The 144,179-nt window shown below is 40.2% G+C and overlaps 1 protein-coding gene across 1 annotated transcript; it reads right to left on the minus strand.

The window, feature by feature from the left end:
* Positions 1-2,555: 2,555 nt before the first annotated feature.
* On the minus strand, positions 2,556-82,070 carry glra1 (glycine receptor, alpha 1). The gene is made up of 9 exons (XM_069899013.1): positions 82,049-82,070; positions 79,357-79,566; positions 50,525-50,592; positions 33,216-33,439; positions 28,513-28,595; positions 27,948-28,085; positions 24,737-24,951; positions 13,801-13,947; positions 2,556-4,801 (listed from the first exon to the last, which is right to left on the minus strand). The coding sequence occupies exons 1-9, from the start codon at positions 82,068-82,070 to the stop codon at positions 4,517-4,519; spliced, it is 1,392 nt and encodes a 463-aa protein (XP_069755114.1). The 3' UTR covers positions 2,556-4,516.
* Between the last annotated feature and the right edge of the window lie 62,109 nt (positions 82,071-144,179).

The raw sequence follows: 144,179 nt of genomic DNA on the forward strand, positions 1-144,179 counted from the left end.
GAAGAACATATTCCTTCCATAGCAATATTAACATCCACCCTGTTTTTGGCTCTGCTGCCCAGGAAAAGGACAACCTCAAGGAAGGGAAAACTAGAAAGGTTCAATAGCAAGTGATGAGTGCAGAGGTGTGCACCCACTCAGTGATCCAGTGTAGCATTTGTCACTGAAGCTGATGTGCCAAATCACAAATGTGTCAGTTCCATCCACACCATTTCAAGCACATTCAAGAACAGTAGCAATTATAACAGCTGGAATCACCTTCTTTGCTTCCTGTGAGACACCAGCTTTCATAAGACAATGGATGCTTCACAACAAATCTGCCCTTTTAACTGAAGCAAGGTCGACTTCTCCCAAGGGCCAACAATTTTGTGGATCGTTTGTGCGTTATTTAAAGCTGTTGCAATATCTTTGGTTCATGATACGATGGGTCACATCACCAGTAGCTCACAGGATGTGGTCCTTGATTACTTGTCTTCTTCTGGTTCCTTTAACCATGAGACTATTATTACTATCTCAAAGAGACAAAATGGGAAATAAAAGAGGAGTTATTGATTGTCAGACTTCTCGCATTGTATTGATGTACCTGGGCTGTTGGGAATAATGTCATGAATCCTGGTAGTAACATTTTTCTGATGATTAGTCTTTACGATTGTATTCTCCAAAGAACTGATGTGCAGGATACTGAAAAGTGGTCATAGAAATGTTCATGGAAAAATGAACTTTGATGTTGGCTTTTCAGTTCCTTCCTTGAATGATGCCATTGTTAGTACAGTTCCTGAAAAAGTTATAGTGTGTGTTTTATCTGAAACCAACAACTGCATCATAATTGACAAAGAAAATTAAGAAAAGTCACAGTTACAAATAACACACTTTGTGTAATCGTAGTAGCTTTGTTAGATGGTGGTGGTGCTGTTCATTAATTCTGGTCCTTCAGTGGTTAATTTTTCAATAGCTGAGGATACGAGAATCTGCAAGAGAGATTCATAAAAGACATGAAACGTCTTCATAAGACATTAATCATCTCTAACCCGAAATAAAAGTTAATTATTGGGTACTGTATGTTATCCTGAGAATTGTCAGCAAAGAAAATATCAGTTATCCAAATGGCGGACAAACCGGTCTCCTGGTGAGTGCTCAGTCTCAGTTGATAAGCGCGATGTTTCTTGTCTCTGCCAATACATTAAAGGTAACATTCTTGATGCGCTATACAATGTGCATGGCTATTGCCTCCTCTTCATGCACCCCGTCTCTATCTTGCCCAGGTGGTCAGCCTTGGTGGTTGTTTGTATGCTTCGAACACAAGGTGGTAAAGAAATTGGAGCAGGACTCTCAAGCCTGGTCTGTCATCATGGTTGATGCATCCCAAGATTAATCTTCTCTGTGCTGGTTCCCTATCGTCCTCAATATCTTGATCTTTGAAAAATATATCATTTATATTTAAATAGCCCCAATTTATTTAAAAAAAAAATTAATGGTAACAGACCCTTTTGGCCATGAGCCCGTGCCGCTCAATTACAGCCAATTAACCTTCAACCCCCAGGATGCTTTTGAATGGTGGGAGGAAACCGAAGCACCTGGTGGAAACCCATGTAGAAATGGGAGAAAGTCCAAACTTCTTTAAACAGGACAGGATTCGAACCTCAGTCCCGATTGCTGGTGCTAACCGTACTTCCTCCAATGGTCGAGATTCATGTGATAATGCCTAATGTAGGTCAAATACATTCCATACTCTCTGGTTTTCCACTCCTTCCCTCTTCATGCACTTTCACTGTGGTATATTTGCCAAAGGCTACTGTACACAGATAATAAAAGAAATTCATTGTCTGCTGCTCTATTACTTCAAAACCATCCTTTCCACAAAATCCAAACTCCAGTTTGTCTTGTCAACTAGTATTATGTTATCAGGATGTTTTGCAACAATGACAGACTCAGCCATGCGTTTATTCATCACTGCATGATGGTCCAGTGATGAGAACATTCAGAGATGTTTGGTAACAAGTAGCATGCCTTCTGGAAGTTTGCATCTTTTTGATGCTGCTACACATAGCTTAATTTTCAAAAAATGGTAATTCTCCATTCCCTGAAAGCAGACTCTGAGAAGTTCATATTGGGCCACAGACTTCAAGTTGAATGGGGTCTGAAGAGGTTGTGTTGGGAATTGTGTGTGTGGGGGGGGGGGGGGGAGAGAGAACCAACTTTAATTCATTGTTTATATTTACAGTGAAGATTGGGATAGGACATCTCTAAGAGTAGGGTATAACAAAAAAAATGTTTGGGAATCTTTTTTCTGCTTGAACATGGCATCCTTTTGGGAGAGGGAGACTGACATAGCAACACTTAATAATCTAATTTATTTTAGAAACAAGGTCAGTTTAAATAATTTTATGATTACCTTTGATGACTTTGTACAACTAGCTTAAATAAACCACAGAACCAAATGGAGACTAAAGTTAAACACTCACTCCAAAAACACCAAACAGAATAGTTCTGAAAATGTTTAATTTGGATAGGTTCAGAATTCATAAATATATTTTTATGTACAGAGATTGCCTAAATTATACATTCTCTTCAAAAACAAAGAATTAGCAATGGGCAGATTACTATTTCATTTATACAAGCCAAAAATATCTCATTTTCTGTTTATCACATATTCATGCAAAAATTACATAAGTGTAATGTACAGGATTTATTACTGTATAAAGTGAAACAAATCTGCCTGATGCAAATTACTTCACTTCGTGCTGATGGGTTTCAGCTAAGAAAATTTAAAATGATTAATTAAGGTTACACCAGTTCTTAATTATTCCTTTTAACAGTTCCCTTGTTTTGCATTCCTTACATTTTGACGCAGCTCATTATTGACATCCACTCCACTAATTTATTTCCTATTCAATTTGATTATAACCATCTGTGTGTAATTGAAAGCTATGCTTGTCTGGTGAGTCATTTTGAAGGAGCTTTGTGCTTTTAGAACTCCTGTTAATGGTGTTGCCATTCATTTTTGCATGGTCCATGTATTCCTCAAGAGGATGTCCTTGTTACAGAACTTTTTCCATGTAAGATCATCCAAAATTTCTAACCCTCGTATTCAAATTAATTTATTTTGTGTTGTGCCATGATTTAATTGTTATTATCATTGCTGACCAACATTTTTCTTCAGAATAATGAAATGAATTCAAGAACTGCTAAAAATCCTAATTCCAAACTCAAGTTCTGGAAACTCTGAATATGAATTTAATGCAATAGATTGCAGACTGGTCATTTTATTTAGAAGCCTGCTGTATTTTAGCCTATAGTCTAATATCCAAGCTCTGATCATTAACTAAAATTAACTGTTTGATCAATAAAATGCTCCAGAATAAATTATGCTCCATGCATGCTTCTGAATGTACAAATAATATTGATGACCTGAAATCAGATCCATCAAGATATATCTATCCTATTAATTAAATAAGGAGTGGCCATCTTTTATATTAGGCCAAGTTGAAATGATTCAATAATAATGATTCAATTCTTTTTGCCAGGTCAGTAAATAACAATTAAATACCAATGATTTGACCAATAATCATTTCTATCTCGTTTTAGCATTAATTGTAACATTATGTTAGTTCCCATTGGGATAATAACCCCCAACTTCCCACTGTTCCCTGTACATATTTGATAAATTAATTAAATTAGCCCAATGTTACTTTATTGTGAGACAAATTAAGTGCAACACTTATAAGGCAGTTTTAGTGTGGTTCAATGGTGGCATCTCGTGTTAAGACTGAAACACTATCCAACAATAATAAATATACACCAAAAGTAATTCATTAGTTGCCCAATGGTTTGGGATGTACCAAACAATGCAAATAGTGCAACATAAATGTTCTCTTAATTAAAGTATATTTGCAAATTTAAAATGCACAGATTTAAAACAAAGTTATTCTTTCTTGCATTAGACCTTCATTGATAAATTGGAGCTGAAGCTGTTATGTAGCAGCAATGATGAGGTAATATTACGATGTCGCATTAAGAATTGCTTACAAATTTTAAAATGAAACTATTTACTTAGATTGAAAGAGAAAGTCTATATTAATGAGATTTAAACAGGACACAAAATGCCTAACGGATGTAGACTACATTTAGAGATGTTGCGCAGGGAACAAGACAGAATTTTTAAAATATGGTGTGACCTTAAGTGGAATATTTTAGATCAAGCACAAGAGGTTTATTATATATAGTCATTCCATTTTTTTTTTCAGCCTTTATACAGATCAAATGATCACATGGAGGAGTCTAATGAACCTTTTATATATAATATATTTAATATGAAAGATTTTTTTGGACTGCATCTTCTCCTCTGTAATGCATCTGTACTGCGGTTTTTAAGGATACCTCTCTTCAGTCTGACCAGATATAGAAATTCTTTTCTTTGTATATTGCCATATTCTCATTACATTCATGCCATCCCCGCATTGCTCATGTGCCAGTTAATGACATACTTCCTGGCAGTGGAGTGTTTTCTTTCTCTAACCTAGTCTTTATGGATATCTTCACTCCTCACGATCTTGTAGATCACCCAGTAGAAAATATTAAAAATCAGGAAGACCAGAGGGAAAGCCACTCGCGAAACCGTGTCAATCTTTTTTGCTCGGTGGATGAAAAGTTTCCTCATCTCGTCTGATGTTTTGGCCGGAGGTGAATTTGACTTTGAAGTGTTATTGTTGCCCTTAATGGCAACTCCATCCTTGGCTTGCAGACAAGCAGGTCCCATCCCATACGCAGTGAAACTGAAGCGCCCTTCTACTACCTCATCCTCCTGGAATAAATGAGAAGAATTTAGCTCGTACACCGCAAAAGTCTCACAGTGAAAAGATGTCTGCCCTATGAACTTTCACCACGTGGAAAGTCTCCGTGAACCCACACTCAACCTGCTGCTCCTCCCATGGGTGAAACTATCAACTTTAAAATCAGGCAGGATTAAGTACAAACTGGAGAAACACCATTTTGTTTTGGTTTGCGAGCCTGATCTGACTTTGAATGCTTCACAGTCTCGACTGGTTTCAGAAAATAAAATTATTTTATAGAAGTCTGAATTAAGGTAACTAACAATGTGCCAGTGCCTCTACTTCCTCAGGAGTTTGCAGAGGTTTGACATAACATTGGAAACCCTGGAAAATTACTAAACGTCTGGTGGAAAGAGTGCAGACTGGTTGCACCATTGTCTGGTACAGGGGCACCAATACAGGGAGAGTAAAGACCTGCAAAAGGTAGTGGACACAACCCAGGACACCACAGGCAAAACCCTCCCCACCATCGAGAATATCTACAGGGAATGCTGCCATTGGAGAGCAGCAACAATCATCAAAGATCACACCACTCAGCACATGGTTGGTTCTCACTGCTACCATCAGGAAAGAAGTACTGTGTAGGTGCAAAAGGACTGGCACCACCAGGTTCAGGAATGGTTCCTACCCTCCACCATCAGACTTCTCAACAACAAAACTCAATCAGGGACTCATTTAAGGACTCGTCCTTGTGCACTTCATTTTTTTTCCCCCCCTTTCTGTGCTGCAAACTCAACTGGTTTACATTTTTTATTTGTTTATTTGTGCATTTTGTGTATAGTTTTTTTTTAATACTACCATTCTGTGATAATTCTGCCTCATCCACAGGAAAAAAGAATCTCAGGATTGTATGTGATATCATATATGTACTCTGACAATAAATCTGAAATCTGAACACGTAGACAGAGATGAACATAGCACCAATGAAAACAACCAAGTTACTGATTTGTAACCAATAGGATGTTTGAAAACAGCTTATGGTTTGCCTCGTCTCATTTGCTCCTGATCATTTCTAGTATCCCTCTAGTTAATTGTAAGAAATTACTTTGCACACCTTGTAGCACCTTCACTGTTAATGTCTCTTCCTGTGGATAGGAAATCTCTGCACATTCTTGCAGACGATTGCTATGCTTATCAACTGCTCAGAACCTCCTTTCTCTAATTACAAGTTCATTATCTTAAAAATACATTTTCATGAAAGGACAACGTTTGGTAATCCTTCCAGAGTTTCTCGGTCTTTATCTGCGGCTGTCTTGCTTATCCATGGCTGCAGAGCAATTGATTTGAGAGCAATGTCGATGGAGGACTATAATCAGAGGGATATTTTCCCTTCAAAATGGATGACAGAATTCTTATTCTGCCAGAGGTGGCAAGCTGTGCCAATTGTGATCAGTGAATGCCTGATTTCCTTTGTAGTTGTTTTTTTCTTTCTCTCTCCTTTAGTATCCAATGGAGACCCTATTCCAATTCTATTCCCCGACTTCATCCTAAACAATGACTGCCAAATATTACATTCTACCAATGCTTTGTCCTTGATCTCTGTTTGATTGGGATTTAAATTCGTAAGCCTGCATTCTATCTCTGTGAGGCACAGACTAATGGTTTTGCTGTGTGCTATCATCTCATTCCTTACTTCAAAAATGTTGCATAATTTTTCTTTCTAATCCTCTCTTTGCTCCTATGTCCTTGTCTGCTCTTCCAACCATTTATATATGATAGTTTATGAACAATGAGCTGTCCTTGCCTCGATTCCTGATTTATGCCAGCTGTCATCTCTATAATGTAAGGTTATAAATAGCAGCAACACAGGCAGATTGTTTCCAAAAGACATTCATTCAGGCCCCAAATTTGATTCACCTTTTGCTCAAATCAGAACTAATCTCCTTGAAATGCAGGCCTTATATGACTGCAATGCATGCTAATTCTGGATATACAGTCTCAGAAATTCTTGGACTTCACAATATCACAAACCAGAAGAACAGATATTGGACTCATCAAGAAGGAAAGGGAGAAGGGAAACCAGGCTCAGTGAAATACAAGTCACAAACACAATAAATCCAGGCCAAGGACAACAGGACCCTAAGCAGAATAAAATTTCTCTGAAAGAAATAAACTGGCAGATGAAGCAGGAATATCAATCCAATGATTAGTCAGCATGTTAGCATGAATCCTTGACACAGAGATTGGGAACCCAGGCACAATTAAACAATGGGCAAACTAAGTCAACTGATGGGATGTGAGAGGGTGTCGAGGGGGCTGGGGGCTCAGGATGCGAGAGGGTGTCCTGATCATATGAGAGGTTTGGATCTGGAGCAGATTGCTGATGGCTTGGACTGGAGTTTGTCCAAGATGCTACAGGAGGGCTGGAGGCAAATCCATGGACACTCAGTGACTCTGGAAGGACTCTCTCCTGCTTCTCTTTCTCTGATTGTTAGGGCCTGTAGATTGAAGGAAATTTGGTGTAACACCACATTTTCTGTTTTTTTTTTGCGTGGCAATAAAATAATTTTGAAATGTCTGACAACAAGTTGTGCTAACCAGAAAAAGAAAATGTTGGATGCAGCCAGCATAAGTATCAGACACAAATGATGATCTGAGATTAACAGTCTAATAGGTACAGGGGTGATAATCCAGGATTAACGATATACCAGGTACAAGGAGCAGAAATAATGAAATATTGGTTACATGCAACAGAAGGATCAAACACTAACAAACACAAGGAGCATTGAGTACAATTATAGGAAACAATGTGCCAAACAGTATGTTGTGCATAGTCCGAGCAAATATCCAGAGCAATCATGGGGAATTCTATACACTATAAGCAGGAGTGCTAAGTTTTCGCAGAGGGAGAATTACATGCAGGCAGCAAGAATATTGAACACAGTGGTGGGAACATTGAAGAGGCAGCAGGAATACAATGCATAAATAGTCAGAATGTTGTCGACACACAAAAAAAAATCTTGTGCCACGACTGTATATAGCAGCAGGCATACTGAGTACAAACAGCATATCGCTTGTGCTGGACAGAAGCAATGGAATAGGCCCGATTTTAATCTAATGCTGCAGATTCGAGGAAGTCCACCCCAAAGATACACCATTTCCATCCACAGCATTCACAAGTGGTGGCTAGAGGGAATATAACAGAAGAAATACTTTGCAAAAGCATCATAAATATTCAATTCAGGTGGTGGAAAGGAAGAACACACACAGGAAAAAATATAGAGCAGGGAAATAAAATGATATATGAGCAGAGGAAAAGTAAATACAACCCAACAATGAAAATACCAAGTCCAAGCATCCATAAGAAAATAAAGTGATCTTAATGCTACAAACATTGGGAATTAAGAGCATAAATAATGTGTACAAGCTGCATATTGGTAGAGATGCTGTATGGGGCAATGCTAATATAGAATAACTATATAAATACAAGCGTAGATAAACTGAGATATTAACACTGCAAAACCTGTGGCAATGCTGGGGACAAGCAATGTTGATAGGTGCACAACAACAAAGTACTGTCCACAAGCTGAAACAACAGGCACCTAATGTCTTCACCACATTCTTCTGCACACAATTGGCCATTCTGATGTCAAAGTGTATTAACATTGAGTATGATACAGAAATGAAGCTCAAGCATTCTATATGCTGTATAATAACAGGCAATACAAGCATTTTTAATACAGTGCACAAATAGATGGACACACCAAGTTCTAAAGGTGCAAATACAGAGTATTCTGCAGAAAACAGCACAATTGGTATAAATTCTGTGTGTAAACAAGAGAAATAAATTGGCTGAGCATTGAAAATACTGTTGATGAGTAGTGCAAATATTGATTTGAAGTGCTATCCATACTGTACACGCTGTGCCAACAATGAGAACATTATAAATATTGTGCACCAATAATAAAAATACTGTGCAAAAGCAGAATCAATACTGTGCAAAAGCAGCAGAAAGACTTTGCACAAATTGAACAAGTAACTTATTCAAGGAGAAATACTGAGAACAATCAGTACAAAGACTTTGTACAAATTGTTGAAATTTGGACACAAATGGTATAAGCATTATTTACAGGCAGCAGAAGTACTGAAGATAGGAAATATAAATGGAATTGCAGAACATGCGTCATAACTACCAGGTGGAAAGCAATAAAGATTTAAAGCATGTTGTATATCATGTGTATTGACAGTGGGAATACTGAGCACGAACACAATTAAAACTGCGCACAGATCATACATGCAAGCGATGAAAATACTGAACACGAACTGATTAAATACTACACTAGAAAATAGATGATGCAGAAACCACAAGTTAAATAGGACTTGATCAGGAACTGCACCAGTTTTATTCCCAGCTGCAATGTTCTTGCAAATATGATGCCCAAAGTGGCATTCTCCTAAGTGTCCCGATGAGTGGGTATTTTGTACCATTGCTCAGACTAACGCATGCAAAATTTGACCCATGCAAAGCCCTGCCTTGTCTGTAGATATTCAAATGGCTGTACCTGTCACAGGGCAGAGAGAGGGAAGCTTTGAGAGGCATGATATTAAGTGACCAAGGCAAGTCGCACCTGATTGATTGGACATTGCCGTGGCAAAGGTGGATTCATAGTGAAAGCATTGGACTTATCGGAGTCCAAGTCCACAAAAATAGAGAAGGCTCTACCCACCTGCTGAGAACTATAGAAAAGGGACTAGCCTTTGGCCCACATGCCTGCACTGAACTTAATGCCCAACTCAAAATAAAGCTTTGCTGCTAGCAGCTGATGCATTTCCCTCTACTCACTCCTCATTCATGCATTGATTTCTTAAAGATTACTCTTGTTCCGGCAGTTCTGGCATCTGCCACCCTTTGTGTTTAAAAGAAAATTGCCCTGCACATCTCCTTTAAACTTTCCCTCACTTACCATAACTGTCTGTGATATTTTTAGCCTTTGTTCTGTCTAATATATCAATGCCTCTTATAATTCTATAAACCTCTACCATGTCTTCCCTCAGCCTCTGGAGCTGATACATTGTCATCCAGCCAACCTTCACGAACATCTCTTCTGTGTCCTTTCCAAAGCGTTCACATCCTTTTTGTTCAGGGAGTGACCAGAGTTGCACACAATATTCCAAAGATTGATGTTCTTTTATAAACCTGGTCCATCAGTGCATTGGAGCTGAAGGCTTCCTTGTCTCTGCTACAGGCTCCCTCACAATGGTGCAGATGATGTTGCTTTGAGAAATGTCTGATCTAACCTGGTTCTTCTTTTTGGGGGCTGTTTTTCTGTCTCTTTTCTCTTGTCTGTTGCATGTACAGTTTTCCTCGTGCTTAGCAAATCGCGCACACATTAAGTCACTATGATGTGTGCGCCATTTCACCATCTTTTTTTTTACATTTCAATTGCACAGCCAAAAAATTACGCCCTATTTAACTCATTTTCCAGACAACTTAGTGCATTCAGCAGAGGTACTGAGTACATGCAGTATAAATATTGCAACAGAAATCTGAGCAGAAATAGCAGGTGCACCTGCAGGGCAAAATACTTGGCCCATGGAATAAATACTGGATTATGCTGAGTATAAAAGGCATAAATAATGTCTACAAGCAATGGAAATACTGAGTGTAAGCAGAATAAATACCAATGAAAGATAGAATAGGTACTGCATACAAGTGGCAAAATTATTTCATTCAAAGAGTTATTCAAGTAGAAATACTGAATAAATCCTCCAGTACAAACCCTCCATTCAGCCTGTTGAAAGAATATTCATAGGTTCATCAATATGGTGTGCAAACACTGGACATGCTGAATGCTCATGGCATAATTACTCAGTATAAGCAAGGGAAATACGGAGTACAAGCAGAGTAAAAACTATAGGCTGGAGATTTTACTCTGCACCCCTGCGTCAGTTAATTTCCTCAGTAAATTTCATGCATACATGACATGCAAAGCACCATGCACAGAATTGGCACCATAAAGAGTTTAAGCACGACTTTGCATGATAACCACGTGTGATTATGCTGGTTATGTGGATAGCATAATCGCTGCAATGACCGGGCCTCTCGAATGGTTGGAACCATTGCTGAGTGCAGTAGGACTTGATGTGAAAAGAACAAGTATAGACGATAAAGCAGCACCCCAACATCTGCAGCTCTATGGTGGCAGAGAAAAGAATTGGAATGATCATAGACCCAGCCAAAAAATTAAACTGGAAGGCCTCACCATAAAATGCTGAGAAATTTTGTCTTAAATTCAAATGGAGCAGAATTGTCTTCTGCAGTGGATACAAGGGAAGTGGCTAACTGAACCTGTTTCTTTCTGGAACTTTTCATGTTCCTATTTTTCTTCAGTTTCTAATTGAGAAGGACAGGGGCAGCAACCCATGGACTCCCCTTTGATTGACTTGGAACTATCCCTTTTTCATTATTAGGTCTGAGTCTTGGAGCTTCCCACCCAACTGCCTTGCATCTTTACCTTTACCAACAGGGTTTCAAGAGGTGGTTAAAATGTTCTTCTCAATTAGGATGGGGGACTAAATGCTGTCCTTGCCAGCAACCTCCACATCTTGCCTATGAATTACATTTACTATATATACATGTGTAATCATCGATACTGTGTAATAGTCAACCCTTTTTTTGGCTCAAAACGTGCCCAAAAAATAGGTCCAAAAAACTGATTACTTGAGTATGTTCAGTAGTTTTGCTTGAAATAAATCCTCATTAGCAAGGACCACAGTTCTCACCAAACTTGTTGGACTATCACCAACTGTTCCTCTTGGCCCTGGCACACAAGCTTGACAGAGATATCAAAGTTCAGCCCAGAAAACCTTGCGGATTAGTGCCATCTGTTGCCAAGGTCCTCTGGAGTCAACTTGGAACGCATTAGCGACAAAATAAAATGAACAGCGAATTTAATTTACCAGTCTCACCCTACTGCCAGACTGGCAGAAAGATCAACTGTGCCAGTGTGATAGCCATAGATGTGTGAGTTGAATCATTGATGCTTCATCTCCTTCGTCATTTAAAGCCATCTGCCTGTAGAACATTTGTTGAATTTTCTACTTACTGCTCTTTATCTGGTACAGTATAAGTAAGTAGTCTACCTCAGCCATTCTTAACCTATTTTTGGCTATGACGCCCTTTGGAGTCTGCTCAAAGTTTATGGGCCCCCTTCATGGTGAAGTAGTCAAGTTTAAGTTGGGTTCTTCCATACTTCTCTCCCTCTGACTACATTAAAAAATATGATTTCAGTCTGTGCCATGCTCTACATGAGGGTCACCACCTGCCTTGCAATAATAACTTCCTCTCAATCTTGTGAACTAAATCACTAGTCTCTGTGTAGCTGCATGGTGCATGCAAGTTTTGGTGAAGGACACGTAAAGGTATTGTTAACTTTTTGTCCTAGAGATATTTGGGAGCATAATTACATTGTGCAAAGTGATTATAATTTAAAAAAATCAAAACTAAGTCAGAAATATTACTCACAATACCAGCAATAAAACTGGCTACAGACGTTATTGCTACCAGTGTAATGTTGCAGGCAGTGCATGCTCATTCCTTGTGTAATGTTGCAGGCAGTGCATGCCCATTCCTTGTGTAATGTTGCAGGCAGTGCATGCCCATTCCTTGTGTAATGTTGCAGGCAGTGCATGCCCATTCCTTGTGTAATGTTGCAGGCAGTGCATGCCCATTCCTTGTGCAATGTTGCAGGCACTGCATGCCCATTCCTTGTGTAATGTTGCAGGCACTGCATGCCCATTCCTTGTGTAATGTTGCAGGCACTGCATGCCCATTCCTTGTGTAATGTTGCAGGCACTGCATGCCTATTCCTTGTGTAATGTTGCAGGCACTGCATGCCCATTCCTTGTGTAATGTTGCAGGCACTACACCTTGTGCCTATTCCTTGTGCATGCATAATCAGGTACTGAAATATTAATTTGTTGATCGAAGAGCCATTTTACTGAATTGAGATGCAAGTATTTGTAATATAAAGAATGCACAAGAATGATTAGATTAGAAAAGGAAAGACCCAGTTGATTGGGATAAGGATGCTTCTCTGAGATTGAATTTTAATGAATGGTGTTTAATTCCAATTCTGAGTACCTGGAAATCACAAATCTGAAAACATCAGCCATCTGAGCACAGAAATTGGCTGCTTCTACCTTCAAGCCCTGAAAACATCATTTTCACCAGTGTTACCCACTGAAGGAAAAAAAAGTTGAATGGAATTAGGAGCTCATTAATAGGATAGTGATTCATTCTCGTCCAGGTTGGCACAATGCACAATAGATATTACATATCCATGTTTAATGCAAGGCTAATTTCCAACCTATTGTGTTTTACCCAGAATATTTGATACTAGACATTATCTAGATTTACAACTCATTACCTAAGCACGTCCAATATCATAAATAATTTTCCTGGTAAGGGTTATAAAATTGGAGTTGGTTTCAATCAATGTCTACTGGCCTATAGGGAATATAATTTTTCTTGTAATAATTGATCTTACTTGAGGGATTGTTTCCAAATCTAATTTCTCTATCTCCATAGCCTTCTCTGGCACTGCACAGATTTAAAACTGCAATGTCTGGTTGTTTTATTTGCTTGTGCCCCATCCACTTTCAGATCTCTCCTCCACTGTCCAGATTGTTTAGTTCAGAATTCAGGCCTTAAATCATTATACTTCCTTCACCTTCCTTTCACTTATTGAAACTCATCTGCTTGATCAATCTTTTATTCATCTCACCTATTGCCTCCTTCTTGGCCTGGCATTAATGAAAGGATTAGACTTCAGTAAAGTGTGTTGTGGTACCTTAAAGATACCATCAAAATTGTAGATTACCCACCTCCCAGAGAAGATTTCTATGTTTCTGATCTTTGTCTTGAATATAGCCAAGAGAATATTATCTGCCACTCTCACTCTAGTTTTGCCCTGATGGACTTTATATATTCAGTGGTAAGGGTCTCTATCCTTATCTCTCTAGACCCTACCTTATGTAGACGCCTTCGTCGGCGGAATTTCAGAAGCTCTTTATGTTGACGAGATACAAAGTTAACAGCTGCATATTCCAAAAGTGCAGAGAAGACAAAGAGTAAGCAGACAGCCATCCAGATGTCAATGGCTTTTACATAGGACACCTGAAGTAGGGAAAGACAGTTATTATTCACACTTCTGTAGCACAGAAACTACACATTTATCATATAACCAAGCTCTGGCCTTTGGGCAAGCCTTTCAACCATTTTGCCATCACTCAAGAACTATAAATGGAAGGAGTAATAAAGAAATATTGAAGAGAAGAGAAAGTAACAGTGGAAACAAGAAAGACTAATAGATACAGCAAATACTGGTAATTGTTGTAAGCACCTCACACATAGTGAAAATAAAAGAATAAGAGATAGTTCCTTAGGCCAGCACCATTTTCCACATGCATTGCATGATCATTTCCACTATTTATCCCCTCAAGCAATCCTAGCACTCTCCTTTTACTCCTCCAATGACTTACCAAGTCCACTATCTTTATCTCTCAATATATTTATTTTATTGATCATAATCAATTTTTTGACTTCTCATTTAACTTTGCTCATCCATGTACAAATATATTATCTTGCAGATAAATGTTCTTCTAATTTCTAATCATGATTGAAGATTTGTGGTTTTGTTTTTTTTTTACCTTGTGTCATCAAGTTCTCTGCTCATTGTTAAGAGGTGATTGCTTTCTCCTACGATATATTTTATATCTAAAAACTCGTATCATGTTTCCCTTCATTCCTCTTTTCCCAGAAGTAAATTTAATTGTGTGTATTTTTACCTATAATAGTCTAAAGTGTCGAATTACCTCATGTTTCTCCCCAGGGCCTTTTCCTATTTACTTCCATTCATTTGAGGCTTAATAAATTTGTGTGCCAGAGTTCATATTTTACCTCAGATATGACACTGCAAACATTCTGATTTGGAACCCAGTGCCATTCCAATATATCTAAGTTTGCAAAATTGAAAATAATTTCCCAATGTGTTTTTGGTTATTTTCATTTGACACAAGGAAACTATTTTCTTTTACATCCATTCTGCATTCATTCATTTACATTAATTCATGTTTCATCTCACCTTTTAACGGCACAGATTGCACTGTGCTTGCGTTAATTTTCTTTTTTTTTGTGTGGCTTTATTTGTTTCTGATTTATCTCTAGTCACCCAGACGAGTCTGCAGATGAACTAATTGCTGGGTTTGGACAAGGACATTCACATTCTTCCATTGTGCTCTTTCCAAAGTGTTCACATTTGGGCATCAAGAGGACCTTAATCGTAAGTATCTTCTTTGAAAATTGATGTTCTCTGGAATTTGTGTTAGGATTTCCAAGGCCTAATCATTTCATTCTACTAGTTTATTTTATTTTTAAGTGAATTTGGCTGGTTCACCCATTCTTAAAATTTGAACTATATTTCCCCTGTAGAGGGAAGCACATTTTTCTAAAAATAAACTTTATTCACAATAAAATTATTTATAAAAGAAAACTATGCAGAGTCTTATTGCATTCTTCATGTCATATACATCCTATGCATTGCTACATTTTCATTCTCTAAATGCCACTACTGTGGCCTTTGTAGTTTATCCTCACTTCGTTGTTTGAGGGGGTTCCCCTCCAGTCTCAGCCCCTCATTGTCAAGTAGCAGAAGGACTGTTGACTGCAGTCCTTCCCCATAACACCATTGCGTTGACAGTGCCCAGGCTCAGTGCCTTGCTCAGCATGTACCCTTGCAGCCTGGAATGTGCCAGTCAGCAGCATTCCCTCACTGACATCTCAGTTTTCTGGAAGACCAAAGAGCATCTTTTACCAAGTTGAGGATCTTCCACCAGTTCTGGATGTATGTCTCTGCGTGCATCTCCAGGAAGAATTTTATGAGCCTCAATAGCACGGGGCTTAATCCAGTCATGACCCACTGTGCTTTTTCACGTTATACATGATTCAGATCTATTGGCTTTTTTTGATTTAACACTACTGCTGAACCTCAAATCATTTGTCTAACTGGGATAATTGCTCAAAAATATCATGTTTATTACCAACATAGAAATACTTGCAAATTCTCGCTGCAAGGGAATTTCTTGTTCATTCTCCTTTACTAATTTGTAAGGTAAGGTAGCCCTGGACATGTCTCTGGATTGCCAATAGTTACTGCATGCCAGAGAATTTTCATTATCACCTTGGAATTTTGAATCAAAATCACATACTAAGCATACTTTCGACTTTGTGTCTCAGCATTATTTCAAAGATTTCGAATAACCAGTATTTCCAACATTTTAATGTTAACCACTAGATATACTTCACATGTAATTTTAGATAATTATTCTGAGTTTACACCTCATTCAGGCTTAGCTTTAGTTTCTTTACATACTAATACCACTTTCCTACACCATCCATCATCACATTTAACCTCACTTTACCATCCACCCAATCACAGACCTTAATTCTTTTCTCCCCTTCCCTGCTCTCTTTTTCTGAATCTTAAAAATAATCTCTATATTAATTCTCATGAACTCGTGTTTCCATCTCCACCAAACTGTTGTGCAATTTCGGCATCCTTTAGATTAATTTATTTCCAAGAATTTGGTAACCAATATTGAGAAAGGCGCAATGAGTGATTGAAATATAATTAGAACCTGTTTGAGCATGAACAGAAAATGGCTGTGGATTATGTTTGTATATATGTCCTTCCAATGAAAGACTGTCACAAAACACTTGTACACAAATCATGGTACAAGACACAGTGCTGCTATTTCAGAACTCCATGCTCTTTTGCAACTGAACATAGTTGAACATGAATTTATAAACAAGGACTATCCCACAATGACATTTCTGCTCCTTCTAAAAAACACCCACACACACACATACACACCTAAATGATCATGAAGCCTTTACAGGTTAGTTGGCTTCTTCTTGATGTTTAGATGGTTCTGCAAATGTTAATTCCTACTATCCGAACAGTTGTTTCCAGTGGCAGAAATATTGGAAGGGGCTGAAAGGATTATTTACTGATTAGCAAATATTCCCATAAGCATGACTGGAAGAATACACAGATAGCACAAAGGAAAATCTGTTGAAAGAGTGAGCAGGAAGAAGGGTCGAAGCTAATATAGCATCAAATCAAACTGCCAAGGGTATTCAGAGACCAATCCTGATCTTCAGACCCAGTGATGGACAATATGTCCTACGGTAATTCTTCAATCACCATAGTACATGTTATCAGTCATAAATGAAATCTCTCAGCAGGGACCCATGCCTTTTTGGGTGACTATGGAGAAGAATGTTGATGCCTTTGGTTCTTTCCACGCTTAAGATAGCAACAGTAAGAACATTTTGCAATGTAACTGCTGCTTCATGGAGGTCATACTTGTGGAGGGGCTCAGGTCAGAATCGTTGGTTAACCTATACTTCCTACAGATGTTGTGTGACCTGCTGAGTTTCTCCAATACTTCTGTGCATTATCTTTCATGGAGGTCACCAGGTTTCTCTGTTCCAAGAGTTCTTCATTTTTCCTACCAGAGGCCGATAGAACATTAAAAAAACAGATGTGGGAAAACTAAAACATAAAAAAACAGAAATAATCAGGCCATATCTGTGAGAAGTGCTGAAGATGTTTTGTCAGAACAGAAAAGGAGACAAAGGAAGCTTGTTAAGTTTCTCATCGGGCAAAATGAGGGCGACCACGACGATAGGCTGTAAACAATATCTTGACGAAGGGCACCGACACCAAACACTGATCAGTCTTTACCTCCCACTGACGCAGCTCAACCTCCAGTAGATAGTTTGTTGCTGCAAACAAGATTACCTGATCAATTAGTGAATGGGGGCAGAACATGCAAAAAGAACACAGACAAAAGGGTGTGGGAGTGGTGAAATGTAGAGCAGGAGGACAAGACCAGAGAGTCTGGATGGACACCCTCCATTTTCAGAGAGAAAAAGTTCAGCGAATGATACAGATGGATAAATAATACAGACTGAGAAATCAAGTTGTGCAATTCAATATTGAGTCCGTAAAGTTGCCATGCCCTCAGATGGAAAATGAGGAGCTGCACCTCAAGTTTGTGTTGGATGTCACCGTGACAGTTTTTACTTACAGCGACATAGCATGCCCTGACCTCTGTGAAAGTTCTACAGGCAGGACTGGAGAGTGCATATGCAGGAATCTGCAGCAAAACAAACACCGCTGGAGGAACTCAGCAGGTCAAGTGACATCAGTGGTAGAAAAAAGAACGGTCAACATTTCAAGCCGAAACTGTTTATCGAGACTGGGGAAATGAAGTTGAGAAACCAATGTAAAGAGGAGAGGGCATGAAGAATGGGATGGAGGCCCATGTGGGATTGGTGAATCTGGTAAAGGAGAAACCTTAGGTCTAAATTATAAGGAGCATAGAAAGGGTGAACAGTCAGCACCCTTTAGTCAGAACAATATATAAAAACACACTGAAATGCTGGAGGAACTCAGCAGGTCTTTACAGCGTCCAGGATACTAATATCAAATACCAGGAGATATTGGTTTCAGATGAGTGGAGGAATGTTTAGGGAAGATTTTAGAGGTAGGATATTTACTTAGATAGTGGTAGGTGCCTGGAATGCATTGCCAAGAGTGATGGTAGTGGAGGCTGGTACAACTGGGACGTTTAAAAGAGTCTGAGATTGATGGATGTAATGAAATTAGAGGGCTATCAGAGTGAGGTAGGGAAGGACTAGATTGTTGTAGAATAGGTTTATGTAGGTCAGCCCAGCATTGTAGGCCAAAGGGCCTGTACTGTGCTGTAATGTTTGATGAAATTTGATGGACAGAGATGTTGATTGGCAGATGTTAGGCAAAGGGAGAGAGACCCAAGAAAAACAAAGTGGTCAGGTAAAGGAATATTAGTCACATAGGAGTGGAGTGGGTGGTTAGAAGACAAAGGGTGTCAATGCTGGAATTTAATAAGAAGTGGTATAAAGAGAGATCAGATGAAACTGAAGCAGTTGGGGAGGGGTATATAGAGAGAGAGAGAGAGAGAGAGAGAGAGAGAGAGAGAGAGAGAGAGAGAGAGAGAGGGGAGATGGCAGTGGTTCCCAAGTCAGTGTATGGTCTCCCTGATTTAGAGCAGGCTACATTATGAGCACCAAATATAATAGAAGGGGTTCAAGGAGGTGCATGTGTATCTTTAGCTCATGAGGTGAATCTGTTCAGGAATGGTGGTGAGAGAGGAGGTGTTCTTTTTCTTCTTCATCTCCCACTTCTGCCGCTTAGTTCCTCCAGGAGAGTTTGTTTAGCCACAGGCAGATCTGTTCTAGCAGATGCATTATTTCAGCCTGATCTTGCCCCCACCAAACTTATTTCTTCCAACCTTGACTCTTATCTTTTCTCCTCTTGTCGAGTCCCTTCTCACTTGCAATCATGAAACCTCTTATGCCTTTTGTCATTTCCAGTTCCTTGGCCTGAACACGCTAATCTTCAGCGTGGATGTATAATCACTCTACACTTCTGTCCCACATCAGGATGGTCTGAGGACCTGTCACCTCTGTCAGCGGGCGCTCAACCATTTCTCTTCCACCAATGCACTCGTTAGCCTGGCTGAGCCTGTTCCCATGTTGAGCAACTTCTCCTTCAATTTAACTCATTTCCTGTAGATCATAGGTGTAGCAATGGTGCTCAAGTGGGAGGTGTAGCAATGGGTGCTCACGTGGGCCCAAGCTATACTTGCCTTCAGTCCTTTCCATGCCCCTCCCTCAACAATTCTTCTGTTCCATCTAGGTATGGATTGGTGCTGTTCCCTTCACTTCCACAGAACACAACAGTTTCATTACTATTTCTGCCAATTTCCATCCTGTCCTCAACTTTACACAACTAATATACGGTGGGGGGGGGGGGGGCGGTGGGGGAAGGTTAGCACAACGCTATTACAGCACCAACAAACCAGGTTCAAATCCGACACTGTCTGTAAGGAGTTTGTACGTTCTCCTGGGTCTGTTTGGTTTTCCTCAGACCCTACAAAATGTACAGGGGTTGTCAGTTGATTAGGTGGCACAGGCCGCTAAGGCCTGTTACCATGCTGTATGTCTAAATTTATAATAGATTTAATTTCATACTCTTCTTTTTCTCATCTGGATCTCATTATCTCCACCTCAGGCAGTTCAAATTCACTGTAATGTGTACTAGGGTTCGAGAAAGATTGTTTTGTGAGCAGTCCCATTGTGAACCCAAACATAGCACAGGAGTAAAAAAAAACATAGGATGGAGTGAAATGACAAAGAGGGATCAGTTAGAGCAGAGCAAAGGCAATGGAATTTTCTCTGAGTGAGGTTAATTTAGGAATCTAACATCAATGGGAAAGAAACAGTCCTTGAATCTGATCGTGCATGATCTCTCACTCATGAACCCTCTTCCTGATGGAAGGAGGGTGAAGAGAGTGGTGACAGGGTGGGATGAATGTTATAATATGTTGGCTGGTTTTCCAAGGCAGTGGGGTTTGCACGTTGGTCTGAGTTACACTCTCAAATTCTCCGTGGTTTCTTGCGGTCATGGCCAGAGAAGTAGGCAGGCAAGTTACTAAAATCCATTGCAAGCCTACAGTCTCCCACAGCTGTCTCATCTACTTTCCCTCCCATCCTCTAAGGACCCTATTCAATTCTCCCAGTTCCCTCTCTCCATCGAGTGTGCTTAGACAGTAATACTTTCCTCATAGGTGTTTCTGAGACTAACCCCTCTTCCACACCCCCAGACTCACATTTAACAGTCCATTCTCTGCAATTTCCATCACCTTCAAAGATATTTCTCCACTAAATGCATTTTTCCTCTCTCCTCCAACTTTCAGAATTTTGCAGGGACCATTCCCTTTGTGACACCCTGGTTCACTCTTCAATTTCACCAAGCACCTCTTGACTTGCAGCATTTTCCCTTACAACCATAGACAGTGCAAGACTTGTCTTCCTCTTCTTTCCCACATCCAGGGACCTAAATAATCTTTTGTAATTCACTTGCTCTCCTCTATATTGGTGAATGCTTTGTGAAACACATGTTCAGTCCATAGGGATACTTTAAGCATCCTGTTGCCTACCACACTAACTCCTCATTCCACTCCCACTCTTGTCTGTGCAGTAAGAATTTGTTTTGTCACAGCGAAGCCCAACACAAGCTTGAGGAATAGCACCTCACTTGTGAGGGCAACTGCAGCCTTTTTCCTCGAGAGTGAATTCTGCAACTTGAGGTCATTGATTTTGCAGCGTGAATCGGCCATCTCTGTAATGTAGGTTCAGCTCATTTATCTTTTCTCTATGGGAGTGAAGGACATGCCTAACCTGATGGATTGATTTCTTGCTCTGACATCCTTTTGTCAATGTTGTTTGTTCTATGTTGTTACCTTTGAACTGTTCCCATTCACTCACTGACCAGATAACCACGTTCATCGGTTATTCTCACAATCACCCCAGTTTTAACTGATCTGGCACTCATAACCTCCCTCCAACTTGGCAATCTTCTTTCATCTCATTTTCAGTTCTGACAAAGGGTCTCCGTCCCTGAAACACTGACTCAGTTTCTCTTCCCACGGGTGCTGTCTGACCTGCTGAGTGTCTGTGGCATTTCCTGTTTTTTTGCCTGAGAGAACACTTGTCTTTGCTGAATCTGAAAGATCCCACGCAGTTCTGGATGTCATTGACTGTGCACAATGTTTTCCTGTTAACACTATCACTGACCAGAGCAACCCTCCTCATCTGATCTACTGTGTAACAATAATCCGGTCAATGTCTGGCATTGTGGATGCAATCAAAATGCCTTTGTTCTGCAACAGTCTTCAACCATTTGCAACCCATCAATAGGGTGTAGGGTGACTAATGCAAAATGAGAACTTCTTGCCAATTGCATAGCTAGTAAGGAGTGCAATCCCTGTGTCAATACCCATCTTCCATCCAATATTTTTTGTCCTACCAATAAGTGGTAATTCTGCCTAACCCGCAGAAAAGAAAGAACTCAGGGTAGTATGTGATGTCATGTATGTACTGTGACAAAGCTGAAATCTGAATCTGAAGCAAACCTTCTACATAAAATACGAGAAACCATTGAGAGGCTGGAACAATGTTTTCACAACACGGATCATTGGCAGAATAGTTGTCAAGATTAATTTTGGATGGCTGCAAGTTTTCCTCAGAGGGGAAAGCCATGTTGCCAGTCATATGGTGATTAGCTGAAGAACAGGACATGAAGAGAAGGAGAACATGGAGAATGTAGAAGCAGCTTGGACCAACCCTTTTGCGGTCATTACTGATTTCACCTAATTACAACTCCATCATTATTCATTAACCCAGTATAACCGATCGTCACATGATTAAATGCCAAATTAAAAGTACTACAAAATGAATATTCCAAAACAATCCTAAAATCAAAAGTAATACATAAAAGTCTGTAGACACCATGGTTGAAGTTTAAAAAAAATGCTGGAAAAACTCACCAGGACAAACAGTGTATTTTATATAGCAAAGATAAAGATACATAATCGACATTTTGGGTTTGAGCCCTTCATCAAGGTATGACAAAACCTGGGCAGGCGCCCAAACAGAATAGTAGGATGTGTCAGGGGGAGGGGCACAGGCCCACAGTTAATAGGTAGATAAGGGTAGGAGGGCACACCAGAAAACAGGGGGAGAGGGAATGGCTTTGTGACTGGAGAGGGAAATGGATGGAAGACGAGGAAAGAAGACAAAGGGAATGGGAAGGGAGGGAGAACAGAGAGTAGGCTAGCAGAAACCAGAGAAGGCAATGTTAATGCCATCCGGTTGGAGAGGGCCAAAATGAGGAGGAAAAGAAATAGGTTATTTGACCCATTGCATTTTCTCTGCTATTCACCATTGCCAAGCTCTTAAATGCTATTTTGCACCATTACCATATCCCTTGATTTCCCTCATATCCAGAAATCTACTGATCTCTGTTTTGAATTAAATGAATTCTCTTCAAGGAAAGAGAATTCCAAAGATTTTGGACTGCATGAAAAAAAAGTCTCCCCATCAACATCCTCAGTTATCGACCTTCTGGTGTTCCCTCATTCTTGACCCTCTGACCAAAGGACCGCACTGAAGAAGATCTGGCCTACAGGAATGATGTCAATTTCATCAAAATTTCCTTGCATGTTTCTAAACTCTAGGGAGGCCTAGTCTAGCCAATCACTCCTCACATGGCAAACCCACCAACCCTGGAGTAGGCGAATGAATCTTTGCAGCACTTCCTCCATCGCAACTGTATCCTCATGTTTGGAAGGGAACTGGAAAACTCTAATGCAGTCTGGAAAGGCAGGTACATGTCTAAGAACAAGGACACTGTCTTCCGATAAAGTCACTTTGAACCCTATAATACTCAACCATACTGGCAGCAAGTTGAACCTGCAAAAGAACAGACTGAGCTTCCAATGTCGCATCCAGAAATTGGGGCACTGCTGTTTGCCCTCTCCTGGAAGCTACAAATCTGACAGTGGATAATATATTGTGAATGCATCCATAGGTACATGAATGGTATTGAATCATAACTTCAATTCTGGGATTGATGTGCTCCAAACTCAGAGTTATTTTGATGTCAATGCTCCTTGATGTTGAACAGAGGCTTTCTAGTAGTTCTCCCAAGGCACCAAGCATTTTAGTGATCCAAGACCTCTGCCTTATCTGCAGGCCTTACCCCCTGATGTTTTGTCGCATGTAGACTCCACGTCTATCTTATGCTCTAAATAACATGCAAGGTCATTAATAGGCAGATGATGGTACTCGCTGATTAGAAATGGATGAGAATAAAACTGTGGTGCTATATGAGTGAGGGCAAAAAATTAGGTGCATGATGCTAATAACATCTGATAGCTGTGGGAGACCATGGGTTGGGAGGCAAAGAGGATTATTGCTGTAGATGTGAACATAGTTGACATTTTCAGTTCCATTGCTGGTCATTAATGGCAGCCAGCAGGCACTTCATTATGGAATTACAGGGAGGGCTTCGGACTTTTAGATGCACGTCCCCTCTGGTATGTCACTGTTGTTTGTCAGACTGTCATGTGACATGTTTCTTGGTAACATGGCTGGCTGAACATATGGCAATTGTGCAGGGTGAGGTTTGCAGTAACCATAAGAGAATAAGGATCTGGTAGGGTTCCACCTACAAGTCATATTTGATGACATTTCTTCATAGATGTTCAAGTTCGTTGAAATGAGCACTGGCTAATGGTGCAGAGAGATATGCCAAAGAATCAATTCTTCCTCCAAGATCTAATGAAGCATCTGAAATCCTTTGAGCATGCTCTCTCTCTCCCACATTTGTGAAAATCTTTTTTTAACATTTGAGTCCTGGATCAGATTCGCATTCATAGGGGGCAGGCAGCATTTGTTTCAGATGGAATGGACCTTCATCTGGACTTATCTAGCCATTGTTTGCACCAAAGTCAATGAAAATAGCAGGTAGCACCACGTTGCTGCGTCAAGTGAACTGCATCAGGTGGTTCATGTGAAATTCACACCATGCCTCCTACGCCTTCTTCCAGGGGCTCCTGAAGTGAAACAAGAAGTTCTGCAGAGGCTGGGATTGTGGCTAATACAACAAAATGGTGGAGAAACTCAGCGGTCCTATAGTGTCCATAGGAGGCAAAGATATTAAAGGATATACATTTTTGCCTCCTATGTATGCTTCAAGACCTGCCGAGTTTCTCCAGCACTTTTGTGTGTTGATCACCTTTCTTAACAGCTTGACGTGCAAAATTTTGTTCAATTATTTTTCAGATTCTTATTAACATCTTTATTACACAGTATCGTACACTTGCAGCATTGTTCCATAAAACACAAACTTAGGTTAAAAAAAAAATTGCTGCTCCTTTGATTCTTAAGTATTGTAGATGCAATGCAAGACTTGTAGGCCTCCCTTGGCTTTTGATATCAGCCCGTCTGTTACCTTTGGTAGCGATGCTCGGGATCCTGAGCTCTGTGTAGTCATGGTAAGCACTGTGGTAATTCCCAAGCCAACGCGTGCTGGAGCTGCATCCATGTTAATCCAGAAGGAGACCCAGGAGAGGATGACAATGAGGAGACTAGGGATATACATCTGGATTAAGTAGTAACCCATCTGTCTCTCCAGGTGGAAACGTGCCTCTATACAAGTGAATTTCCCTGGAGTGGGACAGAAAAGTTACAGTCCTGTTATTTAGCTGAGTTAAGACATTATGTCTCCAAAACCAAATCAACATCTTTTCAAGGAACATTCATCACATTCCACAGAAGCAGGTCTCCACAGGCAGGCAATTCGAAGTCAGAAGATGTTTTCAAGGTAATTGGGCAAATGCATTGAAAATGAGGGAAGGTAAATGTAATTATGTTGTAAGTTGTTGTGTAATCTGGAATTTGATGTCTGAAGGGGAGTGGACACGTTCAAAATGGGAATAGTAAGAGTTGCCAGGTAATGGGGAAGGAGCGGGAAAATACAAGTACTGAAGAAACTCGGCAGATCGAATCGTGTACTTTATATAGCAAAGGTAAAGATACATAATCAGCATTTCAGGTTTAAGCCCTTCATCAAGGTAAGAGCCAAATGTAGGCAGGTGACTGAACAAAATGGTGGAGGTGGGGGGGGAGGGGCAGAGGGAGGACCACACCCCGACAGACAAGAGGCAGTAGGTGGATAAAGGAGGGATGGAACCCTGGCAAACAGGGGAAGAGGAGATGGTTCTGTGAATGGAGAGGGAAGGAGGAGGGGAGGTGAAGGAAAGAAGACAGGGATGGGGATGGGAGGGAGAATGGAGAATAGGCTGGCAGAAACCAATTCCATCCAGTTGGAGAGGGCCCAGATAGAAAATTATGTGTTGCTCCTCCAATCTACTGGTGTTTAGGTTTGACAGTGCGTGAGGCCATGGACAGACATGTCAGCGTGGGAGTGAGATGCAGAATAAAAATGGTTTGCCACTGGGAGATTCCTGTCACTGATATGGACAGAGCAAAGGTGCTCATGAGGTGATCTCCCAGTCTGTATCCAGTTTTTCTGATGTAGAGGAGGAAAGTATAACAGATTTAGGGAGCTGGTGTGACTATCTTTAGCTGGTTTCTAAGGGGGAGGGTGGGGGAGAGATTTTCTGGCTTTTCTTTTCTTGCCCTTCATCTCAAACACCTGAAGTGGGAAGGCGTGTGATTTTACTTAAATGGAAGGATGCTGTCCCACCTACTCATGATCATGTCTTGTTTGAATATGGAAAAGATTCATTATTCAGTTAATAATTCCGGACGCCGATTTCAGGCGCTGTGGGGGTCATTTATAATTCACTTTCTTTATGTTATAATTTCACTTTAATGTAATTGAATTGTCTGACTTGTATCTTTTCCATGTTTTTTTTTTCTTTCCCTTCATTTTTCCTTTAATTTTAATCATATAGCATCTGGCGTGGCTGTTAGGGAGGGGTACTGAGTGTTTTATTTTTGTTTTGTCTCTCCTTTTTTGTCATTTTCCTTTTTTTCTCTTTTCTCTTTTTATTTCCTTTTTTCATATTATTATTTTTCTTTTTTAAAAATTATTTGGACTATGAATTATGGATATGTTTTACAATTTATGTTTTTGATATACTGATTGTTTTATTAATCCTGTGCAACTATCCATATAATTTTATTGCATTAGAATTATAAGCTCTATTAAAATTAGTAACAATATTTTAAAAATAAAAATCTGAAGTAATTCTCCTTGCAAATCTCTGCTGAACAACAATGGATGGATGTCCATCCAAACTTTAAATAATGATTTTCCACAGCCAAAGTCTCCACCAATAGCATGAAGGGAAATTATCTTTTTTTAAATTCAACATCATTCACTTCCCTGCCACCGTCAACATAAGCCCACTGTGCTGTTCACATATTTATTGCAGTGACATTTTCTTTCTTATTTCTAAAGATTTAATTTGAATACAGCAAACTGATTGGATTGGTTTAATTTAACAATGTTTTATCTAGTATTGCATCAGAATGCAGTCTAAATGCCAAGTTCATTTGACAGAGATGTAATTTTTCATTATGAATATAGATTTTTTTTTGTTGCCAATGCATTTAAGCAGTCATGATTATTTTATATTCACATGGTGGTGTGAAAAGATGGATTATTCATCTCTGAATAATATATTCTGCATTCTGAGAACAGTTAGATGGAAACAAGGTGGAAAAAAAAAGTTGTTAAAAAAATCATGTAATGGTGGTCAGGAATAATAATTAGTATCAATCAAATATTGTCCTTGTTTTAAGACTGTGAGAGAGAGTGAAACACAATAAATTTGTAAGGGTGGTATTCTTTATGCTCTTGCACAAATAGTGCATGTAGCATTGGAGTCGTTGTAACAGCTATGACCCTCGCCCCCAGATTTGTTGTTGTATTTTCACCAGTAAATGTGTCTCCATGTATAAAGTGAAAATTTTCTCCATTGATCTTAAAATTCAGTATTCCATTTATTTTTAGAAGCTCCTTGCACAAGAGATTAATAGGATCTACAAAACCTTTAAAGGAAAAGACTGGGGGGGTGGGAAACAGGCTGAGTATTGTTAAAAATGCATACATACAAAGAATAAGTATTCTAAATATCACATCTATTTTACTTCCAAATAAATTAGCAGAAGTAAATGCAGATAAGTATTCGCTGAATACTGCATAACAAACATCATTTTTTTGGCTAAGGGGAATCCTTTGAGAAACATTGATACATGGTTAGCAAATTACAGAGCATGTGGGAATTGCAGAAAACTGCACATCACTTGGCAAGTGCATAAAACAAACTCTCCATCTACAGAAGTCCTCAAATAGAGAATAATAGCTAAACAATTATTCTCTCAAACAATGTATAATGGCAATTACAGTTATGTGACTTTTAAAAAAAAAGTGCCTCATGGATACATTACAATGGAGGAACTATTACCAAGGTAGTAAAATAGAGATAGTAGAGAATGGCATCAACACATTAATTTGAAAAGGTAAAACTAATTGAGCACACAAGGATATGTGTTTTTATTTGTTGAGAAGGTAACTTTAAATATGCTACTGCCATGCATTTCAGGGCTTTGTACAAGCTTCACAGAAGCAATGGGATCACTTTGCAACACTGAACAGCGAGAAATGATTTGCACAGTATCATAACACTGACCTGTGTTGTAGTGCTTTGTGCAGTATCTTAGGTCCTTTTCCTCTTGAAGAATAAACTGTGGCAATGTTAGCCCATCTGCTACTTGTACAGCAGCAGATTCATCCCATTCAAATATCAGATCATTCATAGTGTACCCAACTGAAAAACAAAAAAAGGAAAAGATAACCAACAAAGAGATCTGATACTAGAATCCATGATATTTGGACAAATGCAACAGGACTTGCTTAAGGTGGTGTGTGAGTGGGAAGGGAAGGTTGAGAATCACTGCTCTAAACCTAATTGTTACTGAAATATTTTGCTTGAGTAAAATTGTCAATGGCCCATTTCCTTTGGAGTTATGGAACCGTTCACCTAACGAGTCAATGAGGTACAATTAAAACAGTAATTTTCAAACTTTTTCTTTCCACCCACATACCACCTTAAGCAATCCCTTACTAATCACAGAGTACCTATGGCATAGGGAATACTTAAAGTGGTATGTGAGTGGAAAAAAAAGGTTGAGAACCACTGTTCTATATCGTTAGTTTTTGATAAGAGAATAACAAAGTAAATAGAAGATACTCACAACTTTCAAGTTGCATTATGCATGTTTGCACATCCATTGGAAAATTCTTTAAATCCATCGGACAAGCAAGACTCAGAGTTAATCTGAAAAGAACAAAAATAATAATTTTGCACACAATTCAAATGAAATGGATAACGGTTACTTGATTGGAAGTATAAAATCTGAAACAAAAGTCATCCTAAACTTCACTGAACCAAAGATAACAGCATAATACTCAATTACCTTTTCTATTTCAAATCTTTGATGCCAGTAAACATGGCAGTTCACACTAAGTTTATTGTGGCTGATTCTCTTAGCTAGTAGTGCTTGCTTATAGTACTGTATAACGTTGAGTCAATAATACTGAGCAGTAAAACCTGAATTAGTTGGAAAAAACCATTAATCATAATTCCAAATTAAACCATCTCATGGCAAATTGGTTCAGGATTGGTTGGGTCTTGGCTTAATGAAATGATTTGCATAATGCTGAGAGGGCAATAATTCCAATCCTTTCCAGTGCTAATTATGATCAGATCAGCTAGACACTTGGAGCACTGCCCCATGACAACCATTATCAATTCCTTCACAAACTAATGGATTAATTTCTTTAAACAGCCAAACTAATAATTTCTCACTGCATTCATTCTTTTTCAACCATTTCCTGTCATTGCTGCAGCAAAAGATTATGGTAATTAACAGCCCACTGTAATTAATCATCTTTGTTCCACATTGTAATGCCATAGTTTAAAAAATAGTTGATTTTTTTTCTTGACCTGCAGTGCTTTAATAAAATAAATTCCCCAACGATCATTGCAATGACTCAACTATTATTTGGTTCTATCATCGTTCTCTCTCGAGAGTGCAATTCTTTCACTTTGACACAACAATGTGATATTCACTACCTACATTTACACTTCACTTGGCTTATACCATTGAGAAGGATGGTTCATTCTCATGATGTTTGTCAGGAAAATGGAAAAAGATGAAAACTGAATTTTACCAGGAAGTAGTTAGACAATATCATTCATCACCAACACAGTGAATCAAATTGTAGCATGTATATCAAGAGTATTTGATATTTTCAAAACTAGTTACACTTAACCTAATGTAGACCATTGGTGAAACCATGCAATGTTAGACTATAGACCAGTACCATGTAGGAACAGGCTCTTTGGCCCTTCACTAATCCCATCTGACTGTACATGGTCTGTAGCCCTCTATTGCCTGTCTGTTCATGTGTTTGCCTTAATGCCCATGAAAGAATTTGCTTCTATCACCTTACCTGGTGGCACATTCCTGGCACCTACCACTCCTTGTGTGTAAAAAAGCTTGCTTTGCAAATCTCCTTTAAGCTTCCCCTCTCTCACCCAAAACCTATGGCCTCTAATATTTGACATTTCCGCTCTGGGAAAACAAGAGTCTATCTACCTCATCTTATAATTTTATGTACTTCTATAAGCTTCATTGAGTTCCTACACTCTGTCCACATCAGTGACATGTATCTCCCAGTGGCCAACCACTTCAATCCATGCCCCGGTCCATTGCTTACATCTGTCCATGGTCTCATGCATTATCCTACCAAGACCACATATAAAATGGAGGAGCAAGACTTCATTTGAAGTCTGGACACATTCCAACTAGATGGTTTTAATATCAACTTCTTCAGTTTCTGCTAGCCTACTGTCCATTCTCCCTCCCTTCCCTTTCTTTCCTGAAACTCTTCACTCCCTTCCCTCTCCATTCATAGAGCCATCTCTCTCTCTCCCCCCCACCACCGCTTGCTGCTGTGCCCTCCCTCATCCACTTATTTCCTCCTGTCTTTTGCTCCTTGCTCCTCCCCCTGCCACTCCCCTCCTTTCCATTTTGTTCAGACACCTTCTCACATTGTGTCATACCTTGATGAAGGGCTCAAGCCTGAAACATTGGTTTTATAGTCTTTATCTTTGTTATATAAAGCGCCCTACTTGACCGGCTGAGCTTCTCCAGCTTTGTGTTTTTACTTCAACCACGGTGTAGTGGACTTTCGTGTTTTACCCAGGATAAAATCAATCATAGAAGCCACATCTGTAGTGAATGGACTACAGTACAGAGAGACTCTTGTGCACCATGAACTTGGCTGTTGAATACCATAACTTCCTGGCATTAATATTTTTAGATGAGACACACCAGGTTTGGGTCTGAGATAAGATCTTGGGATTTAACTGAAACCACATAGTTAGAGAGGATTCCTTCTGTCAACTAGGAATGGTAGTCTGAGAGTTAAGGCAGACTACCATATGAGTGAAAACACACAGAAATGCTGGAGGAACTTAGGAGGTCTCACAACATCTGTAGGAGGTAAAAATATATTGCCAATGTTTCAGGCCTGAGTCTTCCTTCAAGGAAGGAGCAAAGAACAGGAAGGCATCAGAATAAAGACTGAAGACTGACAAGAGGTGGAGTCCAGACCATCAACATGTGTTAATGGGATCTGATAAGAGGAGAGAATTGGTTTAGGCTTGTGAAAGGAGACAAAAGGAAGAGAGAAAGGCAACCAGGGGAAAATGAAGCGGGGGGAGGGGGTTTCAAACAGAAACCAGAGAACCAGATGTTAATGCCATCTGGTTGGAAGGTCCCCAAATGAAAGATGAGGTGTTCCTCCACCAATTTGCGGGTAGTCTCAGTCTGCAGTGCATGAGACCATGGACAGACAAGTCAGCGAGAGAATGGGATGGGGAATTGAAATGGGTGGTCACTGGGAGATCCACACTATTGCAGCAGATAGAGCCTGGTGCTCAACAAACCATCTCCCAGTCTGTGCCCAGTCTCTCTGATGTAGAGGAGACCACAACGGGAACAGTTTCATCTAAATCATATGAAGTGGCCTTTTCCAAAGAAACCCCTGGTAATGTGAAGCTAGTTTCTTTATATCTTGTACTTATAGGACAAGATATAAAGAATTGGCAGGAATAATTAACGTACAAAATGGGCACTCTTGCAGTGTAAAAATACTGATGGTGTGGTTCAACCTGTCTGACATATCAGCGCAAATATAACATACATACAACATGGTAACAGGCCATTTCGGCCCACGAGTCCGTGCTGCCCAATTTACAGCCAATTAATCAATACCCTTGGTAGGTTTCAAATGGTGGGAGGAAACCAGAGCCTCCGAGGAAAACCCACACAGATACAGGGAGAATGTACCAACTCCTTGCAGACAGTGAGGGATTTGAACCTCCGTCCCAATCTCTGGCACTGTAAAGGCATTGCATTAACCGCAACGCTAACTGTGCCATCCCAAATAGAAAGACAAAACTAAGTGAAAGCACAATACAGTGAAATCATTCACAACCTTATTGACTGGGCACCTCCAGCTTCAGTTTCTTAAGTATTTGACAGCCCAACTTGTCTGTTGATATTTCAATTATTAATTTCAAAGATTATCCATTCATTCAATAAAGTTATAATCAACGCAGGTAATTCCATTTGAAAACAAGCAATACAAGTGGAAAGAACAGAGGGTGAGCCCATATCCAGTCAAGTAAGGTTTTCCATAATAAATCTCCAGCAGATTACGCTGACTAATTTTCTTTTGTGTCACTTCCAAAAAGGGAAACATCTGCAACTCTTTTAGAGACCTGCATCTCTTTTTGAGATGAAAAGTGTTTCTTAACAGGATAATTTCTCATTTTTTGAAGGGATTAATGTTTTAAAAAAAAATTACATTCATAATTCCCCACATTGAATTTATATTTTAGGCTTAAAAATCTATGCAGGATACCATTTCATCTGTGGGTGAATGTTAAAAATTAAGCACAAAAGTTTAGAGAGGGAAGTGAGAGAAGGATTACCACAATTGCCCTTGTCTATGAATGGAAGTTTGCAGGCTCAATCAGAGCTACCTATGACTAACAATCGTGCAAATGAAGAGATAACTGTTATTAAGTTATAGAATAAGTGGATATCCCTTCGTCACTGGGAAAAGTGGAAATGCTGATTCCAAAGTACCTTGGTCATGGCTTCTGTTCAGAGGCCAATCCTTACAATACAACACTCTCTATGCCAACAGCAACAACTGCCATGGTGGTTGAGTGACAATGATCAAGATGGAGATCAGTCCAAAAAAATGATGCATTATTTAATAGCTGCAGTTACTCCTGGTCCCCAAGCACCTAAATCCTAATCAATGTTGTAAATGTGACTCTAGGTAATGTGATATTAGAACTAAATTCAAATATTTTTTGTATATTCAATTACTTACTTTTGCACTTTATTGACATTTTTCTCTCTGAATTGCAGTCAGTCAGTTTATTTACATTTCTTTATTTGTTTACACGTGTACATTGAGTACAGATTTTTTTTGTAGTACCAATAAGTGGTAATTCTGCCTCGCCTGCAGGAAAAAAAAGTCTCAGGGTTGTATGTACTCTACCAATAAATCCAATTCATTTTTATAGAGCAATTAAATTTCCTCTGTATTTTACAAGTCCCTGTTCTTGTTCAAACATGAAAAGCAAAATATGTCAGCAACCTAAAATTAAGTTCGAAATAAAATGTTGCCTGACCAGATGAATATTTCCAGCAATTTCTGCTTTGATTTTATGCATATGTCGTTTGCTCAGCATTACTTGCTTCTGATCTCTTTCTGCTGTTTTGCACTTTGTGACTGATATTTCATGGATGCCAGTCACTTAGCATCTTTACACACTGCCCTCACCCATGTCCGCATGATTGCTGCTTACCTGATACTGTAGAGGACGTTGCCATTTTTGAAAATGCGCAGCAATTTGTTGTCTGTTGTAATTTCGTGAAAATGAGCACCCTTTTCATTAGCAAAGAACAAGTCTGGTTTCCAAATAGAATCCAACATGGATGGATCCAGATCCAGTGAGTCATCAGGAAACTCGCTGTAAGCCAGTCGTGGATCATTCCATTGCTGCCGTAGGAATATATTTAACCGGTAATCCTATACAGGAAGAAAAGAACATTTTTAAATTGGACTCCCCTCTGTTTTCTCTTGACCAGGATCCAACTAATTACCAGAGAAAATATAATGCTTTAATGGTGAGAAAAGAGAAATTATGAAATAATTAAAGTGGTAACTTCAGTGCTATCCACAATTTAATGGAGGTGAGAGTCCAGGACCTGGCTCTGGTTTGAAGAGGATCTTGAAAATGTCATGTGGGAGGAGGATTAAATAACTCTTTGCAGGTTGAGGAAAGGTAGGTCTAGAAGGAAATAAATTGGACAAGATAGGCAGAAGTTTTGAGGTATGTGCTTGCATGAAGCACATGGAATTAGTGGAACATGGTTTGAAGACATTTTACTGCAGGTTGAAACTATGAAAAATGACAAACATTACACGGAAAAGATTGTCAGAGCATTTGAAACAATAGCTTTAAGTTAGCAGAGAGAAGTTCGAAACAAGTTATCAGGAGGAAAAGTTATTTCCCAAGGGCAGAGGAATAAGGCATATTCAGAGTCACAGATTCATACTGCATGGAACTAAACCGTTGGGCATTTTTAACAGTGAGGACCATAAGAGGCCATGGGATTTGTGGTTTGAATACCAAACACCGCATCAAGAATCTCTGATTCTACAGTAATAGTTAAATCTTGCGTCTTCCTGAAGCATAAATCTTCAGAATCTTGGATCCCATCCCTACCTCCTCGCAAGGAGTCAGCGAAGTGTATTTGCTCTTCTTGGTTGATCTATATTTAAGAGGTTGAATGGTAAAGAAATGTATTGAATTTAGTATTTATATAGCACATTTAAACACAACAGAATGTTGCTCCAAAGTGCTTTACATCAATTAATCAAAAAATACACAAAACACAAAATCAACACACAGAAAAGATAGACACTGGACAGAATAATAATGAGTTGGAGAATCACGTTGGGGGGGGGGGTGGGGGGAAACAGGCTGCCTAAACATACTGGTGCAGCCGACTCAGCCCCACGTACTACAACCCCAAACTATCTGGGCGGGCGTTACAGCTCCTTAGACAACCACGATACGAGTGAGGCCAAGACATTTATCTGAGGTCAGGGGAATCAATACAAATTCAAAGATTATCATCATTTCTTAAAGCTGCGGCAATTATAATGAGAAGCAGTAAAAAAAAATGTGTTAACACTCTTGGAGACTGCTGCATCATTAGGGTAAAACACAACAGACTAAACACAATTTAGACTTTAGATTCAAAACATTACATAAAATGACTTAAATCAAAAGCTAAACTAAATTTATTTCACACAAAACACTCCGTTGCAATTATATAAAGGAAAACCCCAAAAAATCTGTGCCACCAATACTTTGACTAGAAACCAACACTAGCACCATAAGGTTGAAAGACCGCAGCAGCCCCCGGTAGCTCGAGCACGGAGTCTCTCCATTCACATTCTCTTGTGCCTGGGGTCATAGCGTAGGCACTTCTGGGCACTACAGACACCCATATTACCACCACCCCCACAATGCATTCCCTCAGGAGTGCCCCACCATTATGGAGAAGTCCCAGGCCCCGCAAACAGTCCACAGTTCAGCTCCATAACCTCGGTGAGGCACACCCTTGAGCACATCTGCCAACTTTGCCCAGCGACAAACCCTGGGCTCCACCTCAGTTGCCACAGCTCCACGTTGGTCGTCCCGACCCCAGGCTGTGCCATCCCGGCCTCCACACTGGTCACTTAAGCCACACCAATGTCTTCCAAGCCTCCACGCCGACATTCCAGGTGCCCGCTTCAGCTGTCAGGACTTCTACAATGGATGCTCCTCAGATGGAGCTAGAGTCACCACCAGCAAAACTTTCAGGCTACAGTAGATCCTTCACTCTCTGGTGCTCGTCTGCAGTTTCCAGTGCCTCAGACATTGTGCACAGCTACACACTTAAGGTAATGTGCACCCGAAATCCAGAGAGCTGCATCAAGCTGCAGTCACGTTACCACCAAATTTAAGGCATCTTGATCATAGATGATATTGTTGAATGCAGATAATAATGATCATAGGATCACATAAAATATGTGGAGTAGTTGCCTGTTCATCCCTTGAAGCCTGCATCACCATTCAATAAGATCATGGCAGATCTTACAAATTTAGTACTCTTCTCTTGCTTTCTCTTCAACCCATTAATGCTTTTAGCCCCAAGGACCACATTCAACTCCCTTTTGAAAAATATAACAAACTGGCCTCAACAACTTTCTGTGGTGGGGAGTTCCACAGGTTCACAATTCTCTGAGTGAAGAAGTTTCTCCTCTAAATGGCTTCTCCCTTGTTCTGGACTTTCCCAACATTGGGAACATTCTTCCTGCATCTAACCAGTCAGATTTTTATTTCAATGAGTTCCTCTTTCATGATTCTAAATTCCAATTAATGTAACCTGAGTCAATCCAATCTTTCTTCACTCATCAGTCCTGCCATCCCAGGAATATATCTGGTGAACATTTGCTACACTCCCTCAATAGCAAGAATGTTCTTTGTCAGCTTGGGAGACCTAATCTGATCACAATACTCAAGGTGCGAACTCAGCAAGGCCCCATGCTACTATAGAATGTCCTCCATGTTTCTATATTCAAAACACCTCACAATAAAGGCCAACATACTACTTGCTTTCTTCCATATGCTTTACCTACATTCCAACCTTCAATGACTAATGCACCATGGTTTCCTCCCCTTTCCTGAATATCTAACCATTCAAGAAATAAGCTGTCTGCCTATTTGTGGTGGTACATCACTGGCCTACTGCAGGGGGCAACCTCTATACCTGCAGAAGAGCATGGGGAAAAGACAACACCTGGCTTGCTGTCAATCAGCCGACCTGCATGGACCAGGCCCCACCCAGTCAGGTGTCAATTACCCTCCGGGATACAAGTCTGAGCCGGCCCTTCGAAGTCACTCTCAGAGCTCACAGCAGCGCACTCTCACAGCCGGCTCTGTGGAGTTTTACATCGAATAAAGCCTGTTGTACAGTCTTTTGGTTTTGTGTGTTTGCTTCTGACCGACAGCGCACCACACTATTATTGCCACTAAAGTGGATAACTTCACATTTATCTACATTAAACTGCATCTTCCAAGTATTTGCCCAATCTTCTAATCTGTCCAAGTTTCCTGAAATCTTTCTCACAACTGACACTACCACCCAGCTTTGTGTCATCTGAAAATGTAGAAATGTTACATTCAATTTCTTTGCTTAGATAATTCATAGTATTGTAAATAACTGGTGTCCCAGCACTGAACATCGTGGTGCCCCATGAGTAACTGTATGGCTATCAGAAAAGGACACATTCATTAAGCTTCTCTGCTTCCCGCCTGTCGACCAGTTTTCTATCCATGTCACTTCCTCTAATTCATCCATCACTTTCTCTCATTTTGAACACCAATCTTTTGTGTGGGAACTTATCATAACTCTTTTGAAAGCACTAATACAAAGCATCAGCTAATTCATCGCACATATATTTTCATATGTAAATTGTATTTAATTCTTGCAAGGATTTGCATTTTGGAAATGCTGCAGAAATTAATTTTCTGTAGCAGAATGAGAGCTCAGTAGAGGCAGTGGAAACTGAATGATACTCGATCATAGTGTTCCTGGGAGTGAAGAAAGATTATAGAAGATTTGATTTCCCTTATTATTACTATGGCCTCAACAGATGGTCGGTCAGGGCAGGTCTGAAACTTTAATGATCTGGGAACAACAAGATGCTGGTCATTGAGTCAGTAATTAGAAGAGGTTATATATAAAATATATATTTGTACAGAGTGCTGAACAAAAACATCATTGGAAGCAGAGTACAAAATATAATTTAAAAACATAACATGGATAAACTTTGAAAAAAGAAACAATTTAAAAAAATGTTCCAGGGGAAAGTCAGAGCAATGAGATGAAGTTGATAGTAGAATTCAGTAGATTTAAGGCAAACAGGACAGACCGAATAGGGGTCCTCTGTGAATATGTCATGGAATCTACAGCAGGGAAACTGACATTTATCCCAACCATTCCCTGCTGGTGTTTATGCTCCACAGATCTCTAATTTCATTTAATTTAGCCTTTCAATATTTGTAATCTCTTTTTCTTCCCCCTCACACACTTTCATTAATTTTCCTTTTTAAAAAAAAACATTTGCTTCGATCTAACCTGCGCCTCTTTGGATATTTTAAGAGCTCTATGGCTTTTTTAATATATTTGATTTTGCAATTATGAGTGGAAAACTCCAGCTGGCTTGTGGGGAGTTGTGTCTAACAGGTAGGGAAACAAGGGGAAGGCCACTGTAAGCACTGCTTGGGGAAAAATATCATCCTCTGTTGATGTGAAATTGAATCAAATTTCGCAGGTGGAGTTCAATGTTCATCTGTTACTACCTGGTGCCTACAACAGAGGAGGATTTCTATCTTCACATGGAGATCAATTGAAATGACAGGCAAGAGATGAAGAAACAAACATGGTGATTCAGATTTAAACTTTGAATAATCCATATCCTAATTAGAAAACCTTTATCACTATTCCCCTCTCAGTATAATCAAACTCACCATATTAGATAATTATCTAATCTAGAAACATAATAGCTTTTGAGTTCTCATTTAGTACAGAATGTGTTAATTAAAAATAAATTCAAACTCCTACTTTTAACTACATTGTCAGTTCTGAGGAACTTCAATTAATTATGTATTATTGAAGTCTGGTGTATCAGTATTCATGTGGAACAGTAAATTACAGTTAAAATGTTTCATCACTCTTTATCCAGAGTCAGAAATTTCTACCAATGAATTAATAAAAGTATGGCCAAGAAATTCTCTCTCACAATACCATAAATAATAGGCAGAAGACTTGAAAATAGTTAATTAAAGTAAATTTAAGGAGACAATAAATTTGATTTTGAAGTTGTGAAGCAAAACCGGGATGGTCGGCATAGCAGTTGTTAGCACAATGCCTTTACAGCGCCAGAGATGGGGACCGGACCAGAGTTCAAGTCCCGTGCTGTCTGTAAGGAATTATACATTCTCCCCATGACTGCGTGGGGTTTCTCCAGGGGCCTTGGTTTTCTCCCACTGTTCAAATGGGGTGTAAACTGGGCAGCACGGATTCATGGGCTGAGATGCTGTTACTGTATGTCTAAATTTAAATTGAAATTAAAACAAAATTAAATTTAACATCTATCGGTTTTATGCCCTCAAATGTCTGGCAGAGAACTTGCCCTTTGAAGGCATTTTATTGGTGTAAAATTCCCAAATGCTGCATCAGCTTTAGTGCAGCCCCCAAAGTTCACCCACAATGTAACTTTCAATCTCATTGGTCTGACATTGACCTCTCGAGTCTTGTTTACTCATAAAACAACTGTGCTGTTGAAGAACCTTATTCTCTAACAACAATCTTGCCAGCACTCTGTAACCTCCCTGCCTTCTCAAACACGGTTTCTGATTAAGAATGCCTTCTGGGCATCTTCAACCTTGATGCACACAAACCTAACTTAAGATGAGGATCTGTCTACAGCTAGTTGGCATAGTGGCACACTTAGAAGAGCTGTTACCTCACAAGAGAAGTCCTGCTGTATTGGGTTTTGTACATCCCCTCTGTAATTGTATGGGTCTCTTCTGGGGCCTCAACTTCCTTCCATACGTCAAAGATGTGCAGATTGGTAAATTAGTTAACCTCAGTAAATTTCCCCTTGTCGATAGTTACAGAGAAACAGAAAGAGGGAAGAGAGACCAATAGGATTGCTACCCTGAGAGTTAGCATTGATCTGATAGTCCAAGGACAATTATAGATTCAAGGATAATTTCTTTCCTGTTGTTATCAGACTCTTAAATTAACCTCTCATTTGGTAAAAAGATAATACCCATATCTGGTTTAAAATGTACTTACCTCTATATATGCTATTCTTTGTCTATTATTCCCTGCACTTTTTGACTAACTGTAAATCTACATTCTGCACTATTTTATTTTTGCACTTACCTGCGATACTTCAGCATGGTTGATTTGCCTGGATAGGTCACAAAACAAATATTTTCACTGTATCTCAGTACACATGATAACAAATAATTCAATTCTATTCCATCCAATGGTGTTTTGGTTGTTGAAAGTATTAAATATGAATATCTCTGGGCTATTGAGTCATTGAGGCTGTTGATTACACGAGTGTGTTGTGCAAAAGTTGACTGCGCTGTTTCCTATATGATAATAATGGCTTCATTTCAAAGTACTTAACTGGCTGTGAAGCATTTTGGGGCAGGAAATATCATAGGTATGTTTGACATGTACACACTTATTGATGTTATCAATCCTGATTCAACCAGCTAGTAACAGTCAAATATGAGCTCATAAATAATTTAGAACCATAGAACATTACAGCACCTTTTGACCATTCTAGTTTGTGCTGAACTATAATTCTGCCTAGTCCCACTGACCTGCACCCAGTCTATAGTCCTTCATACCTCTCCTATCCATGTACCTGTCCAAATTATTCTTAAATGTTAAAATTGTGCCCACTTTCACCACTGTATCTGACAGCTGGTTCCACACTCCCACTACACACTGTGTGAAGAAGTTCCCTCTAATGCTCCCCCTAAACATTTCCCCTTTTACCCTGTGGTGCAACCACTGAATAGCTATTAGCACTATCTGTATGTATGTACTCCCCCCTCTCCCCCACCCCCGCACCTGTGACTCCTCCTCCTGGAAATCCCGGAAGGCTGTTATGCCCAAACTCCTCCCTCAGTACCTACCTTGGAACTGAGCCAGCAACATGCGAGATGCGTTAATGTCTTAACGTGATTAAAGCCTATTAATCACAACTCTCTCTGTCTAATGTGGTTGATCACTAGCACTATATACCATTAACCCATGTCCTCTGGTTTGTATCTTACCTACTCTCAGTGGAAAAAGCCTACTTGCATTTACTCTGTCTTTACCCCTCATAATAAACCTCTATCAAATTTCCCCTCACTTTTCTGTGCTCCAGGGAATAAAGTCCTAACCTGTTTAACCTTTCCCTGCAACTCAGTTCCTCAAGTCTTGGCAATATCCTAATAAATCTTTTCTGCACTTTTTCAACCTTATTGATATCTGGAAATACGATTGTTTACACAACTCCAGTTGCTGCATTTGCACCTAGCAAAATGTTTTAGTTTTATTATTCCCCCTGTCTAACAATCCATATTCTGTGATACAGGCTTTGATATTCATCTTTAACATTCATGTGAAACATGCTTACATTTCTTTTTGAAAGGCTGCATTCAAAAGTCAAAAGGATGCTTCAATTAGTCGAACATAAAACCAATAGCATTACAGAGTTCATTCAGATGGAGAGACGTGGACAGGACACTGTACAAATTTATGCATCGTCGTATATTCAAGATTAAAATCACCTTAACCATTTGCACTATGTCAATCAATTTGTCAATATGAAACTGTGAAAAATATTTATTTACTGATAAAACCATTTTCTATATGGCTGGGAGCTGTGAAGACTTGTCAAATGTGAACTTAGAGCTCCACAGAGCTTCTCCAAAACCTCATAATTACTGTCTAATTCAATTTAAAAAAAGGTGCCCCAGAAAACATAAAATGTGTCACAAACCAAGTTTATAAACGCAAAATGCAAAGGGCCTGCAGTCCCATGATGGTTTTGGAGGATAACAAAAAAAATGAAGGAATACTAGATCAAAAAGAAAGCATACAAAACCTTAAGATTTTTGGACTGAGAGCCATACAAAACATAACAAAATGAATATGAGAAAGATCTTGCTCCCTCATGATATGATTTTTTTTTGTGGATCTGAATTGTGGACCTGAGGTACAATTCAATCAGTTGCAGACAGAGGATCAGGCCCTTTGGCCCAACTCCTCCATGCCTACAGTATTTGGTCCATATCCCTTCTGAACCTTCCCTATCCATACATCTGTGCCATTGATTGTTGAACACTGAAATCATTCCTGCTTCTAGCCAAGACCTTCATCATATTAGATCAGGATTGAAGGACCAAGTGCCTTTCTCTTGCTCCCAATTTTCATGTTGGTATTTGTTTACTGCATTCTCAATCATTTTTTGGCTATGCCCCAACCCCACCCAAGGAATCTGCTCAAAGTTAATGGGTCCCCTCTCCTGTGAAGTAGTCAGGTTTTTAGTTTCATCTTAACCTCTATGACTTGTTTTTGAACTTTTTAAAAAAATTGTGACAATATGTGAAATTAAAAAAATATAGTCATGCTATCGAAATACAATAAGGTACCACCACAAAATTGGTATGAGTGCTAGTTTGATTTCAAGCGTAGTCTGGATCATTTATGTTTGTTTGCTTTTATGCTGAAGTTGAAATGATTTTTTTAAAATTAAAACAGGCATCATTTTACTTCTCATTAAAATATAAATGGATGAATTTTAAAGTTTACAGAAAATACTTGGTTAGCAATTCAATCCCAAAATTACTGGGGAAGAAATAGGATGGCTGAATTCCCATTAATTTTGATAAGAAATTAGGATAGCATGTGCCATTTTCTTGCTGCTGTCTCCCAGACCTCAAGGAAACTGAAATATAGCCTGTATGATATTATCTGGAAAATACTGAGACAACCTTTTTGCTTCACTAAACAGACATTGTGTCCCTCTTGTCTGGCAGAATCAGATGAGGCCTTTTAAATTTAGACATACAGCACAGTAACAGTCCATTTGGCCCACAAGCCCATGCTGCCCAATTGCACCCAATTGACCTACAACCCCAGTACATTTTGAAGGGTGGGAGGAAATCAGAGCACCTGGAGGAAACCCACGCAGATCTGGGGAGAATGTGCAAACTCCTTACAGACAGCGCCAGATTCGAACCCTTGTTGCTGGTACTGTAACACCCAGAAGTTCACAGTTTAAGGCGATATAATTTAATTACATGGTATTTTGTAAAATCGCTACATTAACTGTAACATTGTTAGTATTGTGACAGTTTTTACCATATTTTATAATGTATATAGATATATTTTTGAAGGAGATAGAATGTGAGGGTACTGTAGGTCACAAACAAACACTTCACAAAACAGATCTGATTTAAAATGCAAGAGCTTTGGTCAAACCAGACACTTGTCTGGTTCTTTGTAAAGACCATAAAAACTGCTTTGCTAAAGGTTCTCATAAGGAGGTGAAAATAGAAGATCCCGAGCTCAAGAGTCTTCACAAGCAGGTGCTAATTGGACCTGCTGTGGAGTAATGGATTATTGTTTTGAAAGCAACAGATGAGGAGGCTCAGAGGTTGGGGTCCGGTGCCACAATCTGTCTGGTTGCAGTTTGCTGTTCCAAGAAGGTCTTGTGGTTTTGCAGAGAGAGAGAGAGAGAGAGAGAGAGAGAGAGAGAGAGAGAGAGAGAGAGAGAGAGAGAGAGAGAGAGAGAGAGGCTTTCTCTAAGAGAGAGAACTGGTTTCCATAGTCATGGCAAGCTGGCAGCTTGTTGAAACCCCATTTTGAAGATAGTTTGTGAGTTCTGAATTCAGCCTGTTGAAAACCCTTGTGGTCCATTCAAGAGGAAATGACTGGCGAGAGTGTTTCACCTGAAATAAGGGAAACAAAAGGAACTCTGTGGTGACCTACAGAAGAAAAGGTTATCATTTGGAAAACCCTGATGGGGCATGTTTCTTCTGCAAGACACTGAAGTGGTTGATCAGAGGGAATCAGTTTGTGTGTGCCCAACGAGCCACAAATCTCTCTCTGAAATCAAGAAGAACCTTCCTGAGTGGAAACCAATTATCTTTAAGCACCAGAGCTTGGTAAAAATACATAAATGTTAAATTCTGTGCACAGTATAAGTATTGCCTGATTCCGGTGAACTTGGGGGAGTGAGAAGTGAGATTGGACTGTGAATCAAAGAACTTTTCTGAACTTATACATCACATACTTGTGCACTTAGAATTAGAAGGGGGTTAAGTTAATAGTAATAAGTTAAAGATTGACCCTGTTTTTATGTTTGAAGAAAATTAAAAGTAACTTTTGTTTAAGTAATCATTTGTCTTGGTGAATTTCTATTGCTCCTGGGTTTTGGGGCCCTCTGGGCCTGTAACAGTACTAAGCAGAATATTTAGTTTAATGGTGTTTCATAAAGGCCTAATCAACCTTTACTAGATATGATTTTAAGTTTGCCCTCCTGTTCTGATTGTCCTGCTTTTATGCCTTACAAGGAAAACAACTTCAAAAAGGGGTTTTGCATTGCTAAAGGGAAAGAATCATGGATATGCTTCCATGAAGAAATTCAGCATCCCATTGATATGTGAAAATCTGGCCCATGACTGCTCCAAGTGAAGGAGGATTTGGAATATTATTGAAGACCGCAAGGCCACGCGCAAGCGGCAGAAGCAGTGGATCGCTGCACAAGTTATTTTTCATCCCATCCCAATGGCTACAATGATCCCCATTTCCACTTGCCACATTGGTTGCATCAAATATTGCAGGACATGCAGAAACTGGGAAGGACTTGAACCCATGGACCGTGGAGCCAATATTACTAGGCTTGGAATTTCTACCAAAGACGTATTAAGGAGGCCAGAAGTTCACAGTTTAAGGCAATATAATTTAATTACATGGCATTTTGTAAAAGGAAATGAAACTGCATTCTTTGAGATGAAATTAAAAGCAGTGAAAACCAGTTTCACAGATTTTTTTTTAATTTAAATTCAGACATACAGCACGGTAACAGGGCATTTTGGCCTACAAGCCCAATTTCACCCAATTAGCTTGTGTTGCTTAGTACGTTTTGAACAATGGAAAGAAACTTGAGCCCCCAGGGAAAACCCATGCAGACATGGGGAGAACATACAAATTCCTTATGGACAACACGAGATTTGAACCCCAATCCCGATTGCCGGCATTGTAACAGTGTTGATCTGTGCCATCCTAAATATTTTTGGTAAATAGTTTCAGAGAGTCCACATCTCTAAAATTAAAACATAAAAACTTCAAACTGAAAGGCACAGATTATATAACTATTAGCTACTTGAACATCATTTTCCTCCAACTCATGTACTTGGAGGGTTAAAGGAAACTTTGGCCCTTTTTTAATAAGTGTGACACTAAAATTATGCACTATTCAGGATTAGTCAAACGATCTGAAGCTAGACTGTTAATAGAATTGATGCAAGGTTATTGACTTGGATTCCAATTTTGTTGGCTAAATGCCATCTGAAAGATAAAGAAACAACATAATTAATGAAATGGAAAGCCTCGAAGATCTATCTCAGCTAGTGGTTAAGGACAAAGACATTAATAAATCTCAGAGGACCCATCACATTCCCTGCAGTGTGTTCTGCTTCAGGCAGGCTTAAGAACAAGAGCATCAAGCAAGTACATTGCCCATCATTGAGCTGCCAAATTTGGCCTCATGGCCAAAATTTCCTGTTATACATGCAGGTCAAATGCTACGCACATTCATCTAATCACGTAAAGGGATTAACTCAATGAACAGCAGGAGAGCCCTCTTGCACTTGTCGACCCAGGAATTGCTGTCACGTGCTCAGTCAAAATTGAGGCAAAAAAGCAGGGCACATCTAAATGGATATAACCAGTTCCTATTCTCCTCACAGGATCCAAGCTCTGCCTGTAGAAAAGCAGACAGTCCACATTGACAGCTCCTAAGCTCTCAGTTGTTTTGAGATGGAAATATTGGATCAGCTGAGTTGCTGGAGTGTAGCAGCCAGAATTCTTCAAATATACTTCAGAGAATCTTGAACAAAAAGATCAGGATATTTTTGTCCTGCCTTTAGCATCCCCAAGCCTGGTTTCTGAAAGCAAGCATCCACAACAGCAATTTTCAGACATTTTTCATTTGGTTGAGGTGACAACGTAATAGGGGAAGGCTGAGTTGGGAGATTATGTTATGGCTGTATAGGACGTTGGTGGGACTGCATCTGGAATATTATGTATAATTCTGGTTGCAATACTATAGGAAGGATGTAATTAAGCTAGATTGGGTACAGAAAAGATTCACAAGGATGTTGCTAGGAATGGAAGGTTTGAATTATAAATAGAGATTGGATGGGCTGTAACTATTTTGAGCACAGGAGGCTGAGGGGTGACCTTATAGAGGTTTATAAAATCATGAGGGGCACAGATAAGGTGGATGGTTTTCCCAGTCAGCATGTCTAAAATTGGAGGGCATAGGTTTAAGGTTAGAGAGGAAATATTTAAAGGGGATTTGAGGAGCAAGTTCTTCACACAAGAGGCTGGTGGATATATGGAACAAGCTGCCAGAGGAATGATGGAGGCAATTACAAAAAGATGTTTGGACAGGTGCATGGATAGGAGAGGTTTGGAGACATTAGTCAAATGCAGGCAAATGGGACTAAACAGGAAGACACCTTGGAGGCATGGATGGTAGAGTTGAAGAGTCCGTTTCCTTGGTGTAATTTGTGGGTGGTCTCATGCACTGGACATCCTCCACCCAGATGGCATTAACATCGACTTCTCCAGTTTCCATTAAACCCCACCACCTCTTTCTTCTCTCTCTCTCTCTCTCTCTCTTCCCCCCTCCCTTTCCGTTGGTGTCACTAGGGTTGATGTACCCAGTGCAATAACTCATGGTGCAACTTCCCCACCCCCCACACATGGACCTCCTCCCATACCAGACCATACAGAATCCTTAGTAATGTTTTTTGTACCAATGTTACTCACATATCAAGGAAAATGATGGCAATAGTAGTGAGATAAACAACTAGCAAAATTAAAATGACATCTTTAAATTACAAAATCATACTACTTCATTCTCAGAAAGGTTATTGATATAGGTTCACAAATACTAATTACCTTAATATTGTAGCTAAAACACGAGAACATTTGACAAAAGCAGTGACTAACACCAGCAGCAACAAAAATAATAGCACGTGCAGACAAAACCACGATGTGAAGTGTCATTGTCATTGGGTAATAATGTCAGCTCTGACCGGAGCACAGTAGAAGGTTCAAAAAGTAAATTCACATCGAGTTTTAGCCTTGGCAATATTTTGATACACGCAAGATGGGCTTACGAAAAAATGTTTTTTGTTGTTATAACTAACTACAGGGATATTTTTATTAAAAATAATATATTTCTGATGAAAAACTGCAATACATGTAATTGGTTTGATTAAAAGGTGGAGAACCTTGGATGAAATTATACAATTTAAGTGTAATGTATCTTTTTGAATCTTAACGTATCCATATGAACTCTGTATTTTTAGTTGTGAAATTTCAATGTTAATAAAAATATTGAAAAAGAAAGAAACATTACGCAAAAATTTTATAGACAGCCATTTTGGTGTCATCCATTCTGATGGTGTCACCTGGTACAGGTTGTACCCACCGCATCCGCCAGTGGCTCCAGCGCCTTTTCCCTGACTCCTTTCTCAGAGCCAAAATCAATACTCACCTTTCTTCTCATCATATCCAATTAACATCTTTTGTTGGTCTGGACTCTTCCCCCCGCCATTCTTAAGTCTGTCTTTATTCTGATGCCTTCCTATTCTTGAAGAAGGGTTCAGGCCTGAAACGTTGGTAATATATCTTTATCTCCTATGGATACTGTGAGATTGGCTGAGTTTCTCCAGCATTTCTGTGTTTTTACTACAACCACAGCATCTGCAGAATTTTATGTTTCACACGTTGCTGAATATCTGTAAAATGATTCTAAAATGATGGGTGACTGGGAATGCCTTGCCTTGTTCCTTTGGAGTAGCGGTTAGCGTAATGCCTTCACAGCACCAGCAATCGGGACTGGGGTTTGAATCCTGCAGTGCCTGTAAGGAGCTTGCAAGTTCCCCCCATGCCTGCATGGGTTTTCCCCAGGGGCTCCGGTTTCCTTCCACTGTTTGAAACGTACCAAGCGAATAGGTTAGATGGATGTAAATTGGGTGGCAAGGACTTGTGGGCCAAAATGGCCTGTTATTGTGCTGTATGTCTAAATTTAAAATTTAGACAACCCTCCACGCTTGAGATTCATTCCCTTCTCTACTGCCACTTTTGATGCTGCAATGCACAGAATGCACTGTAGCTCTCACTGAAGCTTCATCAATCTTCCAAACCTGCTCACTGCTGCAAATGATAAGGGGAGCAGGGGTATAGAAACACTACTGTTTACATGTTGAAAGTGTGTTAATGATCCTTCATTATTGTTGCTGGTTCAAAATCTTATAACTAAACAATAATATAGGAGTACTTTTTCCACAGGTCATCAGAAATGTACAAAATAACTGAAAGCTGTTTTATAAAAAATATGCCCACATCCTTTGAAAGAATTAGGTACTTTTGTACATACAGGCCAAGTTCTGCAAGGCTTAATAAACCTCATAATATCCAAGATACTTGCAGTGTAGCGGGATTGGATTTTAACCCTTCTTGACTTAAGATATGAAAAAGCTTGAAGTCAAATACATCAACAAGTATAAAATTCCCTTCTTGTTTGTAATATATTTTATTCTTCAAAATTAACAACTGAGCAATGCAATTCACAAAGTACATTATGCACAGCTGTAAGTTCTCACAATTTAGTTAATAGTTCTTTTCATTCCAAATATTCAGGATTAGAAAATATCCACTGACCAACATTTAATATACATCTATTACCTCTTGCCTGTGCTTCTGCCCCGCACCCACCCCATTATATTCAGGAAACCTTTCCTTATCCACCCATTACCTCCTGCCTGTGATCCTGTGCTCTGCCCTCTGCCCTCCTCCCCCCCCCCACCCCACTATTAAATTGAGGCCCCTGTCTACATTTTGCTCAGGCCTGAAAAGTTGGTTACGTATCTTTATCTTTGGTATATAAAGTTCACTGTTCGACCTCCAGTCTTGTTTTTACTTAAATCATGGTGTCTGCAGACATTCGTGTTTTAATATACATCAATTGTTTTTCAACTTTTGACCACTGGAATGTCCAGAAAATTAAAATGAAATATTGTCTTTATTTCTCTTTCAACTGTCATCACCAGCATTTTGTCATTTTCTCATTCCATTTTAAATTTCGAGCATCCATGCAAATATCGTGCAAACTTCAATACATTTCTTCTGATAAAAATCTGTTAAAATGTCATTTCAGTTTAATAACAGCAGTTTTCTCGCCAGAGTATGTCACAGATTCACTGTCCTATGTGGACAGTGTCCAAAAGCACCCCCTTTCTTAATCACACATAAAAGCATATTATACCCAGAGTAGATAATGCTAACAATAATTTCTGGGTGAAATTTCATTCGTTAAGGAAACTACACCTTGGATTTACATGGCTCCATTCATATGACTGTGTCTCTAGTGTCAGATGCACATCTACTGATGATACTGGACATGTACTGCACAGGTTCTTCTTTCCACCTTCATTGACCAATCACATTGTAACAAGGAGAACAATGTGCTGCTTTGTTGCATTTGTACTGATTAAAAGGGACATTATAGTGTCAGAGGGGCATATTTGGAATTCGCTGCAAGCTGCTCAAACATTTTCCAATATCCACCAGGTATGCTATAGAGTAGCATAGAGACATGGAACAGTACAGTAAAGAAATAGTCCCTTTGGTCCAACTCCATGGCAACTGTGATGCCTGTCTACTCCAATCCAATTTGCTTACATTAGGTCTGCATCCCTCTACTCATCCTGTCCAAATATCTTAAATATTTACTTTTACTACCTGCTTTTGCAGCTCCTTCCATTTATCCACTACAGTGTGGAAATATTTGCCCTTCAGATCTCCATTAAATGTCTCCCCTCTCACCTCAAACCAATATTTTCCAATTTTAGACTCCCTCACCCTTGGAAGTAGACCCTAACTTTTTTATATCCCCCATTCATTTCTAGAAGAACACCACTCAGCCTCCTACAATCCATTGACATAGAAGCATCACTGGCAATTTCTGGCCACTCAGGGATCTCAGGCCAAGGCACAAGGACACAATTACCTGTGAAGGGATGATTTTTACACAAGTTTCATAGACATTGTATTCTACGTGGACCTCTCCAGTAAATGATGGTACTTCTAGGCTTGGGTTTTCCAAAGATGTCATCACTGACACATCTAAAACACTGCTTGTGATCCCTTCTATCTGGATTGGTCTTTCTATAAAGGTCAAGATCATCTTGACTCTCAACTTCCTTACCATAGGATTGATCACAATTGCTGCAGCAGATCTTTGCAATGTTTCCCAATTTACTAAATGTTACATGTGTTTTATTCAAGGAGAGGTGAGCTCATTTACCTTGATTTCACTGAGGAACTGGTGGCATCTTGGGTACTGGGAGTTCCATGAAGACATTGACTGCACTAAAGTGCCCAAAACAATTCTTCTTAGTACATTGGGATTTTCCTTCAATGTAGAGGGATCCAAAGCCTCAATGAGTAGCTATGGATCATCAAGATATCTTCCTGAAACTAAATGCTATGCTTCAATAACTCATTCATCCTCAGGGATGATGAACCACACAAAACTTTCAATAGCACAGCTCAAAGGAAGGTATCCTGAGTCTGAGACAAACCTCTCCATTTTTAGCTGCCGAAACCAGTTGAGACTTCTACAATGGCTGCTGAGCACTGTGTAAGGAGAGTTGTGCATGTTTCAGAGCTGTGTAGAAAACATCATTACTTTCCGAGTTCTGAATTGCTTGCTGGTCATTTTGAAACTGTCCTACATACCCCAGACAGGAAAAACACCAATTCTACTTCTGCCTTCTCAAACCCTATAAGAATTTTGCAAGTTTTAATGAGATCATCCCCAAATTGGAGGAGATGCTGTTGGAAATTGTATGGCTCTGATTTTGCCACATGATTCTGGCTGTAGATCACTGGAATATTATGTGCCTTAGCCCAATTTGATTAGTGTTTGCAGATGATTTGATTAGGCTCTAGCATTATAAACAGTGCATCAAAATGGATGAAATCAAATTTCTAAGCAGCTAAATCTGGATTATCTACATCCTTTCATTCGCCTTACATTGTGATATATGTCTACTGTTTTGCAAAGCACCAATATACTTGAAATTTAAAATTAGCACAGGTGTTATGGAAATAACAGATTATCTTGTTTTGTTTCTCTTAGAAATAGTCATGTGAAGATTTATGGATTACTTACCATAGTGGTTTCTGCAATTGATCCAAAACTGTTGATAAATATGTTGCACGTGACATTAACTGGTGGGCCTGAAAGAAAAGTAAAATGTATAAATATTGATGCAATTTCCACCAGATTTCAGATTCTAACATTAATGGAGCCCAAGGACATTGAGTATTAACTTCTGAAAAATATAAAATCTAAAGCGATAAATTCAACTGAACAAAATGCAACATAGCCAGTCACTATGGAAGAAAGGATTTGCTAAAGGTGGGGATGGGGGGGGGGGGTAGAATGGTGAAGGGAAGGGGCAGCAAAGCCATCAATTGCAAATAACCACACAGGAAAGTACATGCTCCAGAAAATCTATACAGCAGAGGTGGCCAAACCATGGCTCATGACCCTCGTGTGGCTTTTTGACATATAAAATGTGGCTCACAGAAATATTTGGCTGAGACAGGAATTGTATGAGCTGGTGCTCCCGATGGTAGTATTAATGGATGTGGCTTGTGATCGCGGCATGTGTGGCGACTGTGGATTCTCACCTAGGCCCTAGTCACCTACCCATTGGATCTCCTGATGCCCTGTCCACGGAGTCTCGCCTCGGCCCTGGCCGACCACTCACTGGATTCCCAATGCCCTGACTGCATATTCTTGCCTTAAATATTTGCATTGATCTAAAGGAACACAATCCCTCAACACAGTCTGAAGCCCAAAACAGCCACACTTCACTCGTGTATCTACAGGATTGATTTTTTGCATTCGGAGTTCCCTGTGTGGCCTTCTGTACATCGGAGAGACTGAATGCAGATTGGGGGACCACTTTATTGAGTACCTTAGTTCTGTCTGCACCAAAGACAGAGACCTCTCAGTAGCTAACCATTTTAGTTCTGTGCCACTCTCTCATACTCACATGTCTGTCAATGTCCTTATGTACTATCCCGCCAAGACCATCCATAAATTGGAGGAACAACACCTGATTTTCTATCTGGGCACTCTCCAGCCAGATGGCATTAACATTAATTTTTCTGGTTTCTGCTAACCTGCTCTCCTCTCTTCCCCACCCCCACCACCTTCTTGCTTTCCTCCCCCTTCCCTCTTTATTCACCTAGCCACCCTCCTCTCCATGCTTGCTGCTGTCTCCTCCCTCTCTTCTCTACCTATTCCCCTACTCTTTTGTTTGGAAGCCTGACGACAATTTTCCACACCTTGATGATGGGCTGAAGCCCAAAACGTTGGTTATATATTTTTAATCTTTGCTACATGAAGGACACTGTTTAACCTGCTGAGTTTCTCCAGCATTGTGTTTTTACTTCAACTATGGTGTATAAAGATTTTTGTGTTTTATTTTTACACAGTATCCCAAAGTGCATTACAGCTCATAAAGTGCTTTTGTAATGTAGTCATGGATGCAGTGATGGAATCATGGTGGTTAATTTGCATACTCCAAACTTCCTCAAGAAAATCTAAAATTGACCAAATTGAAATAATAATTGAAAGTAAATATAGGGTCTCAGTTTATTGCTTCATCCAAAGAAATAGAACCACTGTTAATGTAACACTCCTTCCATCAGTACTGCATGGAAGTCGTGGTTTCTGCACTCAAGGATCGTTTGGAGTCTAATCTCTCAGTTTTTGGCATTATTTTTTTGAAGCAACCGAGAGAAATATCCATCAACTTAATGTCCACAAAATATAAATCTCATTCACCCAATATCAAAAGCAGAATTTATTGTCATGAACAAGTCATGAAATTCGGTGTTTTGCGGCAGCATCATGGTCCAAACATCGATATTATAACCATATTACAAGCATTATTATAAATAAAAAATAAAAATGGTAGAGTATGAAATGTAAGGCAGTGTTTTTGGTTTATTAAACATTCAGGAATCTGACGGCAGTGGGGAAGAAGATGTCCTTGTGCTGCTGAGTGCTCATCTTTAGGCTCATGTATCTTTTTTTCCTGATAGCAGCAGAGTGTAGGGGCCGTGGCCTGGGTGGAGGGAGTCTTTGAGGATAGAGGATGCTTTTTTAAGACACTACCTTAAGTAGATGTCTTCGATGGAGTGAAGTCTGGTGCCTGTGATGTTGCAGGCTGAGTTAACAACCCTCTGGAGTCTATGATGGGAGTAAAAGGTTCGGCAGATCTGAGAAGCAATCAGTCAGACCACAAGTTGATAATGATACAAGATCTTTATTTTTTTGTTCATAGGGGAAAGCCACAACATGGATCGCACGATGCATTAACAGTATCAGCAATCACTGACCTCGATTGATAGATGAAGAGGCAGAAAAATGGGTCAGTAAGTTTGTGGATAACATGAAGGATGGAGGAGTTATGGATGGAGCTGAAGGTTGTCGAAGGTTACAAGATGATATAGACAAGATGCAGAGTTGGACAGAAAAGTGGCAGAAGAAGTTCAATCCGGGTGTGAGATGATGCATTTGGGAAGGACAATCCAGAAGGGTGAGATCAGGGTTAATGGTTAGTTACTTAAGAGTGTGGATGAACAGAGGGACCTTGGGGTTCAAATCCATGCATCTCTCAAGGTCATCGCATAGGTTGATAGGGGAGTTAAGAAAACCTATGGCATGCTGGACTTCATTAATAGGGGATTGAGTTCAGGAGTAGAGAGGTCATATTGCAACTCTACAAATCTTTGGTAAGACCACACTTTTGAGTATTGTTTTTAGTTCTGGTCACCTCATAGGAAGGATGTGGAAGCTATGGAGAGGGTGCAGAGGAGATTTACCAGGATGTTGCCTGGATTGTAAAACAAGTCTTATTAGGCAAGGTTAGCAGAGATGAGACTTTTGCCTTTGGAGCATGTAAGGATGAGAGGAGACTTGATAGAGGTCTACAAGATTATAAGAGGCATAGATAAGGTGGACAGCCAGCACTTGTTTCCCAGAGGAGGAGCAGCAAACACCAAAGGACATATGTGCAAAGTTGAGGGAAGTTTAGGGGAGACATCAGGATAAGTTGTTTTTTTTTTAAAAAAAAGAATCGTGGGCACCTGGAATGTCTTGCCAGAGGCTAAAACAGGAGCATTTAAGAATCTCTTAGAGAGGCACATGGATGAAAGAAAAATAGAGGGTTACTGGATAGGGAAGGATAGGTACTTTCTTTTAAAGGAATATATGGGTCAACACAACTTTGAGGGCCAAAGGGCCTGCACTGTGCTGTAGAATCCTATGTGTTGGTTTCAGTTCAGTTCCTGCCAGAGGAGTATATGACCCTCCATTCTACATGCAGTCAACATCAACCTACAATATTTAAAGTTAATATTAATTTCCAGACCCTGGAAAAAAGCAGACCGCTTCCTAAACATTGAAAGCCACCTCTCCTTAAAGCAGCCATCGATGAGTAAATCTATCCCAGCACTTGGATGACTGAGATAGAGAGTTTATGAAGAACACGGCTTAAAGCTGACAAAAAGTTGATGATCTCCCATTCAGCATTGATCTCTGGCTTGCTGAATACTTCTGAAGCACAAGCTACATGCAGCAGGCACCTCAAAAGCAATGCTTTCTCCGACATCCTTGGCACATTCTGGTATAATAATCAAAGGAATGTCAGTCTCCTTTCTGTAAGACCATAAGATGTAGAAGAAGCATTAAAGCCATTCAGCTCACTCCAGGACAAAATTTCCAGTACTGAGGCCCTAATACGACTCGGTCAACTCTGATGGACAAGTCACATTATTCACATGCTAGATATCAGATTGTGAAAACAGATGCTCTGATTTCCATCACGGAAAGATTAGATCGAGAAACCATCTCAGGGATATTCTGAAAGTCTCCTCGAAGAAGTAAAACATCCTCATTGACTTGTGGGAATCCTTGGAAGAATCACAATGAGAATAGTGAATAGTGTCAGGAATGGAAAGATGTTTCAATCTAAAAGTGGAAGGAGCATACCCATTTATCTGCCCTGCCCATGGCAGAGTCTGTGAGCTCCACCAACACTGACTCATCACCTACCTCTGAACCCATCCTACTGGATTGGAAGCAAGCAATCCTTAACTTCAAGGGACAACCTAAGACTGAAGGTGTTATGAAAACTATCTTCACCTCAACTGACATTAGATTTTAACCACAAGATGAAATCACAAGTTACATAGACTGAAATCAAATGTGACAATTGTGCTTATGTTAAGCATTTTGGGAAATGTTGCTTTGACAAAAGGGTTATATGAATAAACTATTGCACGCAGGTAGCAATCGTGCAATATGCCTTAAAAGGGGAAGATTACTGTGGGGGCCATGTCATGGATATAATATTCATTAGAAGGAGCCAAGATAAAATGAATAAGCAAATACAAAATTAGCCTGTTGCTTGTGAATAGAAGGTCCACACTTAATTAATATACTTCATATAACGAGTAATGAAATGAAAGTTTAATCCTAGATTGGATAAACTCAAACAGTAAAGTTCAGCTTCAGATTGGCATGAGCATGAGTGAGATGTTCCAGGATGGGCAACTTTTTAATTTTGACATACAGCATGGTGACAGGCTATTTCAGCCCACAAGTCCGTGCTGCCCAATTAACCTACACCCCCAGTAACCTGGAAACCTAAATATTATCCAATATTCGAACTTTCAACCAAAATTTAAATTCCAAAAATAGTTTTGTGTCTAAGGCATTCAGTCCCAATGATTTAATGCAGTAAAACCCCTGGTATCTGGTGCCTATGCGGATTGATGGATGCTGGATAAGTTTATTTTCCGATTGCTTGAGACTTACCCTTTATCCTGGGTGATGCCATTTTATTCAAACACAACTTTATCCAAATTTTATTCAACAGCTGCTTTGAGTAAAGCATGACCAAGGCACTCCATTGGCTAAATATTTGCTCCCATCTTCAAAGGTTTATGTTTATCTTCGGATAACATTTACTTTGACAATTCTAAACTTACATTTTTTAAACTTGTTATTTTATTTTTATTTATTTTTATTTTTAAAATTTATTTTCCTCAATTATTTTTGCCAGTTGATTGAAGCTGCTGGTTGCTTGAATTCTGGATACCAGTGGTTTTACCATAGTACAAACACCAGACAGCTGGGAGCAACTCTTAATTAATCTATAAGAAAATATTTAACAGATTTAAAATGTAGAATTTCTGAACTAAAAAATATTCCTTGATTAGTTTTGAATATCTACATTTCAATGTGAAAATGTGTTTTGGGTCTAATGTACTCAAATAGATTAAGCATACAAAAGCAAATACATTTGTGAAAAGTTGCCTGAAAGAAATAATTGTCAAAGGGAATCAACCAAGAAAAATAGAATCAAGAAAGTTCGTACAAAAGAGAGATACAACAATAGTCTGTGGTACAAAGAGCTCAAGAAAGTGGTTACAACTTTTGCAAGCAAATTACAGAGACTTAAAATGAAAAGCGCTTGAGGAGATTATCCAGTGGGGAATAAGAGACTCTCTAAGTCAGCGAAGTCAATTTTCAGAAATAGCCCACTCCCATAACCTTTTGGCAGTGGATTAAAGCTGGAAACTAGTTCAGGAAATGAATTGTATATCAGTAAAATCAGGAACATGATGTCCATGAAATATAAATAAGTGGTGTAGTAAATCAATGAAATGGGGATCCTGGATAGAGTAAGCTGTTACAAGAGGGAAAATGGTAAAGTAGACCATTGAACCATACAACACTACAACATAGAAACAGGCTCTTTGGCCTATTTTGTCTGTGCTGAACTATTATTCTATCTAGCCCCATTGCACTGCATCTGGTCCACAGCCCTGCATACCTCTCCCATTCATGTACCTATCCAATTTTTTTCTTAAATGTTGTAACTGAGCCCGCATTCGCCACTTCAACTGGCAGCTTATTTCACACTCTTAGCATGCAGACATTTCCTCTAATGTTCACAAGATATAGGAGTAGAAGTAGGCCCATAGGCCTATGGAGTCTGCTCCACCATTCTAATCGTGAGCGGATCCATCCATCCACTCTGCCCCATTCACCAGTATCAACCTTTTATCCTGAAATTATGCACTCGTCCTAGAACCCCCTACCACAGGAATCATCCTTGCCACATCTACTCTGTCCAGGCCTTTCAACATTTGAAATGGCTCATGAGGTCCTCCCTCATCCTCCAACAAGTCCAGTCCAAGAGGTGACAATTGTTCCTCATACACTAACCCTTTCATTCCTGGTATCATTCTAGTATTTCTTCTCTGAACCCTCTTCAAAGTCAAAACATCTTTTCTCAAATACAGCACCCAAAACTGTACACAGTATTCCAAATGAGATCTCACTAATGCTTTATAGAGTCTCAACATTACATCCCTGCTTTTATATGCTATTCCCCTAGAAATGAATGCCAACATTGCATTTGCCTTCTTCACCATCAGCTCAATCTGGAAGTCAACCTTTAGGCTATCCTGCACAAGGACTCTCAAGTCCCTTTGTACCTCGGAATTTTGAATTTTCTTCTCATCTAAATAATAGTCTGCCCGTCTATTTCTTATACAAAAGCACATGACCATATACTTTCCAACATTGCATTTCATCTGCCACCCCTTTGCCCATTCTTCTTATCTACCTTGGATAGAGATGTCCTCAGCACCACCTGCCCAATCACCTATTTTGGTAACATCTGCAATTTAGCCACAAAGACATCTATTCTATAACCCAAATCATTTATGTACGACATAAAGAGAACCAGCCACACTGACCCCTACGGAACACCACTGGTACTGGTAGCCAACCAAAATAGGATTCCTGCCAATAGCCAGAACTCCAGCCTTCCATAGGTTCCCATCTTGTTTAACAGCCTTATATGAGGCACCTTATCAAAGGTTTTTTGAAAGACCAAATACACAACATCCACTGCATCTCACCTATCTTTCCTTCTTGTGATCTCTTCAAAATATTCCAATAGGTTTGTCAAATCATGATTTTCCTTTAAGGAAACTATGCTGAGTTAGGCCCATCTTTTCATGCATCTCCAGGTAATCTCATCCTTGACAATCAACTCCAACCACTTCCTAACCACTGGTTTGGATAATAGGTCTATAATTTCCCTTCTGCTAGCTTGCTCCCTTCTTAAACAATGGTGATCCTCCAATCCATTGGAACTATGCGAGATTCCATTAAATCCTGGAAGATCATTACCAATGCCTCCACAATGGAGGAGATATGAACTGGTTCCGGTTGATGACAGCATGGCACGGCTGCAGCAGCCTCTCCAGACCGTGATGCTACCAAAATGGCCTAAGTGGACTACTGTGTTCAATTTTTAAAGGATGAAGATTGGACGGTAGCACAGTGGAGATGGGAAGCTGAGAAGAACCACAAAGTAAGGAGAAGATGTGGAAGAAGCGGCGTGGTCTGGTCTGCTGTGGTCAGGCCTCTCTGCTGGGGACGAGGCTTCCAGACGTCGGGTGCTGCCAGTGGCTGAGGAGATGCAATGGCAGGTCTGTGGAGCTGTTTCGAGGTGTCTGGAGCAGGCAGTGTATGCCTGGCTGGCTGTTTGTTGAGGTCGTGTCAGGGAGCCTGGAGTGGCCATGTCATGTACCTCGCCTGGAGGGTTTGGGAGGCTGTGCCATCTTAGAACATGGGGTACTGCGGCAGATGGTGGGGTTGGAGAGGACTTTATTCCCTGGAACATAGAAGAATGAGAAGAGATTTGATAGAAGTATTTAAAATTATGAGGGGGATAGAGAGAGTAGAGAAAGATAGACCTTTTCTACTGAGGGTGGGTGAGATACAAACCAGAGGATGAATCAAGAGTGAAAGGGGAAAAGTTTAGGGTGAACTTCTACAGAGAGTGGTGGGAGTGGTGCCAGCTGAGGTGAATGTGGCTCAGTTTTAGCATTTAAGAAGAATTTGGGCAGGTACGGATGGGAGAGTTATGGGTGCGAGTCTATGGGACAATGCAGAAAAAAAAATGATTCGGCACAGATTAAAAGGGCCAAAGGGGCCTGTTTCTGTGCTCTAGTTTTCTATGGTTCTCGCTCAACCCGTGTTGAAATGAATTCTCCATGTGGTTAGAAATTCTAATTGCATGAACTAACCTTATTCCTGTAATCCTTTCATTCTCATTACTTCCACCTACCGGTTTGATCGATTCCTAAATCTTGGCAAACATTTCTCCTTAAATTATCAACTCTCCTCGTACATTCCACCACTGCCCAATAATGCAAGGAAAGCACAAGATCATGGAAGAAGATGAAGTCAGAAAAAAGAATAAACTTTCAGATATAGAAAATTATAATAATTTGGAATTCTTTAAACAGCCAAATAGATTGCTGTAAAAACACAGATGCTGGAGAAACTCAGCAGGTCAAACACTGCCTTTTATATAGCAAAGGTAAACGCACATAAAAAAACAATTTGGGCTTGAGCCCATCATCAAGGTATGGAAAAATGTTGGTAGGCGACCGAAGAAAATAGGTAAAGGGGAGGAGCATGGTAACAAAAGCAGGAGGTAATAGGTGGCGAAGGGAGCAAAATGGTAATATAATAAAATAATTGCTGTGCTTTTCACAAAGATTACGCTCACAAAGGTAGCCAGTTGTTGACCTAAAGCTGGGCTAATAGACATTTCAAAGGATGGTGGAGGAGTAAGAAAAGATCCAGTGAGGTAGTCACACAGAGTAAAAAAAAAGTGGATTATCATTGAATTTGTTACCTCAAGCTTATATTTTTCTTTTCAAGATAGTCGTTCATTTAATTATCTGGTAATGAATATAGGCAGAAATGATTCTTAGTTGATCACTGGACAGTGGATTGTCAATCAAATGATTCACCGAGTTGACAGACAACTGAGCAGAATTGTTGGGCTGAGGGTTGCAATGATATGTTTCATTGTACTCTCCAAGGGATGAATTAGGCATCCAGCTGTTTCTTGTTTTGATTATGTCTGCAGGTACTGTAGACAGCAAGCATTTCGTGACTCCTGATGTTTTAGAGTTGGACAAATGATTTGTCATAAATCTGCTTCTGCTGCAGTTAAATCTGTTGTGATTTAGAGAATCAGTGGTGTTCACTTTGCTTCATGTTCAGAGCCATTTATTACGAAGTGATCTAATGACTTTCAGCTGACTTTCAAGATTTTTAAAATCATCTCTGACTGAGCAGACTGAGTGATCAAACTTCAAGGCAAGAGTAGACAATTTCACCGGTCTAAGAACAGGGAGTGCATCTTCTTTGCACCACACTTGGACAATATCGCCAATTCCCAGGGGATGTGATTGCAAAATTATAAACCCAAGGTCTTTTTATGAAATTTCAATTTTTATGCTGAGCTCACTTTTGTAAACCATCTTGTACCTTCTCAAGTGATATCTCAATTTGAATTTGAACTGCCCACTCATTAAGTAGAGAATATTAAGGAAGAAGTTGATTGGAAGCGATTTCAGCATAAAACTGCTGTGGGAAACTTACTGCCATCTCCAGGCTAAATTTATTGGAGATTTGAACATACAACAAGGAAGGAAAGTTGTTTATGAAGTGTGGAATTCCCACTGCAATTTTCTACCTATTTGTACAGATGCTAAAGAGGAAAATATCTCAAAGAAAAATAAGCAAAGAAAAAAATTAATTGGTTTACCTTAAACAGAAGGATGCACCAATATTCAGAGACTTTCTCCCTCCTCACTCCATGACAACAACCCTTGACTTTCTGACCTCCAGTAGATCAAATGTACTAGCTTCCTGTAGGCTTCCAAGCTATGTGATATCATGTGACTTGGAGATATTGTGCTGAAGAAGGAACCTTAATCAGAGCATGAAGCTTGCAGTCTTTGAAATGGAGCAAGAGACCTGCCATCAAAAGCAAGGAATATACCGGCACCCTGTACAGGCATATCACTCTACAATTATAACATTGGACAATGAAGATTTTTCTTCCTAAACACTTCTGGGTGTATTTTTTTGGATTTTGGGAGTTGATCACGAAAATCACCTTAAAATTGTCCTATTACATACTTAAAAAAAAAAGATATAACCTATTTTTATGCTATCCTGTCATATTTTAAGTCTACTAGTATAATGCCTACAAAGGAAGCCATTTTGGCCAGTTCAAGCATGCCTGGGCTATGCAAATGTTGCTTTAGGCCAGAACATGCAGGATAGATGCAGACAGGCTATAAATGCAGCTCACATATACAGATGGTGTACATGACATTCACATAGATTGAATGCATGTTGATGCACATGTTCTTCAGCCAATAGCCTTGTGAGTGTACTTAACAGCATTTATAGTCTTCAGGAAGATTCAATACAAGAGAAATATCTCATCAGAGTCACAGCAGATGTGATACATTTGGTTACATTTGAGGTGAGTATATGCTTAATGCTAAATTCAATAAAAGTTAATTTAATGTTTTTCCAACTTCACTGATACAGCAAATCTGAAATTATATTTGTGCACATCTTGAAGTTGTCTATAATAATCTTTCAAGAAGCAGGCCTTCTGAAAAAAATGTTGTCCAGTGTAATCTACCCATAAAGAGCAATGAAAAAATAGCTATTTCACTTCTTGATACTTAAAAGTGGTTATGCAAATTATTAATATACACTATGGTTCAGCTACCTGGGGTTCACTATCTTGTCAGACGCCAAGATCGATGAAGAGGTTGACAACAGACTGGCAAAGGCAAACAGTGCATTTGTCAGGCTGCACAGAAGAGAAAACTTGCAGGGCTAGCCTTGAGGATAAAAAGGAGATGGAGGAAGAACCGTGACACAGCAGCACCAAACCCAGAACAGAATGTCCCTTGCAGCCATTGCGGCTGGCCATGTCTGTTCCCTTGTCAGCCACCAGTGAGCCTGCAGCAGACGTGGGCAGCCCCCTTCCTAAATCTTCACTCACAAAGCCAAGCCGTGGCAATGACTATGACTATGGGGACAATTTTATAGGATAAAAGGACAATATCTAATAAACTATTTTGTACATTAGTTTGATCCCTGTAATAAAGATTAGGGCATTTTCAAAACAATCCATTCAAATCAGATCTGGCAGTTGTGCAGTACAAGTCAGCCAAATGACCATTGCTTGTGGGGTAGAACATTCATACATTATTTCAGAGACTGCTAATAACAAGGACAGAGCATTCTAATTTTTATTGCATGATTGTCTCACTTTAATTTTGGTAAATGTGCAACCAAGAAATATAAAATCGATGCTGGCAGACAAACGAATCAATCACCACAGTAATCTTAATATTTCAGGTAAATTGGACGTTCCAATTAATATTTCCAGTGATGTAATTCTGAATAATGTTGAGCTCCTACATTTTGATAAAAATAGGATTGAAGAAGTTTTGAAAGTTATTGGTTATAAAGCAATTATTTGTCTCGCAAATAGTGGCAAGAATGAAGTATTAAAGGCCAAGTGGGATATAACTAGGGATCTAATGATATTATTCAAAGCTTTCCATTCTGAGTCAAATTTATATGTTATATTTTAGGCTCTCTGCAAATTCTATTAAATTTAAAAATGCTTAAAACTTAACATTGTTCATTTTATTTCATACTTAAAATAGAATTATGCCAAGCATTTAGGGACAACTTATTGAAGAAAATCTATCTGTTGACATTATGGCTAAATGAAAATAGCAAAAGTGATAACAATATGTCCACATTCTTGCTTGAAATTATATTGTAGTTTCGATCTTAAACTTTGCTAAATCAATATTTTCAATGATAGTTCTCTTCCCCTCTCGGCTCCATTTGGCCGTCGTTGTCCCTCAACACTGCTACCCTTTCATCTCTATTCTCCACAATCCCATCTTTGTTATCTCATACTCCATTCTCTCTCCCACATCCTCTCAGCTCTTCCACTATCATCCTCTGCTCTCCAAATATCCCATCTTCTCATCCACCACCTCTCTCAATTCCTCCACTATTATCCTTTCTCTCACCATCTCCCATTTTGATGCCCTTCATTCTCCTCTGCCTATTCTCTACATACCCTGTCTTCACTCTGCAGCCCCCAGCCATTCATTCTCAAATGGTATGAGGATATTCCCAACCAGTGGTCACCCACCTCAATCTCACTCTAACTTGGCGACAATCTGGCCGAGTGCAGACTTCAATCTGTGCGAATCCCATTTGTCAGGTCAGATATTTGGTGAGCTACAAGCAGGTGATTCCATCCCCCAAACCACAAGTCATCAAGGAAGATGATTGCACCTCTGTAACTTAAGTCCCCTAGCAAGTTTGTTGCAGTTACAGTTGACTGGAAGTGGAAAGGGAAGATTAAAAAACTTATCAACCACTGGCAAAGACTTTACAGAAGCCATTATGGATAAATTCTGCTCTATTTTGGATTCAGTAGGGGAAAGTTACAGAACCCATCTTTAAATGGATTGGGCTATTATAGCCTTTTGCTGGTGCCAGAATGTATTTTGTTCAAAATTACAAGCTGCCAGAAAGACAATGAACTCCTAACATACAGGTTACTTGTCTAGTATGATAAGCACCAAAATTAATGCTTTGCAGTCACTCCTACTGATACTAATAAACTTGAAGCCTCACCAAATCAGAGCAGCTACTACCAGCTCTCAGTCATTGTAGACTGAGATTATAGCCCTTTTTCCACTGGCATCCTATTTAATTGGCTGGGATAGGAAGCAATTTGTGCTGTTTCCACTGGGCCACCTTTAACTGGGACACTGATTGTTTTTCCACTGAACACAATTCATCCCTGATGATCAGAGAGTCTACCTTCGAATGGAATGGAATGGATGGAAGTTGTCCTTTTTCCGCTGGTTTAATCAGCACACTGGTGCTGGGGATACGAGTGGAATAGAGATCGCCATTCCTCAGTGTGATTTGACGTGATTTGACACCAACATGCTGATTTATTTCCTTTTATATTGGTGCCTTAACCGGTTAATTCCCCATTAATTCCTTGGACAAGTTCCGAGTGTAAAAGGGGCTTCTATCTACTCCTTGTGCTGTTACAGTCTTTCCACTCTTTTCCAATCCTCCAAGGCATTTAAGAGCAGATGAAAGAATTTTTGAAAGAAATATACAAAATATCATAAACATAACTAACTGATGTTAATGAATTAAAAAAACTAATTAATTATTTTTTTACATTTAGAGATACAGTGTGGTAACAGGCCCTTCTGGCCCACGAGCCCGCAGTGCTCAAATACACCCATGTGATGAATTAACCTACCATCCATGTACTTTTTTGGAATGTGGGAGGAAACCAGAGCACCCGGAGGAAACCCACGCAGACATGGGGATAAAGTACCAACTCCTTACAGACAGTGCTGGATTCAAAACCCAAGTTGCTACCTTTATAACAGCATTGTGCTAACCAATTAAAGTAAACAGGGAATGAACCAACTTCCTCTACATCATCGTAATGAGGTTGCAGACCCTATTCAAATGAATGGTGCCATCCCTGGTGTAAAGATGAGAGGCCAGGACAGTCAATCCAGAGAGATTGGGAGGCCACATGTGCCCCCCTCTATGCTCCCGTGCATTCATACTTCCATCCATCTGTCTATCTGGTAATTCTTTGTTGACCCTCCATCTAGCCAGTAGTGCCCATCGGGTGCAGCGAGTCTGTTGGAGAAAGAATGGATTGAAGCTTTGGAAGCTGGTCCTTTAATTACAATTCAGCCTGACCATGACTTTTCCAACCTTGACGTAGCAGCCTGTGCTTATCATTTCCTAGCACCCTTTGAACGAAGAAGGATGAGAGGTGACTTAATTAATATCTACAAGATTCTAAGAGGCATAAATAATGTAGACAGCCAGTGCCTTTTCCCCAGTGCAGCAAACACCAGAGGATATCTGTAAAAGTGAAGGGAGGAAAGTTTAGGGGAGATATCAGGAGTGGTGGTGGAGGCTGGAACATTCTTAGGCAGGCACATGGATGAAAGAGAAATAGAGGGTTATGAGGTAGGAAGGGTTTATTTTTTTTTAGTAGGAATATATAGGTCAGCACGACATTGAGGCCGAAGGGCCTGTACTGTGCTGTTGTGATCTATTCTCTTTGCTCATTCATTCTCCTTTTATTTCCTGGGAATGATGAACATGTTCCTTTTATTTCCTGCTGTCTTGCACTAGCTTGCCATATCTCTACATTTCATTAATTACCCCATTACCAACTATACCTTTTATATGGAATAATCCTAAAATAGAATTATGTTTAGGTGGAAATGGAAATGTTTTCATTCCTCCTCAGAGACTAAATTTAGATGAGTTTCTATTTTAATTAAAATTACATAAATAAATTGGTTGCATTAGCAAATATTTATGCACCTGAATGTAGATGGGCTGGCATTTTTTGAGAAGCTTTTTTCATTCCTTCCTGATATTAACTGTTATTCATTGATTTAAGGAGGGGATTTTAATTGCAGTTTAAATACAGTTTTAGATCAGTCTTCTCCAAGACTGACTAGTCTTTCTTTTGGAGTCATGATTCAATCTTTAAAAAAAATATATATAATTATGCTGTTTCAGATATTTGGTGTTGTTTTTAAAAATCCTAATAATAGAGAATATTCCTTTTTTTTTAACCCCCAAATATTCACCATTTGTATTCTAGAATCAACTTTTTTTTTTAAATTGACAACCAATAGATTTTTATGTGAATACCCAGGAATAGTTATATCAGATCACGCTCCTATTAGACTTTCCAGATTCATCTTTTATAAAAAGACAATGGAAACAATATTTCATTATTTCAAAAAAAGTTTTATGGAGATGCAAATACTGTTTTTTTAAACTACTAATTCTTCTCCACTGATATCTAATCAGATACTTTGAGATAAAATGAAGGCATATATGAGGCCAAATTATTTCTTCTATGGCTAATATTAAGACTAATAAGGAAAAATTGGAGTTAATTAACCAGATCAAACAAATTGATCTATTAAAGGCCCAAGGCAACAATCCAGATTTATATAAAAGAACTTGAAACTAAATTTGAGCTTCTTACAACTTATCCTATTGAACAACAATTGCTGAAGAGCAGGAGTTATATTTATGATTATGGAGAAATAAAAACAGGTAAATTATTGGCTGGACAGTTAAAAGGGATATCAGCTAAAAAAAATTAACAAGATTAGAAGAAATATGAATAGATCATCCTGAAATAAATGAGATTTTAAAGAAATTTTACTCTAAACTTTATACTTATGAATTTAATAATGACATTACTGCTATGTCTGATTTATTAGACCATTTGAATCTATCAACTATTTTACAATATAAATGTGCTAGTCTTGAAGCTCCTATTTCTCAATAGGAAATATTTGTAGTTATTTCCTCCCTGCAATCTGGAAAAGCCCCAGGACCCAAGGATATCTTGTTGAATGTTATAATTTTTTTTAAATTGTTGGATCCATATCTAAGTTCTGTGTAGGATGACTCATTTAAAGGAGAGGAAATTTCCTTCCTCTTAATGAATTTATCTCTTATTTTGAAGGGGAACCAATTGAATGCACTTCTAATAGACCCATTTCATTACTCAATGTAGATATGAAGGTCTTAACTAAAATTTTAGCCCTAAGAGAGAATATTTTACCTTTAATTATCAATATTGATCAGACAGATTTTATCAAAAACCATTACTCATATTACAATATATGTTGATTATTGGATATAGAACATCTTCTCTCTAACCCAAAGAATGAATGTGTGTTATTGCTAGATGCTGAAAAAGCCTTTGATCGGGTTGAATGGAAATATATGTTTGCAGTTTTAAAGAAATTTAATTTTAGCCCCATTTTTATTGTGGATTAAATGAATGTATTTATGCCCTACAGCTTCAATCCACTCAAATAAGCAACAATCAACATTCTTTTAGGCTTTATAGAGGAACAGGAAGGTTGCCCATAATGCCCTTTGTTTTTTGATCTTAGCTTAGAATCTCTAGTGGCAGCTTTGCAGGATAGTAGAGAGTTCAATGGTATTTTCAGAATGGAATTTGAACATAACATTTCCTTATATACAGATGATCTTTTGTTATTTACTGCTAACCACAAGACTTCATTACCGACCATATTATCATTGATTGCTTTATTTAGCAAATGTTCAGTGTATAAAATAAATTTTCATAAGAGTGAATTACTACCCATAAACAGATCTTTGGCAGTTTATGCCAATTTCCCTTTCAAACTAGTTAAAGACCAGTTTAAATATTTTGGGAATTACAATTACAAAGAGTTCCAAGAATTTATTAAAAGAAAACTTTTTAGGCCTACTTAAACAGACTAGAGAATCATTGCCAGGATGGACACCTATGTCTATGTCAAAGATTGGACCATCAATGTAAGTAGGATGAACATTTTACCTAAATTTTTGTATATGTTCCAATCCTTACGAATTTTTGTTCCTAAAACTTATTTTGACTCATTAGATTTGACTCTTTCTTATATATGGCAGGACAAGCAGCGTCATACAAGCAAAACCTATCTTCAAAGAAATAACAGATCTGGGGGATTGTCTCTCCCAAACTTTAGATATCATTATTGGGCAGTTAATATACAAAATTTATTATTGTTATTAAATTTTGATACTTTAGATGCAAGCTTGGGTGGAAATGGAACTAAACTTTTCAAAAAAAATTAGCTTTGTTAGCAGTCTTAGATCTTCCTTATCTTTTTCATTTTTGAAATTAACAGATAATCTTATTAAGAGACAGATTAAGGATATAGGCACAATTTTTTTGGTCTTAATATTTCCATATTGTGTTCTGTGTTCATCATGTGTTCTGGCACCAACCCTCTTTTCAATCTTCTTCAGCATGATGCTGAACCAAGCCATGAAAGACCCCAACAATGAAGACGCTGTTTACATCCGGTACCGCACGGATGGCAGTCTCTTCAATCTGAGGCGCCTGCAAGCTCACACCAAGACACAAGAGAAACTTGTCCGTGAACTACTCTTTGCAGACGATGCCGCTTTAGTTGCCCATTCAGAGCCAGCTCTTCAGCGCTTGACGTCCTGCTTTGCGGAAACTGCCAAAATGTTTGGCCTGGAAGTCAGCCTGAAGAAAACTGAGGTCCTCCATCAGCCAGCTCCCCACCATGATTACAAGCCTCCCCACATCTCCATCGGGCACACAAAACTCAAAACGGTCAACCAGTTTACCTATCTCGGCTGCACCATTTCATCAGATGCAAGGATCGACAATGAGATAGACAACAGACTCGCCAAGGCAAATAGCGCCTTTGGAAGATTACACAAAAGAGTCTGGAAAAACAACCAACTGAAAAACCTCACAAAGATAAGCGTATACAGAGCCGTTGTCATGCCCACACTCCTGTTCGGCTCCGAATCATGGGTCCTCTACCGGCACCACCTACGGCTCCTAGAACGCTTCCACCAGCGTTGTCTCCGCTCCATCCTCAACATCCATTGGAGCGCTTACATCCCTAACGTCGAAGTACTCGAGATGGCAGAGGTCGACAGCATCGAGTCCACGCTGCTGAAGATCCAGCTGCGCTGGATGGGTCACGTCTCCAGAATGGAGGACCATCGCCTTCCCAAGATCGTGTTATATGGCGAGCTCTCCACTGGCCACCGTGACAGAGGTGCACCAAAGAAAAGGTACAAGGACTGCCTAAAGAAATCTCTTGGTGCCTGCCACATTGACCACCGCCAGTGGGCTGATATCGCCTCAAACCGTGCATCTTGGCGCCTCACAGTTTGGCGGGCAGCAACCTCCTTTGAAGAAGACCGCAGAGCCTACCTCACTGACAAAAGGCAAAGGAGGAAAAACCCAACACCCATCCCCAACCAACCAATTTTCCCCTGCAACCGCTGCAATCGTGTCTGCCTGTCCCGCATCGGACTTGTCAGCCACAAACGAGTCTGCAGCTGACGTGGACTTTTTACCCCCTCCATAAATCTTCGTCCGCGAAGCCAAGCCAAAGAAAGAAAGAATATTTCCATATCCATCCCTATTATTAAGTCATCTTTTTCAGCCTTCTATACAGGTTTTAGAGAGTCTGTCAGATTAGGTATTAAGAGTCTTAGGGATTTATATATCTGAGGCAACTTTGCATCATTTGAACAGTTACCAGTTAAATCTAACCTTCCCAATAGGTATTTTTTTAATAGATAATTACAAATTTGGCTCTTTGCCCAATCTAAACTTTCTAATGTTCCCCAAGTTCCCAAAACCAATGTTCTGCATTTATTTTTTGATATAAAATTTCAAGATGGCAGCTTGATAGCTACCATTTATGAAAATTTGATGGATCTAAAAATGTTTTCAGGAAATGCAATGAGAAGAGAATAAGAAAGAGATATATTTCTATTTCAGATGAAGATTGGGATACCACTTGACTTGATTAGCAATACCTCATTTTGACATTGTCTATTGCAATTCAAAGTGGTTTATAAATATATTGGTGTAAGGTTAAATTATCCCATTTTTATTCTGACAGCAATCCAATATGTGACAGATGTAGAATTTATGAAGCATTATTGGTTGATATGTTTTGGGATGCCCAAAGCTGAAAGATTTTTGGGGATGATTTTTTCCAGATGGTTTCAGAGGATTCTTAGGATCAAGATATACCCTTGTCCTTGTATTGTTTTGTTTGAATATTCTCAACAGGAAAATATTTCCTTGAAACTAACTCAAGGGAGAGTTGTAGCTTTTACTTCGTTGATAGCCAGATGAGCAATTTCAATTAAATGGAAAGATATTTTACCACCAACACACATGTGTGGGATTCAAGCTATCATCTCTTGTTTGAGCTTGGAGAAAATCAGATATACTATTAAAGAAACTATGATGGAATACAATAAATTTTGAGGCCCATTCATGGATTACTATCACAATTTGATTACTTGGGTTTGAGTGTTCAGGGTGCTATTCACTTGATGTGTGGAGACTGAAACTCATCCCTGGCTTATTTTCCCTTTTTTTAAATTTGCTGTTGACTATGTTTAGTGGGAGGGGTAGGATTAGTATTGGTGCGGTGGGGGGGGGGGAAATGGTTTCTTTTTCCCTTTCTCATTCTTGTTTTTCCTTTTTGTTTTCGTTTTCTTAATACATAGAAGAGATTATTTTATATAGGTACCTTATCAGATTCATATTCTAATAATAGAATATGAACTGAAGTTCCTCTAATTAATATGATTAATGTATATATTGCACTGTATAATTAGCTTATAATGCATTAACATACAGAAATGAATCAAGATTGATGATCAATTTCTGTTCTATATAGGACATGTAATATTACTCTTTTTCAAATTAAATAAGAAATATTTTTAAAAGAAAAGAACACTGCACAACACATGATAATCTGAGTCCAATGTCGGAACATATCGCAGCAAATGGACTCATCGAGTTTTACAACATGGAAACACCCTTTGACCCAAATTGTCTACCTAATTTTTTTTTTCTGCCCTTTTTCACTGTTGATAGTATTATTGAAGTTTTTGATCAAATTTTTTTCATAGCCAAGGTTATTTTCAAATTTAGCTATATATAAATACCGGAAGGACAGCAATATGATTTGATTCTACTACTGTCATATTGCACAAAAATATGAAGCCACATCATTTTCCCCAGTGTTTCTCAATTCTAAATCCTATTCCTTTAAATGTGCTGACTCAGTGTGAAGTATGGCTCAAGTGTGACTTCACCCAAGTAATCTTTTTTTTTCCCTGTGCAATTCCAGATAATGAGAGTTGGCAGAAATCTGACAATTACTGAAGATGAGCCACACTTGTTAGTTATTGTCACTTGTTAACTCTATGCATGACATTTCACTCAAAGACACCAAAACAAAATCTCTGGTCATTTTTTCAAACCACCCCCCCCGCTCACCCCAAAACATGGAGGAATCTTGAAACAGCATATCGATTTCACTGATTATATCAATTAAATCAAGGGTCTCATCATAAAATGTCCAGGGAATTCTAGGACAAACAAATCGAAGTGATGGTTTACTTACACCATTCAGAAGGATATATTTCTAACTTGCCAAGTTGTGGTTTTAATGCTTAAACAGACACACACAAAAAAATCAATAATGAAAACTGTGAAAATATGTTGATGTAGATTTGGATGATTCAGTGAGCAAACATAGAAAATTCTCAGCTGAAAGCAAATGTAAACCATAACTTCAACTTCATTTTACCTCGGATATCATTACAAGGTTGGTACGGTTAGCAATGCAGTTAGTGAGGTACTATTACAGTGGGGTTGAATCTGACACTGCCTGTAAGGCGTTTGTACCTTCTCCCCGATTCTGTGTGGGCTTCCTCCCAGTGCTCCAGTTTCCTCCCACCCTTTAAAAGCTTATGGGTTTGCAGGTTAATTTGGGTGGCTTGGGCTCAAGGGTCTGTTACCATGCTCTTTGTCTGGCTATTGATCTATGGTCACTGTTTCTTCTTTTCCCAAACCATTTTCAAACTCTGTCCCTTTCATTCCTTTTGGCCATGTCTTGCTGGGTATATTTGTACTTAAAATAGCCCACAGAAAAGGAATTTGAAATATTTAGGTTATTTATTTTGAACTACTCGTAAACATCTCTAATGTAGTAGTGAAATGGAAATTAAGCTACATCCAAATCTTACACAAATAATTTTGTTGAAACTTTGATTAATGGTTCAATCTATTTTGAATCATTTGGCACAGGGCTAGATTCTGATAAATGTTCAGTTACATAAACTGCCTTCTGAAAGTGCAATTTCACCTTGACTGGCATGCAAGGTGGCTGCATTAAAAAAAAATCAAGGACATCTTAGCATAATCAAAATAGAAATTGAATAGAAAGCACAAATCACATAGAAATGTGTATTTTATTTTCAAAAAGCAGAATCTCCACTCTCATATCATCTGTTACAGGAAATGGGTGGCATAGTTGGCGTAACAGTTAGTGCAATGTCTTTACAGCAATCGGGTCCGGACGGAGGTTCGAAACCCGCACTGTAAGGAGTTTGTACGTTCTCCCCGCGTCTGTGTGGGTTTACTCCATGGACACTGGTTTCCTCCCACTGTTCAAAAAAGCACTGGGGATGTAGGTGTATTGGGATAAATTGAGCAGCACAGAATCATGGGACGAAATGGCCTGTTATCGTGCTGTATGTCTAAATAAAAACAATACTGAAACTTCGAAGTGTATCGTCCTGGCTGGGCTTTGTACAAGGACCAAAGAATTTATGAACAGAACATTTCCTTCTAAATTGCTTAAAGTTCCTGGTGAAAATAAACAAATACATTTATGTTTATGTCTGTGAGTCAAATTGGAATGGGTTCATTTGTCTGACTCATTTATAGCAGTGCAGGTGATGGTTACAATTTTGGCAGGTCTTGTAATGTGGGAAATCTCTTGAAATGTATGATGTTAACACATTTTCAGAGATTAGTTACAAGTTATGAAAATATCAATTTTTGGATTAGAATGGGATTTGAACTTGCTACTGAACTTCAAATTCTCTTGTGCAGTAATTAGGATTTTTTTCCCCCCCCATCTCCTTGGACCTGTCCTTTCCTTGATTTTTATGCTGATGGCCAACATTTGACTTTATTCCCCATCTTATTCCCCCTCCCCCCCAAAAAAACTCTAGAATTTTCATAATTGTAAGCATAATGTTCACAGGCACAAGTTGTCTCCTTCTGAAAAAAGGCCACGGGCCATTTACTTTCCATGGATGCTGCATGACCTGTTGAGTTTCTCCTACACTTTTGTCCAAAGCTCTTTGCCTCATTGTCTCCGTGCTTGCTCTTCGAAAGAGATCTAGGTTTCACCTCATTTTCTTGTATTTCATTCACTTAGGAAAAAAAAATCCATATCTTGGGTAAAAATGATTAGGAATACTGCCTCCACCATTCTCCTAAACGCTGTGTGGGTTTGCTCCATGGACACTGGTTTCCTCAGATTACCTCAGAAATACTTTATACTTTAGATTATTTTCTAATTTGGGCACTGTAAATTATAGTTGTTAAAGGTGCTTTGCCTGGATAATGTCGAACTTTGAATATTGGTTGAGCTGCACATATTCAGGCAATTGGAGAATATTTCACCACACTCTGTCCCATGTCTTGCTGAGAAGGGCTTGACAATTTAAAGTACAAACCACTTACTGCTGCATCCCAAAGTTCTGAATTGTTCTTGCAGACATTATTTCTGTAAAAGGTCTAACAAATTTGTGGTAAATGCTGACCTTCCCTCAAGATGTTTTGTGTGTGTTGTTACTGCTGTTTTTAAGTCAATCAACTTTTATTTAGACTTGCAGATGATGATTAATGATCCACTTCCTGCCTGAACTTTTTCCAGATCCTCCACGTGGGTATGGAGATTTGAGTGCAACTGAATCAAATGTCTTAAATTATGGAATGAAACACAGAGTCCACAGTTCTATCCTGAGGAGATTCTTCTGCAAAGCCTCAAGTTTATTTGTGGCTTCTAATGTCCAGATTCATTCTTATTTTGTGACTTCATCCAGTTGAGAGTTTTCTCTCAATTCTCATTGACATTCATCTTTCAATAGCTCTTTGAAGTCATATCAATTCAAATGCTGTTTAGACGGCAAAGGCACTTCCCGCCTAGAAGTCAGCTCTTTTTTTTCCATTATTAGTCCACAATGAGGTCTGAAATTGAATATACCTAGAACAACATTTATTAAGTATCCCTGAGGAAGCATTGATCAGTGTTACTTGATAACATTGCCAGTGATCCATTTCATTACTTGTTGATCATTGAGAGCAATCTGATTGAGTGACATTTGACCACATTAGGGGTCCCATGTTTTGCAAGCAACACAGTGGCAGACTAACCATTAGGCTGTAGTCTCTGGGCCCGGAGGGCAAGATGGCCCGAGTCCCTCAGCTTCAGCCTACTCGGTAAAGGGTAACCTGGTCTTGGTTTATCATTTCACACTTATTCCAGACATGCACGGGTGAAGTCGGTGACTGTGGGCCAGAGTCGGCGTCACACCATTGCCAGGGTGATGCGCGCAATGGCTTCTGGGAGCTGGCAGTGGCGGCGGGCCGGCAGTATGAAGATTTGCAGCTGTGGCTTGTGCAATCCTCCACCTTCCCACCAAACTACTAGCATCCTATTCGGTTAGATAAACATTAAAAATCTAAGAGTTTGCTGGGAAGGTGGAGGATGATTGGAGGGTGGGGATTGAATTAAAGAAGTTCACCCAGACCATCCAGAGGCAGTGTCCTCCCCGCTGCTGAGCGCTGGGGTCTCTTCCATGGCTCGCACACTGCCAACATGGTGGGGGTGGGAGTGTGACAAACATTCTGAACTTGCTCTGGATCAAGTTCAAATCAAGTTAAGAGTCAGAGCAAGTTCAGAGCATTTGTCACAACCCCCCACCATAATCAGCAGAGAGAAAGCCACTGGAAGAGACCCCGGACCTCAATGGTGGTAAGGTTAACCCGGACTCCCATGCTCTGGTAGCTGTCGCAGCTCAGGCTCTGGGCATTGAAGAAGAACCAGAATGGGCCACTGGGTTTGGGGTGGGGGGGGGGGGAATTAGATCCTGCTCAGGTTTCTTGGAGCCTGTGACATCGACGTCAACCTGGCGCTGATTGTAGGATCGTTGAAATGGTTAAACCACGGTGCGGGGGTGGGGGGGGGGGATTGAGTGGGGGGAAGAGAGGGAAATCAACCATCCACATAATGGAAGAAAACTCAGATGAAAGTATTTGTGGCTTATAGTCCAATCTTTCTGTGGTTCTGTGGAAGTGGGGTAAAAGCAAAGTATGAATGGAAAAGAATTCGGGAAGCAGTCGTACAAGCCATGGGGGTGTTGTGCATCAGAGAGCTGAACAGGGACTGAATAAACTGCCCAAATGCAGCCCTGAATGAGAGTCTGGTGATGAGATCCCTGCCAGCAGCTAGCACCAAGGCCCAACCCTTTCTCTCCCCTCGTTGCCAAGCACAGCGTACACACGCACACCCCGAGTACATTCCCAGCAGATAAATTTAGAATACATGAGGGAAGGGCATCACCGGGGAGGGGGATGTTGGGATGGGGTGGTGCTTACGAAAGCTCAGCCTAGGGGGCCAGGTGGTAGTTAATCCGCCACTGAAGCAACACATACTTGAACAATTTTCCACTTTATTGTGTAGACACCTTGGAGGAGGATCAGGTTGGCAAAAGGCACGGTAGGTTCTTCAGTATTACTGCAATGGCGTTAATGGGTTTTTACGCCTCAGCATTATCTAGAGCACTTGCTGTTTCTGATATCAAATGGATTTGGCTGATTGGGGCCTTGGGAAGAGAACCAGATTATCTGTTGATAGATTGAGTGAAGATGATTGCAGATTCTTCAACTTTGTCTCTGACTGGACTGCAAATGAAGTCATTTGGCTTATTTGTCCATACCAGCTTTTGATAAAAGCTCATTGATTGATCCAACGATCTTGTACTTTCCACTTAGCCTTGATTTTCTTTTCCTCTTCAAGTGTTCATCCAGTTCTCTTTTGAAAGAGACTGGATTATCTTCATTCTTCCTGACAGAAAGTGTATTCCAGATCATCATATCATGTTGTTAAGAAATGAAAACATTCCTCATCTCACTCTGTTCATTTTGCAATTTAGAATTGAACATTGAAACTTCAGCCACTGATAACTACTTCCAGGGGTGCAGTGCTGCCATAGCTCACCGGAGCACCACTCCAACACCTAAAAAATTATTACTGCACCCTTGACTACTTCTGTTTGTTTATCCTTTCAGTTAAACATTCCATAAATTTTACTTTAAAATCTTGGCTCCAATGAGAGCAACAAGCTTTAACCTTCTTATAAATGTATAATTACCAAACTATTGTCAGCAATAAGGTTTATAAATTCACAAATTAACACTGAGCAATGAAACACGGTTATTTCAATAACATACGAAGTTCAGTATGGCTTGTAAAACCAACAATGAAGAAAACTTACCTTATTTGAATCCTTTATATTTTTAGCATCTCTGAACCTTGATTATTTTAATTATTTTCCAATTTTTCCAGCATCTTTCATGAAGCTTCCTACCCCCAATATTATTTGACTTCTTCTTCTTTCTTTGGCTTGGCTTCGCGGATGAAGATTTATGGAGGGGTAATGTCCACGTCAGCTGCAGGCTCATTGGTGGCTGACAAGTCCAATGCGGGACAGACAGACACGGTTGCAGCGGTTGCAAGGGAAAATTGGTTGGTTGGGGTTTTCCTCCTTTGTCTTTTGACAGTGAGGTGGGCTCTGCGGTCTTCTTCAAAGGAGGTTGCTGCCCGCCGAACTGTGAGGCGCCAAGATGCACGGTTTGAGGCGATATCAGCCCACTGATGATGGTCAATGTGGCAGGCACCAAGATCTTTCTTTAGGCAGTCCTTGTACCTCTTCTTTGACTAAAGGTTACTTAAAACCATCACTGGTAAAGAGTTCAAATGCGGCCAAAGTAATGAGATGAATGGAGTTTGCATTTCCTTCTTGCTTTTGCATTAGAGCATTTCATGTAATTTCATCATTTGAGTGGCTAAATTAAAATTTGTTGTTTTAAACAGTCCCCCTGATCTCCGATTCCTCTTATAGTTTATTATTTCAGCCAATATACATTTTTTTAAATTTTAAAATCAAGATCATTTGGGAAGAAGGACCAAAGAGTGGCAAATGGGATTCAATTCTGACAAGTGTGAAATGTTGCACTTTGGTAAGTCAATCCACAGTTGGATTTGCATGATAAATATTTGGACCCTGGAGTGTGCTGTAGAACAGAAGGGTCCAAGAGGACAGATGTATAATTCTCCCATAGCAGCAACTCAAGTGGATTAGGTGGTGAAGGTGTTTGGCATGCTTGCTTTCATTGGTTAGGGTATTAAGTACCAAAGTTAAGGCTGTGATTTAGCATTGGCGAGACCACACACAGTGAGCAGTTCTGGTCTCCCAACTTTAGAAAGGCACATGGAGAAGATTCAGCAGAATATTGCCAGACTGAGAGGCTTAATTAATAAGGAAAGATTCAATATGCAGGGTCTTTATTCCCTAGAGTGTGTAGGAGGCTAAGGGGTGATTTTACAGAGATTTATAAAATCATGAAAGGTCTGGATAAAGTGAACGCTCACAATCTTATATTCCTCAGGGTATTTCATTCAAGAAAGAGGGCATAGGTGAATAGGGCAAGAGTTAGTTGAGACCTAAGAGGGAATTATTATTATTATTTTTAATTTTTTTAAACCTCAGAGTTTGGTCTGTATCTGGAATGAGTTGCCAGAGGAAGCTGCAGAAGTGGGGACAATGTTGACATTCAAAAGACATTTGCACAGATACATGGATAGAAGGACACAGACTAAATGCAGGCATGCGGGAGCAACACTGAATACCAACTTGGCTAACATGGATGAGTTGGGCTGAATGGCCATTCAAATCCTGTATTACTCAATTGATTCTACAATGTACCATCTCGTGAATTTTGGCTTTAAACATCATCTCACATTTGTGACCTAATCTACTAGAATTATTTGGTCATCAAAATTACTTTCTCAGTTTCGCTATCCAAAATTGCCTTTATATCTGTTGTGGCCAAGTTAGTGGCACTTCTATCAGAGTCAGATGTTTCTGATTTCAAGTTCATCTTTAGGGATCTGAGCAGAGAAATCCAAGCTAACACTGCATGCAATACTGGGGGAGTGCTGCATTGTTGGCAGTGCTGCTTTCATGATGAAGGGTTACACTGAGCTTGTAGTGCATACAGAGATCCAATGGCCATATTCTGAAGAGGAGCAGGGGCCTGCTATCGCTGATTGATTGTGAGAATTTACTGCGAACGAATTGGTTGCCACATTAGCAGTAACTACTCTTCCACAGAATTTTAACTGGCTGTAAAATGCAATAGGGTATTCAAAGGCCTTGATAGGACACTTTATGAAAATGCATATAATTTTCCTGCCTACACTCAAGTTTTTTTTTTTATAAATGCATTGAGTAATAATCTGAATCCTAGCCCCTGGGAGAAACTGCAGTTGTTATATCTCCAGTTTTTAAAAAAACCATTAACCATGATTTTCCATTTCTGGTCTTTGACCATATATTCTATTCTGTATATATGCCTAAAGGGATTAATAAACTACCTGTGTCACAACTTATTAAAAGGCTTTATTAAAAATTGAATAGTATTTATTGTTTTTGCTCTGACATTATTGCTTAAAAGCCACTTCCATGAGATTATTTTGCGACTCATTACTTTTGTGAAGTAAATTAGACTGGGGGAAAAAAAGTTATAAAAGCTGAAGATGCCAATTCCATCTGATTTTTTGGTTGCCTATTTTGCATTAGCAAAGGGATTTTTTTTCCATGAGGAAATGTCTGAGTAATTTTACCGTAGTTTCCAAAACGTATCCAGAGCATAAACATCTACATAATTTGGCATGAATGTGATACCCTTGCTCAGATATGAAAAAAATGAAAATATCACATGGATGGGACATGGTTGAGGTTGGAGGTGGCACTGATAGTTTTCTCAAGTGGAATCCATGGTTAATATTGAGCCCAACAAATGCAGATCACCACTGACCAAAAATATATCACATGATCACAAATGGTAGATGATGTTTGTCACTGGACCTATGGAAGTTTAAGAATTATAAGCAATAATCACTTCTTTACACGAGTTTTATTCTGGAGTGAATGTAATGTCTTTAGCAATTAAAACCTCTGGTCAGCTAAATATGATAGAGGTTTTAGGATCCAAGAAATAATTAGCCACTGCATCCTGCTATATATATATGCCTGTCCTGCATCAGACTTGTCAGCCACAAACGAGCCTGCAGCTGACGTGGACATTACCCCTCCATAAATCTTCATCCACGAAGCCAAGCCAAAGAAGAATATATTGCACCACCTTCTATACTCAAGTATGAGTTGATTTGCCTGTAAGCATTTCATTGCATCTTGATACACATGACAATTCATTCAAACCTGGTTCAGAAATTTAGACAGATTACCATTTGTCCTATCAAATAATTCTAGAGTCTTCATGATTAACTATGAAGACCACAACTGATGGTTGGTATTGATATTATGAGCTTTACAAAAAAATGAAAGATCAGCCTACCTTTACTAAGTTTCTCTAATGAGAAAAATTTTGATCAATGAGAAAATAAAAGGGGATACTTAAGCTAAAGTTCAATGGTAACGTGGCAACCCCTCCAGCAGAGAAGAGTGTTTTACAATCACTAACCCAATAGGAAGCATTTTAGAAATGCACACTCTGTAAGAGTACAGAACTGATCATTTGTTTTGCTGATGTGTAGACTCAATAGTAAATGGTACTCTGTGACAAAGTGTTGGATGTAGTGAAAATAAATATATTCCAACAAGACATCACAATGACAAAGTGACAAGATAATTTCCATCGACTTTATTGGACTAAAGATTCCCTATTTTTTTTAAAAAAACAAGGAGAACACATCTTGCAAGTAGTATGCAAAACAGAGGAATGTTTTAAGCAATAGATTGGTATTGTGTTTTATTCAATGCAAATTCAGTTCAGTGGATAACATTTGAGTCTAGCTGTTGATAAAGAGTTCAGATAGAAGAGTTTGCCAAGTGAGATGTGCTCATCTAATTAGACACGTTGTGTCATTAATGAAACAGACTTGTTGAAAACTAGGCATTAATCCATCTGGTGGCTTGATACCACGTGCTGCTTGTTCAATCCTCAGATTTTTCAGAAATAATTTGGAGTAAAGGCCAAGCTCATCATTTGCTTGTCACCATCCACGGTAACAACTATTAGTCGAGCAGTTAATCCCATTGCTGGGCTTCAGCAGCAACATTTTGACAACTGGGTGGGATTTCAAGTTGATTTCCCACCCTCCCATACTGCTCTTGCATAACTAGTGATTTCGGGTTCGCTGCATTGCCGCAAACATTTCAGTGTTTGTAAATAATACCTTTAAAATTCGGCCTGATCCTGGCATCGTATCCTGATGTCCTGCCCATCAGCTTGTCCAAAAAATCCGACGGAGACGGGGGTTTGGTGGCAGCTCTCGCAGCTTGTACCTCCTTAGCCTCGGCCAAACAACTGCGTGAAGGGACACAGACAAGAAAAGTCAAATCAAAAGGACGCCCCGAAAAGCAGTCACAAAACTTGCAAATAAAATCTAAACAACATTAATATTAGTATCAACGTCATGCAGAATATCGCAGTTCGTAAAACAAAACGTGGGCGTCCATAATCCCAATAGTTTTTTTTTTAACCTTAGTGAGAAGATATTGAATTTATTAAGATCTTGCTGTTCGCCTCTAACACAAATATATATATTTCCAGACCTCACAAGGTGTCACTTGATTTACAAACACCTGGTCGATGGAGCTTTCGGAAAGGAAGTCATTGCCACTAATATTTGGGACCATTAACGAGCTGGTTAATAATTGCTATTCTGCACGGGCTATACGAACATCAGGGCACATTCCCCCATGTTCAACAGCCTGAATCCACGACTCGCTCGAGTCTAAATACGAATCGAGGTCATTACTATTTGTTAGAGTTTATTTTAATTGGAAACTGCCCGGATTTGACTAACTGTACACACTAAACGAGAGTTATTATGGAGCTTCAGTCTACGGTTATGCAACAGTCTGACCGAGAATGTGCAACATTCTATTCCAAAAATATACGGTATACCCGAAGCACAACTTATTTCCCAAATAATAAAACAATCGTAGTTCTCCATTTCAAATGAGAAACCCTGGGAGAGATTTCATTTTTACCAGAGGGTGCATACCTCAGTGTTTAGAGACCAATAGGTCTTGATCACCAGGGTTAACATCAAATTGCAAATCCAAAATGCACACTATTCCAGATAATGTTGATGACTTCCCCACCAAATGTTTCACCTATATTTTCGGAGAGGCAGATGGGCAAGTAAAGGGGCGCTACCTCTCAAACGCCTTCTCCTAGCGCGTTACACACCGGGTGCCTTTAAATTGCAGCACGAGTATCAATGCGTTATTTGCCCCATTTGAAGTCAATCTTGTCCAAGGATTGCCACAAAATGATCAATTGGAGATGAAAAATCAGACAACGCCTGTCCGATGGAGAGGGTCAAGAAGACGCTGGCTTTATTTTTAATTTCTTAATTGACGATGCGAAGGAATAATCAAGGTTTTTTTTTAAAAAAACGAACGATCAGCCTCGTTGAACCAAGTACAGCTTCCAGTTGACGCAAGAAACACTAAAACTTTCACATGCACATTCCAGAAAACAAGCCCGTTGCACCAGAACATGTTGCCAAAAACAAAAGGATTATTGCTACGGAATTTAACATAATTAGGGTTAATTTCACCGAATGTACTCTTGAGGGTTGCAAAATCCGATTAATGAAAAAGTGTTTTAGACCACTGTCCACGTAATTAATTCAACAGCAAGAAGGGGCACGAAGTATTCCTTTTGAAGATTTTTTTTGTAAGGAGTTCCATACACAGTTGACATGTGGCGCAGTTCATGTCCCACCGATAGTTGGCGGTGTTGCCCACCGAGCAACACTCGACTGGCAGCTTCGCCGAGCCACAGATCACTGCGGTCTAATCCAATGCAGCACAATTAATATTGTGGCTTTGGCTGCACGGTCAGAAAACCGAAACGAGCTTACGGTCGTGTCCTTTAATGGTGATTCGGTAAAGTAAATCTCTTGAAACGGGCACCGTTCTCAATCGGAGAAAGAACAATAATCCTTTATCTTTTCTTCGAGATCAGAATTTTGTCCAGCAATCACGCATAGCTTTTGTATTCATTAAACCGGCTAGTTTTCATACTGCGAGTTATTTCAGTTATGGTAACAGTGCAAAGGCGACCTTACCTGAAAAATACGATGGTCTCCCACAGGTAGAGGCGCAGAGCGGCTAAGCTGTGCATCTTTGAAGCCTGGACGATGTTAGAAAGTATTGTTGATGCAGGAGTCCAATGGTCTTGACGTTTTTTTGTGTGAGTGTGTGTAAATGTGTGTGTGTGTGTGTGTGTGTGTGTGTATGTATATGTGTGTGTGTGTGTGTGTATGTATGTGTGTGTGTGTGTATGTGTGTGTGTTGCCGTCTCTCTTTCCTCCAAGATCTCGATTCTTTTAGCGTCCTGGGATAGGTAATAACGTGATGTTTTCAGCACCCTGGACAGGTCCACTCCTGGAGCGATTGATGTTTGCTCGCCCCAGCAAAGGGAGCCCACTCGCTCCCCTTTCCCAAATGATTATGACATTAAAAATGCTATTGATTTTTTTTTATTTTTAAAGAAAGATTTCCACAAGTTTTCTCCTCCCAGAGCAGCTGCTTTGCCGTCCTCCAGTTCTAAAAGTCTTTAGCGAAGGGAGATCCATCCAAAGATGTTCGCTATGGCTCTGGATTCAGACATAGCCACGGCTGTTCCAGGTAACATTTAGGAGTTTCAAGGCTCTTGTTCCAGCAAAAAAAAATGCAACCCCGATATTATTGCTGATGTCAAAAAAAGTCCCATCGCCCGGGGTTATTGAAGAGAAGAAGCCGAGAGGAGGTTTCATGGCATTTGCTGTTGGTGGGGCTCTGACTCCTTCGCTTTCCTATTTGCCCTACATTACTGTTGGCGGTTGAGTTATGATGGTTTTTTTTACCCACTGCAGTAATTCTCAACTCTCATGTTCCCAAAAAACTTCATCTCGCTCACTCCGCCCCCTTCGCCCGCTCCCATTGGATCGCGCACTGGGTTGACCGGTTTGGAAAAGCTCATTCGGCGTCGGGCGGACACTGCACTCTGGGAGTTGGAGTGCGCAGTCGGACTGGGCTTCCTTCCATCAAGGGCCGGCGCCGAGGACGCCGGAACTCCACCTCCCAAGACTCCGAACGGCCGGGGCTCCGGCTGCAAACCCGAGTCCGCTCTGCAGCGGGGCGCAGATGGAGTTGACTCGTGTGACGTTCCTTGAACTTTCCACTTCCCAGTGAAAGAAGCACCCGAAGCTATAGGTTCAGTTTAATGGTGGGTAAGTTGGAGGATTGAATGTTCTCTGCAAATCTCCTCTTGGTTTTAGCGGGGAAAGAATGAACTCGGGTTAGTTTCACCAGGGAAGCTCCACCCTACCACTGTTTTGAAGATCGGTGCCTTGGTGGGATGAGGTGTCGGGGAAAGGAACGCGGCGACTTTGGTTTCACGGCGATGGAATGTGCATTTGGCTGGAATGGCTTCACTCAATGGTCATCGAGAGTGATGTTAATCTTCGGCATTGGGATGGGGTGTAACTGCAGCCGTTCAAACCCACTTGCCTGGAAGGTGTTAACATTTGATCTGAGAGAGAATCTCCATAGGTCTGGAGTAATAGGCCTGGAAGCTTGTGCTGAGAGGAGTGACTTTATTGGGGGTTTAAAATCCCATTCCCGGAATTTTTTTTAAAGGCACACAGTCTACCTTGCGATTTTAGTTTGTCGTGTGGCAAAACGCTTAAAAAAACCCTATCGTTTGGCAGAACAGCACAGCGACTAGATATTGATGTGTGCTTGATTCATTTAAATGTGTGAACCGTGCGCTAAGAAGCGTGTCTCTTAAATGCAGATCACATTTTCTCGGCAGATTTCCCACACATCAGTGTTTTTGTTTGTTTAATGGCATATTGGATGAAAAGTTTGTAACTTGCTTCTTTTGCAACTCTCTCTCGATAAGGCAAGATGCATGCCACGTTAAAAATTAGTGGCATCTCTCTCTCTCTCTCTCTCTCGATAAGGCAAGGTGCATGCCACGTTAAAAATTACTGGCATCTCTCTCTATCTCTCCCTCGATAAGGCAAGGTGCATGCCACGTTAAAAATTAGTGGCAACTCTCTCTCTCTCTCCCTCGATAAGGTAAGGTGCATGCCACGTTAAAAATTGGTGGCAATTCTCTCTCTCTCGATAAGGCAAGGTGCATGCCACGTTAAAAATTAGTGGCATCTCTCTCTATCTCTCCCTCGATAAGGTAAGGTGCATGCCACGTTAAAAATTGGTGGCAATTCTCTCTCTCTCTCTCGATAAGGTAAGGTGCATGCCACGTTAAAAATTGGTGGCAATTTTCTCTCTCTCTCGATAAGGTAAGGTGCATGCCACGTTAAAAATTAGTGAGATACACATGAATTAAAGTGGCATTGTGGAGCATGACTTTTACATGGAAAGTTAACTCCTGTGATTTGTTTAAAGATGTAAATACTGGGAGGCCCTGAAAAGATGGCGTGATCTGCTTAAACCCCTCGAATCTCTGCCCAAAACAGAAAGTGGTGCAAGTACCACTAGGTTCTTCTGTATTTGAGGAGAGAGAAGTAAATGCTTCAGGCCTAAGACTTTCAACCTGACGGTTCTGTTTTTTTAAAAAAAAAAGTTTTAATTTAGAACATTAACTCTTTCCACAGAAGCTACCTGAATTGTTGAGAATTTCCAGTATTTTGTTACAGATCTGCAGCTTTTAAAAAAAAAAAATCGTCATTTGCCCACACATCTGTGAACACTGCTGCATGTGGGTATTCAGACCAGCTGCTAACCTGGGTGACAAGCTGACCTGTGTTTGATTACCTGCCTCTTCCTACCCCACCCTGCCCCCTACCCCACCCTGCCCCCTACCCCACCCTGCCCCCTACCCCACCCTGCCCCCTACCCCACCCTGCCCCCTACCCCACCCTGCCCCCTACCCCACCCTGCCCCCTACCCCACCCTGCCCCCTACCCCACCCTGCCCCCTACCCCACCCTGCCCCCTACCCCACCCTGCCCCCTACCCCACCCTGCCCCCTACCCCACCCTGCCCCCTACCCCACCCTGCCCCCCTACCCCACCCTGCCCCCCTACCCCACCCTGCCCCCCTACCCCACCCTGCCCCCCTACCCCACCCTGCCCCCCTACCCCACCCTGCCCCCCTACCCCACCCTGCCCCCCTACCCCACCCTGCCCCCCTACCCCACCCTGCCCCCCTACCCCACCCTGCCCCCCTACCCCACCCTGCCCCCCTACCCCACCCTGCCCCCCTACCCCACCCTGCCCCCCTACCCCACCCTGCCCCCCTACCCCACCCTGCCCCCCTACCCCACCCTGCCCCCCTACCCCACCCTGCCCCCCTACCCCACCCTGCCCCCCTACCCCACCCTGCCCCCCTACCCCACCCTGCCCCCCTACCCCACCCTGCCCCCCTACCCCACCCTGCCCCCCTACCCCACCCTGCCCCCCTACCCCACCCTGCCCCCCTACCCCACCCTGCCCCCCTACCCCACCCTGCCCCCCTACCCCACCCTGCCCCCCTACCCCACCCTGCCCCCCTACCCCACCCTGCCCCCCTACCCCACCCTGCCCCCCTACCCCACCCTGCCCCCCTACCCCACCCTGCCCCCCTACCCCACCCTGCCCCCCTACCCCACCCTGCCCCCCTACCCCACCCTGCCCCCCTACCCCACCCTGCCCCCCTACCCCACCCTGCCCCCCTACCCCACCCTGCCCCCCTACCCCACCCTGCCCCCCTACCCCACCCTGCCCCCCTACCCCACCAGCTGTTCTTTTCCATGGGAGATGCAACTTGCAATCCAGCAAGCAGTTTGGATGTGTAAAGCATGCAGGTTACGTTTCAAAGCTCTAAAATGGGAACAATTAATGATGCCAATTGGCTTATCATAGCAACAGATCTACAGTAGATGCCATCCCACAGACACTGTACAAAGTCCTGGAACATCTGGACAGTAAAGATGCATACATTACAATGGTCTTTATTGACTGCATTTTGGCATTTAACATCATCATCCCCTCAAAACTTTTCTGCAACCTCCATGACCTGGAACTCAACACTCCACTGTGTAATTAGATTCTTGATTTCCTCATATACAGAGCACAATCAGTGAGGATGGGTAAGAACATCTCCTCCACAATCTCCATCAGTACCGGAGCACAACTGTTTACAAGTTGTGTAAATTGTGTACAAGTTTTTTTTATGCTCTACAAATAAGTGATAATTCTGCCTTTCCTGCAGGAAAAAGAATCTCCGGGTTGTATGTGATGCCACGTATGTCCTCTGACAACAAATCTGAATCTTAAAGTAAGTGACTGTATATGCTGACATATATGGCCAATATGTTCATGATCATTCCACTTCCAGAGGAAATTGTTTATCCCTTGTTTATGAAAGGGATAGACAGAGTGGATGTGGATAGACTATTTACGTTAAAAGGAGGAAAGATTAAAACAAGAGGACAAGAGTTAAGAATTAAGGGGCAGAGGTTTAGAGGTAACATGAGGGGGAACTTCTTTACTCAGAGAGTGGTAGCCGTGTGGATTGAGCTTCCGGGAGAAATAGTGGCGGCGGAGTCAATTGTATTATTTAAGAAAAGGTTGGACAGGTATATGGATGAGAAGAAGATGGAGGGTTATGGGCATTGTGCAGGGAGGTGGGACTAGAGAGGGGTGTTTGGTTTGGTGCGTACTAGAAGGGCCTAATGGCCTGTTTCCGTGCTGTAATTGTTATGTTATGTTATAAGATGGCTTGCATATTTTTAACCAGCATTAGAAGTAGGAGTAGTTCCTCTAGACTAGTGGTTCTCAACCTTTATTCTTTCCACTCTCATCCCACTTTAAGTAATCCCTATGCCATAGGGAAAAAGTTTGAAAACCACTGTTTGAATCGTACCTAATTGACTCGTTATGTGCGTGGTCTCATAACTCCAAAGGAAATGGGCCAATGACAATTTTTCTCAAGCAAACTTTTTCAGTAACAGTTGGGTCTAGAGCAGTGATTCTCAATCTTCCCTTCCCACTCACATCCCACCTCAAGCAATCCCTTACTAATCACAGAGCACCGATGGCATAGGGAATACTTAAAGTGGTATGTGAGTGGAAAGCAAAAGGTTGAGGACAACTGTTCTAGACTGCTTCAACATTCAATGAGCTCACTGCTGATCTGATTGTATTCCCAAATCCTCCAGACCTTTTGATACCTTCTGACTTTCCCCTAAGCTCCCACCATCACACAAGTCACTCTCGATTTCAATTCACTCTCAAGATGTCAATAAAGAGATGGGAGCACTGGATGCAATAATGTCAAGGGACCAGATAGTATTGCCAGTTATAATACTGAAGCCTTAATTCCTTTGCTTTATTACAACCTACCTAGTCTTCTCAAATATACTTAATGGCTACTTTCAATGCCTTTTGAGAAGAGTCCAAAAGCTCTTGACCCACTGATTTAATAAAAACATCACCTCATCTCTGTCTTGTATAAGGTAGCCCCTTAATTTTTAGATTCCCTAATTCTAGATTCAACCACAACACAAAACATCCTCTTCCCATCCACCTGGTTAAGACCCATCAGGATCCATCAAAATCTTTTTAATGATCAAATACCATCATTAGATCTCCACTTGACGTGCTCAGTTCAAAACCATTCCAGCTGCTATGTAAATAAACCACTTTACCCCAAGCATTGTATTGGTGTATCTCCTATTATATAAGGCTTTGGCATCTTTTTGAATGAGCCATGAATTTGGAATTATACCTTGGCTGAATATATGGGCAGGCCAAGGTAAAATGTATTACACGCATGAGAAAATATCACGTCCTTGGACTAACATCTTTTCAGTTCAGTTTGGCATGGGCTTTAAATGGAAGACTAGAGAGTTGGCAAACACTTTTTGTTGAATAAATGCAGGAGCCATTGACAGAATCAACCTTTTTTTGGTGATGGTGAATTAATGGAAAAAAGAGAAGGGGGTATAAACTAACAGTGACAGATGCATAGGTTAATGAATGACAGTCAGTGTAAATTTGTTAAGGGAACTTGTCTGTCATACTTGGTGATAATCAGAATGAATGATGAGAGTTCCACATTGGCACTCTCTGTCAGAAGATGAGATTGTTCTCATGGAGCATAGAAGCCCTGGTGTAGAAATGACCACTGCACAGTTCCTGTGGAGGTCAAGTTCCATGTACATACTGACAATACTTTCTATTGTGTAGTGGGGGCACTACAAATATACTAAATAGGATAGACACAGGGCAGGAGCTCATCTGAGCATCTATTAGGGGCAGTGGACCAGCAGCAGCACACCACTACAATCTGTAACCTAAGGGGCCACATTCCTCAGACTCTACCATTACCATCCAGCAGGGAGATCACCCCTGGTTGAATGAGGAGTGCAGTAGGTTATGTGGAACGATTCACAGTGCCAGCTCATTGAAGCAGGTTCACATGTATGCTAATAGCAGTAAGTGATTGCACAACCAATAGATGAGCTGGAAATTCTGCAGTTCAGTCATTTCTTGTGAGTTGTGGCGGACAATTGAAGAACTCGTAATGGTAGGAAGAACAAAGAATATCCCCTCTTCAATGGTTGTGGTGCTTCCAACCATGTTTTACAGGAGGTGCTGATTGATGATCCATGTTGACTTTCCTCAGAATACCTGCCATCACAAATCACTTTCCATTTCAATTTACTCTCAAGATGTTAAGAAACTGATGAGAGCACTGAATGCAATAATGTCCAGGGACCAGATAATATTCCAGTTATAATATTGAAGTAAAACCCACTACAAGAGCATGATCTCCCACAACTACTTTGACTACACCTCCCACTGGGCTCCTGCAAGGATTCCATCCCTTTCTCCAAATGTTTCCAGCATCTGTTCTCGAGGTCTTCCATTCCCCCTTTTTCAAGTAACATGACTTCCCTTCTACTGTGGTCAACACAGTCATTTTCTGCATTTCCTTCATCTTGCGGAGTTCCACTCTTAACCTCTTCCCTCCAAAAAGAACTGGGATAGGGTTCCTCTTGTCCTCATCTTTCATTCCACAAGTCTCCACATTCAACATGACATCCTCTGTCATTTCCTCCAGTTTCAATTAGACCCCACAACCAGACACATGTACCTTGATATAGTGGGAGAAATTTAATCTAGTAACTACTATTCATTCAATCTACTCTAAATCATCAACAAAGTGAAGGAAACCATTCTCTTCAGTGCTATCATGTGCCACTTATTCATTAATAATGTAGTCACTGATCCCTGGTTTGGACTATATGAGACCACTCTGAATCATATCTCACCAGCTAATACATCGACCAATAAGATGAATTCTAGAGGTAAAAGTGACCACAAGGCATCATTTGACCAAGTGTGGTATTACAGCATCTTGATAAAACTCCAGGCAATGGACACCAAAGAGTAAAGATTCTAGTGGATGGAATGAAACCACACCTTGAATAAGGAAGATGGTTGCAATTCTCAAAGGTTGATAATCCCAGACCCTGGACAACACTGCAGAAGTTCCTCATGGCAGTATTCTAAGCCCATTCATCTTCACTTGCTTCGCCAATGGCTTTCCTTCATCACATCACCTGAAGTTGGGATTTTTCATGATGTTCAATTTCACCCTGCCAATGAGTGTGGCCTGAAAATACCCTGGTAAAACTGAAGGGGTGTATACTCAATTAATTTCAGTTTACTAGAGTGTCTTAATGTCACATACAATCAAATGCCAAAGACTGTCACTCTCAGCAGCCCATGCAATAAGACCTAGATAATACTCAAGTGTGGTCTGCTTGGTGGTAAGTGACCCACTGTAAAGTGCTAGGTAATAACAATCTCCAGCAAAACTGTTCATAACTATTGTCCTTGAAATTCATAGGCATTACCATTATGAAGCCCTAAACATCAATATTCTGAGAGATACCCTTGAGCAGAAATTCCATTAGTCCAGCACATGAATACCACAAGAGCAAGTCAGATGCTGGTATCCTGTAACAATTGACTCATCTCCTGAGACTCTTAAAATATTTCCTTATCTCTCTGTGGCACAAACTCGGAGTGTGATGGAACCTCTCTCCTCTTGCCTGGATGAGTGCAGCTCCAAAGAGCTCAATTTCCTCCAGGATAAAGCAGCCCCACATCCATCATCATAGCAAGTCATTCATAGATTCAAAGAATGGTTGCAACAAAGAATGAGGTAATTTGACCCATAAGGTCTGTGACACACCTGTTATGGAGCATTCACAATCTGGCCCTTTCCTTGATGTAACTTTTTTAAATTATTCACCACTAATTGGTTCAATTCTCTCTTGAAGGCCACAGTGGGACCTCCCCCAACTACTGGTATTTATTTTTACAGATTCTCAACATGTGCTGCTTAGAAGAAAAAAATATTGCTATAATTTCCTTCTTCCCCTTTATTTAGTACCTGTTATCTTCATTCCACCAAAAGAAAGAACCTCCTTATCTATCCAGACCCCTCATCATTTTATGTACTTCCATCAAGTCACCCCTCAGCTGCCTCTTCAAGGAAGGCAGTCCTATGCTCTCCCATCTATCCTTGTCACTGCAATCCTTGTCACTGCAACCCTCATCCCAGGAGGTCCTCTCTCCTGCCTTCACATCTCTCCTGTAACATGCCAACCAGAAACAAAAACAATATTCCTCCTGAGGATGGAATGGTGCTTTATAAAGGTTCAGAATAACTTGTCTGCCTGTATACTCTTTATTTCCATTGATGAAGTGCAGAAAGGACTTCTTAACTGCTTTCTAACACCTTCAATAATTATGCATGCATAACCATCAGATGCCTCCACTTATGCACACTTTTTGCGACTATATCCTTTATATTTTCCTCTATATGATTTCAACCAACATGCATTGTCCATATTTCACTTAATCTTCCATGCATTTGCCATTCCACCAGCCTGCAACTTATCCTCTTTGCAATTTTCAATATTGCCAGTTGTGGCTTCTACCCCTGAACATTAACATAGCAATGTTATTGGCACCAAGCCCTGAAAAACTGACAAATCACCTTCCTTTAGTTTGAAACACGAGCATGTATCGCCTTGCCACTTGGCCCACCTCATGACTGTGCAGTCCATGTCCCCTTTCCCTTCATTAGCATTGCATTGTGGCTACAGTGCAGTTATTTGTTTAACATAACCTCTAAAACCTACCACCTCCAAAGGCAGCAAGTGTATGCAAACAACACCATCTGTAGGCTCCCTCCTAAGTTACAGCCCATCCTGTCTTGGAAGTAGCATTGCTGGGTCTAACTCCAGGAAGCCTCCAACAGCTCTGAGGGAATACCTTTTTTAGCAGGACTGCAGTGGCTCACCTTCTCAACCACAGTTAGGGATGGGCAATAATGCTGGCCTTGCCAGCAACACTAGATTCCAGATATGAAGATCTATAATGGTTCATGTTGTCCCACATAGCAGATTGATCAGGAAAATGGCCATGGGATACATAGGAAATTGGCAAGTCAATTTAAATAAAAATGACTCAAGGGAGTGGGGGGGGGGGGGGGGTGGGGGTAAGAATCAAAGGTCACTTGTCAGAGAATTAAGAGCCCACAGGTTACATGGTATAGTGATCAGGGCTTAGTTCCAAGTCCTTTGGTTTTTGTGGTAGATGCTGTTTATATGAACGTGAATAAGGAGTTTCATTATACCAAATGTAATTACATGGTTGATAATAAGGAAGGAAGTCCTGGGTCATTGAAAGATTTTAATAGATTTATTAGATGAATAGAAAAGGAAAATAGAAATCTGCCTGGAGAAGTGTGAGGTAACACAATTGAATGGAGAGATTACACAGTAACTTAGTAATGCAACTGTGAGAGATGGATTAGGTAGTTACAATGGCAGATGCAATGTTTATGTTTATTGGCTCTCACAACATTGAGAAGCAGGGAGGCCATGCTAGGAGTGCACTAATAACTAGGGAGTCCACTAGATGAGTACCTCTTACACTGCTGGACACAGGACATTGATGAGAATGTTGTGAAAGCTGGAGAGTTGTAGTTTCTCAGAGAAATTGGCTAGATTAGGTGTCTGGACCTCGCTGCCTAAAAGTTTGATGAAGACAGAAATATGTTTATTAAGTTCTTGTCTGTAAACATTAGGGATAATACTTTCTTTGTGATGGAATGGAGGTGGGGCAAGAAAATCATTTGTGTGCTGTAGATTTCTGTTTCTGCCAAAAGATTTTTCATGGTTTACAAAGACCTTCTTGAGTTGTTTGCATTTACTCTTTCTAGTTACAAAGGCAATTCTATACATTTCCTTAGCTGCTTTTTTGGGTTGAGGTACTGCTTGACTCGCTTAGTTAGTCCAGCAGATGATTTTTGTTTTGTTCACTACATCTTTTTACTGCAAACTACGCTATAGACAATCCATTTCTGTCTATATTCTAAATATGTGGAAGGGCAGTGCTACAGTTTGCTATGGATTTTGCAGATAAAGTTCAAAATTCTATCATCACTGATTCAAAATTCAATTTATTGTCATTGTAATAAAATAGTGTCACATTACAGGAAATTGGTTTTGCCTGCTGTAAGTGTAAGGTAAAACATCATGAGATGGGAATGTGTAAGGAGTTACCCTGTGCAGGGCTGTAACAAGATGTGAATGCATCCTTGTACTTACAAGATAAGAGAGACATTGATGGATTGAGAGGCAGGAAGCTAGCAGGGAAAGGATAGCAACAGTTTTAGTCATTGGACAAGTAATGATATGATGATGTTCTAAGCACGTATCCAAGGGTATAAAAAAATCACCATTTTGCTGATAACGGCAGAATGCATTCTCCGACTAACATTGTTAGTTGCAAGTGTTACAATCCGGTAATAAAGAACAAAGAACCCTGATTTCGACTCAGTCTGGTGTTTGTCTCACTCATTCATGAACAAAGCAGACCTAACATAAGGCAGACAGACTCGCCATCAGCAGAAATTAACTGAAGCACCTCCTACAATTAGAGAAAGAGAGCCCTCCCAGAGTCACCAAGTTTCCATAGATTTGCCTTCAGCACTTCCACAGCCACATACAGTCCAGTCCAAACCATAGGCAACCCGAGCTCCAGATCCAAACCTCCGGCATGGTCAGGAACTCTTCAGCACCTTCGGCACTCCCTCGCATCCCGGTTCCTATACCTGGTACCCCTTCAGCTAGTTTTTAGCCAGTCTCCAGCAGCCCTGACCGCAGTCTCCAGCAGCCTGCAGCCTCCACGGGTTCCTCGCCTCGAGTCTCCAGCAGCCTGCCAAATGCACGGGTCTTTCAGCCACAGAGCCCCCCTCGCTGGCCCCGTGGGTTGTCACCCTGCTTCTCCTTCTCAGACGGGGGATTGGTGTTCCCGTTTTCTGATGCCCTGCTCCAGTCCTCCGCTGCCCTGGAGTCCGCAACCCCTTGCAGCTGCTGCCGATCGGAGGCGCCACCCTCTTGGGTGCAGAGTTGCGGTTTTTAAAATAAAACCACTGTTGTCTCCTTTAACGGGCTTTTCAAAGCCCGTGTGGAGCTGACAACAATTGGCTGGGCGGTTGGACGCCATGGGAGGACTGTATCTCCACTCCTCGCTCCCCGTGGGTTCGTACCAGCACTGCTGACATAGTGGCTCTTGCAGCGCTGCCATTGTTTCATGAAAATTTTCATTTCCAGTTGGTAGCAGCAGTTATTTGAAATTGGAGAAAGATTGACTGATTAAAAAATGGATAGTTAGCCTTGAACTCATTAGAATACCAGCTGCCTTATCACTTGAGGGGCTCTCTAACGTCCTAACATAGCAATTGGATAATTCCTTTGATACTCTTCATAAGTAGTAGGGGTAGTGAATCCCGTTACGAGCCACAGTTAATTAAGTCAATTGAGTGCAAGACCAAAATGCCTTGTGACTAATATGGATAAAATTTCTCCAATGTACGTGTGTATTGCTGGAGGATCGGCCAAATATCCATAAGACCATGACAAGCAGAGTATTAAGATGATTTTTAAAAAAATGCAAAGAGATATCTTAGTGGATGAATAACACATGTATGAATAATAGGATTTGGAAAGTTGTACAAAACTGCAAACAAATCTATTCATCTGCAATGTATAGGCTATGATATGAAATAATAATTTAGGCCTATCAAATTAAAATATCTGATGCTACTTGGCTGCAATACGTTGGAACAATAATCAACAAATGACACTTTTGAATTTTGATTTCAAAAAGGCCCTTTCAAGCCTTTATTGGGGTTTATCTCAGGTGGCTAATAAAGAATTGTAGTTTCCACTTGGCAATAAATTATCACTAAGATTATTGACAAGACAAAATTACCCCATTCTCAATCTGTTCTCTGTTTCAATGTTGAATATTGATTGTTGTACCAAATGTCATCGATTTGAATGGTATCTTGTTAGCACTGCTGAATCATATTGTCTCGTGCACTGCCAGACTGAGACCAGTCGCAAGATGGAGGAGCAACATCTCACCTTCTGTCTGGACCTCATTGTCCACATTGACTTGAAGAAGGCCTCAGGCCTGAAGTGTCGGTCATGTACCTTTACCTCCCATTGGTGCTGTTCCTCTAGCATTTCTTTGTGTTTTTTACTGCAATCACCATATCTGCAGACTTCTCAGCTTCACTCCTCGGGTATATTTTAAACCACTATCATTAAAGTTGGGGTAGATGCAGACATAAACGGGACCCAGTGAGCATGCATTTATCCTCGGCATAACTATTCCTAGATTATTTGATAACTGGACCACAAAGATTTTGTTTCCTGAACACTTTTGGGTGTATTTTATGGATTTTGAGATGCTGATCATGAAAATCACCTCAAAGCTTAAAATATATTTTTGTGATTTACTGTCCTATTTAAGTCTACTAGTACATTGCCCACAAAGCAAGCTGTTTTGGTCCGTCATGACACAGCCTGCCTGTGTATGCACTCAGTGCAGGTTTGAAGATCTGCTCAAGAGGCTGGAGAAAATGGCAAAGAAGGCATTTAAAGATGTTGTTGATAATTTTCTTGGTAACCATGAGAGCACCAAACTCACAACATGCTTCAAGCATACAAAACCAAAAACATTGAAAATTCATTTTCTGTATTTGCATTTGGACTTCTTCCCTGTTGATCTTGGTGCAGTCAATGACGAACATATGAAAGATTTCACCAGGCCATTAACTATGGAAAAGTGGACTCCATCAATACTGGCTGACTATTGTTGGGCCCTGACATGAGAGGCATGAGATGCTGAGTACAAATGAAAATCTGCAGCAAAACATTTTTAGGTCAGTTGAACTAATGTGACGTGTCAGTGTTATTATGTGATTTTCAGCAATCTCCTTTGAAGAAGACCGCGGAGCCCACCTCAGTGACAAAAGACAAAGAAGAGGTACAAGGACTAGTTAAAGAAATCTGCCTGCCACATTGACCACCGCCAGTGGGCTGATATCGCCTCCAACCGTGCATCTTGGCGCCTCACAGTTCGGCGGGCAGCAACCTCCTTTGAAGAAGACCGCAGAGCCCACCTCACTGACAAAAGACAAAGAAGAGATACAAGGACTATTTAAAGAAATCTGCCTGCCACATTGACCACCGCCAATGGGCTGATATCGCCTCCAACCGTGCATCTTGGCGCCTCACAGTTCGGCGGGCAGCAACCTCCTTTGAAGAAGACCGCAGAGCCCACCTCACTGACAAAAGACAAAGGAGGAAAAACCCAACACCCAACTCCAACCAACCAATTTTCCCTTGCAACTGCTGCAACTGTGCCTGCCTGTCCCGCATCGGACTTGTCAGTCACCAACGAGCCTGCAGTAGACGTCGACACACCCCTGCATAAATCTTCGTCCGCGAAGCCAAGCCAAAGAACTTCAATAAAAGTTAATTTAATGTTTCTCCAACTTCCTACATGATGCAACAAATCTGAAATTATCTTGGTGTTCAGATTGAAGTTGTTTACCATAATCCCCAATTTTTTTTTCAAGAAGCAAACCTTTTGGGAAAAAAATATTGTTGTCCAGTGTAATTAATCCGAATGCAAAAGATGGGGTTCATGGCCCATATTGTACTAAGAATATAGATCAAGCCCACCAAAGAGAATTTGTAAGGTTAGGCAGAAATAAAACCGGTTCCACTCTGGTTATAATTTCAGGATTACTCCTTGTGGCACATTTGCTACTCAGCACTGTCAACACTGACTGCTAAGTTCACAAACTAGGTGAAATGTTAGACAGATCAATATTGACAGAGTATTAATCATTATGATTTTTATTATTATCACCTAAATATGTTGGCCAACGGGCTGTAGATAAATATACTCCATTTTATGGTAACCCACCCAGTTTACGAAAGCCAATTTGGTCCATGAATGTTTTTCTTACCCACTTGAATACCTGAGAGTTCATGTTGGTTGCAAATAAACTTTTGCTAAGATGAATTGAGGATTACATCCAAGTATAAACACAAGAAACTTGTTCAATCTAGACTTTTTGAGTTTAAAAAAAAAAATTATTATAGGGCTTTTAAAAAAAGGTAAATTGACTTGTCACAAAGACTTGAAGCTACTAAGTATGAGGGAAGACTTGAAAGGAAAAGGGAGTACAAATAATAGTCTTAATGGAATTGAAGTAGCTCAGTGGTTCAGCAAAGACCAGGAGAGAAATGGCAATGAGGGGCAGAGATAAGTATTTCTATGGCCACAAGCAAGACTCCAGGATGAGGCATGGTTGGCGAAGGAGTTAGCAGAATGCTTTAAAAGCACTGATGATTGGGACTGGGGTTCGAATTGCATGCTATCTGTAAGGTGTTTATATGTTCTCTCTGTGTCCTCCCACCATTCAAAACATACCAGGGGTGTAGATTAATTAGGTATAAATTGAGCAGCATGGGGTAGTGGGTTGAAATTGCCTGTTACCGTGCTGTATGTCTAAATTTAAAAAAATAGTTTAAATGTTGTATTGCCTCCCAAGTGCCAGGGACAGAAATATCTCTAAGAGGGCATGGAACATTTTTAAAGGGAATGATGAGCAGCCAGAGGTTATGGTTCATATTGTACTAAGAATATAGATCAAGCCCACCAAAGAGAATCTGTGGTGTTAGGCAGAAAATTGAGAATAAAACAGGTACCACTCTGGTTATAATTTCAGGATTACTCCTTGTGCCACATGCTAACAAGGGAAGATGTAGGAAGATAGTATAGACTAAGGATAACTTCATATACATGGATCATGGGACTCTCTGAAAGTGTAGGTGGGTCATGCACAAGAAAGGTGGGCTGCATGCAAAGTGGAGGACACACATCCTCACAGGGAGGTTTGCTAATGCTATCCAGCGAGGTTTGAGCAAATCTGGCAGGGGTGGAAACCAGGACAATCAGTCAGCAAGGAGAAGGTGTAGAATGGAAGGTAGAGGTTGTGTCATGTAAGTTTGAAAGGAAGGCACGACCAGAGTAGTGAACTAGATGGGCTGAAGTGCACTTTTTTTCAATGGAAGGAGTAAATCAGGTAAGACAAATGAACTTGGGCCTTGGATTAGTGCATAGAACTGTAGCCAGTACCAACACTTGTTTGAGGGAGGAGCAGAATGGTAGGTCTTGGGTGGTACTGATGCAAGAGGAATTGCACTACCGATCAGGGAGAATGTCATAACAACATTTGGAGAGGACATCCTGGAGTGTTCATCCAGTGAGGCAAAATGGGTAGAACTCTGGAACATGAAAAGCACAATATGTATGATAGGCTTTCATTATTAGCCTCCCTATAGCCCGCACTAGATAGAGGAATAGATATGTCGGCAACTTAGCATTCACAAAGCTACCCCCTCTCCCAATCAATTCTCACCTTTCCTCTACTGTCCTCTGATCCAATTCTCACCTTTTGTCTGTTAGTCTGTGCTCCTCCCCCTGCCCTTTCTTTCCTTCTCCCACAGCCTTTTTATTCAGGTGCCTGCCTGTACCTTTAAGAAGGGTGTATATCCAAAATGTTTGCTATATATCTTTATCTCCTGTGGAATCTGTGAGACCTGCTATGTTCCTCCAGCATTTTTTTTTAAACTACCCTCACAGCATCCGTAGGCCTTCGTGTTCCACCCTGTAGGTAGATGTGAAATTGCAACAGGATTGTTGTAGTGGGTGAGTCTAATTTCCCGAGTATTAACTGGGAGTTCTTTGTTGGGTACATCCAGAAACAGTATATTAATATTTCAACCAATAAATATTGGGAAATATTATTTTAGCGGGAGAGCATTTTGGGAACAGCAATCATAATTCTGTAAATTTTCATATAGTTACAGATAAGAAGACTGAATACTGATGAAGATGGGGGAAGGCGAATTATAACAGCAATAAACTGGAGCTTAGGGAAGTAGATGGGGAGCTGTTGTTCTTGGGCAAGTCCACATTTGATGTGGGAGTCATTTAAAGAGCAGCTGGTCAGAATTCAAGACCGCCATTCTATATGTTGCAGCACCTAATAGCCTGAATACACCTGAGGTTGTCTGATTTCTGAGCTAAGCAGGTCAGTACTTGGAGGGGAGACTGCATGGGAGCACCAGGCGCTGTAGATTTCTGTGGGGGGTGCTGGACAAAATGGTGCCTCTCTGCCTGTCTTGTGGTAGACAGAGATGAAGAACTTCATGTATGTTACATTCTAAATGTAGTGTTATGTGACAATAATGGAACCTTTAACAATATAGGTTTTCTGGGTGGGGTGCGTGTACATGTATGTTGGGGATAAAAGCTTCACATCTTCCTATCCATTTATAATAATTACATGCGAACAATTGAGAGTGAACACTTCCTGCACATATTGCATAATGCATAAAACTGTAACCCTATATATATAATAAAAAAAAGGTTTATGCCTCTAATATGCTTAGTAAATAGAGTGATTATTTCCCCTTAGAAATTATGAACTACACTGTAATGCTAGGTGGGGCTAATTTAAGCTGTTGTTACATTCAATATAGCCTTTAATGTTTCAGTACATTCTCTCAAATGTCTACTCATCCACCAGGAAATGAGTGCTTGAAACTTTCTGGGGACAGAAAGAACATTGCCAGTGTAAAAACAAGACATCTTGGATTTATGGTAAATCCTGAGTCCCTGAGAGGTGTACCTGTTTCCATCTGTGTTTCTTTAATTATGGTTGAAATGTGTGACTATTGGAATTCATCAAACATCATTTACTTCTGCATAATGAATAGAGCATTCATATTTTGCATGCTGTAAAATTCATTCCTGCAGAATGATTAAAAAGGTACAAGCTCTGACATTTCTATAAAGACCGAGGCTTTTTTAATTTGTTGCTGGAAGCCTCAATATTATTGCTAATTTACAAATATTTGTGATGTGTCACTGCAATTGCTGAAGTACATTTTTATTTACAGCCAATATCCTGCACCTGATACCTATCAGTTCAACTGAAAACAGACTTCAATATTGGTGTGATTTATTCCCTAATATAAAATTTGGGTACTTTTTAAAAAGAATTTCTCGCTGCCTTCATCTGCATTGTTATTCACTAAATCAGGGTGTGTGTAAAATTCCTGCCCTTGAGTTTGTGACTTGATGAACTTTGTTTTTGATGGATTAATTTTGGGGTCTGGAAATCTCTGGCAAGGGGAGCATTTATTGAACATCCCCAAATTGCGCTTGAGAAGGTGGTAGTAAACCTGTGTGGTTCTGGAGAAGATGCACCGTTAGTCATGTTAGAGGGGCAGCGCAAGAAAAGTAGAAAATAACTCTTGGCTCAAGAAATCCACAGCTGAGTTGATTTTTTTTCTCTCCTGACGTCGAACATTACAGGCCCTTCAGCCTGCAATGTTGTGCCGATCTTTATAAAACTTCCCAGTAACAATCTAACCCTTCCCTCCCTCAGTGCGCATAAACCTCTATTTTTCTTGCATCCGTGTGGTATCTTTTAAATGCCTATATTGTACCAGCTTCCATCACCAACTATGGCAATGTATTCCAGGCACCCACCACTCTGTGCATATTTAAAAAAAAAATACACACCTCTGATGTCTCCTCCAAACATTCCTCCACTCACCTTAAACAGATGTCCATTAGTATTGGCCATTATCACCCAAGGCAAATGATGCTGCCTGTGGACCAAAGTCAAAGATTTATTGTTAGAGAACATACAGGACATCATGTATAACACTGAGATACTTCTTCCTGTGGGTGAGGCAGAAATTGGTAGTGCAAAAAATTTACTTAAAAAGATACATATGCATGTAAATCAAGAAAGAAACATCAACAAACTGCAATACTGACAGGAAAAAAAATCAATAAAGTGCAAAAGTAGGAGTCCTTAAATGAGTCTCTAACCCCTTTTACACTTGCATCCCACTAAATCGACCGTTCAGTTACCCAGGATAGGAAGGGTGTTTTTTGTTGTTCACTCTTGACCACTCCTAACTGGTACACGGAACGCATTCACACTTGTAAGGAGCTATCCCCGGGATTAGGACTGTTCTACCTTCTACTGATGATGTCATGACACATGGAGCAATGGTGAACCTGCCCTAAATCCTGATCAATGTATTATGATCTTGTATGTGACAAAATTAATAGTACCTAATTATAACATTATTAAGCTTTATTTACAGCACAGTATGAGCCCTGTTGTTGATGTGCCGATCTATATAAACCTTTATAAAGGACTGTGGGAAAGTGCGAGCAATGCATAGCAATAACATATAATTTTTAAAGAGGGTGGGAAAGTTGGTAGCGCTATTGCACACAATATATAAATACCCTGGAGGGGGGAAAAAGCGATGGTGGACCTTCTCTCTCCGAATGCTGTGCGGCAGAGAAAGGGCTGTATGCGTGAAGCACTCATAGAGATGTTTCTCTGCCACTCGCATTCTGGGAAATCGTGTCTGCCATCACATTTTTCCACGGTCTTTATAAATTGTGCGCTATAATGCTACCAACTTTCCCACACTGTTTAAAAATTATTTATTGGTATTTTCTCTCTCTCTCCCATCCCCCTACCCACTGCAACTTTCCCATGGCAAAGTTTATTCCTTTATATTTTAACCTTTTCTTCCTTCATGTTCCTGCACTTGTGCAAAAACTTGGGTCATTTCTATCCCAGAATGCAATTGCCCTTTCTATACTTGCTTGATTGCAACGCTGGTGTCTACAGATGCCAGCAATTGTGCTGGGGTCGAGGCCATCTATCCCCAGTGTGACATGACGTCATCTCACGCCGGCATTAAGAAGATTTTCCTTTCACACTAGACTCTTTTTAGGCCGTTAATTCCTGGGACCACTTGCAAGTGTGAAAGGGGCTTCTGATTGAGTTTGTTGTTAAGGAGTCGGATAGTGGTGGAGTAGAAGCTGTTCCTGAACCTGGTGGTGCGAGTCTTATGGCCTATCCTGATCTATATCTCTCAGATTCATCGAATTATTTTTCTTCAGTTTTATTTCTAGTATCATGAAATGTTGGGGGGAGGGGGGGGGATTAATTTTGCCATTGACAAATTGACTTCGATCTTTGGATATTTTTGTATGTTGAATTGCCTCCATTTAAGACTTTTTAAATAAATTGTAAAACTTGCTGTTGAGGAAATGCTTCTGGAAGCTGAAACATAGCAATGATGAGAGATGGACCATTTCAAAAAGCGTATGATTCACGAAACACTGCCAAAGTCGCACTGTAACAAAGTGTACTGGATAAAGGAATGAAAATCATAGAACAGTAACATTAAAACAAAAAATGCTGGAAACTCTGAGGCGGTCGGGCTCCACCTATGCATGTATGAATCGGAGTTAATGACTCAGTTTGAACACTTGTCAGAATTTAAAGCAAAAGATCTGAAGAAAGTTCTTCGACCGGAGGCGTTGACTCATTTTTGTTTGTCCTTCCACAGATTCTGCTCAGTGCTTCCAGTATTTTCTGCATTTTGATTGTTATTCGAACAATGTGCCACGTCTTCAGTTTTAAGGTGTATGCTTTGATATTTGTGTGGCAAAAACATATAAACATATTTTGAATAAATGGAATTATTCACCAGCATAGTTACTTTGCAACATTTAAACTCTTGGTGTTAGGGCACACTGCCACTTGAGGCTAATTTCTTTGTTTCATAAAACAGGCTGCTCACCTTAAAGAATCACTCCAAGACAGGCCCGATAATAATCGTTTTATACCCTAAAGGCCCTGCGTTGTCTCTGAAAATGCAGAGTGTGGTTGGAGGTGTCCACTCATGGGCAGCATGACTGATGCGTCGCTCTGCGATCTGCAGAACTGTTTTCCTTCATCCTTTCAGACTGGATCTGCAGATGTCACCTTCATATTTTACCCTGTCTCTCAGCAATGAGAAAATTCTGTTATTTTTATGCTTATCTCGAGATGAAGGCAATGAGAAAATGTTTTGGGTCTATTATTTTATGATTAACAATATATTTTGTGTTTTAAAACTATATAAGCAATGACACTCTGGAATTGTATGTCTGGTCAAAAAACTGTGTTGTCTGATGTAAGAGTTCCTGAGTGCAACAGATTTGCAATTCTCTCACTAAGCTCTTTGTACTTGAATCAAAATTCCCTATTAAAGTCTGCTGAATCCAACACTAATAAGAATTTAGACAAACTGAAAAATGCACACACCAGCAGAAATTTAAAGACTTTATAATAAATTTAAACTGTTTATATTACTGCAATATAAAAATGTTCTACCTTGTCTGCATTCGCCCATCATTCCTATTCAGGAAACATTCGTATCTCACCCGCTTTGAGTACCTGGTGTAATAATACTAAATCTTCATCCATTATTCAATCAGGAATCTGTCATTTCTTCTTTGAATTGTCAAATGAAATCCACCTTCATTGTCCTAAAAGCTATCCATTTGCTAAGTTTACAACTAAGAAATAAATGATCACTATTCAAGTTGTGACAACTTGTCAAGTGGTTTCAATCTGGGCTTTAAATTCCAATAACTCTGAAGCTAGTTCCACCTGGTTTTCCTCTTGATGCTCCTTCCATCTCCTGGTCTGACGACTGGAGCATAGCTCACCAATGATTTCACTGCCTCCTGGAGCCTTTCAGTGACTGCAGGCTATGTCTAACCTGGCCTCACATTTGATGGTCACTAACTGAGATTAGCTGACAACATGCACTTGTTTTGAAACTCAAATTGTGGTGATGTGACACTAGATGAAAATTGGAACTCCTGCGACCAGCGAGAAACTATTTAAACCTTTGCAGACTATAGATAAGTTGTGAGGAATAGTGGAACAAGCTAAAGGGAGGGAGGAGAAGATGGGGAAAATTGGAGGTCTCCATTGACCGGTCATCAGAACAGTTAGCAAGTTCCTGAATCTTGATTATTTTTAATCCCCCCTTGATGGCAACACATTTCCTTTAGATTGCAATGTATGGGTTAATGCTTAAAAACAAGGCTGGGGTTCATGAAGTTCTCTGAGCAGTTGGCAACGGCATAGTTTCTGAACAATGCAGTTCTAATTTACTGAGCATGGGACTACAAGGTTGATTTTTATTTCATTTCCCATTGCCCAGATTTCAGTCACAACAAGGTTGAGGAACAAGTCAGTTTAAAATCTATTTATTGTTGATTATTGACCTGTGATTTTTTTTTTGTTTTAGGACATCAGCAAGTTTTTGAATCTTTCAGTGCAACTTTTTGTTTCTAGCAAAAGAGTGGTTTACTGACTCAAGTATGAGTAATAAAATGACATATCTCCTTTGCAATCTAACTTTTCAATCCTCAGTTCCTCACATAAGGAATAATTTCCAATTGTTTTCAATGCCAATTGTTCCCATAGGACTGCCAGCCATAATATTAAATTACAAATTAATTTTCTTATTCGTCAGTTTCTTTTTCACTTGTGGTGACCAGTAATTGGAGCTGAAAATACTTTGTGATTTCAAGGATGTTCTCATTGAATCTTATTTCAGTAAGTGGCACAAACATTCCTGTTTTGTTTTTTTTTTTTGCTGGATAACTGGGCCACGATTTCCTTGTTACGTTCCTGGCAAGGCTCCATTCCTGGATGCAAGTATCAGGAGTGTTTATTTTTCAGTTGTCCAGGAATAAACAGAGGCCCAGCAGAAGGAGCCAAGATGGTCTTTCTCAATCATTCCCTCTCCAATGCAAGTGTCTGTTCTGCACTGAAATAAATGCATACTGAAAACTGGCATTTGGTTGTGAAATATGGAGCCCATATTTACAAACTGTTGGTATTAAAATTTAAATGAATCTTGAGCATTGCCTTTCTACCATCGGTCTCTATGAATATATATATATATATATAAAAGAAGTGCTCCTGTGACCCTTTCCCCTTTCCCCTTTCCCAGTGGGAGAGGGGTGGGGTGGATTTAGAGGAGGTTTTTTCTTTTTGTTTTTCTTTTTGTATATAAAATACCATATGTATTTGGATTAAGTTTGAAATATGTCTGTTAAGTGGTTTTATATTAAATAAAATTTTAAAAAGCTTGCATTTGGGTTTATGCCAGTCATCTCCAGATACTGGAGACAGTGGTTAACATCAGTACTTATGATCCTTGGAAGCAGTAAATAAGCTGTGGAACACAAGAACCAAGACATAGAAGTTGGAGTTGGTACATTGGCCCCATAAGTGCTCCGCCTTTTAACAAGATTGTGGCTGATCTTTTAGTTCGGCCTGGTTTTCTGTGCATTTCGTGACTTTCGATATCCAAAATATTATTGGTTGCTCTCTTAAATATCGTCGGTGATTGGTCCTCCACAGCTTTCTTGGACAGAAAATTCTAAAAATTGGCAAAGGAAATTCTCGTATCAGTCCTGAACGATTTGCCCTTTGTTTTGAGAATCTGACCGCTGGTCTAAACAGCCGCACATCTATCGTGAGTTCCAAAAAGAGTTGGTTTCAAGTAAATCTCTTACTTCTAAACTCTGAGGAATATACCTCCTGGGCGGTGGAGATTCCAGATTAAAATGGAAACAACAAGGGACAACTGACAGCTGGGGCAGAGTCTAAATGCCATAACCTGCTACAAAACCGGTGAAGTCGCAGACGGCAAAGCTTCACTCCAAATGGAACTTAATGACTTTTACACCCGATTTGATGACAGTAATAGCAAATAAACATCCCTCCACATCCTCACGTCCCCTGCTGATCCCTTCCTGTCCGCATCTGAGGATGACGTTTGCTGTCTTCAGGAGAGTGAATCCAGGAAAACATCTGGCCCAGATCTAACCAAGTATTAAAAATCTGTGCAGACAAACTTATCAATGTATTCACAGATATCTTCATTATCTCACTCCAGCAGGGTATGCTATCCACCTGTTTCAAACAGGCGTCAATCATACGATGCCCAAGAAGAGTGCAGTAATCTGCTTTAATGACTTTCGACCAGGAGCACTTACATCAACGGTGATAAAGTATTTTGAAAGCCTGGTGTTGAAGCATATCAGCTCTTCTCTGAGCAGTGAATGGATTATATTCTAGTTTGCATATTGTAGCAGCAGCTCTAAGGCAGATGCCATCTCACTGGCTCAACACGAACACCTGGACATTAAAGAGCATCCTGATGAATGCATCTTTATTGACTACAGTTTGGTATTTAACATCATCATCCCCTCAAAACTGATCAGCAAACTCCAAGACCTGGGACTCAACACCCGACTGTGTAATTTCCTTACTTCTGGACCGCAAAGTGTGCTGACGAGCTGCATCACGGTCTGGTATGGGGACACCAATACCCTTGAGTGTAAAACGGTGCAAAAGGTAGTGGACAAAGCCCAGGACATTAAAGGCAAAAACCCTCCCCACTATTGAGTACATCTACAGGGAACACAGCTGTTGGAAAGTAGCAGCAAGCATTAAGGGTCCATACCACCCAGCACATTCTCTGTTCTCGCTGCTGTCATCAGGAAAGAGGTATAGATGCCACAAGGGTCTCACCACCAGGTTCAGGAACAGCTGCTCCCCCTCCACCATCAGAGTCCTCAACAACAAACTCAATCAGGGACTCATTTAAGGACTCTTACTTGTGCACTTTATTGATTTTAAAAAAAAAAAATTCTCTCTATATTGCACAATTGGTTTGTTTACATTCATTATCTGTTTACAGTTCTTTATTTATTTACAAGTGTATGCTGTGTATGGTTATTTTATTTGCGCTACCAATCCTGCCTGGCCCACAGAAAAAAGGAATCTAAGTTGCATACGATGTCATTGTATGTACTCTGACAATAAATTTGAAGACATACTCCCTGTTCAATTTCACCACAAAGGACAAACCCCCCCTCATTCCAAGAATCAATCTGTTGAACCGTTGTTATATTCCCTCTGTTTCCTGGGTAAGAATGCCTGATATGCATTTTGCCAATCTCACTAGAATTGTATATATTTTTAATGAGATGTCTTTAGTCTTGTGTTTAATCCTTCTCTCATTGAATGCCAAAATACTCTTGCCTTTCTAACTTAATTGCTGTACCAATATATTGATGTTCAGTGATTCATGTACAAAGACACCCAGGTCACACAATTACCTTTCAATCACTGCTCTCACATTTTTTTTACATTCTATTCAAGCTGCCATGTTTTTGGCCATTTACTTTCTGCTCTACAAGATCTTGAAGTCTTTCTACATATTCTTCCTACTTGTGCTGTCACTCAACTATGTGGAAAGATTACACTTGTTCATTGTCCAGTCATTGATTAAAAATAGAGAATCCCTGCACTGATTCTTGAATCACGGTGGTTTCACAGCTTCGTTTATCTTTACTGTTTTTGAGCCATTAGCTAATCTTCAATCAATGAGAATATATTACCCTAATTTCAGCTGTTTTAATTTTGTTGAATAATCTCTTGTGAGCCATGTTATTGAAGATGTTTCAAATTTGCAAATGCATCATGTCCACTGATTTCCCTTATTTATTCTGGAAGTTGCAGTCTCAAAATTGAGAACAAATTTCCTGAACATGATTTCCTTTTCACAAGTTCATTGGGTAGCTTTCCCTCCCAGGGGGTGATTTGTTATCTAGCTTTGCAACTTCTCAAGCAGGCATGAGAAGAAAGGGATTAAACAGGAATGACTGTGATTATGCTGCAAGATTCATAAGTGCTGGAGCGACTCAACACATCGTTCAGCATCCATGGGAAGTAATGAATAACCAATGTTTCTGGCCTGATCTCGTTGTCAGGGTGTGAGCAAAAAGCAGACAGGCACCTGAATAAAAAGGTGGGAGAGGAGAGGATGGAGGAAGGGGCAAGGGGAGGAGTACAGGCTAACGGGTAAAAGGTGGATATGGGTGGAAGGTGTAATGGATTTGTATTAACCTTTAATATTAAACAATAATTTATTTTTATAAAAAATGTCTTAGTAAATTATAGAGTTAAAATATTGTATCTGTATTCTTTGTAAGTTAGCTGTCGGTTGGTACAGGGTTACAAGCAGGTCACAGCACATTTATAGAGAACCATTGTTTTCTGAGAAGAGTGTTCATTCTTTGAGTCAATGTGTCTTGGACAGACAGAGCTAATAGATTTCAAGTGGGTCCTTTTGAGAACTGCTGAAGGAAGCCATCTGTTTTTAATCAAAGCCACATAAGCCTCTTGAACAGAAATGAGGTCAAAAATTGTTATGGATATGGAATGGTTTTGAAAAAGAAACAATTTTTGATAGAAATAAAACTGATGGTCACATGGTTTATAAGAATTGGAACTCACCTCAGTGATGATGTAATGTCACATGATTTGGGGAAATAAATTACTAAATTCAGACATTTTGAAAGAATTACATTTGGAGAGTATAGAAGTTAAAATCCCCGTGACAAAGGAGTTGAAACCTTGTGAATGATTGGGTTGAGTTACAGTAACCAGAACTGGTGCTGTTGTTAGTGTGCTACCTCTAGGGAAAAAGGAACATGGAATCAGTGGCTTTTGAAATAAGGAAGACCATTTCACTGTCCCTTTGGGAAAAGAAGACCGATTTCTACTGGGTCTATTTTTGTGTGGCCACTTCATCTGGTTTGTGACTTCATTGTGGAAGATGATAACCACATTTGTTTAACCCTTGTCTCAGTATGTGGTTATTTTATTCCACAATGTGAGTAAAAAAACCTCAAGACATTATGTTTAAAAGTGCTTTATAATTATTTCTGAACTGAGAATTTAAGACCTTCAAGCAAGATTAAAATGATGCTGAACTTTTTAAAGATTGACTTTTCAGTGTGGGACTTTAATTATGCACGTGTACACACACACACACACACACACACACACACACACACACACACACACACACACACAGTAGGATTAATGTTAGAGCTAAGTAAGTTTAGAGATGAGTAATAGATGTGTTATTAATAGTTTAATAAAAAAAACGATTATTTTGAACTTACTATTGTCTGGTGATTTTTCCATTGCTGTTCCTGTGTTAGTGCAAACAAAAACCCTTCATAACATTGGAGAAGACACAAAACTGAGATTGGGGTGGGGGTAACTCCCTGAATGGAGTCGTAATGGGGGTGGGGAGTTGGAGGAAAGGGATGAGGAAATAGAGACTTGAGGGGAGGGGTTTAATAGAAACCAGAGAAGTCCATTAATACCTTCTGCTTGGAGGATACCCAGACAGAATAAGTGTTGTTCCTCCAATTTGTGGGTAGCTTTGTTTGGCAGTGCATGATGCCAAAGATAGACATGTTGATGTGGGAATGGTGTGTGGAATTAAAATGGATAAGAGTTGGGATTGTGGCAGTCTTGCAAAGATGTATTCGAGTAATCAAGGAGAAAAGTGGTATCCCTCCCTAGCACAGCAGTTTAGGATGTGGGTCATGTTCAGTGCTAGATTGTGCTTGCCTCATTTTTTTTTAGGGAGCTGGCAAATATGTCCTGCTCATTCTGTATCTCATTTTGGATGTTCTCACCTCCCATTAAAGTGAGTAGGAGGTCAAGTACTGACGCACTGATCTGGGGATGGACTCTAGTCCAGTGGCAGAGCAATGATGTGCTGAGAGGAGGAAAGTATGGAAACTGCATCTTATCCCTAGGTTTCACATGGATGAGGTTGTGGACCCTGTAGAGAAAAGGATAAGTGATATAAATCATACTTCACTTTAATGCTGCCAGAATTGGCTGACCTTCTGTGTCTGTAACAGATGAGTTCCTGGTACAGAGATTCAGCCCAGTTGCTTAGTTACCATTCTGACAACTCAAATAAGAGGGAAAAAATAGTTCTGCACATAGAACCTTGGAACCATACAACATTTCAACAGAAAAATGCTCTTTGGCCCTTCTAGTCTGTGCCAAACTAATTTTCTGCCTAGTTTCACTGACCTGCACCCAGTCCACATCCTTCCATACCCCTCCCACCCTGTCGAAATTGTTCTTGAATGTTAAAATTGAGCCCACATTCACCACTTCAGCTGGCAGCTCATTTGACACTCCCATCACTCTCTATGTGAAGAAGTTCCCCTTATGTTCCCACTAAACTTTTCCCCCTTCACCCTTGACCTATGTCCTGTGGTTTGTATCCCACCTACCCTCAGTGGGGAAAAAAACTTGCTTGCATTTACTCATCATTTTAAATACCTTTATCAAATTTTCCCTTATTCTTTAATGTTCTAGGTGGAAAAAAAAAGTCCTAACCTGTTTAACCTTTCCCTGTAACTCAGTTCCTGAAGTCTGGGCAACATCCTAGTAAATCTGTTCTGCATTCTTTCAATCTTATTGATATCTTTCCTGTATTTAGGTGACCAAAATTGCACACAATACTCCATATTAGGTCTCCTACAACTTTGTCATAGTATCCCAACTCCTATACTCTGATTGATGAAGGGCAATATGTCAAAAGCTCTCTTTAAAACCCCATCTACCTGTGACGCTACTTTCCGGGAACTATATCCAGTATCTATAATTCCCTAATCCCTCCGTTCTACTGCACTCTTTGGTGCCTACTGTTTACCATGCATGACCTTTTTAGGTTTGTCCTTTGGAAATGTAATACCTCACACTTGTCTGTATTAAATTTGATCTGCCATTTTTCAGCCTGTTTTTCCAGCTAGTCAAGATCCCTCTGCAAGCTTTGAAACTCAAGTAATTGCAATACATTTTTTTGCTCCAACTAATGACAATTTGTCACATTGATAATTTCAATTTAGGATTTCAATATTTTCTAGTAAAAATAAATCTGGATTTAGCAATTTGCCAGCCATTGAATGTGATTTTTTTTTTACCCCTGTGAGCCGTTTTGTCAAGAATTTTGAGGCAGGGCATATTTATGGAAGGTAAAATGAGGAATAAGACGGGTCGGAAAAAAAAAGAAATACAGGCTATGGTGATATGTAATTACCCCACTAGGTCACCAGGGGTCATCCCGGTGATCTTGTATATAAAGCAGTCCAGAGCTACGGTCTAGCCTTCCAGGTGCGTACGGAGGTTCTGATAGTTCAGTGGTTAGAGCACTGGCCTTGTAAACCAGGAGTTGTAAAGTTGTTCCTCACTGGGTCTGATTTCTGTGAGGGGCACTGTACAAAGTGGTGACTCTCTGTGTTCCTTATGATAGACAAAGTTAAAGAATTTCATGTATGTTACATTCTGAATGTAGTATTATGAGACAATAATGGTACCTTGGCTTTACCAAACAGAAGGTACAGGGATTGCTTTATAGAAATTAGATTTCAGATTTCAAATTTATTGTCAGAGTACATTCATGACATCACATACAACTCTGCAATTTTTTTTCCTGCGGTGAGGTAGAATTGTCAATTATTGGTAGTGCAAAAAAAATGTACTGAACTTACACATGGTAACAAATAAATGTAAACAATCTGCAATACAAAGAGAAAAAAACCAACAAAGTGAAAAAAGTAAAAGTCCTTAAGTGATTCCCTGATTGAGCTGGTGGTTGAGGAGGAGTCTGATGCCGGAGGGGTAGCAGCTGTTCCTGAACTTGGTGGTGTGAGTCTTGTGGCATCTATACCTCTTTCCTGATGGCAGCAGGGAGAACAGAGCATGTTCTGGATGGTGTGGATCCTTGATAATTGCTGCTGCTCTCTGACAGCTGCATTCCCTGTCAATTTCCTCGATGGTGGGGAGGGTTTTGCCTGTGACATCCTCTGCTGTGTCCACTCCCTTTTCCAGGGCTTTACACTCAGGGGAATTGGTGTCCCCGTGCTAGACCATGATGCAGCTGGTCAGCACAATTTCCATTACACATCTGTAGAGATTTGCCCGATGTCATACCAAACCTCTGTAAACTCCTAACGCAGTAGAAGCACTGATGTGCTCTCTTCTTCATGTGTTGGGCCCAGGAAAGGTTGTCTGAGATAGTGGTTCCCAATAACTTAAATTTGCTCATCCTCTCCACCTCTGATTTCCCCCAATGATCACTGGATCGGCGAGCCAAAGGGGAAAAAAAAAAACTATCCTTTTATTTTGGATGTAACAAATCCTGTGAAGTATTTTTAGAAATTTGGCAGTCCTGCAAAGTTATCTGTTTCCTTTTTCACTGTAAAAGCTGCTACTTCAAATCCCTTGCAAAACCTTAAAATAGACCACCTGAGATTGGTCTGTTATTATGATTGTCGTCATATATTATATAAGATGTAAATGTGCTTAAAATATTTAAAAACTGACACATTTTAATCAATTCATTGCTGAATCATGTCATCTTTTTCAATTGTAATGTTGCTGACATTAACTGAATGATTCATTCATATTTTGACATCAAAGAAGCAGAACTTTTAAACCCGTTGAACACGTTTGAGAAAATGTGCTCATTTACCCTTCAGTTATTGGGGGGGGGGGGGGGGGGAGTTATTTGTAGTTATTTATCCACAGTTATTTATTTCTCTGTGAAATTATGGGCCAAATCATGAGCGCTCTTGTTAATGGCTGAAAAAAAAAACACATGGCACAGTCACCCTAGTGGGTAGCGCAACTCTGTTACTGCACCAGCGACCCAGGTTTAAAATCCAGCACTTGTCTGTAAGGTGGTTGTACATTCTCGCCATGTCGAGATGGGTTTCCTCCGGTGCTCCAGTTTTCTCCCATCGTTCAAAACGTACCAAGGTTTGAGGTTAAGTGGGAGGCACGGGCTGAAAGGGCCATGATACTGTTCTGTAGGTCTAAAACAAAAAAACATTAAAATAGCCAATGGTTTTTCTGGATGTTAACCAACCCGTTTCATTGATTCGTCTTCCTTTCTAGGCAATCACTCAGGGCAGTGACCACTTGTTGTGCTCAGGGCTGTCGAACACGTTCAACATCTCCCTTTCTCCTCTTGCAATTCTTCTCCATTTATGAAGGAGCTATCACACCTCTTTCATCAATTACTATTCTCACTTCCTTAATCCTTTGGAAGCACCTGTCTCTCATAGTTGAATCTTTGATACAAAACTTCGCGTTAACAATGCCCAGTATGAGACAGTATTAAACCGCATTCTCCAGTCCTCAGTGCAAAAAAAACGATCAGAAAAACAATACTTATGCACACCAAGTATTCATGCATGCAAATAAATAAATATTGTTTCATGAATGTGAGAGTCTTGAACAGGTCAGCGGGAGCCGCTCCTTTGGTCATTCAACATTCTCACTGCCCATGGGAAGAACCTGTTCCCCATCCTGGTGGAGCTGGCTCTGACACTCCTGTATCTCTGACTTGACAGGAGCAGCTGAAGGATGCTGTCTGTGGAGTGGAAGGGGTTCTCATTGATTTTTGTGTGCCCTCTTCAGACAGCGATCCTGGTAGATCACAGTAGAGTGCCACTCTTAGGGACCTGTGGATTGACATCCGATCCATTTCTCTGCAGCAACAGCATCACCCTGTGACTCAGCCAACCAGGACATTCTCGATAGAGGCTCCTGTTGAAGGTTGACATAATGGTGGCCAGTAATCTTACCTGCTCAGTCTTCTCAGGAAGTGCAGTTGCTGTTGTGCCTTCCCTGCAAGAGAGGAAAATTTGAGTGTCCACGATGGGTCACGTTAGGTAAACTCTAAGGAACTTGGTGCTCTCCATCCTCTCTATTATAGAGTTGTCATTGTGTAGTGGAGGATGGTCATTCATGGTCCTTCTGAAGTCCACAATCATCTCCATTGTCCTGTCCACATTAAGGCTCAGGTTGTTAGGGTCGCACCATGTTGTGAGATTTTCCACCTCTTCTCTGTAGTGAGACTTATTCTTGTTGCTTATGAGGCCGACTACTGTTGATGCTTGCTTTCTTAATGTACCTCTTTATCCTTGCTCAATAAAAGTCACTCCCATCAGAGACTTTATCAGTAAACAAGGTGGGGGGGGGGGGCGAGTAATTGTAATATTATTGTTCATTTTACAGGCAGCTCTGTGGTGGGGGATGAACCTGCAGATGCTTTCAAAGAATGTTACTGAAAGTAAATGCTACAAGGTTTATATATTCATGCAAGTGAAATTTGTTCATTGTAAGTACAGTGCAGTATTTTTGCACTTTTATACTGTTTATTCTTTTTAAAATATTTTTATTAAGTTTAATTAAAAAAATACAGTGAAACCCTGATTCAATGCGAATTCTGATTATAATGTGATCAGTTGAGCTGCCAGCAGAAGTGGGGACCTCAGGCTTGCAGATTGATTTAAAATGTATACAGAATAACTGGGATGTTCCAAATAAAGAAGAAATGGAAATGATGTAGGTATGCAAATTTAACAGGGAAATACAGTGGAACCCCAATTTAGCATGAACTTCCCCCACCCCCCCTCCTTTTTTCCGTGATAAGATTTTATGGACCTCAACGATTGCGTTATAATGGGGTTTCAATGTACACACAAATCCAATACATAAACTGGAATATAAGAAAAGACAGATAATTTGTACATTTCAAATAAAAGCTTGGTCATACATAGTACAAATTACTGTTTTATACTCTTTATTCTTAATGCAGGTATATTAGTTAGGCATTATAAGGGTATGTCACAAACAACTGGAAAATGCATTTACCTGGCATCTACCAATCCCATAGGTGCCAGATATGCGGGTTTTACTGTCTATTCCTTTGCCAGTATTTCCTTCCTGGATTTGACATCTTATATTCCAAGTTATTTGTACAATTTATTCCTGTCTAAATGCTTTGGAGGAATATCAAATTTGCAGGAAAGAACTCAAGCAGGGCATGAAGAAGGCCAAAGGTGCATGAGATGTCCTTGGTGGGCAAGATTGAATTTTTGGAGGAGGTGAGGGTAAGGCAGTGGATGTTGTATACATGGAGTTTAGTCAGGCATTTCACAAGGTACTTCATGGTAGGCTGATCCAGAAGATACAGATGCAGTGAGTTAATAGTTTGGGTATGAAATTGACTGGCCCATGGAAGAGTTCTGTGCCTAGTCATGTTCTGCAGGGATGGATGTTGGGATCTAGGACATTGTAGAAAAAGGATACAGATTAATTGCAGATATGGGCAGATGGAGCTTAATCCAGACTTGTGTGAGATGTTGCACTTTGGAAGGACAAATGTAAGGGGAATATATGCATTGTATGCAGTTACTGGGCAGTACACTTAAAAACACTCTTATGCAGAAGATTTTGGGGCCATCAAGTAGATAGGGTGGCATCCCTGCCTTCATTGGCAGGACATTTAGTACAAAAACATCAAATTATGGTTCGGGCGCACTTGGAATACTCTGCAATTCTGGAAGAATGTGGAGACTTCGGAAAGAGAGCAAAAGAGGTTTACCAGGATGTTGCCTGGTTTAGAGGGTGTGTGTGTTATGGGGAAAGCTTGAATAAACTTGAATTGTTTTGTCTGGAGCATAAGATGCTGAGGGCTAGCTAATAGAAATGGTAATAGAAGCAGGTACAATAGCAGCATTTATGAGGCCTTTATAATCTAGAGCAGGGGTGTCAAACTCAAATTCACGGAGGGCCAAAATTAAAAACTTGGACTAAGTCGAGGGCCGAACTAAATATTTATTGAAAATTTTCAACAACATTGTTTTCTCTTCTTTCAACATATGTAATGTTAAACTTTTTCTTATTAAAATAAATGTTTAATAATAGTTTTGGATAAACTCTTTCCAGAAGCATTAACAAATGAGAAATAAAATATTCAATAAATAATGTTTCTCTTTAGAGGATTTGTCAAATGTTGCCAGTGTGCTGTCGAATAGTAAAATCTGAGGGCTATTGAGAATGTGGGAGAATAACATGATTCCTGAAACATTCAAATGGGTGACTGATTGTGGGCATGAACTCTAGCAGGGTTATTTGCCATGCTCTTTTTCCATTGGTACAGATATCCTTTGATTTACACACTTTTCAAGTTTTATGCCTAATGAGCTTGTTTCCAGGTGCAGGACCATTTTTAACCAGGAATATATTTATCACTGTGACATGAAACTATTGGAAGATCGTTTTATCCTGAGATTAAAGTTCATAATCCTTACTCAGGCCTGTGTGCGGGAGGGCGGGGTTTGCAGGCGATCGGGTTGGACAACGACAGTGCGGGGGCATCGGCTCTCGCTGCAGGGCGGCATCTCGGCGGATCAGCGGCCCCGTCACCGTGAGTCGCGGGTCGGCCTGCGGCAGGGAGGGGGAGTGGGCAATGGTCCTGGCGAGGTCAGGCCCGAGGCCTCCGGTTCCGGGCGCTGGGAAGCAGCTTTGGCTTCCCCTGACACCGGCCAGGCCCCAAAACCACAGTCCACGGTGAGACCCTGCAACGTAAACAGAGGAGGTGGGGGCGATTAGCGGGCTGACGCCAATGCATTCTGGGATTTGTTGTATTACTGTGCATGCGCTATACTGGCGCGATGGCCAGCGGGCCACCTCTAATACATTTTTGAAATGATCTTGCGGGCCAAATTTGGCCCGCGGGCCAGAGTTTGACATGTGATAGGAACTAGCCACCTCATGTAGATATCCTCGATGGAGTGAAGTCTGGTGCCTGTGATGTCGCAGGCTGAGTTAACAACCCTCTGGAGTTCATTCTTATCCTGAGAGTTGGCGCATCTATGTCAGAAAGTTACACAACCAGCCAGAATATTCTCCACGGTACACCTGGATTACAGGATTAGGTAACAAATAGGTGGGACAAATGGGCGTTTCTCTGGTTTGCAAAGAGCGCTTAGTGAGTTGCCTCAGGCTCAGGTGTTAACGCAGGGTCCATCACTCCTCACAATATGCAGAAATGATTTGCAGGAGGGGAGCAAGTTTAGTGCATCAAAGTTTGCTGATGTCACTAAATTGAGTGGAAAAGGGAAATGTGTAGTGGACACAAAATCAGCAGATAGGTTAGATGAGTGGACAAAAATCTGCAGATGTAACACCATATCAGTCAATATGAGGTCATCCACCCTGGAATGAAAAGCAGTAGACAGGACTATTATTTAAATGTTGATATCTTGCAGCCTGCTGGTGTGCAGAGAGACAAAGGAATGTTTGTGAATATCAGAGTAGGCACAGAAGGTTGTGATCTTATCTTATATCCAAAGGTTTTAAATGGACCAGAGGCTGGATATAGTGAATTTATATGGTGGCTGGTTATACTTTGGCCCTCGATGTTCTGCCGATCCATATAAACCTACTCAACAAATGAAACCTTCTCCTTTTCACACCCATAGCTCTCTATTTTCTTGAATCCACATGCCTGAGTCTTAAATGTCCCTATTGAACTCTGTTAAAGAAAAAAACTTGCTACTGGTGATTCCCCTGAATTTGCCTCCCCTCACCTGGTACAGATGTCCTCAGGTGTCTGCTACTCTTGCCCCAGGACAAAGGTGCTGGGACATCTATTTCTCTCATAATCTTATAAACCTCTATAAAGTCACCTCTTGACCTTCTTCGTGTTATGTTTGCTTTAATGAGCCCTCCCTCTAGATGTGTTTTTCATATACAATAAAACCCCTGTTATCTGGATTTCAAGCAACTTGAGTGACCAGCAAAAATATTGCAGAAAAGAAATAAGTGAAAAATATGGAAACTTAATATTGGTTTGGCTCGCGGTTAGTTCACCAATCACTCAAAACTCAACCTCAACCAATCAGAAAATACATGCATCTGGAATCTACTAATCCCCACAGGTGCAGGATATCAGTTTTTCTTTTTACCTCCGGTATCACATAATTTTTTTTTTAAAAGCCTGGGGTAAGGCAGAAAATTGAAATCGAAGTGAGATGTATTTAACCAGAGAGGACGAGGATGTTTGTTTACTTGTTACCTTGGGACTGCAAGGATTGTTATAATTGTTATAATGTTTGTAAATTTGCTTTCTGTTAATTGTCTGTGATATACTCAAGCATGAATTTGCAAATATAGAAAGATTAATAAATAGCAAAATGATTCTTCATGAATTCAATATCATAAAGTGAAGTAAAATATGTATCATTGGGCAGATACAGTTCTTGTCCAGGCAAGATGTAGTCTGGCTGCAGGGCCTTAAATAATGACATTAATGGGCCAATACACCTTTTCTTGACTTTTGATAAGAAAATCTATGACTGTCTTAAGTTATTCTTGCAATTTTTACAAATAGGCAGACATTCAGCATGTTGTGTCTACTTCAATTCTCAATTCCCCTGGGTTCCACACTATCCTTCACCCTATCCTTCAGCATCGCCAATAGAAGTTGGCTGGTGGTGGGTTAATTGGTCACTCGAGGTTATCATGAACCTTGGCGGTTGTCTGGAGCATCAGTCAGGAGTTATTAGGCATGTGGAGAGCATAGGTCGCAAGGAAATAAATGAGGAGTAGGATTGGGATTGCTGAGTAAACTAGTACAGACTCAATGGTTCAAACGTCCTTCTACATTCTGAGAAATGAATGGATAAAATGAGCCGAACAACTGGGTAAAACACAAAAGTCTGCAGATGACATGATTGAATGCTGGAGAAACTCAGCAGGTCAAACAGTACACTTTATATACCATAGTATAAAGATGAAGATACATAACCAATATTTTGAGCCTCAGCCCTCCAAGGTGACTGAAGAATAGAATCAGATGGGCATAACCAAAATTACAATTTCCTGAAGTGCTCAATTTGCATTTTCTTCAAGGCTTGTTCCACTTCTTCTTTCATTATAGTTGGGCCCTTGTCGTGGTTGTCAATGTCAAAGTTGTCTTGGTCTTTGTTGTCGTATAGATCTTTGGTATTTTCTGACCATTTTTGCATTCTTTTTCCATAATTGTCGAACCGCCTTTTGTTTTTATACATCCTGTTGTTAACCCGCTTTTCTTCTGATTTGTGACCTCTTTAATCTCATCGTGCATGCGTTTACTGCTGTTGGTCTTCTGCAATCGCTTTATTAACTCATATTTGTCCTTAAGCCACATTTATTTTGCTTCCTTGCACTTAGTTGTTATTTAATGCATGCAGGGATGCGTATTTTCCTTACATTTTCTCCTTTGTTTCTTAAGATTTAGAATTTCATCTGTCATCCATTTCTTTTTTTTTTACCTTTTTTTCTGTTGTTTGGGAATCTCCTCTTGCTTGTGTTATCTCTGAGGTTTTCCCATTGCTGTTCTATAACAGTGGTGTTTTGTAGAGCCTCCAATTTGTTCTTCACTGTTACTTGGAATTCATTGGATCTCAGCTGCTACATTCTTCCTACGTTGATGTACGGCTGCAAGTCATGGACCATCACAAATGCAATGGAGGAAAAAGAATCTATGCAGTAGAGATGTGGTTTCTCAGAAGAATGCTACGCATATCGTACACGGACAGGATAACAAATGAGGAAGTTCTGCAAAGAACAAAAACAAAATGTGCATTACTTAAATGAATCAGAAAACAGGAATCAAAATTCTCTGGACACAGCATACCTTAGAAGATTTAGTTATAACTGGACAGCTGGAAGGAAAAAGAAGCCGAGGCAGACAGAGAATGAAAATGATAGACAGATTAACATCAGGGTTAGAAACAGGTGAGGCAACAACTACAATGCAGAGGGTCAGAGTCCATGATGGATGGAGAGACATGATTGGCCAGGCTGAACAGCAAGGCACTTGAACGAACGAATGAAGTGCTCGATAAGTTGGTCAGCAACACTTCTTCAGTCCATTGATCTGAAATCATTACTTCTCTGTTTTCAGGTGCGCCTGGGTATTTCCAGCATTTTGTGTTTACATCTTCTGCAAATAGTTGTTTTAGTTGGTAAACAAATTGTGTTTCCTTCCTTTTTACTTCCAAAAAAAGGGAAAGGACTAGTTGATTGTGCACAGCAAGGCAAAGGATATGAAATGAATTGGCTAATCCAACATTCTCCTTACGAATTTTTCAAAAGATGTTCTTCACTTCCAACGGTGCAGTCACATGCACTGTGGAATAGGTCCAGATTTTCCCATCACGAGGAGCAGACTCCTTTCAGGGCATTTCGAATGAGACTGCTAATTTTGTGGAAGTGTTGGTTGTTTTGCATTTGGATAGATGAATTTTTGAGAATGAAGGCGGCCCGGTTAGCGAAATGGTTAGCACAACATTATTACAGCACCAGCGAAAGGGGTTAGAATCTGGTGCTGTCTCTAAGGAGTTTTTAATGTTCTTCCTCTGGATGCATGAGTTTCGTTCCACCCTTCAAAAAAAAAATACCAGGTTTGTAGGTTAATTTAGGTGTTACTGGGCAGCATGGCCTTGTGGGCCAAAAGGGCCTGTTACCGTGCTGTGTGTCTAAATTTAAAAATTGACAAGACTTCTACAAACTTTGAGAAAAGGAAATTTGCATCTCATTTTATTTCCCAAATTTATGGGTGTTTTATTTCCTTTGTGGTTAAAAAATCTCTTGTCATTTTAACACATTAATCAAATGCTTATGACAAAAACAAATCACTGTATTCTGTTCCATTAATCAATAATTCATTTAGCAATAAAGTTTAGTATTAAATGAGGTTTTCCCATAGTAATTTTTTTGAACAAGGCCACCCTGATAGGTCTGTCATGCGTTCTTAAGAAGCAATGCAACTTTTTTTTTGTCTCTTGTGGCACGAGATACTGACAGTTTCTGTGATCTAGTACCAGCTAAACAATTGCAGCAGATTCAATGCAACCTACTGTTTGCTTCATTGCAGATTGAAAATAAAGTTGTTGCAGGAACAGAAGAAATCTAAACCAGTTGTCCAGCTAACATGAACCTTCAGGTCATTTGAAGAGTTCTCAGTACATCTTTTCCTGAAATTGGATTTCATTGCGAGGTGAATGGGGACGGACAAATAAAGTCACGGGAAAAGACTTAATATTACAGTAAAACTCCAATTTCACTAGACAACAATTTTTTTTTCCAAAAGATTTACTTCCTGGAAAAAAAAAGGGGATCATGAAAGATTACTTCAAACTGAACGCAAAGATAATTTCAGATTTGCTGTATCATGTAAGAAGTTGGAGAAACATTTAATTAAGTTTTATTCAATTTAACCTGATTAATTGCATCGGGATGCTGACACATTGTGTTAGTTCAACTGACCTAAAAATGTTTTGCCGCTGATTTTCGATTGTACTCAGCATCTGATGCCTCTCGTGTCAGTGTCTAACAATAGTCAACCAACATTGATGGATTCCAATTGCCATGATGATGCCTTACCATGGCCACAATGGATGTATCTAAAAAAAAGTATATGATGGGAAAATTTTAAGGTGATTTTTGTGACCAGCACCCAAAAACCATAAATGTCCCCAAAAATATTCAGGAAGCAATATCTTTGTTTTCAGTGTTATTAGAGGATCAGAGGCATTATGTGGGAGATTTTTTTTAAAAGTAAATATTAAATGAATTTTTTTAATGAAGTGGTATTAGTAGTAATGAGATCAACAACATGAGCACATACCTTGCTGTGTGAAGAAAGTGGAAGAATAGTTTGTATACAGCAAATTGATTGCATGGGGTGGTTTACCATGGAGAACGGTTCAGGAACACTTGTCAGTAACGAAAGCACAGAATAGCATGCAGAAATGCGCATCAAGATTTTTTTTTCCCCCTCTGGTATAGAATTGGTACAAGCGAGATGGGTGAAATGGTCATATCTTTGCCGAAACCTTCACAATTTGTTGCGATATTTTTTTTATAAGAAAATTATTGAATCTGATCCAATTTCTTCTGCAGTGTTGCTCCAAATTATTTTTGCAATGCTATCAAGTGCCCCATATCTTGGAGCATTGATACAGTAAGCTCTATTTTGCAGCTGGTTTATTTTTGTCTTTGTTATGCAGTGGAGATTGGATGTACGATAAATTAGATTTGCTTATAATTTTTAATAAAATGTGATTGTGTGTGTTAACCCTGCAAGAAAAACACAACTCAGATTTCATTCAAGCTTGAGGATAATCCTTCAAATGTCTTCCTGGGTCATCTGCCATTCAAGTACTAACCAGGCCTAATTATTTATGGTTTGCTTTTGAGATCAAACAGTACTGGATGCCATCAGACTAGTCGAGAAAGTTGGCATTTTAAAATTTGAATTAATTAATGAACCTGCATTAAAATATAGATAAAATTTCAGTAGCTTTTTTTTGGAACTGCTGAATTTGCAGCATGGTAATGGAGCTTTCTGGTGCATGCATTCTGGCTGCTGCACCCATAAGATCCTATTAACCTTGTATGGCTTTGATATATAAACAGATAACATGGTATTGAAAGTATTGGTAATTCATGTTATGGTATGTGAATAGGTAGTGGAAAGATGCTATTGCAATACATTTATTTAAATGAAATAATCATTATAGTAAATCTTTAATATATTTGCATGAAATTCTGCCCAAAGAAATTGACAATGTTCTAAAGTTATTTTGGGACTACGATATGCGGACTACTGCAAACTGATTTACTGAACATGGGTCTACCAATATATAAATTCTTCAGTGCTTTTCCAAAATATATACAGTATAAATATTTTATTACAGGTGACTGTGATTTGATCGAGTATGGCATTTCATCATGGTTCTGGCTGAGCAAAATGATATTGCCATGTATTAATTCCAGCGCATATATTCTGTTCTCTAAAATGGTAGACATGCCTGCTCTGATGATGGACAGGAAGGATACTAGAGTTTGGAATTATAGTTGGTCATGCTCCTTTTTTGGGATGGCCCTGGGGTCAAGAATGTCCTGCTTCCATTCTAGTTTTATGGGTTCTGAGGTGGCGAATGAAACCAAAGCAGACTCCTTGCAGGAGGTGCTTGATGTAGAGGATAGGAAGGGAGGTGGTGGTCTGTCTTCTACCATTTTTGCTGGGACTTTGCATGCTATCAAAGAAAAGACTTTGGGTTCTCAATGCCCAGCTACTCTGCCTTCATTTTGAGCATTTGTGAGTCAGGGTTTCACAAGAACCGATGAAGATGTTATGTTTTTCCAAAGATGCTTTAAGATCATCCTTATCTCTATTCACCTTGTCTTCTTTTATGCTGTGGTGAAGCTTTGGGTAAAAAGCCAATTTCTGGTGTCTTGGCTTTGTGAATGATTTAGCCCACCCATCAGAATAGAATTTGAGCAATGATGCTGGAAATGTTGGCCTGGGAGAGGATGAAGAAGATATCCCTGTGATGTTTCTTTTTTATTGTAATAAAGAAACTTGGGTTCTTTTAAAACAAGTATACTTTATTAGTTATAGAACTCATTCATGTCCCTGTGAAGGGATCCATTTTGAATCCAACTGAAGCTGCCAAAAACTAGTCTCTGACTCCCTCTAGTGGTCAGGAGGATCATTGGCATACAGAATGGACCTCATGGAGGGGGGCATCCATGGACCATGCCCTCCCAAATTAGTTATTGTGCCCCCCCCACCCACAACCCTAGCATCAGTAGGGGGTTGCGGGCCATGGGAAAAGTCACCTCAGAGGCTCCACAGGGTGTGGCTCCGGCAGCGAGAGCATGTATCATCCCGAGTGTGACAGGAATGGGATAGCCTGAGAGCCCCTAGTTGCTTGAGTGACTGACACTTCTTACCCAAACATATTCACAAAGGTTGTCAATGGGGCCAAAAATAAGACAAGCGAAAACTGACCTCAGCAGCAGCCAGCACGCAAGTGTGGATGGAGAAAGTCTGGGGGATGTGTCTGTATGTATGGGAATAAATCCAGCAATTGTTACTGGGGTCTACCAGAACCATACAGATCTCATGGAAACCATTCTCTTGTGAATTTCAGGTGCTGACAGTCACCAGAGACCATATTAAAAGAATGAACAAACAAACAAGATTAAATTGAAAGCCATGTTCTGCACTAGCCTGACGGACATTTGTCAGCGGTGGAAAACCTCGTTGTTTGGAAGACTGCAATTTTAATTTGCAGTTGTAGATCACTCCCCACCCACCGCACCGCTGAGAGAGTTCTCAAATGGCTGTTTGTGCCTCCCCTACCAGAACACTAATGCACCCTCCCTCCCCCCCCCCACCCCCAGATTAGCTCTCATCTGACACCGACACTGTTAGCACTCTATCACTACACTAAGCTGACTGTGAATTCGGAACATTGCAGGAGACAGTGTGATTCCACTGGTTTGCGGTCGTCCATGATTGGAAAAACAAAATGGAGTCAAGGGATCATTGTTATTCTGTTGACCAGTGGTTTTCAAACTGCCCCCCCTAAACTCACAATCCACCTTAAATAATCCCTGTGACATAAGTGCTCTGTGATTAGTAGGGGATTGCTTAAGGAGGTATGTGAGTGGAAAGAAAAAGGTTTGAAAACCACTGTTTTAATCGTACCTCATTGACTCGTTATGTGCACGGTTTTAGAACCAAAGGAAATGGGCCAATGACAATTTTTCTCAAGCAAAATATTTCAGTAACAATAGAGTCTAGAGCAGTGATTCTCAGCCTTCCCTTCCCACTCACATACCACCTTGAGCAATCCCTTACTAATCACAGAACACTTTTGGCATTGCTTAGGGTGGAATGTGAGTTTAGGGAGGCAGTTTGAAAACCCTCTGCTGTAGTCCATGAGATTCATGTTGGGTTTACTATTTTCCTCAGGTGGCTTGAGGATGTAGTAAAACACTGCAGGCACACGGACAGACAAAACACACATACAGACAGTGATACATAACAAATGATGCACTGTCAGAAACACTTAACTGATTTTAAAATGCTTTCTGGTGTAGAGATGGGGAAGGTACATTGCAAATGTGTATATTTTTAAAAAGATGAGAGATCTGCAGATCTGCCAAAAAATATTTTCCATTGACCAACTTCTCTCTCACCACACCTTGTTCATTCTCCTCCAATCGGCTCTATCTGCCCAGCATTTCCCTTCTCTGTCATCTTGTTCCACCTGTCACCCACCATCCTCTGTCTCACCCTTTCTCTTCTATCTGGCAATCTACTTTCTGCACTCTTAGTTCTGATGCAGGTACTTGAACAGAGATATCAATCATCCCCATGCTTGACCTGCTGAGTTCTTAAGGATATTGCTTCAAATTGCATCATCTACATTCTCTTGTGTATCCATTCTACACATTCCTAGCTGAAATGTACATATTTAACAGTGCAGTAAAACACCTGTTAATCCGAATTTAAGCAACTGGCAACCTCAAATTGAGGAAAATAAATAAAAACATGAAATAAATGAAAATGTAAGTAAAGGTATTACATTGTAAATGTTCTCTGAAGTAACACATAAACCTCTGTTGAAGATGGGAGCAAATATTCAGCCAGCGGAAGGCCTTGGTCGTGCTTTGCTTGTAGCAGCAGTTGAATAAAGTTGTGTTTGAATGAAATGGCGTCGCCCAGGATGAAGAGCTGGTTAATTCTGCTCGCTGTTGGGGTGACTCTTAAAATGCCTCCTTATCCCTGCTTGATAAGGGAGGATTTTTTTTATTTGTACATTTTATCTGCATCGGTAAAATTAGGGGAGAGGGGATTAATTAAGATATGACTGTTCATCTTTCAGGCAGTTCTGTAGGTGGGGAGGAACCAACATTTGCAGCAATGGTTAAATGTTTTCAAAGAATATGACTGAAAATAAAGTGCTTTAAGGTTTATGCATTCATGCAAGTGAAGTTTGTTCAGTGTATGTACAGCATAGTACTTTTGTCTTTTAATTGGCTTATTCTTAATGCAGATATTCTTGGGCATTGTAAGAGTGAGTCTCAAGCATCTGGAAAACTCACTCATCTGGCATCTAACCATCCCCAAAGGTGCTGGATACCAGGGGTTTTACCACATGTGGTAATTTATTAGAATGCAGGCATGATAATTGTAGAATTTGGGTTTCTATTACTAATCTGTTTGTTTCAGTGCAATGAATTAAATGGTCAGGGCGTATATTAAAGGTTGCTCAGGTCTGAGAAAACTAAAGGCAGAAGATTGTTCCTCTCCCATCATTAATCATCAACTGCATCATGAACAGCCCACAATAAACTCCTCAGTGTGTGAAATTGCATTTAGGTTTGTGACTGGGACTACAGCCAAAGAGAGATTGGAGCCTCGAAATTTGTCATACATGACACATAAATTGACGTACTGTGTGGAAATTAATTAGAAGATACCAGTTGGCTTTTTATTCTCATAATGGAAGACCAAAAAAAAAGAAATAGCTTGTGAGAAATTCCAATGTGTTAATTCATGCTACAGAATTCAAATTATGGCAATCGTTTAACTGGAATTGGATCAAAATCGAAAAACTTGACGTTGAACCATTTGTGCCTTTTTTTAATGAGTAACTTGTTAAAATAGCCAGTTTCCTATTAAAACCATGTCCAGAATGAAACTGGATCCGACATTTGTAGATAGAAACGTCATGCAGTTGACGTTTTTTTCCAGTATTTTTATCGTACCTAATTATAAGTTTATTGACAGAAATTTGTGCTTTTATTTTTAACACCTACTGAACCGTGAAGAAATCCCACAGCAAGATGATGAAGAGACGAGAACTACAGGGCCCTGAGTGGGCCTGCTTGAATTATTAGTAGTGTTCCATTTTCACGCTTCATTGTTGGGTCTCGCACCATCTGCAGCAATTTTGGATAGGGGGGGGTGAATTGTGGTGTGATCTCTGCATGGTAAGGGCTTTGGGGGCCACCCTGGATGGAATTTGATCTGCAAACACCACTCTGGTTTGACCCCCCTGACCACCTCCTTCAGCCAACCAAACTGGCTCAACTTCCCTCATTCTCATGGTGAAATTTTGTGCTGTGGCTGCCAAGGAACTCCATATTAAAGCTTTGATCTACTTACAATGTCTCCTGGCAGCACAGATGCAACAGCTCCAAACATTTATGGCCTTTTAAAGCAGAAATCAGAGAGTAAACAATCAATGATTTTATTTTAAAGGGAACATTTATTTTTATTTTTATTTTTTTGACATCTTTACTTTTCCACTTAGCGATTTTGTACAAAGCAGTGGTAAAGCAAATTCAATACTGAGTCAGAGATTGGTGAGCAGTGTGATGGGCCCAGCGGACCCCAAAACCCAGTAGCGATAGAAATTCACCAAGACCACTGGTTGCTTAAAAAAAGTTACTTTTAATTTTCTTTAAACATAAAAACAGGATCAAACTTTAATATTACTATTAATTTGTTCCTCTTCTAATTCTAAGCGCACATGTATGTAATATGTTTATAAGTTCAGAAAAATTATTTGATTCACAGTCCAATCACACTTTTCACTCCTCCAAGTTCACCGATATCAGGCAATTCTTGTACTGTGCACAGAATTTAACATTTATGAATCTTCACCAGGCTTTGGTGCTTGAAAGGTAAATGGTTACCATTCAGGAAGGTTTTTGTTGGTTTTCAGAGAGATTTGTTGCTCGCTAGACACATGCAACTGATTCCTTGTAACCAGCCATTACCATAAGGGGGTGGGAGGGCATGGTGTTTTAATGGAAATCGGATAAATCAATGTTAATGCCATCTAGTTGGAGGGTGCCCAGATGGAAGGCAAGGTGTTGTTCCTCTAGTTTGCAGGTAGTCTCAGTCTGGCAGTGCATGATACCATGGACAGACATGTCAGCAAGGGAATAGAATGGGGAATTGAAATGGGTGGTTACTGGATTCCACGAGACCGGCTGAGTTCCTTCAGCACTTCTGTGTGTTTTTACTACAATTATAGCATCTGCAGACTTTCATGTTCCACTCCTACAGTCAGGCTCCAGATCCTTGGAATTGTATTGACTTTGCATTCAGTCCTTGACTGAACAGTCGAACGATGGGAGAATTAAGTTCTGTGGTGATTCCTCTCCTTCCTCATCTCCATAACTAGATCCAGGTTCACTGGAAGTGCAGGAATTGTGCAGCGGAGTACCACTGAAGAGCTCTGGAGCTGAGGAACACACAGGCAATGGGCTGTTGGTGACTTGAGTTATGGAACTCGCACAGGCTGTGGGCTGCTGGAGACTGTGGTCGAAGGATTCACACCAGGCAGCAGACTGCTGGGGACTGGTTCGAGACTGGGACGCGAGAGGATGCTGAAGGGTTCCTAATCATTTTGGACATTTGGATTGCCAATAGTTTGGACTGGAGTCTTTGTGGCTGCAGAGGCTGCAGGAGCGCTGGACGTGAATCCACGGACACTCGGTGACTTTGGAGGGACTCTCTTTTGCTTCTCCTTTTCTGACTATAAGAGGTGCCCAGCAATTCCTGCTGACGGTGAATCTGTATGCCTTACAGCAGACTAAAGGAAATTTCATGTAATATTACATTATTTTTTATTGCATGACAATAAAGGAATCTTGAATTTTTGAACTAATCATTACATTTTCTACATTGCAACACCAGTACTTCTCCAAAGCACCTTTAGGACTTTAGGTCAAGCATTTGGCATATCCTAAGATCAAGAAAGACATTGCAGAAAATCTTTAATGAGGAACAGTTCATTGGGTGACATATCAAATGGTTTTCTTATCGATGGGATACTTATTGGATTCAACATTTATTGCCGGTTCCTAATTGCCCCAGAAATGATGGTTGTGAGACCATTTCAACTGCATTACTCTGGAATCGTATATAAGACATACCAAGTAAGCTTTAGGGCAGTTGAGTTTTTATGATTATGCAGTTGATGTATGGCCACCATTTGTGTCATAGCATTTTATTTCGTGTTCATTTATTAACTTGAGGAACTGGAATTTGGATATCCCTGTTGCTGTGAGGGTATTCAAACTCGTTGACAGATCAATGGTTCAGGCTCTTAATGACTTAACCATTAGGGTTCTGCAACCTTCTGAGGCAGGTATCCCAGAATGAGACAAATGAAGATCAAAAATTCGAGAAGGAAATAATGCGAGGCGCTTTTACATAGCCTGAATTATTCATCAGTCAGGAGAAAACAGAATGCTGCATAAAGCTTTAAACGATATTTCAGGTGTAACACTACTTCTTTGGCTTGGCTTCGCGGACGAAGATTTATGGAGGGGTAAATGTCCATGTCGGCTGCAGGCTCGTTTGTGGCTGACAAGTCCGATGTGGGACAGGCAGACACGGTTGCAGTGGTTGCAAGGGAAAATTGGTTGGTTGGGGTTGGGTGTTGGGTTTTACTACTATGCAAATTGAAAAACTCTGTTTTCTGAACCAAGAGACTTCTTGACCAAAGGCATATTGTTGGATATTGAACACAAGAACATTTTTTTTTAAATAGAAAGATGAAATACATCTGGAATTTAAATCAGGAATATGTTTATTCTATTTTGAATGGTAGGTGTATTCATTGTTGAATAAGACACCAGCCAATCTCATCTATCTGTCATCCTTTGCCCATCTCTCGTTCACCAGTTTCCTACTACCCTTGTCCAACCCCTCCACTTCTGTCTTCATTGCCGATCTTCCTTCAGCGCTGTCATCCTTTAGGAAGGGCTCCAATCCAAACCGTCGGCTATTCTTTCTCTCCCACAGACGCTGCTTGGCCTGCTTATTTCCTTCAGCAGTTTGTATTTTGCACCTAAATGAAAAAGTCCCTTTTAAATCCAGAGAGAGGTGATGACTTGTGAATGTCTTTTAAGTTGTGAATGAATTGATATGCAAGGACCACACTCACTCAAAAAAACATGTCTGCCTTGATCAACTAAGTGAGAGGAATCATGGTTTGTGAAAATTGTCTTTATTTCAAATACAATAATATCCATTATCCGGGATACAAACATCCAGCAGTCTCAGGCAAACAGCAAAAATATCGCAGAAAATAAATAGGTAAGCAGTACTAAAATTTAAAATTGGTACCCCCTCCTCGTGGTCAGTTCGCCAGTCGCACAAAAAGCAATCTCAATCTTAGATGATCCTGCATCTAAATACATATAGGTGCCGGATACTGGGGGTTTTACTGTACGTGTACTTCTCAGAAGGCTGTGAGGCAAATAGAAGGGAAAACGTTAGCTATTCACTATTCAGGAGAACTTATGTTGGGACTGAGAGATAAAAATCAAAATCTCATTTAGATTTTTTTAAAATACCATTAGGACTTCTAATTAGCTGGCTGATGTGAAAATTTGTACATGATCTAATTTCTTTAAGCCCCAATTATGTTATGTTTTTTTTCCAGAATATGTAAGCTCTTGATGAGTTGACTGGGAGTACTCACCAAGCAGCAGCCAGGAATGTTAGCTGTGAAGCCTTGGGCTTGTGTTTGATTATCTCTTCAAAATTAAAATGTTGGTGTGGAATATTAGTGTTTGCAGGCACACTAATGTGTTGAAAATATAAAACTAGTGAATTGTGAGGAGGCTGCAGAAAGGCTTTAAGAGAGTCTAGTCAGGCTAACTGAATGGGTAGATAGAACATAAACTTGGAAATTATTCACATTTATTTAAAGCTCATCACTTTGCAAGTGGAAAAATTGGAAAAAATATATTATGCAGTAAAACTCCTGGTATCCAGCACCTATGGTCCATGCTGGATAAGTCAATTTTCTGGTTGCTTGAGATTGTGTATTGTATGATTGGAAAACTGACTGTTAGGGGGTGTCAATTTTAAATCCATATTTTTTACCTATTTGTTTTCTGTGAATTTAAATTGTTTTAAAATTTTATTTTTATTTTTAGCCAATTGCTTGAAGCTGTCGTTTGTTTGAATTCTGGATTTTATTGTTATTGCATGCTCCCATTTTACAGTCTATTTTCATTTGTGTAGGAGAACAGATTTAACAAACCCTGCAGGCTTTGCAGTGTTCGTGAAACTGACTGCAGGCTGAAGACGCCATGTTCCTAAATTGGATACATTTGAAGAGAATCAAGGCAATGTCCCTAAAACCCAGGTGCAGAGATCATGTAACCAACAGGTTAAGACTAAGAACAATATTGTTCAGGGGTCATTTTAAGGAGACAACACAGGAGAAAACAGCTTTAGGAAGAAATACTATGCTGGATTGGCCACCTGTGTGGTTATAGACAATCTGTCTGATTTCCTCCTGTCTGTGATAGAGGAATGAGAATACTGCACTGTGACCAAAAGTGTGAAGGTCACTTTTCTTTGGCTGACCCACAGAAAGGGTTCTGGAAACTTTGTGAGCATCACTTGCTTTGTGTCCCCGCATGCCAAAGTAGAGGGGAGTTTTGGTTGACACTCGACACAAAAAAGGCATTTCGCTGGAAGCACCTCAACTAGGGTTTCATGAGCTTTAAACATTCTGTCACCTCCTCACCCACCCCCCCACCCAGTGTCTTTCACCCACTTCATGAACTGCTCATTCCATCTAAAGCCTGTGTGTCTCATCCATCTAAAGCTCGTGTGTTGCATCCATCAAACACCTGTGGGCTGCACCAATTTCAAGACGGCGTGTCAACACTAAATCTCTCAAACTGAACTTTGATCTGCCTTTCAAGAATAAGGCCTTTAGCTGCAGTGGCTTGGGGTGTCGCACACGTACACACTCACACCCACCCCTCCACCCACCCACACCCACCCCCACCCACCCCCACATCCAACCCCCCCCCCCAGTATATTCGCGCATTGTTGGAGGATAAGCTTAGATAAGTATAAATAAATTAATATAAGATGTTATATCATTGTTAATTAATAATTAAAATATTATTTTAAATGTAACACCGTCTGGGTTAATTTCTATTGCTACTATCTGGTACAAAATGGTGTATTGTGTGAGATTGACAAGTGAGAGAAGGACCTGGTTTTCTTTGCACTTATTATAACTGAAAACTAATATGCAGGTATAGCCAGCACTGGACAAGGCAGGTAGTATACTGGGCTCTATTGCAAGAGTCCAAGGGTGAAGGTGACTTACTGGAATTATGTGAAGCCCTGCTGAGACTGCACCTGGAATACTGCATATAGTCTGGTCTCCTGCCTGAGAAACAAGCAGAGAGGATGAAATGAAGATTCACTGGATTGATTGAGTGTTGTGGTGCAAGAGAGATTAAGCAGATTGTGTCTGTGCTGTTTGGATTTTAGAATTCTGAGTGAGTGAGTGTTGTCATTGAGATGTGCAGTATTTCTCTGAAACGTGACCTCCTCTAATTTCCCACAGCTACTGAGCATATCCTCCCTGCATCAGCTTGTTGAACCCTGTTAAAAATGTGTGAAATTCCATTTCATTTAATGAGACAGGCCCTCTCATTCTTTGGAACTTCATCAAAATCAAGCCTCGCTGTCGTAATGTTTCCTCGTGTAACTATTCCAAGAATCCCAGAAGGTATCCTGTCTGCAGACATGACTGGTTGGTTCAGCAACTGCTCCACCCAAGATCACAAGATACTTCCCAGCATTGCGAACACAGTTCAGGCCATCACATAAACCAACCTTCCCTCCATTGACTCCATCTAAACTTCTTGCTTCCTCAGGAAGCTGCCAATAAGGGACCCATCCCATCCCAATCACCCTCTCCTTTTTCCCCCTCCTGTCAGGTGGAAGATACAAGCTTGAAAACGTGAACTTCAGGATTCAAAGGCAGTTTCTTTTCTGCTGTTATCATTCTTGTAAATTGATCTCTTGATCATAGATGATGCTCTTGCACTGTTTGGCTACTTTATTCTATATTTGCACTTTTTCCTAGTAACACTATGCCCTGTGCTTTTGTTTAATTATTACATGACTTGCTGTATTAAGTATGGATTGACTTGCCTGGATAGCACACAAAACAAAACTTTCCATGACATCTTGGTACAGTTAACACTGCACCACTGACTTAATGGTTCTCTCTCAAGGCATCTCAGTTTTACATTAACCATAAAATCCCCTCTCCACTACATCTCATTAACCGTCCCAATCTTGACCACAGAACAAACCTTTTCCTCTCTGTCCTGATGACTCCAGTCCGTACTCTTTCTGCCAACTACTGATTGAATCATCCAACTTTATCTGCACTGCAGATCTCCCTGCCCCTCCCCCAAATTAGATCCCACACCAATAGGCTGACCACGCCTACTAATTCTTAGCCCCTCTATTGATTGAACCTAATCTTCCAGGTCTAGATTAGACCTCATCCTCAGATCCCAATTCCTGGTGACCGAAGCTTTCATCGCCATTCCACCATCCCTTCTCCCTCTGCATGAAATGGTCTCTTGTGCAGTGAAGGCAAAATGTTTGGGATTCGAGGGTTTGCTTTCACACACTTCAGGACTCCTGCATTGCAGATTCTTCAGTGATTATCTTCAGATAAGATGCACCCCCTTCACTAACACATCTTTACAAGTTCCCCTCAATTTGTTGACCTTTGTTCTTTGAGTGATTGGGCAGCATGGTTAGCTCAACTCTGTTACAGCACCAGTGATTGGGGTTTCAATCTGGCGCTGTCTGTGAGGAGTTTGGATGTTCTCCCCATATCTGCGGGTGTTTCATTCAGTTACTCCAGTTTCCACCCGCTGTTCAAAACCTACAGGGGGTTGTTTTAATTGGGGTATTTGAGCGCCAGGGGCTCATGGGCCGGAAAGACCTGGTACTGTGCTGTATGTCTAATTTTTTTTAAAAAGAATGTATTTAAAATTTATTTTAAGATTGGAAACATGGCAACTCGTTAAAATGTTTTCTTGAATAAATCAACATTCATTGTTGGTGACAGGCTGGGCTTTAAATCAACAACTGTTAAACCTGTGTCAGTATCTAAAGAAGCCTGGGACATGGGGTCTTAAATTATTGTTACAGCCTTTCATTGTTATTATCTAGAATAGTCTCATAGATAATATCTGGTGATTTTTGATTTGATAGATCTTTTGCAGATGACATAAAACAGAATTATTTCATTGTACACCTTGTCTTTTGACCTCGTTCGTCCATTGTCCATAAATCTAATTGGCCAAGAAATTTTCAATGGGATTGCACAATTGGGTTTAAATACTAAAACATTCTTTTCTTTGCAATATAGGGTGTATAATTTTAGTGTAGTTCATGGCCAAAAGTCTACCAAAATCTTCTAACTTTCTTGGGTCATACAACATTCTCTACAGCTCTTAAAAATCTCCACTTAATCTCTATATAACTTAGTCCCAACATCTTCAAGAATTCATTTTGTAGCTCCAAAACAGAATGTAGTAATTAATAAATCAATATCCTTCAAAATTAAATGTCCACAAACTTATAACGCATGTACTGGCAGAAATCAAGAAATTCTTTTCTGTACGACTTGTTCACTGTTTTAATTAATTCAGTCTTCGACATGCAACTTTGGTAAGCTGACAATAGGATACTTTTGCTGCCAGATGATACTGCCTTAATACTACGAGGTCAAGCCTTTCTCAAGAAATATTGTTGTCATTCATTATTTCAGTAAATCTCTTTATCGCAAGCAGCAAACATCAGATTCATCAAACTCTGACAGCATTCCAAGTTAGTTTTGCTGTTCCTTTCCATTTTCCCGAGTGTCAGTTGCGTATGCAGTCACATTCAAGCCTGGCTATTGAAGTCTGTCCAAAAAGGAATGCTACTCCAGGATGTGTCTGATAGTGATAAAGATTGAGAACCTTAGGTGACATCTCCAACCGAAATGTAGACACTGAAACTAATTTACAACAGTCCCCAGGTGAGAACCACTACAGCTATTGAAGCTTGGAAACTCCTACACTGCAGAGCTTAACTGCTCAGCAGGGAAACTTGCAGAAGTGGTAGGCAACCGACTGCCATGCATTTAACATGAGAACTATCTTAACCAGCCCCAGAGGAATTAGCTGTCAACAGTTCAGCACATCTGCGCAACATCAGGATAATTTCAAGCATTCCCCGAGAATGTGAACCAAGCAATAATAAGGGACATCGGAAAGAACTGCAGAACAAATGTAGAACAATAACACCTTCAGCGTAACCTCATTACGAAGCCAATTTCAAAATCTGTGGTATTTAATGAAAGTCACCACATTCTTTTACCCAAATAAAATTCATAAAGGGAGACCAACTTTTACAGTTAAAAATTCATGTCTAGACTTGAAATCTCAACCATCCATTTGGCTCTACAGAAGCTGCTCAACCTTCAGAACTTCTTCCTACCATTTTTTTTCACAGTTAGAAAATAGTATAAAAGTAAATATTAACAATTTATAGGAAATAGTTTGATGGTCTTTGTACTTTATTTCACTGCAAAAAAAGTGCCTCAAAATAGTGAACATTATTGAAAGCATACGGTAATGATGAGTACTTTATTGGCATACATAAGCACTGACATTTGTACTTGCTGTACTTATAAAGATAAGCTATGATAGTAAACGCATCAAATTAAAATAAAATTAAGTAATAAACATTTCCTGTAATTCTGGTGTTAAAAGTGACTTGCAGTAGTGCAGACAGCCCTTTTGTGGTGTTGGAGCTGTGCTTGATTAGTGTAGCAAGGGGAGGTTGAAGTGTCTGATGGCTACTGAAAAGAAACTGTTCTTGAACCCAGAAGTGATGGACTTCAGGCTTCTGTACCTTCTGCCCAAAGGTAGCAGTGAGAAAAGGTTGTGACCAGGGTGACCGGGGTCTTTTATGATGTGGGCTACTTTCCTGAGGCAGTGCGTCACAGAGATTTGCAATGGATGGGAGATCAGAGCCTGCGATGGCAGAGCAGAGTTTCTGTTTTCATTTTTCTCCCAGCAGGATACATTTCTTTTATCTGTCTGGAGAGTTTGCTGTTATGTACTGTTTAGCATGAATACATTGATGCAGAGGTATTGCTACTGATTAAAAAGGTTGAACTGAATTGTTCCCGGAACACTGGTAAAGTTCCTAATAGTTATCCAATTTGGAGCAATTTATTGCAATGGATTCTAAACCGTCAGCAACAAGCTTTACGCATCCTTACATGGACGAGACGGGTTTAGAAATAGAGTTCAGTCACCTTCTGGCCTGGAAGTAGTCATCATTTTCTGCATTTCAGCCAATTGGAGTTGGCCATATCTCAAGCTGAAGTGGAAATCATTTGTCAATAGGAATCCATGAAAGAATACGTCATAATTCAGTGCCTTCCGAGATTGATGTATGGCAACATTAAGCAAATTTTGCTGCTTTTATGTGACAATTACTTTAAGAGTCAAAACAAAATATTCATCTATTCAGATGAAAGAACTTTTAAAAGATGACCTTATCTCATTGACGAGGATGGTGATAATGTTTTAACCAACAATATTTATGAGCATACAGTGAAACACCAACCCTCTTGAATGTCATGCCAGGTATATTAAACATTCATTTCATATATTCACGCTATTTATGTTTAATTGTAAAAATTGTATGCGAAGGTCCTGTGACAATGCGGTAATGAGTTGTGGCGTGACACTCCTTTGACAGCTCATTAGCAGCTTGGAGTGATGGGAGAGTCCAGAATTTGCTCGTTTCTAGAAGTAGACAGACGATTTAGTTGTATTATCCGTGCTGTGAACTATCTATAACAGAAACATAATGAGACTAGTTTTAAAAAAAAGGTCTTCTCATTCTCTGTTCGAGACGTGGAGAATGTTTTGATAATTAGGATAGTTGCCGAAAAGGAAACCTCACGGCACCAAAAATGTGCACCTGTCAGAATCAGCATCTCAGACATGAATGCTTTCCATCTATTATTTAATACATCTACAAGAGGCGGTGTCTTAAGAAAGCAGTCTCTATCTTCATGGACCCCCACCGCCCAGGCCATGCCCTCTTCACTCTACTACCATCAAGAAGGGGGTGTACAGAAACCGGATGGCACAAGGACAGCATCTTCCCCTCTGCCATCAGATTTCTGAATGGACAATGAACCACAGACACTACACCCCTCCCCCCCATCCTATTTTCTTGCACTATTTATTTATTGGGATATTTTCACTGTCATGTTACCGCAAAACAATGAATTTCTTAACATATTCATGACAATAAATTCTGACTCTGAAGATTATGAACGCTGTGTAATGCTGAAGATGAGGCAAAACTGGGTGAAGCATTAGTGCTGGCTGAAGATTTGGGGTCAGGGTGCAGGAGAGTCCCCGTGTAGTATTTTAATAATGATAAGTGTGAGTTAACGTACTGTGGAAGGAGTAATAATGTCAGACGTACATTATGAATGGTGGGGACAAGGGTATGTCTGTGCCTTCATGGACAAATTCAAGGGCCCCTGAATGTTCCAATGCAAGCGGATGTGCTCAAGAAGGCGTATTGGACACTTACATTCATTATGACTGAAAAAGATGCATAAACAAGATATTCATCTGTTGAGCCGAATTGATGTAAAAAGTGACCCATCCACTTATTGAAGAAGGCAGTAATTCTTAACCAACAATATTTGTGAGCATATAGCGAAACACCAACCCTCTTGAATGTCATGCCAGGTATATTAAATATTCATTTCTTATATTCACGCTATTTATGCTTAATTGTAAAAATTGCCTTTGAAGGTAGGTTGACATTGTTTGTTAGAGCAGGGGGATTATGGTAGAACTTACTAAAACATTGATTAGGCCACAGCTACCTTTCTATAGGAAGGAAAAGGTGCAGTGGAGATTCACCAGAATGTTGCCTGCTTTGGAGCAGTTTGATTATGCAGAGACAACTGGGTAAGCTGAACTTATGTCCATTGGACTATAGAAAATTGGTCAATGGGAGAGGGGAGGTGGTGGGTTGCCTGGTAAAGGGGCAAAAATTGAATAGATGGCAGGGAAATTTTCCTCACTACTGATGAGTGGGATCGGTATAAATATAGGTACATGATTGATCCTTGAGCTAAAGACCATGTTTTTGCCTATCTACCCAATTCCCTTGCTGAATTTTGTACTGCAAAATCTATCTCCTCCAGCAACTTGGTTTGTAGGGCCTTTGTGCTGGAGATTCTCATGCATTGATCAAGCTTTGTGTGAAAAGTATTCTCCTTATCACAGTCATAGATGTTTACCCGGTACCCTAAGACTTCTCCCTGCATTGTGCTTGTCATTTCCTTTCAGAATACTTTTCAATGAAATTGCTTCTCATTATTCTAAACTCCAATAAATCCAGGACCAGTTAATACAGTCTCCCTCATTTGACGTTTCGACTTTTGTTGTATTCCCTCTGTGGAAAACATTTCCTTTCTTTGGTAAGGAGATTAAATTGTGGTCTCTGGCTCAAGATAATTGTGTCAAATATAGTTGCCCTTGTACTCAAAACCTCTTACAGTGAAGGTCAACATTCATTTGTTTTATAAACTGCTTATTGTCCTCCATGTTTGTTTTCACAGTTTGGTGCACTTGAACACCCAGATTCCTTTGTGCATCAACATTCCCCAACTGAACTCCTTTTAATTAAAACTCCACCCTTTGGCTTTTCTTCCACAAGTGGGTAACTTTGCATTTATCTGCCTCTGCCATTTATTTGCCCACTTATTCACGGTCTACATTTTCTTGAAACCTCTCTGCATCTCCACACAGCTCACGCGTCATGTCATCGTCAAAATTAGAAATAATGTGTTTGGTTCTATCATCCGTATCATTGATGTAGATTGTGAAGAGCTGGGGCCAAATCACTGATCCCTGAGGTAGAAATTAGTCACCCTTGAAAAAAGCCATGTATTCATTCCTATTCTCTGCTTCCTGCCTGTCAACCAGCTTTCAAAGCAAGCCAGTTTTTTTTTACACTAACTTCAAAGGTCTCTGAAAATCCAAAAATATACCACACCTACTGATTCATCCTCGCCTATATTGCCACTTTTTAATTCATTATGTCTTGCCAAAAGCTTCAGAAACACAATTTCACTTGCATTTTGAATTTATTTAATCTCAATGATATTTTATAACTGTCCTGTTATTAACACCTCATATAAGAGGCGAATAACTCTACTGCTAATGGGAGGGGGAAAAAGGCTTATTGGTCTGTTATTTCCCTATTCTCTCTCCTTTTAAAGTACTGGGGCTATATTTGGCATCCTCCAACCTGAAGGAACTTTTCCAGATGCAATAAAATTCTGGAAGGTTCACTTTATGGCTATAGCTGCTTTTGGACGTATGGATGCAGATTATCTGTCTCCGGGTTCTTGTCAGCTCTCAGTTCCATAATATTTCCAACACTTAAAAAAAAAATAGATAAAATAATTTAACACAGTTGAAATGCTTCAATTAAAAATAAAATCATTTATTAACTTTATTTTTTTTAATATTCAATTAAACAGTCTGCGAAGCCAAGCCAAAGAAGAAGAAAGAAGAAGAATTAAAACATTGATATACTAATGAAGTGAGGGGAAATAAAGCTGTGTAGGTGTAATAAAGACCATTGATATCATTCAAATCAATTGAGCTCCACCAGAAGTGCCAACTCATATTAGCATAAAAAGGAATTTCCAGAAACGTAGCTGCTCAACTGTATAGATTACTCCGCAGTGTCCCCATAAATGGAATGAGAGGTCACATGCCCTCTTGCCTGGGGTCTGTGTTGGGATGCTTGCCTGTGAAGTTTCACAGTGGGCTGACATAGATCTTTATACCACTTTTTCAATGCTGTTTATTAATGGAAATCTGGTTTAAAATAACACACATTTAATATAGCTTTACAGATGGTTGAATAGGTTTCCTAACATCCCACATTTTACTGTCACTCCCAACTAAAGTAGTTCCAGAAAAAGCTCAGAAACTGGATCCATGGATTGGAGGAGGCATCGACTGTTAAGAGTGCAAGAACATAGTCAAGAATAGTATCGGATGGATTGGAGAATAATTGCTACAGCAACTATGGCTGTGGTAGCATTATTATGCACCGGTTAATACTACCATTAAAATAACATTAATTGGAATAATTAGCATCCGCAAACATTTATTGTATTAAAATAATATTCTTGTATCTAATTCAAAATGAAAGAAAAAGTACGTAATTTTTCACATAACAGAATTATAAAAGATAACATACCTAAGGATGAGGCAGAAGCTGAAATGGACCACAATCACACAGATCAAATAAAGATGCAACATCAAATCAAATAATAGGGGTATTGTTCATGACTGAAATAATCCCACTGGAAAACTGCATTTTGGAATCCTGGAATCATTGAGTTATGTAGCAGAAAGAAATGACATTCAGCCCACTTAACCCATGCTGGATGATAAAAAGAAACTGCAGAGAAAAGGACTTTGCACCTTTGTAATTTACTGTGTTGTCCTACCTCTACATTTAGTTTTTATGCTCTTTGTTCTGAAACTGTCTCAGGGGTCCGGTTGTCCTGGACCCAACCAGACTCAACACATCAGCGCTGCCCATCTGTACTTACCTTTTATGGTGCAGGGGGTGGAATGAGCAGATCCTCTGCTCCTGGGAGGACACCATGCAAGCAGGAAGAGCTCTGAGAAGTGAGCCACCACCTGTTGATGTACTGCACCCCTAGAACATCCTTTTAACTGCTCACTGCTGACATGATCTTTAACTATCTTCAGAATTGATACTCTGAACTGGATACAGTAAAAACCCTCATATCTGGCACTTATGGGAATAAGCAATCAGTCCAGTTGGAAGACTTATTCTAACAAGGCCTACACTTGTATTAAGAACAAACAGTTTAAAAGGCAAAAATATTACACTGTACAAACTTCACTTGCACGATTATATAAACATTAAAATATTTTTACTTTATTTTCAGACACATTGTTTGAAATCATTTAATCATTGCTGCATCTGTAGGCTTCTCCCCCTCCACAGAGCCGCCAAAAATACGAACAATAATATTTTAGGTAATTAACCCCCCTTCCCCTCCAAACCTTCCCCAAGTTTACAGATGAAACTTCTTAATGACTCTTACTAAGCAGAGATAAGAGTCACCCCAACAGTGAGTAACATTGATCAGCTCTTCGTCCTGGGCAACACCATTGCTGTTTAACACAACTTTATTCAGAGCCAGCTCTTCAGCGCTTGACGTCCTACTTTGCGGAAACTGCCAAAATGTTTGGCCTGGAAGTCAGCCTGAAAAAAACTGAGGTCCTCCATCAACCAGCTCCCCACCATGATTACCAGCCCCCCCACATCTCCATCGGGCACACAAAACTCAAAACGGTCAACCAGTTTACCTATCTCGGCTGCACCATTTCATCAGATGCAAGGATCGACAATGAGATAGACAACAGACTCGCCAAGGCAAATAGCGCCTTTGGAAGACTACACAAAAGAGTCTGGAAAAACAACCAACTGAAAAACCTCACAAAGATAAGCGTATACAGAGCCGTTGTCATACCCACACTCCTGTTCGGCTCCGAATCATGGGTCCTCTACCGGCACCACCTACAGCTCCTAGAACGCTTCCACCAGCGTTGTCTCCGCTCCATCCTCAACATCCATTGGAGCGCTTTCATCCCTAACATCGAAGTACTCAAGATGGCAGAGGTCAACAGCATCGAGTCTACGCTGCTGAAGATCCAGCTGCGCTGGGTGGGTCACGTCTCCAGAATGGAGGACCATCGCCCTCCCAAGATCGTGTTATATGGCGAGCTCTCCACTGGCCACCGTGACAGAGGTGCACCAAAGAAAAGGTACAAGGACTGCCTCAAGAAATCTCTTGGTACCTGCCACATTGACCACCGCCAGTGGGCTGATATCGCCTCAAACCGTGCATCTTGGCGCCTCACAGTTTGGCGGGCAGCAACCTCCTTTGAAGAAGACCGCAGAGCCCACCTCACTGACAAAAGGCAGAGGAGGAAAAACCCAACACCCAACCCCAACCCACCAATTTTCCCCTGCAACCGCTGCAATCGTGTCTGCCTGTCCCGCATCGGACTGGTCAGCCACAAACGAGCCTGCAGCTGACGTGGACTTTTTACCCCCTCCATAAATCTTCGTCCGCGAAGCCAAGCCAAAGAAAAAAAATTCAGTCAGCTGCTATGAGCAAAGCATAGCCAAGGCACTAGGCTGGCTAAATATTAGCTCCCATCTTCACCAAAGGTTTTTTTGTTACTGCAGAGAACATTTACTTTTACAATTTTAAACTTGAGTTTTTTTAATCAATTATTTTATTCTTATTTATTTTAATTTTTGAATTTTTCTGGTTGCTTGAGGCTGCCGATTGCTTGAACTCTGGATATCAGGGGATTTTACTGTACTTGCCTTCATTAGCCAGGCCATAGAAGGCAAGACTATGGAGGGTATGGTTCAACCATACAAGACCATAAGACATAGGAGCAGAAATAAGCTCAAATAAGCAATCAGTCCATTGAGTCTGCCCCTCCATTTAATCATAAGCTGATCCAATTTCTCATTCAGGCCAAATGCCTGGCCTTCTCCCATAACCTTTTATGCCCTGGTTAATCAAGAATCTATCAAACTTACCAAACATTAGTTTTGTCATAGCTGGAGCATTGGGTGCAATTTTGAACACTCTGCTCTCTCTATTGTGATTGTGAGATTCTTTGAAACTCCTTGATGTACATCAGCCAGTGGACTTTCATGGCTTCAGTGGAAAATGACACCTGGAGCATGTGTACCATTGTTTCCGGCATCTTCACCCTATGGCTGATAATAATTAGGTCCGAACTTCCAAGCCTCTTGCAGCCTTACAAATGCTTATCTTTTTAATCACTGCATGTATTTAGCATATGACATTCTTTCATCTTTTTGAGTATTCAGAAACGTAACATTTTAGTAATGACGAATATTCAAAGAATTTCAGTTTTTTAAAAAACACCAAGGAATTCACTGTCATGCCAACTGGATGAAAGGTGAAAGATACGGCCTATTCATGGTTTGCTTGACTACGAGCTTGTTCTTGTATAATGTTGTTTACTTTTCAACCTATTTCAATCAAATACGTGATTCTCTAATTACTGTACTAACCTGAGCAAACGGATTCTGACTTTAATCTGACAACTCTGCACATCCAACAATCGAAGCTCTTTTCTGTTCTTGTAGTTTTTAATTTCTTTTTGTTTTAGGAAGCATTGTTACCGAAGGGTTAGTGCTGTTACGGCAACCTGGGTCCAAATCCGGCACTCTCTGAAAGGAGTTTGTATGTTCTCCCCATGTCTGCATAGGTTTTCTCCAGGTGCCCTGGTTTCCTCCCACCATTTAAAATATACTGAGGTTGTAGATCAATTGGTGTAATTGGGCGGCACGGGCTCGTAAGATGAAAGGACCCTTTGCCGTGCTGTTTGTCTACATTTAAAAAAAAATAATTTAATTAAGAGGGACATTTTGGGGTGTGGTCCTGTTCTAGACTACTGAGGCTATTGTTCAGTCATTCACTAGAAAATGCATCTTATTTCATTTAAAGGAAGATCCTTCCATATTCACCTTCTGGTTAGTCTGAGATTAGAACCCATGTCATGGCATTTACTGAGGCCTCCTGAACCAAGTTACCAATGCAATATAACATTCTGATTCTGAATTATTCAATTCCCAAGAGCTGAAGACTTAGAAGAAATGATGTGAAAGGCTTTGACATCTTATAACTAATGATTTATCAACTTAAATTCTCTTTGACTGATCTTGGGAGAGCTGCATACATATCTTCCACTTCAGTAATTCAAGTTAGCTTAATGTCACTCTATACTTTTAGGAGCTATTAGATCACCACAAGACAATTGAAGCTGTCCAGTTCAGCCATATCATTAAGTATGATGCCTTTCTGGTTTTGCTGTGACATGGTTCACATTTCATTACTGTGAATGTAATTAAAACTCAGTTAATGTTCCTTCAAGTTGAATCATCTGGTAATTTAAAGAATCCTGGGTGATGTTAGTAAATGCAAAGTGAACAGGGTGTGAGAATATTAAAAAGGGGGAATTAATAGGTCCTATGATCCTCTTTACTTATTCCTTGAAGAAGGGCTCAGGCCCAAAATATCGGTAAATTATCTTTGCCTCCTATGGACGCTGCGAGACTGGCTAAATTCCTACAGCATTTTTGTGTATTTCTACTGCAACCCTTAAGATGATTTTAGATTTTAGATTTACTGCCAGAGTACATACAACCCTGAGATTCTTTTTCCTGTGGGCAAGCTTGCTCTTGGATTCAGCAGGCTCATGGCTGAGCTTTGGTCTCCCTGTTAGCCTCATAATTAAAAAAAAAATCTTGGAGTGGAAATAATCAACAGTAATCTTCCTGAGATTAAATGATCATCTCTTAATTCTAAGACTATGCCCCAGAATTCAAAACTCCCGATTAATGAGAAACAACCTACAATCTACCAGAAAGAGGAGAGAAAGGTCATTACAAATACTGTGAATAAAATACCTATTTTAAAAGTAAATGTGTATGAAACAACCCAAATATGAAAGCACAGGCGAAATGACACGTCAGAGAAAGGCAAAAGTGATATTTTGCGCCCTCTTCCAACAACGATCCTGGTAGATCATGTCAATGTGGAGGGGGGGGGGGAGACTTCAGTGATCCTTTCTGCCACTCTTATGGTCCTGTGCATTGACCTCCAATTCATTTCTCTGCAGCAACTGCAGCACACTGTGATATTGCCAGCCGTGATGTGCTCGATAGAGCTCCTATGGAAGGTTGACATAATGGTGGCCTGCAGCCTTGCCCACTTCAGTCTTCTCAGGAAGTATTGTTGCCCCTTCCTGGCAAGAGAGGAGATGTTGAGTGTCCCAAAAAGTCACTAGTTAAGTAAGCTCCAAGAAACTTGGTGCTCTCCACTTTCTCTACTATAGAGTTGTTGATGTGTAGTGGAGGGTGGTCATCCTGGTCCTCCTGAAGTCCATGATCATCTTCTTTGTCTTTAGGGTTCCAGTGGTGAGGGGGATTATGGATAAGGAAGACGGCCATTATTCTTGTACTTGAGCCGAGGCCATAAACTGGAGTTGGGGATGGGGTGGGGGTGGGGGGATCATTTAGGAGAACTTCAACCAGAAAGGAATTCCCTGTGGGACTGCCTATGACTGCATGATGTACCACTCACCAAGTCATCTTAGGGGAGGGATCCCCCTTAAATTGCCCGGTTGGCCATTTATCAGGTACTTTAGACTACTATTTGAAAGGCACTTCCTGCCCACATGACCCAGTGATCTCACCCGCGTTCCAGGAGGGATACCGGGTGCTACAATTTGAAAGGGCCTAATGATTTCAGAATCTGAATCCCTCCCTCTTGCATCACACCTCAATCTGTGTGTTTGTCCTAACTATGGTCTTATTTCAATTCTGACTAGCATGTGGTACTGGTAGCAATCCTGAAATGACTTTTTGTTTCTTAGTTTCTAAATTCAGCCCAATTTGCCCATGAGCAAATCAAAGCAAGAGACCTTTGTGAAGGGATCATGGTGCATTTATCTTGGTCAGGGGCTACTGTATGGAAACAAAACAATGAGTCCCAGAGGATGATGACTCCTAAAAGAAACCATCAAGTCTCCCCAGCTTTCAGAGAAATCCCATGATTCACATTCCCTGATTTATTTTCCTATAACCCATTCTCTCACACGTATACACAAACTTCTCTGGTTCTCCTATTGCCCATCTATAGGGAATTATTTATAGTGGTGAATTAACCTACCCAGCAGCATGGAAGGAAACCAGATCTCATTGGGGAAAACATAGAAACCAGGATTGCCTTGAGGTTGCTGAGCTGTGAGACACCAGGGTGCAGGCCTTAGGAAAGCAGTTGACAGGAAGATTACAGAAGGCTACCTTAGTTGTTCTGACATGGCGAGATGTGGAGTGGAAATGAACCCTGAGACAAAAGGTTCACTATTATGGGCCTAAGGCCAGGAAATTACTTGGACAAAGTAGCCAGCAACTGTTGCTTCAATTAATTTGATTCAACCATGTCTGTCTAGAGAAATTGACACAGTGCTTGATAGAACAGCAGGAAGTTTGAAATGAAAATATAACTCAATAATAAATGTTAAAA

This window comes from Narcine bancroftii, chromosome 9, assembly GCF_036971445.1.
Source record: "Narcine bancroftii isolate sNarBan1 chromosome 9, sNarBan1.hap1, whole genome shotgun sequence".
Taxonomy (NCBI): domain Eukaryota; kingdom Metazoa; phylum Chordata; class Chondrichthyes; order Torpediniformes; family Narcinidae; genus Narcine; species Narcine bancroftii.

Coding starts and splice junctions, on each gene's coding strand:
- glra1 (XM_069899013.1), bottom strand. CDS start 82,070: ATGAGAGTTGAGAATTACTGCA. Junction 33,440..50,524: donor CAATTGCAGAAACCACTATG/GTAAGTAATCCA, acceptor CTTCCTGTATAG/GATTACCGGTTAAATATATT. Junction 13,948..24,736: donor CCCGAGCATCGCTACCAAAG/GTAACAGACGGG, acceptor TCCCTACTTCAG/GTGTCCTATGTAAAAGCCAT.